The sequence below is a fragment of the Camelus dromedarius genome, chromosome 7 (assembly GCF_036321535.1).
Source record: "Camelus dromedarius isolate mCamDro1 chromosome 7, mCamDro1.pat, whole genome shotgun sequence".
Classification (NCBI taxonomy): domain Eukaryota; kingdom Metazoa; phylum Chordata; class Mammalia; order Artiodactyla; family Camelidae; genus Camelus; species Camelus dromedarius.
The window spans coordinates 40,165,608-40,287,503 of NC_087442.1; the positions used below are offsets into that span (position 1 = coordinate 40,165,608).

The 121,896-nt window shown below is 47.2% G+C and overlaps 1 protein-coding gene across 4 annotated transcripts; it reads right to left on the reverse strand.

The window, feature by feature from the left end:
- Nucleotides 1-64,149: 64,149 nt before the first annotated feature.
- Nucleotides 64,150-120,391, reverse strand: ADCYAP1R1 (ADCYAP receptor type I). 4 transcript variants are annotated; one of them, XM_031455138.2, is made up of 17 exons: nt 119,914-120,391; nt 109,099-109,241; nt 107,573-107,678; nt 95,128-95,235; nt 92,495-92,515; nt 91,387-91,428; nt 88,811-88,920; nt 88,104-88,201; nt 87,504-87,636; nt 86,491-86,644; nt 86,031-86,091; nt 85,388-85,457; nt 81,750-81,841; nt 75,108-75,188; nt 71,855-71,984; nt 70,495-70,536; nt 64,150-69,009 (listed from the first exon to the last, which is right to left on the reverse strand). In XM_031455138.2, exons 2-17 carry the CDS (start codon nt 109,147-109,149, stop codon nt 68,821-68,823), a joined length of 1,488 nt encoding a protein of 495 aa, XP_031310998.1. In that variant the 5' UTR covers nt 109,150-109,241; nt 119,914-120,391; the 3' UTR covers nt 64,150-68,820. The 4 variants fall into 4 exon arrangements, with proteins under 4 accessions (XP_031310998.1, XP_031310997.1, XP_010986353.1 ...); XM_031455137.2 differs by having other exon boundaries at nt 75,108-75,191; nt 119,914-120,389; XM_010988051.3 differs by lacking the exon at nt 119,914-120,391 and adding an exon at nt 119,416-119,628 and having other exon boundaries at nt 75,108-75,191.
- Nucleotides 120,392-121,896: the final 1,505 nt, after the last annotated feature.

Here is a 121,896-nt window from a genome sequence, read left to right on the forward strand (position 1 = left end):
ACACATATTTTATTATGTGTACTATAATCATACTTTTAACTTTTGTTATAATTTTAATATATTTAATAATTTAATATTATAATTATACATACGTGCATTTGTCTCCCATCTTCGACTATGAGCTTCCTGAATGGAGGGACCATACCTGGTTCACCCCTGCCCCTCCACTGGCTAGCACAGACGGCAAGCAGGCAGTAAATGTGGGCTGAACTGTTCTGATTGAGGAAGAAAGAACAAAACTCTGAATTTTCAAGAGTGGTTTGTTCATTGTTAAGGGCTAAATAAATGTGTAACATCAGAAGTATAGTTTTAACAGAACCATGAGATTGTCTAATTGTTATATTTCAGGTGGGTTCTCCTGGACCCCTCCAAAATACCTTCGTAAAATTATTTTATAATTAAAACAATTAAAAGAAAACTTTATATGTCCTTATGAAATGTTACGCTATTCAGGAAGGCCAGTCAAAACCCCTCATCACCTCGGATAAGGTTCCAGCAGATAACCCTTTACAAAAGTAATCTACACCGCTTTCATCAGTTAAAAACAAAAACAAAAACAAAAACAAATAAAAAAAAGAGGTGAAAAGTTAAAATAGAGTAATATTGCTGTGTACACAGTTTTTTTTTTTCCTTCCCAGTGTTTTTCTCCTCAATGTGCGCAATTGGTAATTAAATATATTTCTGCTGGTCTTGTGGCCATATGCCTACAATATGTAAAAATACATTTGCACTTTTTTTCCCCTCCATTCCTTTTGTTCCCAGTGCTGACTGCTGTCAGAGTGAACGGTCCAGATTCCCGTGTGCTGGTATCCATGGGCTCCGTCTTGCCAAGCTGCCAGTCTGGAGCGTCACACCTTACTGCCTTTAAAGATTGCCCTGCAGAGATAGAGGGAAATGGCAATTTTTACATGATGCAGTCTGGCGACCCAGGAGATTTGAAGTCAGAACTGGTGCCAAGATTTACCCAGGAGAGCAAGCAGAGGCAAAAACAGAGAACCTGGGCCAAAAGGAAAAAAAAAAAAAAAAAAAAGAAGACGACGAAAAAGGAAAAAGAAGAGGAAGGCTGGGAGGCTGGGGGCTGGGGGCTGGGGAAAACACAATCAACTCTCCTGGGTTGGGGGAGTTCTCTCAAAGGGCTGGAACTTAAGGCCACTGAGTGGGTCATGGCTCTGTTATTAGGAGTATGTGGGTTCTAAAGAAAGTCAAAGGGAAGAGGTCGGCTTTTTCTGCATGCCCTAAATTGTAGTAGATTGCAGAATGTAAATGAGACAATTATTACACCAACGCTCATCAAGCTGGGCTGGAAAGACTTCAATAGCCTGATGAATATGCATGCAAATTTGTTAATTAAGTTAATTATTCTGCTGAAAATTCATTTGTCTTCCAAGGACATTTTCCCAATGATTTTAACATGCTAGCGCCATTAGTCATGCTCCATGCTATTTAACATTACTTTTTGTCCACTTTCTTTTCCTCTACCTTTTTTTTTTTTTTAATATTTTAAAGTTTTTAAAACAGTTGATTGGTTCTCTGAATTGACCCCTGCAACGTTGGAAGATGCCTAGAGCCAGCTCGGTAGGCATTCTCGGAAACACGTTTCAATTAAATATTTCCTTGATATATAAAATGTCTGCAAAATGTCACATTGGTGGGGAGGAGAAGGGCTCTATCTGGGATCATTAAAGCTAGAATTTGAATCGTTCTCCGTAGTGACAGTAAGAGGTAATCTGTCCCTGCTGTGGGCGATTTCCCCAGCTCTGAGTGTGATTTGCTACATGGATTTACCTTGCTGTGGGAAGTGCCGTGATTCCAGCCGCCTCTGTCCTCAGGCTGCAAGGCAAGATCCAGTGAACATGTGTGTTCAAAAAGGAACTGGTCCTGTGATACTTCTCTGTCACCCATGAGGGCCCAAACCTGTTACCATGGCAACAAAGGGGGAAGAGTGTGTTTAAAATCACATCTAAATGGCAAATTGAGATATTTGAAAGAAACAGTCGAGTTTAATTTTGTTAGCCAACAGTAGCCTAAAAAAGGTAGTATAGTGTTTTTTTTTTTTTTGAACTACATGTTAGCTTGCTGGGTAAAGCAGGTTATTTAATTGAGGCCTTCATTGTAGGCCTTAAAATTAGAATCTTTGAGGGTTGGGGTGAGTTTTATTCAACCAGATTCTTGATCTTAAGGAAGAAGCCACATATGAAGCCACCTATACAAATCTCCCAAAAATCTAGGAACGGAAACTGTAGCTTCCCATTTCAACCCAAACATCTGAACGTGAAATCTGTTAGATGCAAGTGTTCTTAGTGGGACAATAAAATAGAATATTTGAAATCAAGGCTAATCCAGAAAATCAAAGGAATATGGTTGCCCACATACATTAGGCAATCATATTTTAAAAAAATAAAGATTTATCTATGCAAGACGTGTGGTTGGGGGAGGCAGGGGGGCTGCCACATGTGTGTTTAAAGCCTTCTTTTATGGTCGTTTATTTTCTTTAGAAGGAAAGTAAATTCAGATTCTCCAAACCCTTCCATCATCCTAAAAGAAAACTTTCCAATATGGTTCAGTTTACAACCTGTATCTTTACAGTTAGGGTTGATCAGACTTGCTTGGAGCCAGGTGGATTGAAAGGGGATTAAATAACAAAGACAACAAGATTTAACTGAAAGAGTTAAAGAAAAATTAATTTGGCGTGCTCTCTCTTTTGAGTCACTGGTATATGTTTCATACTGTATGAGTGGCACTGTGTGTCACATAGATCGTAAACCAATTAAAATGATATTTCAAACCCTCTAAGTTCTATAATTCCATCTGTTTTAGAAGGTTTAATTAGCAAAGTTACAAAAGCCAAATATATTTGAATATTTTGAAAGCAGGTCGAACAGCAAAAACTGAAAAGTTCCCATAAACATTTAACCACATCACCACGTACATATCATGAGAAATGAATTACTCCAGATTAAAATATGGATTTTTTTCTAAATTTTACCAACAATAAACCACATCCGGAGAAAATTATGATCATATGTTAGGCTGTGTAAATTAATTCTGGGTGTTTTTTTTTTCTGTTTTTCATCAAACTTCCAGAGTGATTTCATCTAATGAAAATCCCATACCTGTCATTTAATCTCAATTGTGGACGCAAAGGAGCAACAGCTACATAAAACTAACGCTATTGAACACTCTCCCTTAAAATGGTCTTTCCACAGGCTTGTAAGAGAGGTTTGCCATTTTGTAGGCAGAAGAGGATCTTTTTTAGATAGATTCAAAAACATTTTTCTGTCTGCCAGTAACCTATTTCTGAGAAACAAAAGTATAGCGGTTAGGTTGCCTTGAAATCTTAACACAAAATCCAAGGCTACAAAGTAAAAATTCAACCCATTTCTCCACAATTAAAGGAAACCATTCTTTTGAATTTTTAAAATGGTGGGTCAACATATAAGACCTTGCTCTATTCTTTGGTTTGGATGCTGTGCTGAGCAGCTGTATGTGGTTTCAGGTCTCATGTGGCCATAGTCACCAATGACTGACAGAGTGATGGGGACAGGGTGACGTACAACATTATCTCTTATCAAAATGCTCGCCGTGCCATGACTGTGACTCAGTGGGTGTCCAGCTCTGTCTTTTCAACTGGATTTCTGACATATAACAAGGTATAATTAATTTTTATATGCTTGTTTTTTTCATTACCAAGAATATGGTGAGCATACTTGATTACAAATTCTGCTCCTATTCCTTACTACCTGAACAAACTACTTTTGTTTCCATTTGTATTGTATACTGTCAACTGGAAGGAAAAATGGTAAAAGGGGAATCTATCTTGACTGTGTTAAGTGGATACATTGGGCTGGAAAACTACCATTTATTGAGGATCTACTACATGATATGTGTTTTATGGACATCATCTCTTTAATCCTTGCATCAACCATCCAAGAAAAGTATAATTAGCCTCACTTGACAGGTGAGCAAAGCAAAATCCAAAGAAATTAAGTCCCTTGCTCGAGTAATGAAAAAGAAAGAAATGAAAATTTCCAATAAGCAAGCAACAGGAGAAAGAATTTGGAGCCAGGAAACATATCCAGATTATTTGTTTTACCCCCAAGCTTTTAAGTATTTTAATGTACCTGGCTACCACCACTCTTTAAAAGCTCACCTTAGAATGCCAGAATACATCCAACACTTACTATTTTTATCATGCGACAGCATTCATTTCAATCACAAAATACTCTTTGGACTGCCTAGCTTTATTTCATTTTATTGTATTGTATTAAGTTTTACTCCCTTGTGGACTTTCTGTCTTTAAAAGGGTACCTTTTCCATTTAGATGCATTTTGATCTTAAAAAAAAAAAAAAGAAAAAGGTGGTGAATTTTCCCAAGAAGGAGGTTAAATAGATTTTGTTTGTAAATTGCAGTTGCAAGAGGCATCTGTTACTTTTTTGCCTCACCTGTGTTTCTCTTTCTTTGGATCTGAACTTCCTCCCCACCTGCCATGGGACTGTCAGCAGGAGACCCAGCTCCCCACCCTGCCCTTTTCAGAGTCCCAAAGAGGGGATGAATATGAATGTCAGAGGAAAGAGGTTCTCTGTTCTTCTAATTGATGATCACTAAAGGTCTATGGAGCCGCAGGGGCCATCTTTGCTGCTGTGATAAGTGAGATCTTTCCTGATAAAAACCAACATGGTGAGAAGCCAGGGAGAAAGAGAGAGTCACAAAGTTAATGTCGGCTCAACTTGTCTGAAATTTCTCAGTGATGGGAGCCTAAAATTTCTCTCTCTCTCTCTCTTTCTCTCCCTCCTCTCTCCAAGCTACTTTGAGTTGGATAATTATCCTCATATGGGCATCAACAAGTCAGAAACCATATTATGCACCAATTACACCAATTCATATTTTTTAATTGTGCAGTGTTTTTTATTCAAATTTTCCAAGGACAAATGCGGATCAATCTCTCAAAAGATCCATATATGCTAATTTTTAAAAAGGGGCGTACTCCACTAGCCTATCTTTAGTTACCTCTGTCATTTTTAGTCATTGATCTATCTCTGCCTAATAGTTCAGTAGTCTTGAGGAATCGTCCATCCCCCACAGTAATGCATCACTTTGTAATTATATGTCAGAGTTGAGTTTCCATACTAGAGAGATTTGTCATGAGATGAAGTCGAGTTTTTTCCTAGTCCATGCCTGTTCCGTCACACTTTGAGTGTGACATTTGGCAATAATCATTGTGAAATGCTAGCCAGATCGTTCAGACCAAACAATACACTTCATGGCCTGAACTGCTTAATTTCTTATCTATGCTAATGCTTTGAGCTCTTTTTTTTTTAACATTGTATTCATATTTCTAAAGTTCTAAAAAGGACCTAGAACTTTACTGTACCCTTGCTATATTTGTCGGCGATAATTGAACCATATTTTGTAATAATCAGAGAGCCTTACAATCGATTGTGAGTGGAAATAGTGTAGTCTCAGAGCACGGAGTCGGATTACAGATTTACATAGGTTCAAAGACTGGCTCTGCCATTCTTTGTACCTCAGTTTTGTCATGTCCAAAATGAGGATAATTATAGTTTCTATCTCATAAAATCGTTGTGATTACTACATGAGTTAAAAATTTTAAAGTGTTTGAAACAGTGCCTAGCATATAAGCAGGGCTCAGGAAATACGAATTCTTATTATTACTGGGGTTTTTGGTTACTAATGGAATAGCCTCCTTTAGGGAGCCCCTCTCTACCTGATTAGCAGAATACATAGCAGCTCATTAGTTAGTTGGTTGGTGTAATCAATGCTAACAATGTGCAAAATCCTGGCTAAAATTTTTCATATTTCTTAGTAGCTGTATTTGCAAGAATTATCCAAATAATTGTCACCTATCTAAATCAACTTGTCTGAACACAGTCTTTATTGTTTACATACCAGATACATTTTGAAAAAGTTCAGTTTATTTTCTTATCATATTAAAAAAATTATTACATATCTTTTATGTGCAAGGTACAGTGTTGAGTGTTAATGGGGTTCACATAGACACATCATGGAGAAAATGTGGACCCTGCCTTCTCATTTTAAGAATAAGATCAGAAATTTGTGATACATACACAAAAAAATGAGACATGCTGCAAAGATAGGTGTTAGGGGCTGAATTGTGTCCCTCTAAAATTCACATGTTGAAGCTCCAATTCCTAGCACATCAGAATCTGACTATATTTGGAGATCAATTCTTTAAAGAGGTAATTAAGTCAAAATGAAGTCATTAGGGTGGACCCTCATCCAATATGACCAATGCCCTTTTAAGAGGAGGTGATTAGGTGATTATAGCTGCCATCTATAAGGCAAGGAGAGAGGCTTCAGAAGAAACCAACCCTGCCAACACCTTGATCTCAGCCCTCTAAGTCTCCAGATTGATGAAAAAATAAATTTCTGTTGTTTACGTCCCCTAGTCTTTGGGTTTTGCTTTGGCAGTTCTGGTAAACTAATACAACAGGTAAAAGAAAAATAAAAGCTACGTCGATTCGGAGAACTGGAAGCATCCATCCAGCTGGCAGCCTTGGGGAAAGCTTTATCTGGGTGGCTCCTGTAAAGGCCTTTGCAGAAGAAAATGGCCACATGTAGCTGGAGGAGATGGGTGTTTTTCACGGCCGGAAGAGCAGGTCAGGCACATGGCTGCACAAAAGCAGAGGAGTTGGTCTTTACTTTGGCAGAGTGGGAGAAGGACTAAAAGTGTAGGTTAAGGTCAAAATGGCAAGCTTGGGTTTTAGGCTGAATGCAAAGGGAAGCTGCTGAAATTCCTTGGTGGCACTGTAACAAAATCATAGCTGTGCTAGACAAAGATTAATCTGGAAGTCAGGTAATAATCAGTTGTAAGACGGAAGCATTTTGAGTTGGGGCAGAACAGCTGGCAACCCAGTGCAATAGTGTAGAGTAAGGGGGTAAAGGAGAAAGTGCAGAAAAGACAGACACTGAAGAGGTAAAGTCATTAAGACCCAGCAGATGGCTTTGTTATGGGAGGCAGGGAAAGGAAAAGACCTGAAGAGCTGAGAGACATCTGGGAAGATGGGATGATGGAATTAATCACAGAAATAGGAAGAGACTAGAAAAATAGGTCTAGGAAGGAGGATGACCAGTACCGTTTCAGAGCTACTGGGGACTGACAAGTTTAAATGTGGTTGGAAATACAGAGCTGTAGATATGTAATCTGGGGGACACACACATATATAAAACATATATATTATATACACACAATATTACATACACACAATCTTTGTTTGGAAGTGTATAATACATTGGCTCTTGGAAAAGTTTGCTTATATATGTTTGAGATGTTTACAGTCTTAGAAGTAATAGTGAACCTATAGATTTTAGATCATCATTGAAGCTGCAAGAGGGGATTAAACTGCCAAGAGAAATAATAGGAAAACAGAAGAGAAGTTTGGGCAAAGGACACAAGGAACATTTAAGGAACAAGGGTCAAAAGAGAAGTAGATGGTTCATTCTTTGGAGAGGCAGGAGAAGAGTTTTGCTTGTTGGAAAATCTCTATCCAGCCACTATAGTTGTTTCAGAACCTTGGAAAAAAAATCCCTCCAAGTGTATCCATTTAAATAATTAAAATTTTCAGTGGAACAGATAAGATTCCCTGTTTTAGATAATAAAGTAGATCCATTTTTACTTGCGTTATCAGAAAGCAAAACAGGAATCTTAATTTCTTCTTAGCTATAGTAAATCAAAATAAAAATATCAAAAATGAAAGAACTTAGGGGCTACTAGCTATTGCTTGCCTCAAAATTTCCTTTAAGGAAAATAAATATGTTTTTATAAAGTCTGAAGAAAAAAAATTCAAATACAGTTATATAGAGTATTGGCCTTAGAAGCAATCCAATCTAAGCTATTTCTCCCAGGAAGCAGTAGACTTTAAATTAAAAAATGCAGTGGAGTTTACATTACTAAACACTGGTTTTTCATATGTTCATCCCATCAGTGATAGAACAATGATACGGACAACAAAGCTACAAAACTACTCTCTCTGGTACACTGCATGGGGTCTGCTTCCTGCTTCTCTCTGCGCTGGGCTGCCCTGTGGCACTCGTGTTTCGATATGCCTGACTGTGACCGCATGCAAGGACCACCCAGTGCCCACCTGATCTGCTGAGGGCAGAGACTGTCCCATAATACAAATGTGGTCGCCAGGGCTCACCCACAGAAGGTGATGCTCATTGAAAAGTTGGGCTGAGAAAGACCCCCAAAATATAACTTCCTCCTTGATTGGAAACTATCTTTCAAAACTTCCTTTTCATTCCCCAAACCCCTGAGCTTGAAAGAGATAATGATATTTTATTTAAGTGGATTTATGAGCAATTGTAAGCTTTATAGGGTACTGAGCCTTCTGTGCATTTTTGGCTATTGTAGGATAAATTCTCCCTAACATACATCCTAAGTGTCTGTTTGTATGATATCCAAAAGTAAGTAACTAACCAATAGAAATATCAGTTTAATAAATTGAGTTTATTATTCCTATTATGACATCTTTGCTATTAATAGCTATCAATCATTTGCCAACAACACTTTATTGACACTGTGAATAAAACTTTAAGGCATTTACAAAGTATGGATTTATAGGAAACAGGGACCACGTAATGCAGTAGAAGAAAGTTTATCATTATTTCTCTTTTGTAAATGGAAAATCAATGATTAGGAAAAAATCAAAGGTTTTGTTTGCTTGGTCAAATCATCAATTCACAATCATTGACCTGAGGGTGAATATATCTCCCCTTAAATAAGATTTGAGAGCTACTATCAACAGATAGTGTATACTCAGTAAGTTTATTGTAGAAATAGAAAATCAGAGTCATAACTAGAAAAACAAGGGAAAAGTGAGACAGTGGTACACTTCCACAGCAAAAGCAAAGAGCTAGCCTTTCTTCTTCCATGTTACAGTAAGTGCAAAATATTACCCCAAAATATGGCACTTGGGCGTTTTGAATATTTTAAGCTGAAGGAGTTTGAGAAACAACAGAAGCAGGAAAGTCACTTTGACTTCCTCTACCCTGCTTCCCCGAAGCAGGTCATAAACCCGCAAGTGAGACATGCCCTCCCTACACTCAAAAGAAAAGAAAGTATTCTTATCTTTGAAGACAAAGGGACACTATCCTAATAAATGGTCCTTGCGAAGTTTCTCCCAGTTTCCTAAGCTTCTCTCACACTCCTGAACCCATATATCTCTGCACGACTGCTCACTCTTCATCAGACCCAGCATAAAAGTTCTCAGGTCTAACTATTTTTTCGAGTCTTCATTTCCTTATGAAGATCTCCATGTCGTGTAAAACTTATATTTAGTAAACTTGTGTACTGTTTCCTGTTAATCTGTCTTTGTTAATTTAATTTTTAGACCCAGTCAGGGACGAGCAGGTCGAGAAAAACTTTCCTCCCCTATAAGACCATTAAGCCAAGAGAAGTAAGCTTCAAAATATATTTGCTAGTGTTCAGTGATATAACCAGGCTGACCATCTCAGGGATCTGGTTAAAGGAGCTTGAAAGGATTTTCTTTCCACCTGCTTCATAGGACATTATTCTAGTGCTCCTGGGGCTGACAGCAGCCGCCTTCTATACATAAGTGTACATTATTAGATTGAACATTATAGTCATCATAAAATGTTCCATTGCAACACTTCTTCCCATATAAAGCGTTTTGCATATTTTATATCAAGAAAGAATTGTATGTATATTTTTGAATTCATGCTTTTGTTTTTCTTGGGTAAATGCCCAGGAGTGGAATTGCTGGGCCATATAGTGGTTCTGTTTTGGGGTTTTTGAGGAACCTCTATATTGTTTTCCATAGTGGCTACATCAATTTACATTCCCACCAACAGTGTACAAGGGTTCCCTTTTCTCCACATCCTTGCCAACATTTGTTGTGACCTCTTTGATGATGGCCATTCTGGGAGGTGTGAGATGGTGTCTCGTGATTTTGATTTGCATTTCCCTGATATTGGTGATGTTGAGCAGCCTTTCATTTTCTTGTTGGCCACCTGCATTTCCTCTTTTGGAAAAATGTCTGTTCAGTTCTTCTGCCCATATTTTAAATGGGTTGTTTGTTTATTTGCTTTTTTTTTTTTTTTTACTAGTTTTAATTGATTAAAAAACAATTGTTATTTGGGGCAATAGTGTATCTTATTTGTATGAAACCGTCCTACCATTTAAAGCTATGTACAGACCATGCAGTGTTCCTGATTTTAAATTTCCCTTTTAAAAAAGGTCAACTTTGAACTTGAGGATGTGTCTACAAGCATTGGTGATTCAAAGACAGAGGTTTTTAATTACAGCGGTACAGGAATTAATACGCATCTGTTCTACAAAGACTAATTTTAGTTAAATTTTTTATCACAGGCTCATTGACATTGCAGGAATAAAATGGTGAAAAAGCTGCTGCAGATGCTATTTGCATTGGGGCTGGAGGTAGGTAATTAGGTCAGTTGAGTTCATATATTAAGAATTGTCTGCAGGCTGCTGCGTTGGCTGTCACAGTCTGTCTCAATCAAGCATAACTGCAGATCTCCAGAAAGCTGTTATTGGTCAAAATAAAAATCTACATTTTACTTAGGTTCAAAGAGGCAGTGCTAATATCAACTATATTTGATCACCAAGTGTGTGATAGTTGAATATTCAGTTTTCCTCTACTGTAGTTTGCTCAAATAACAAAGTCTTAGTCTCTTTAGAAATACAGATAGATTTGATTATTCACCTCAACTTGAGAATAAAAAGTGATGTTGAAGGAATGACTGTTTCTTTGCTGATGTCCCCATCTCCAAATAAAAAGAAAACAACAAAAATAAACAACAACCAATAAAGAAAAACAGTTGAACCCATCACAAAAATTTCTGACTTCTATGGTCAATCCACATTTCCTGAAGATACACATGTTTTTCCTCATTGTCTATTTAAATGGCTCAAAAAAAAAAAAAAAAAGGCATTAAAATGGACAGACTCCCTTGTTGGAGGAAACAATTACTTGGTAGTATAGGTTATTTTAATGGACATATCACTTAAAACGAAGCCATCACATCTGTTCCGCCTTCTAATTACAAATGCAAAAGAAATACAATTCACCAATGCATCATAAAAAAGTAAAACGTAAGTGATTTAAATGCATATGTATGTTCCTTAGTCAATGCAGCATGCAATCTGCTATGTTTTTTACATGTTCTGAGCACAAATCAGATGGAAAACCTGTTCTCTGACGAAATGTGATTTCTTCTCCCTGGATAAGTTTGGTACCGCATGGAAGCATGGTTTGCACAAAGGATTTGCAGAGTACACTGCAGCTCCAGCAAGTGTTCCTAGCTAAACTCTTCCTGGGGATGAATATTTTATGATCAGTTTGACAGGTCAAACCATTATGATGCTGGTTGAGTACTAAAATATATTAATCTAATGCATAGGGGAGATATTTTACAATGTTACCCAACTCTCCTTGCTCATGGGGGTGACTCAATGGCATTTCCTGCTCCCCAATGACTGCTTAAAGAACTGTGTGTAGCTCTCATATTAATGGTAGAATAGACATTGGTAAATGGTATTTTCTTCTCAAAGAAAGATAACTTATTCCTAGTTTTAAAAAATTAGTCCCATTTAAAGAAAACATTGGAATGGGGTTAGTTTTCTGGACCTCTGAATAGAGCAGGAAGGCAAGAATTTTATTTGAGTTAGAGGTCAGGAAAGGCAATCTTCCCTACTTAATTAGGAGAAAACAGCATAAGAGTGCCATGATATCAACCAAAACTGCATTAACAATTCAATTTTTTTTAATTGAAGTATAGTCAGTTTACAATTTTGTATCAATTCCTGGTGTATAGCATAATGTTTTAGTCAGACATATACATATATATATTTGTTTTCATATTCTTTTTCATTATAGGTTACTGCAAGGTATTAAATATAGTTCCCTGTGCTCTACGGTAGACTTGTCATTTATCTATTTTACATATAGTAGTATAGTAGCAAATCTCGAACTCCCAATTTATCCCTTCCCACCCCTTGCCCCACAGTAACTGTAAGTTTGTTTTCTATGTCTGTGATACTGTTTCTGTTTTGTAAATAAGTTCATTTGTATCATTTTTTTTAAGATTCCACATATAAGTGATATCATATGGTATTTTTCTTTCTCTTTCTGGCTTACTTCACCTAGAATGATGATCTCCAGGTCCATCCATATTGCTGCAAATGGCATTTTTAATTCTTTTTTATGGCTAAGTAGTATTCCATTGTATAAATATACCACGACTTCTTTATCCAGTCATCTGCTGATGGACATTTAGGTTGTTTCCAGGTCTTGGCTAAACAATTTAATCTTAAATGTTAAGAAAATGTTATTCATTGTATCTCTTCCTCAGTCAAGGTTGCATTTTTCCAGTTTATTTTACCCACTTTTCACCAGGGCAGGAAGTGCTGGTGGCATGTAGATAGGTCTTAGTCCTCTGCCTGCTAAGAAGTAGGCATCTCAAAAGCAGAGCTTATGTTTTATCCATCAGCATATTCCATTACTGAGAATAGACCCATTACTGAGATTAGAACTTGACAAATATTAGCTGGCAGTATTTTTGAATGAATAAATGAACCTGAAAGTATGGATGGGTAATTGAATCATCCTGACAAAATTCTGCTTCCGAAGGGTCATTCTATGTAGAAAGATTAAAACAAGTGTTAATACAGCCTTTCAATCTGAGGACAATTTTTCCACCTTGTTAATTATTGCTAAATTTCACAAGACCCTGTTAGTACCTCTCTCCCAGAATTGTCATGAAGATAAAATGAGATAATAGGTGTAGAGGACTTGAAACAGTGCCTGTCCCAAACTATTTGGTAAACATTAGCTAGAATTCTTTTATTCACTCTTACCTATGATCCAAATAATTCGGCCAACGCCTATCAATTTCTCATCCAATAGAAAATTAACTATATTAACTATCAATACATTTAAAAACCTGAATTTGATGACAGCATTGGATAAAGACAAAGTTTCAAATGCACTGAGTACACAAACACTTAAGTGTACATGATTAACAAGCAACAGACAATCATCAGTGTAAATTTTATTGAGATACAACAGTGAATAAAATTAAGAGTATAGCCTTTAGAGCTGGCTAATTCTGCCTTAGAGAACCAACTTTGTCTCTCTCTCTCTCTGTGAGCTTTGAGTTAATTTCTCTAAATCTGTGTTTCCTCATCTGTGGTCACGGGGATAATTTAAAAACATCATCTCCTAGGTTGGTTGTTGGTGATTAATAAGGCAATAGTGCAAAGAACACTGCCTGGATCATTGTAAATACACAATAATTATTAGCTATGATTATCATTATTGCTGCTAACTCTGGCATCAAGTTTCATCACATGCTGTCAAAGCTTTTCAAGTGAATTCTGTCATATTCATGAGCAAGAAGAAGAAAATCCTGATGGAGTTTGACAAATAAGGACCCCAAAGTAAATTATATTCTCCTTTACATACACAATTGACTTCCTTTGATATTAATATGAAATATCCGTGTGCATAGAAGTGAGGATAGACCAAATGTTCTTCACATCTATTTGGCTTTCGAACTTCAAAAGCAGAACTCTGGGGCACTCTGCTGCAGCCGGGAGTCCTCACAGACTCCTGACTGGGTTCACTAATACAGCATCAGATCGAAGCTCTAGTCTTAAATCAGCAACTCTCTATAACCTGATTGGCATAAAAGACATGTATATACCAAATATTTGTCTTCCCAGCGTCTTCCTCATCTTCTGTGCTCCACTGAAACACCTGAATGTCATACATGTTCAGACTGTTGGTCTCCTGGTAGATGTCCTTTTTCTAAAATATCCAAAATTCAACTCACATGCCACCATTACCCTAAAGCATAGTCCAATAGTATTATTTCTCTACTCAAAAAAAGTTGCCATGACTTCTCAAAGACTCCGGAATGCAGAAACACATCCTTAGACTAAGTGCTGGGTCTTCTCTGTTTGCCCCTCCAGATCCACTCTTCACTCCTCCTCTCTGCTCTGTCCAGCACCTCTGCAGATGAATATTAGGAGCTCTTTTTCTTTGGCTTCCAGTTGGATTTAACCAAAGAGAAAAACTAAGAGGTCCTGATGAGAAGCTTGACTGAAATGTGGGAGAGAGGGAGCCACCGTATCCTTCCCTGCCAGACTATGATTTTACTAGCGGCTGCATTTTTCTACTTCAGACATCTTTTTCCCAGGTGGCACTTTCCATGTCCTGGTAACGGTTTCCTCCTCTTGCTGGTTCAAGTCTAAAGGTGAGGATTGCTTCCTTGATTAAACTCTTCTATTTTATCCCACTGAAGTATGCCATCTGTTTCTTACTAGGGTCTTGACTAATACAGAGTAGTTCTAGAAAATAGAGCCTCAAAATGGGATTCTGGGAATGGGTTGCCCACATATTTCATGAAAGCACAAACTCCTTGCCAGGGAAAAATAAGACACTGGTAATCCATGGCATGTGCTACCATCATGAACACTCAAATTATCATCCTCACCTAACCATTCCACTAAGAGGACCTGGATGATGCTTTATCGAGGCATTTAGAAATGCATTGGCAAGAGAAGTACCAGCATCCTTGAAAATCCCTGAGGTGGTGATGCAGAAGATAAAGGTGGAAGCTGGCATTGAACTTCCTGATTTCAAAGGAAATAATGGGATCTCAGAGTAATAGAAACCAGATGGCAGTGCTTAGTCATCATATGTAATTACCTTTTCATGGGTGGCAACTCACTGTAAACCAGGGAAGGGATCAGAAAGCATAAGGAGAAATAGGTTGTCTTTAAGTGGAAGAGACAACTGTATACTTCATAAGGGTTCTGTCCATCCTCTTGTTCTCTGTCATGAGACAGTCCAGAAGGATCTTGATTGCCTTGGTATATTTCACTGATCCAGTTCATCACTGACATCATGCTAGTTAGATCTGGAAAACAGAGTAGCAAGAACTTCAGATGTCTTAGAAAGATGTGTGCATGCCAGACTATGGAAAAAATCTCCACAAAATTTCAGAAGCCTTCCATAGTAGTAAAGTTTCCAAGGGTCCAGAAGTAGGGGAGCATGGCAGGGTATCTCTTTAAAGGATGAAATAAATGTTTTACCTTGACCCACCTTCTCCAAAGACCATAACGTTAGGAGGATCTCTTTGGATTCTAGAAACAACATATGTGTACTGCTCTGACCCAAGTTCGGGATTACCTGTGAGACTGTCGTTTTGATTAAACTCTGCTGAGTGGATTATGTGATTTGGAAGTGAACTAAGTCCACGAAGTCCCGTATGGATTATCCAAATGTAAGGATGACATTATCACTTGCTTTGTGGTGCTTTCCCCTCCGCTTAGACTGCCGCTTCACGTGATGAATCCCGTCCAGGAAACTGCCTCACCCAAAAAGTTGTATCTACACCTCACGGAAGGAAATGGAGATCTGGCAACGATCCAGTTCATTTGATCAACACAGCTAGCGGAACCAGATAATTTAAGCTCCAAATTTCCCCATTAATCAAAATAGTCTGATGACGGATACATCTGCTTTTACTTTGGGTTGTGTAGACACAGTCTAATTGTGCATTTCCTAAAAACAGAACTGTATCATCTGTAATGTTCGTAGAGCTCTTCCTGCCCACATTTCTTTCCCAGCCTGTTTGACTGAACAGATAACTCAGTAATTAAAATTCATAATCAACACATGTTGAATATTTTCCCTCTTTCTTTATACAATCTTTCCCCTGACTTCTAGGTGGTTTGCCAACTGTTCCACTTTTCAGGAGTAAATACTAGAGGTTATCTTCCCATGGGGCCACCATATTGGCCATCTTTCTAAACCCTTCCCTCTCACTTCTACCCCCCGCCCCACTGCCTCTGAAGGCAGGAACTTCAGAAACATCAACAGTTCTGGCTATATCTCAAAGGCCAGTTGCAGAACAAAGTACCAGTCAGAGAAATTAAACAACAACAACAAAAAAGAAGACACCAGAGAGTCTAGTTTGAAGCAAACATACCACTGGGTTTATAGCCATGGTCTCCCTTTTCAGAAGGTCTGTGAATCCTAGGCAACCTTGTGTCAAACAAAGGGGAGGGAGGGCTGGTGAGCAAGAAGGCAGCTAAGGACGCAGCAGGAGCCAAGAAGGCCCTTTGTAAAATGTTTGCCTGGGGAGAGAAAACAGATGCTCTCTGAAAAGGAAGACCAAGCTGATGAACCCCCCTTAGTTTCTTTAGAAGCTGACTATGCAAGGGCCATGCTCAGCTTTAGAGAACAAAACCCACATGGCTTCCAAAATGAACCTGAACCAAGATTAGCACCAACTTCCTTAACTGGAAATGGACCCCCAAGCCAGGTCCTCTGGTCATTGCATCGCTCCCTTCAACACGCCTGTAGTTTCCTTTTCCCTCAAGACCTAGGGAAGCCTTCCCCATGAACCGATCTCTCTCATCCGCGACAACAGTCCTGTTGCTCCATCTGACAGAGGAAATCACCACGAAAGTCACAGCTTGATGGAGCTGCCTGCCTCTCCCCCTTTTTAATGCCTTGAAACCTTGCTCCAGACTACACTCCGGGACTCCAAGAAGTTGCTGGTTCCTTAAATTCTTAAGCACTGAGATTCAAAAGCTGTTGTTGCATAATGCAATTAGACAACCACTTTCAACTGGCTTGTGCATTCCTCCCAGACTTACCTTCACCCGAGTATATAAATGAGGATGCCTCCTCACAGTTCCAGAAATCTGTGAAGCCAAGATGGTATTTTTAACACACTCATTTTAAACAATGTCTGTGCTGGACCACTTTTGCTTTTGCTGTTGGCGCAGGTGAGGAGCTGCTTAACAGCTGAGCTCCGGATTCGACATGTGTGGCCAGGGGCGGGCCTTGGATTTTTCAAAGGGTAACGTTTTCACACGTGGCAAAACCCTCAAGTGTTTTCAGTATTCGTGGCTCAGTATAGCTCTTTCGTGCGTATTTCACAGACAAACAAGAGGCATCTAACAATGGAAATTCTATCACCTTATCTGTTTTACCTTCCTTCCATCTGGAAAGCGAGCACGGGCGCGCACGTGTGCGCACACTCACACACACACACACACACACACACCTGGGAAGTTTACTTTCTTCACGAACTCCAAAAAAACTTTTATGATTGTACGTAGAATCTTAGAGTGCCTAGAAGCTTTCTGCATATTCTGGAAGCCCTGAAGAAAATGAGATTTGGGATTCTTTACTCCAGCAGGATTTGCCTAGAAGCAACAAAATTTCCTGAAGTTCTCAGATAGATAGGATGTTGACTTCCTAGTAAGGGAAGGCCAGGTACCATATCCTGCAGGCTACATAAAGATACAGGTGCAATGCCCTTAGTCACGCTGCAGACAAACCCAAGGAGGGGCGGGACCACTTCCTTGAAGCAGGGCCACCTGGTCAGTTCTCTGTGTGGAGGAAAATAGGAAACTAATGGTCTGCCTAAGGTCCTCCACAGACCATGGTGGTAAAAGTTTCCAGAACATACTATAGTGGCATAGAAACTGTTTTAAGCAGAGGCATTTGAATTCCTGAAATGCCTTATTTGCCTAAAAACAGAGCCTCCCCAAATAACTCAGTTGCCGTTAAGTCCTCTCACCAGGGCTTGCAATTGGGAAGACTGACTCTTATCCCAGGAGATGAGACACTGTCATAAAATTATCATAGCTCCCATCTTTTCTTCTAAGGGCCCATTTATCTTTCCAAAAAGTCACTTATTTTCCCACAAGTGCCCTCCTCCCCCTTTTCTTCCCCTACTCAGACGGTGTATAAGCTCCAAATTCTAACCAATTCCTTGAATTATATCTTTCTGTGAACTGCCTCAAGTACATTTTAAATCTGTCTTTTCTCTTCCTGATCTGTCTTTTGTCAGTTTAATTTGCAGGTCCTCAAGCTCTGAATCTAAGAGGCTAGAAGGAAGGGTTTTCCTCCTCTACAGTAGGATCGGCATGTGCTGGGTGATTTCCCTTTGCACTTCCAGACCCACCCTCTCCTCTCTGTCTTCTGCTCTGCCCTAGGAAACTCACCTGTGTGGGCTACTCCAACAGGCTCCCTTGGTCCTCTGGTTTCAGGTGGGTTTGGCCAGTGGGGAGCATCAGGAAGAGCTAAGAGAAAGAAGAATGAGATCAACTGAAAGCCCTAGCTCCTGCAAGGGAGCCTGCTCCACACAACTTCTCCTCTTACCCCTTCTGGCCTTGGAGTGAGAGGATCCTAATTAGCCCCTGGGTACTACTGTACCCCTAAAGTTCCCTGTACCCCATTCTACCTCTGTACATGGTTTCGTACGAACTCCTTAAATCACCCAATTTGGATGTGCTTTTTCTCACTAGAACCCTCACTGATGTATAGGGGAGGTGGTAGACAATTGTGGATTTAGGGGGCAGTCTCAATACCTTTGAACCCAAGCCCCAACTGTGGGGAGTCACTGACGTCCTCCAACTCCAAGCCCTCTCTCCAGACTCAGCAGCAGGGTCCCAGCCAACTTTCTCATGTCCCTCTGGAGACGTGAAAGCACTATCACTGCTCTTACCACCCTGGCCACTGTCCCTGTGCTTGTCACCAAGAGGAGGAGAGTAACACGGGAGCACGACCAGCATTCCAGCACTTGCGAGTGGAGATCTGATCCTCCATGTCTCTCCTTCAGCAGAGAGCAGATGAAGTCTCCTCAGATCTGGGTGAGAAGACGGCTGAGACAGCACCCACTGTGTGCGAGGGAATGACTTCTCCTCTGGTCTCAGGCAAAGCTGCACCTTCTTCACACTCTCCCCACAGAAGGCAAAGTCCCACCGAACGGGACACTCTCCTTAGAGGGGAGAGAAACGCTTCCTCTTCTCTATTGGAACAAAACTCTCATCCATCCATCTTAGCCAGCATCCCCCTGCTTGCTCTCTCCAGTAGCTCTCCCAGGAAGATGTACCACCTAGGAAACTGCATGCCAGCCACCAAAGCAGGAAGGTGACCACCTGCTGCTTGTTGGGTGTTACAAACAAAAGAGGAGTCACCTGGCCTCCCCAGATGATAAGGCCCACCTCTGGCCATGACACACTCACCTGCACTGTTTTCCTATTGCCTAAAGGATTCCATCTGAACTCCTCGACCTGGCTGGCATTCAAGGTCTATCAGGATCTGGCCTCAATCTGTCCTTCCAAGTGTAGCCAAAACTCTTCACCATGTGGTCAGATGATCGAAGTCCTTACAGGGGGTCTTTGTCTGCCTTGTGGGCGATGAGCCCTGGGTTGTGGGGGAGATGACATGATGGTAATAAAAGATCGCAGACACCAGTGGGGTGGAAGACCAGAATGGCTGTAGCCTGAGCCGAGGTAGGATGGGAGGTTGGGAGGAGGGAGAACCATGGCTTCCTTGGAAAGTGACCTTCTGCAAGGTGAGGAGAGGTTGTGAGTGAGGCCTCACTCCCTTGAGAGGAGCACGTGGTACAGAACAAGCTGCTGGCAGCTCCCGGGGGAACCAAGGAGTCAGTCTCAGCTGCTGCAGCCCTGCGACAGCCCACCCGACCCTCTGCACAAAGGAAACCGGAAAAGGGAGGAAGAGAGAGGTTCAACAAAGAAAGGAAGAGAAAAGAGAGGCCAGGTCTTGAAAGTGAGAGCCTCTGGGTTCGCCCAATGTCCTGAGCTAAGACTTACTCTCACACCCTCTCTAACCTTCCTTGGCATTCCAGAAACCTGACCAGACCCTGGAGCTTAGTGAGTCAAAAGAAGAGGGACATTCAAAGGTCAGGGCTGGGAGGCAGGGATTCCAGGAGGGGCTGCACTGGTCGCTTCCCCCTGCCCTTCTGCCAGCCTGTGTGCTGAGATGCTGGCAGGGATGCCCGCGGATCATCATGAAGCCCCAGGGCGAGCAGAGGGGCTGAGAGTCCTTGTGTCCTGACTTCGGGAGAGATGTCCACCTCCTTAAAGATAGCCCTGCAAAGACCCAAAGAGGCCATTTGCAAAAGAAGGAATAAAACTTCAATAGCACATGTAATGTTGGACAACCTCACTACCGACCAAAAAAATGCAGATTAAGACATGATGTTGTTTTTCACCTATGAAACCACAAAGCGCTGAGAAAAAGATCATACCCATTATTGGGGAGGATTTAAAGAAACACAGCCTACTGTAAATCACTGGTGTTCATGTAAAGTGGAATTGTCCTCCCGGCACTTTTTAGTAAGTATCAAAACTCTGAAAAGTGGCATACCCGTCACCCAGCCATCTCTCTTAGTGGATTTATCCCAATTGACTTATTAAGAATGTGACCAAGGTACTGAGCCTCATCGGATAATTGCCTTTCGTTCAATCCTCAGTCTGCCATGTTAAAGGACTGAAGATGGTATTTACCCCTCTTACCAAACAATTCTTCGTTATGTTACCAGCTCAGTGAAAAGAATATTGATTTTTAATAAGCTCACTTAGGACAAAGACATGGGCCACATAAATAAAATAATTTAATATGGATTTGGCCCAGGCTGGGTCAGTCAAGAGAGATTGAGATGCAGTAACAACAAGGCCACAAATTTGTGCAGTATGTGACTATGATGCTCTCTTTCTTGTTCATGCTACACATCCCATATGGGTACGTGGAGGCTCTGCTCCACGTCTGCTCACTCAGGGACCCAATATCCTGGAGCCTCCGTGTCTAGAGCATCCTGGCTTCCTAGGCAGGGGAAGGGAACCAGCAAGTCCATTCTCCAGCCTGGGAGAGACTTCCACTCGTGTGTCTCAGAATGAAGCAAGTCACGTGGTCACACAAATCATCTCAAAGGTGTGTGAATTGCTGTTCTACCACGTGTGGAAGGAAGAGAACCAGAAGTAAGTGAATCATCCTTGTGTCTACCACACAGGCCAGGGCCTGGGGGTCTGTCTCTAAGACATCAGACTTAGATGTCAGACTGCGTGATTCACTCCTGAAATTTTCTGAGTGCACCAGGAAAAGAGGAAACAGAATCAGTCCCGTTAACTGATGGTTCATTCAGTGATTACTGAGTATTCATTCAGCACTGTGCTAGGAATTAAGAAAATACAAAGAACTATAGCCACATGCTTCCAGGTGCTAAGTCTAGTGGAAGAGGTAATACTTGGCATAGAAAATTATTTATAAAATGTAGGGGCTCGGTAATAACTCCTGACAACAATATAAGACTCTGGTTTCCTAGCCTGTCCCAAGCTTAAGAATCTCTCAGATAGCTATTTTAAATGATACATAATCAATCTCCAGTGCCAGAAATATTGAATCAGCAAATATTCAGTGAGATAAAGGCCAGGCATATGAATTTTGATTCACACTCCCTAGATGACTCCGGGCTAACCCCAGTTTAAGAACCCTTGAAATATGAGAATCCAATTGTCATGCTCTTAAGGGACCACAGGGTATTAGAGACACTAAATAGAAGCTGGAGGAGAAGGAGGAACCTGGAGTCTGCAGCCTTGTGGTCAGAGAAGTTTTCAAGGGGAAGGTGGCCCTGGGCTCATGAAGGGGGTGTAGGGTTTGGCTCAGTGATTACAAGAGGTGAGAACTGGCCAGGGTTCGGGGTTAAGTGTACCTATATATAGATTACACTTGAGGGATAAAGAACATTTCAATCAAGTGAGAACTTAAGTTGCCGTGTTATTTAGAATCAAAGTTTTCTGAGAAGTGAGTACTTAGTTTAAACCAATATCCACCTCTAAGGAAAGCCTTTGAATTTTCATAGCTCCTCTGCACTTCAGACAATGATGAGCAAGTGATAAGTGCTTCATTAATGTGTGTTAAGTTGATTAAATTATTAATTAATCAATTCTCAATTGAGTAACTGAAGATCAAACCTCAAAAGTCTAAGAAGGGAATGAACGGCTATTTCTGAATAATTGATATCTGACTTCTTTGGTTCTACTTCTCCCAGAGATTGAAACAAGAAGTTATATGGCCCTTTTGTTCTTTTTAATAATCTATAAGCTACTCCTACTTCCAGAAAGCATTCTAAAAGCTCACTGAATGAGCTGAAGAGGCCATCAAGATCTCCCAGAAGGCAGAAGCATGTCTTGGAGAGGCCATGTAGCAAAACAGTTAAAACCATCACTGTTAAAACCAGACCCTGCTTTCTCACTTCCTAGCTGTGTGGCCTTGGACAAATTGGTCAACCTCCTTGGGAAGCTGAGATAATAAAAACTAACTCATATCTAATTCACCTGAGGATTAAATTATATCAAGGCCATAAAGACAATTTAGAAAAATCTAGAACAATGACATGGTCAGGATCAGTACATCCTGACAATTACCTGAAATTACCTGAAGCTGTCTCCTGTGACAGATGAGGATATCAAGACATGAATTCAACTAACACAACCAAAAGACCCACGTGATAAAAATCAAAAGATCGAAACACAAAGAAGCAGGTGACCACACCTTGGGTGATATTGGCTTTTAGATTTTATTAATTCATACAACAGCATTAAAAATGCTGGACGTTTTGCCATATGCTGAAACTATCTTGCTAATGAGATGGAGAAAACTCCCTGCATTTTTTGCAAATCACTGAGACACAAATGATTTAGCCAACAAACTTTCTTTGCATTGGCCTGACCTGTATTGACAAGGTTCTCTGTTGGCCATACTACCTCGTTCTCTCCCTAGCCCTGTGCCACCAGCTTAAGCAAACACATGCATCCGCTCATAAGAAACACACTCAGGTCTTTGTCTTTTCCAGGCAAAGAAACAAAACAAACAAGTAAACAAAAAAGGTTGATACGATAAAAATTGAGCCAACCATGCTTTTTGGCTAGAGAACACCAAACTAGCTAAACTAATTTAAAAAATCAAAACGGACTTGACTGCATGAATGCACAATTTATTGGGTACTAATCCACCTGAGTGGGTTCATAGCTGGCCAAGTAAAAGCAATAAGAGTAGTTAGCATTTTTAAGCATTACGCTATGTGCCAGGAATTATGCTAAATGCTTCGTGTGGATTATGAGGCAGCAGTAACATTGAAAGGGTAAGCAGTTTGCCTAAGGAAATAGCAAATCACTTAAACTCAAGTTATGGCATGAGGACCACATTTCCAATGCTTTGTTATTATACTTGAATGTCAGGATTGTCATGGATGATATAATACATCTCGATTTTAACATGGCCTTCAATAAAACTTCCTGAAATCCTTGTGCTCTGTATCTGAACATTTTAGCTGGGTATTAGCAAAATGAAATAAATATATGGTATGTTGATCAGCCCTGGTCAAGCAGTATTGATTACTATCATTACTATTCTTAAATTTTATGAAAGCTGGTATCTGGTTAAGTCTTATATAGCTCTGTCTTGATCAAAATATTACTGACTTGGGGTGAGAACATAGAAGAACGCTTAAATGTTTTTATATGTAACATATTTACGTGCTACAGATAATGTTGTAAATAATTATGAATAAGAAACTAAAGATTCAAAGACTCTCAACGGGCTCACTCTTTTATTCCACAAACATTTGTTAAGCACCTATGAAATGCCAGGCACTGTGATGGGCACTGGAAACATAGAGTTAACAGACACAGTCTTTGACCTCAAAGAACTCATAGTCTAGCCAAAGAGGCTAGTAGTCTGCAACATGAACAAGTTGGTATTGATGAGACAGATGCAGAATCCAGTTTCTGGACTCAACCAATCAGCCAAAGAAACACAGGATGGGGAGTGCTGAGTATGTGGCTCAATGGCCCTTGATGTGAAAAAGTATTGGCGTTTCTTTTGCTACGTGCACCATGATTCAAGAGCGAAATGTTGCTTGGAGAGACACTAATGTATTCCTAGAATGTGTTAATGACAGTGTGGTGTTTAGAATAAAGCAGGTGATAAACTAGCACTCTGGGAAGAACTGATCTAATCTGGGTTCACTCTGGGTACGAATCTAATTGGTGATGAGAGACATTTACAAACTAGAGAAGATCTAGAAGCTAATGGTGATCAGGATAATGACAATTCTCATCATGCTCCATGAAGAATGGCTGGAGACCTGGGAAAGAGAATTCAGGAGCCTTGGTAGCTCCTGTCTTTGAATATTTCCAGACTTGACAGGTGGGGAAAGGATCAGACGTCAGCCCTTATCCAGAGGGAAGACTAAGTACTGATGGTGAACGTGTACATGGCAAGATCTTCAAACACCACAAATGGAGCAAAATCAATGAGAAAAGAAGACAGAAAAGCCTAAAGGCGGTGGTCTATTGTTGGATTAACTGCCTTTCTACTTATCTTGTATAGGCTGTTTACTGAGGAAGAATGGTACTCAAGATAGTTCATAATGAGGGGATTGCAGTGAGCATCTTGTCCAGCAATTCACACCGTAGGAAACACGTTCATAAGCATCCCTGCACAGGAAGCCAAGGTGAGGTGCAATCTCTGTCATCTAGGAAACTGATTAGATGACCTGAGTGTGAACAACACACAGCTAGCTGAACCACAGAGCAAGAAATAAAACACCCAAAGTCCCCGTGAAGGTCCTGTTCCTTTGGAATATGACTTGAGGGGGTTGCTAAATCCTGAGAATTCTTCTTTGAAAATGTGTCCTGGGGCACACAGGACCCCTCCAACACCTGCCACCCTGATGCTATCACTCTGCTCCTGACTCCTTCACCAGATTCCCAAGGATTATTCCTTCTGTTTTAGCTGGGCGTGAAGTTTTTGCATTGGGATGGGCGGGCTAAGGAAGGGCAGGCGGCGCCCAGCGGCGGCTATGGCCGCTCTGCGCGGCTCGGGCGGGATGCTCTCGGCGCCCTGCTGACTGGGAAGCCGCGTGGACCCGGGCGCCCGGCTCTCCTCGCGCCCGGAGCGGCGCGGATCCGGACAATCCCTGCATCAGACTGACCCCTAGGGGCAGCGCGGCAAGCCGCAGCCAGGGCTCCCGCGCACACAAAAGGAGCCGCCGGAGCTTCCAGCTGGAGCCGGCCAAAAAATCTGCAGCGAGTGCTCTCAGATGCAGACACCACAAAGCCAAAACATTAACATTTTGCTTGCTATTTATTCAGCTTCTCCGTCTTTAATTCCCCGTCGCCAAGTAGCCTCCAAATGTGTCTCTTTGAGTATCAAAGCGATCACTTTGGATTAAAGTATTCCTTCTCAAAAGATACCTTAATTAAAATACGTGTGGATGAGGATGGAGAGAGACCTCTGTACTTCTAATTCCTCTGTGAAAAAGAAATGACTAGTTAAAGGGAAAACAGAGAATGGCCTTTTCACAACACGAGATACAAAATAAGCTATTTTCAAGCTTTTTATTTGCTTCCTTCTGGTAATTGTTCAAAGTCTTTGGACAATGGTGACAGTAATAACAACAGTAGCAGATTACATTTACTGAATGCTTACTGTATGCTAGGCATAACACTTACTGAGTGCTTACTGTATGCTAGGCACCATTCTAATTGCTTTCATTTAGCATACACATTTTATTGTGAGACAAGGAAGGCACAGAGAGGTTCAGTGTCGTACCCAGAATCACACATCTGGCAAGTTGCAGAGTTAGGAGTCCATCCCATAGCCTCCTCCTCTAACTGCTGTATATAAGCCACAGCTCTCAAGGCAGTTTTCAAACCTGAATTTACACACTCAACGATTTCAGCCACTGACAGCAAAATTTTATCAACACTTAAGTAACCTAACACTCCAGGTTCACAAGGAAAAGTCAGGGGATTCTCACAAGGATGAGAAGAAGTGGGATTATCTGCAGGGCTGGATCACTGCCATAAGTATGGACTAACACTGGAGACTGATCCCAGTTATTTGGGACGCCACTTCATAGTTTCTTTGGAGGAGATCCTTAAACGCTCCCTCAGTTTCCTCATCTCTAGAATGAGAATACTGTAATATCTTCACTATAAGGTTCTTACGATGTTATGCAAGGTGACTCACGTTAAGGGCATAGCACAGTGCCTGGTGCAGAGGAAGCACTCGGAAATGGTACCTGATGTTTCAGTGTAGTTGCTATTGCTTCTCATTGAAACGTGGCCATGCAGGTTTAGGGTGGGAGAGAAAAAGATGTTTATGAAATTGCTTTCCACATGCAGGGTCCCCTTGGGAAGCCCACTGCAGAGACTGGGAAAGGAAGATTCATCCCTAAAAAGCTCTAATACCAGGCAAAAATTTATTTACAAAAAAAAAAAAATCAGTGAGGTGGACCTTGGAGGAGTATGTACCCAGATGTGGGAAATGTGACTCAACCTCCTGTACACCCAGAACCCCACCCAGGGTTCTAAGAAATGGTTCTTCACATTGCCTATGAAGTATTCTTGCCCAGAATTTCAAACTTGAGTTTGATCAAGCTTGTAGATCTATCAGTTTATGGGTCAGACAGGAGAACATATTAAACCATGCTATTGGAATGCAATCACCAAAAAAGCAGGATGTAGGAAATTCTATAGGACAAACCATCTAGTTTCTTTAACAAATTAAGATACAAGAAAAAATGGGGGAATGCATATAGATTAAAAGAGATTTAAAAGACATATCAACCAAATACATGGGTGGACTTTGTTGGAATCCTGATTTGAATAACCAACTATAAAAAATGTATTTAAACATTTATCAGACAGTTGAAGAAATTTAAACATTGACTATAAACTTGATATTAAAGCATGACTTTTCTTTTTTTTTAAGATGTGATCATGGTATTGTGGTTATGTTTTAAAGAGTCCTTATCTTGTTGAGATACTGACTGAGTACTTATGGATGAAACAGTATGATGTTTGGGATCTGCTTAAAAATAATCTATTAATGGTAAAGTTGAAACAAGATTGGCCATGTATCAGTTATTGTTGAAGCTGGGTGATAGGTACCATCATCTCACTCTTCTATTTTAGTGTATACACTTGGCCCTGGAGCAACACCAGGGTTTGAACTGCCTGGGCCAACATACATGCAGATTTTTGTCAATAAATGCATACTATAGTATTATACGATCCACCATTGCTTGGATCCATGGATGCAGAACTGAAAATAGAGAGGAAATGAAAATAGAGAGGAACCTCAGATATGGAGGGCCAGCTGTAAAGATTTTCCACTGCATGGGATTTCAGTGCTCCAAACCCCTGAGCTGTTCAAGGGTCAACAATATATATGAAAATTTCCATAGTATTTTTATGAATGACTGATCCAACCATGGCTAAGGAAGGACATACATGTACACAAGTCCCAGCTGCTGTAAGGAAGAGTGAGCAAGGCAGACTAACACAGGTTATGTAAACAGGGGTGGTGACACACAGGTTTGGGCAGAAATGATGAGGATTGATTACGAAGAGCCACGAATACCTATCATAAAAAGAGCAACTAACAGTTTTTGACAATTACTACCCACCAAGCATATAGTTTCCCTAACACTCTTCCAGAAGAAGAAAGTGAAGCTCACAGAAGGGAGGTGACTTCGGCCAGTGCACAGAGTCAGCAAGCTGAGGAGCCATGATCCAAACCAGAGAGCAAGACTGAACAGCCTGCAGTCTTAACCCCTGCTGGCGGGCAGTGTGGGGTCAGTGCGGGGTCTGGGCTGGGTTTGCTGAGAGCTGTGCTCTGGGAAGATTCACCTGGCAGGAGTGCATGAGATGGCTTGGAAAGAAAAGAGACCACAGGTGGGGAAAACCAAAAGATGCTATGGTTGTCGAAATGAGAGATGGACAAGGCTTGAACAAAGAAATGAGAGAGAAAATGAAAAGACTGATAGTGGAAGAGAAGGAAGTAAGAACACACAAGGGTCAAATAGTTGATTGTATTCAAATGGCTAGAGATAGGAAACCATCAAAGATCAAACAAGGTCTGAACTTGGAAGGGTATTTAGAAAGAATAATCCCTTAAAACTGCAGTGCTTGGGGAGAAGGACATACACGCCGTTGTATTTGATGTAGCTGTTTTGGGATACACATTATTTGCTGTGGAGAATACTCAGATGTCTTTTTATAAAATGATGCTTTGCCTTGTGATTTATACGCCACTATTTAATTTCAACTATGAAATTGAAAATAGACGTGTCTTTTCAAGGAAAAAAAAAAAAAGCAAGCTTTGATGTACTTTTGTGACTCACAATTCCAGGGGCCCTTGGATGCTAGTCTGGAAAATGGTGCTTCCTGGAGCCTTCCTGATGGAGCAGAACAAAAGAGCCAAACCGCCCAGAGCTTGTTGAGGGAGAGATGAAAATGGCCTCGGGTGAGAGGAAGAACCTTCCTATGCAGGCAGAAAACTGAATCCCCGATGCTCCAATAATCTCTCCATGCTTGCTTTATTAGACATGGAAGGAACTCTTACCTCCTAAAGATGAGTGTGAAGCCCAGAAGGGTGAGGTGACGAGTCTAAAGTCACTCAGCTAGGTGCTGGCAGAGGCAGGCCTAGACGTGAGGGCTCCTGGTGCCCTGCTTTATGCAACGTGTACCCCACTGGACCTTGAGGTTTCTAAAACACAGCCCATAGGAGCAATAAAAATGTTCTTAATAACTCCTCCAGTGAGCTAACAATTTCTCCTATTTTTCAGATTAAGAAACCAAAAGTCAAACACCAGCTTAGCTGTCAAGGTATTAGTCTGCTGACTTGGTTGGTAAATAATTGATTTCACAAGGGTCCACTCATTAAGCTTAACAAGGATAAGCACGATTTCTTGGCATTACTCTGGGGAGGACACCTTAGCCCCTTAACCCCAGGCACAGCACCAGCTTATCATAGACATAGTCTATGCCTACTTGGTGAACATTTGACGTGGGGTCCTGTGAGAATGAACTTGACCTAATTAGTCTCCACTCTATGACAAGATGACCTTAGCAAGGTTTTGTTAGTTTATTTAAAGGCCTGTTAATAAATTAACAAGTACAGATTTCCTAGGCCCTCGACAGACACCTAAGAACTCAGACAGTGTTAGAAGAGTGCCCATACTCAGGGCAGGCGGGAGAGCCGCTCCAGCCTCTAGGCCTGGCATCCCGATGGAGGTACACTGGGAGAGATGGCAGTGTCTTCTGCTGCCAAGCCTGCCAGAGGCACTCAGAGACATCTGGTCACTCTTCTGAGAAGGCAGAGACTCCAAACAGCAGGGAAAATTAATTTAACGGAGCAGGATGAGCCGCGCCACGCTGCTGATGGTTGATCCTAGCAGAATGCATGTCTTCGGTGAAGCAGAGAGCACCAAGAAATGGATCCAAGCATCCTGTCAAATACCGATTCTGCCTCGAGGACAGGTTGACCAGTAAGCCTGTGGGGTCTGCTGGGGAGTCACCAAAATGGGAAGGAAACACAGAGCAGTGTACTAGTAGCAACGATCAGTCGTACCAGTAGGAGTCAGTGTGGCCTCTGCATGGTGGCTGCTAAGGGCCGTTTCATCCGAGACTCGCGGACGGTTTCCACTGCAACGGCCTCATCCACGTGCAGAGGGGCAGCGTCAGAAATTAGCACGTTGTGCCGTGGGAAGATCTGGTCATACATTTGGAGTACTGGTTGATCAATGTACATAACAGATGACGGATCTCACTCTTCCTCACTTTCTGATACAGCCACTGTGCTAAATACCAGAGACACAAGAATGAAGAAAAATTAGGTCACTTCCCTTGGTGACTTCATGATCTATTGAAACAAGATAAACATTTGTTTATAATATGTAGTAGGGTCCACAATAGAGGCATAAAAAAAAGTGCTGTGGGAACTTAGACGAGAAAGCGGCTAACTCGTCTGGGGAGAAACGATGGTCGGGAAGGCTGCACAACGGACGCGACATCTGAGGAGACTGTATGATATTAGCTCACCAGGTGGAGACACGTCCTTCCCAGGAGTAGGAACAGCATGTGCAAAGATGCCGCAAGCTGGAAAACGGAAGGAACAGCATCCTCAGCCTCTTGCTATGGCTTCACGACCTTCCATATCAGATGACATAGCTCTGATCGTTGTCCCTCCTAAATGTACGCTTTGGGTCACTCACAAGTTTGTTTGGTTAATGCCAGTTCTTACAATTGCTCATTTTTATGGGCCAGTGAACAAGATGTTATAAGGCCTCCCTTTAACTTACAAAAGTACAGGGACACAAACTTTCAAGACATGAAGCTAAAATAGGCACTATTTAAGTCCCTCCCACTCAGCCCTTAGACGCATCGGGACAGGAGAAGTGTTTGTGGTCAAGCACACACCCTGCTGTCCATCTCTCTCAGAATTATTGCAGGAGGAAGGGGGTTCTTGGTACCAGAGTTTTCTCGTTTCCCGCACAAATTTCCAGCCACCTTGGACTGCCACCTTGGGTTGTTCTGCCATGCCGTTTTCCAGAAAAGGCTCATTGCTTGCTTATCCCTTCTTGCAGTGAAAGGAGTTATGCTCCCTGAAAAATTCTATTTTTATTTTAAATGCTCAGTTGGGAACTTTAAACTTTGTTTTGCTAACTCATTTGTAACTAAAGCTGAAAAACAGCATATGATCCGAATTCTGTAAATTTTCCTCCTAGCTTCAAAGTCTTCCACTCCCAAGAGCTTGAACTCTGGCACTTCACACAGCCACGTGATTGGAATGCGTTGGAGGAATGAGGGTAAAACTTTCCGTCATAATAGCATTTGGGGCTAAAATAGTCCCACAGTCACAACTAGGGCATCTCCGCCCTTCTGCCTGGATTTTTGCTGCCCTCACTCAGCCATTCTGGTTCCTACAGTGACCCCAGCAGGAAAGGAGCTAAAAACAGAAGTGGAATATAAAAAGACCCTGGATTTTCCCCTCCTGGTATCCATGCAGAGAGTCTGCCAGATAATGGCATTTATTGACCATTCATGATGTGCCAAGTTCTAGGAATACCACAAAAAAAAAAAAAAAAAAAAAAAGTTTAGGCATCATGGCTCATGTGTTCCTGTGGGGGAGACATGACAGTTATATAATAAAATGTAAAGCTGGCTAAATGGGCAGAGAGTGATTGTGTAGGTGGGGCCTATTTTTGTTCAGATGATCAGGGACAGTTTCTTTCAGGAGCCAATATTTGAGAGGAGATTTGTCCACAGGTTGGAAGAATTCAGATAAATATCCAAGGGAAGTTGCTTGGCCATCTCCTGCGAAGGGCATGTCCAAGTGTCCAGGCCCAGAGTGGGAGGGCGAAGGTGGACCTAGTCCCATTGGTGACCTGCCCCGGTACAACAAGCGGAGTGGTCGGCTTTCTGTAAGAACGCCCAGTCTGCGTCGCAGAAGTGCTTTGGCTGTGACAGTGGTTAAAATGAATAGGTTTCAAGAACACTCGAGATGGAGAAGAGAAAGGAGTGATTATGAGATTCTAAGACCAATAATCTATCCAGAGGAGAGAAGAATCCATTCAAATTCAAAACAAGATGAACAAGATGGTTATCAGCATGTATTTCCAGGTGCTTCCCTTAACCATGCCTGGATCCGTCATGGGAAAGTCAGACTGATAGTCAAATGGAAACACTTGAGTTAGCAGTCAGCTGTGAGCCTGGAGTAAAGGACAGGGTTGTGCATATATATTTGAAGGCATTTACGTGGATGTGATATTAACAGGCACGGGAATGCATGAGCGCACCCATTGTCCTGCGCATAAATAGTGAAGAGAAGGGCTCGTCTGCTCCTGGAGCAGATCTCTGGGGCTGCCGCATCCAGAGGTCAGCCAAAGGCAAAGGAGAATGGGAAGATGTGGCCAGTGAAGAAGGCAGAAAGTCATCTAGTTTAATGGCACTAAAATGAAAAAGAATTCAAAATGGGAGGCAGCAATAACTTCGACAAATGTTGTTGAGATATTACTTAGGATGAGGGAGAATGGGGCTGGAGAAAATGATGAATAAAACCAAACCAGATAGATGCCTCACATGGACTAGTGATGTTCATCGCCATGATCTGAGGAGTCTGATTACCTCAGTTCTGTTCATCTGAGGTCATTAACTCACATCCTTGCAACAAGAGGTTTCAAAGCTAAGAAACAAAGGGCAGCAGAGTAGGGGGGTGCGGTGGGGGCAATCTGTCACAGATGCTTTCTCTCTACAGACTTCAGCATTCCTACATCTCCCTCATGTCTCCCATCTTGTCTCAATCTTTCTAAAAGCCCTTCTGGTCAACCACCACTGCCCCATGTGTCTTGTCACCTTTGATCCCTTAGGGCCTTTCTGGATACTCCCCAAGGGAAGTCACTCTCTTCCAGAGCACACGCTGTAGGCTGCACTTGTATTGTCAGTCTTCACCGCGGTGCGTGTGATAATCTGTTCCTACCTTTACCTGCCTGTTTTAGGGCTGCCCCAGACATTTCAGATCCCATTATGAAGTTCCCCAGAGATTCTTCTAACATTTCTCCACTAATTGAGAACCACATATACTGTTTATCCTTTAGCTTTTTTCACAATGCTTGGCACATCTGTAGCCATAACTGAATTTTAGGCTTATGGAGTGAATGATTCCATATATATGCCTCAGATGGACAAATTAGTAACATCGTGGAGAAATGAGACCATATCTTTTAAAAGCTTGTATACTGTTGTCTTTAATAACTTTTGAAGAGTGATTTCTCTAGGGGAAGACACAACTTTCCCATACAGAAGAATTCCACATAATTTATGTAGAGACTCTGCCCTCCGGAAGGGGAGCGTAATTCCCCACCCCTTAGGTGTAGGCTGCGCATAGTGGGTTTGGGGAAAAGCACAACTTCACAGAGCTGAAATCTGACAGACATGGCCTCCTCCCGGTCATCAAGGTCAACGTCAGCAGTCATAAGTCATGTTGATGGACTGACCTTTGTAATTGCGTAATGAAAATGGCACTGCACCTCTGTGACCTTCCCCCCCAAAACACATGACCCCAGTCTAACCACAAGGGAAACATCAGACAAGTCCCAAAAAACACCTGACAACTGCTCCTCAAAATAGTCAAGGTCATCAAAAACAAGGGAAGTTTGAGAAATGGTCACAGCAAAGAGGAGCCTAAAGAGATATGATACCTAAATGGGGTCCTGGAAGAGGAAAAGGACATTAGGTAAGAACTAAGAAAATCTGAATAAACTATAGACTTTAGTTAATAATTACATACTAATATTTGTTCATTTATTAATATACCAAATGTATTTACATATAACAAATACACCGTATTGACGTAAGATGTTACTAACGGAGGAAACTGGGTGTGGGGTGTAAGGGAACTCTCAGTATTCTGTTATCAGTTTTTATATCAATCTAGCACTGTTCTAAAAAATAAAGTCTGTTAAAAAATAAACTGGATTGTTAAAGTAATTGCCAAGACCGTAAGACCAACGGCCATGTGCTTTCCACTTAGCCATGGAGCAAACAATAGGCTACCTCCTCCTCACCCCTCGTCAAACCAGTTAAGCCTACAGGTAATGCAAATGGTCACTCATCTGTAAAGCTGGCACAACCAAAAAGAGTCAAGAAATAGTTGGCCTTCTGGCTCTTAGAAAGTAGAGCAGGATCAGGACTTGGAAGTCCCCCGAGTATATGAGGTGGGTCTCTTCTCAGTGGAAAAAGAGGTCGGGCTACTTTATTGCAATGGTAACTAGGGAGATACAATCCCAGAGAGAGGAGCTCAGAGAGAGACCAGGAGACAGAGAAACAGAGATAAAGACAAAGACAGAGACAGAGATAGAGACGGTGGAGATATATATTAGTCTGGGTTCTCCAGTGGAAAAGAACCAATGGAATATATATGTATATATGTGTGTGAGTGTGTATATATAGAGAGTCACTTTTTGCACATTTTGGCAATTACCTAATGCAATATTTTGCTGAGAAAATAAGATTTTCTTTTCCAAGCAAACACATGTTTCATTAGGATTAGAGGAAATCTGAATATGAAAGCAGTTTATAATCTGTGATAAACTATTCATCCATCAGTTATATTATTCTACCTTATTGGCACCTTAAGGTAATCAACAGAACCAATCTGCACAGATTACAGGCTCCTAGCTAACAAATCAGGAACTACTGCTGATAACGACCAAGAAAACTCAATTTGCAAAAGCCATACTGGGAAGCCCAAAGCAGGTTACATAAGGGAGATTTCAGCAAGTTAATGTAGAGTGGTGATGGACACTTAGGCAAAGAGGCCATCCTACCAATGCGGATGTGAGAAATTAAGCAAGGGGAAAAAAAGCTGAGTCAGAATAGAAGTGATCTTTTTCATTAGTTGAAAGTGTTTGATTTTATTTCTTTTTTCTGGATCGTTTCCTGCAAGAGAATGGACTGTTGTAAAAAAGCAACATGGTATTGGTATTTTATGTAGTGTTAACAGAAATATGGAAATGTAATCATTAAATGCTTGATGTAAGACTAGTTAATGAAACCAAACCCTCTCTTCTCCCAAGAGCTTTTCAAAAGTTTTCTACCAAAAAAAAAAAAAAAAAAAAAATCCTCAATGGAGAGCACAAACGAGCATTATTATGCAAGGATAACTCCTGCAGTTAACTGACATCAAAAGCATTCAGCAAGATGGTTGAGAGGGTCTTTGGATGCTTAGAAACAGATGAATTTTTCTGCTTGGAAATCTGACTGCCTTTGATCTGCATGGTTTCCATTTTGCTGCCTGCATTTCTGCTGTTGTGCAATGCTTGATGGCGTTAGGTGAGAATCCAAGGCGGGGAAAATGAAACTTTGTGGAAACAAAATGATCATTCAGAGACTTCACTGTTGAATATTGCAAAACCCCAGGGGAGGGATACTTGAGAAAAGCCAATGAGTAATCCCCTTTCCTCTATCCAGTTGGTTCCTCTGTTCTTCCTGTGTTTCCAAGTCTCTTTAGGGAAAAAGAAACATCCACTAACTGCCTCCTCTCAGAGTCTGAAACACCTAGTAAAGCAAATCCCAAAAGGTTAAGTCTAGATGGTTCCTACCATCAGAATGAATTGGTTTAATAACTTCAATTGCTGACAGGTTTTTGTTTTATTTTGTTTTGTTTGCCTTTCTTTAACCGATCCTTGTTTGCAAATCAAAGTTTCTATCTGGTTAGGCTTTCTTCTCTGCACAGAAGCCGTAGAAGGCCTTTAAGCAGTATTTCTTACACTGTTGTGAGGTAATGCATCACCCTTTTGAGATTCTGATTAAAGCTACAGGATCTCTTCATAGCATGAACTGCACGTGCACGTGTGCGCGCACACACATAGATGTCAGGGAAAAACATCCTTGCTGTAAATAATTTCCCACAGTTCCTCATATCTCTTTAGTTTCCATATGTTTGGTGTGCATTCACATAAGCTCATACAAGTTGCAGCAAAACTTAAACCCATTCTTAGAATCCTTGCAGATAGCGCTCCTGCAGGCGCACCAGTGCAGATCTGAGTTAGGAAGTGGCACTGGGTGTGGGTAAGCCAGGCGGCACAGCCTGGAGGTGAGAGCACAAGTCCCGGGTCCCATGCTGGCTGCCCTGCTGTGGCACCTGGGGCAAGCTGCTTCAGCGGTCTTCTCAGCTGTGGAAAGAAGATAAAATAGCGCTACCTCGTGGAATAGTTACTGCCCAGCACTGCCACGCGCTCGGTAAGCGCTCGCTAAAAGTTAGCAATCATCATTCACTCTTTAATTAACTCAAACTATGCTCCCTTTGTTACTTGGCTACTCCATCCTCTTTCTTCTCTCAAATCATGATTCAGAAACACAGATTCGTGAGAAATGGAAGGGAATGGAGAATCTAATCCAAACAGGGGTTTATCCCGTCCCTACCGAACACTTCCTCTAGGGCGTCCGAGACCCCTCGCCATGCTTAACTACCATGAGGCCCCACAACCAGAAGGTTTGCTGGCTCTGCAGCAGCCCCTTCTAATTTGGGGCAGGTTTGGTTATGAAAGCTCTTTTCCTTTGATTTACTGAAATCTTCCTGTCTTGGAGCCACCACTGCCATCCCGATTTGCTCCTTCGAAGCACACAGAATCACTCTCAATTTCCTTCCTGCATGAGAAGCGTCCAAAAAGCAGGACGTGTCCATATTCACCAACATATTCCAGCTCCATACACAGGGCTGGCCCTGAGCTGGTACTCAGATTTTTATTTAATTCACTAAGACTTTAAATATTTGGAAGCAGCTGCAAGTTCTTCCACGGCCTTAAATGTCCCCTCTTGAAATCTAACTTTCCTATTTCTTCAAAATTCCTCATTTAATATGATTCCCAGGCTGTCACTCTCTCAGTGGTCCTTTGGTTTGAGCAGTATTCCAGGTGCAGTCTGGCCAGGTCAGAGAAGGAACATCATCGTCCTTGTTCTGATCACTTCATTCATTTACTCATTCATTAACTCATTCAACAAACAGCACCTTCTATTCTTGTTCCTAGGAAATTCTTGGAGTTCTGCAAATGGGAATTGCATTTAGTCCACAGCTCAACACACTCGACTGTTGATGTATTACTACATTTCCCTTTAGGGAAGAGCCCTGCTGGTTCTTTCTGGATCTGTTACAGCACTAATTCAGCTCACCTAGACCATGGGATCATCTGCTATTCCTCGTTTTGGTCATCGAGCTTCTTTAATTTTCCTAATTGACTTAACATTTCTCCAAAATTCATTTTATGAAAACAAAGTTTTATTTTTTTTTTCCTTTCACAGTTGTGAGTTTCTCATTCCTTCTTATTTCTAATTCCTGCTGACTGTCAGTCTTTCTGTCTCTCCCTTCACTCAGTGGCCAATACACATCTCTTCCTCCCTTTTGACCTCTGTAGTGGCAGAAGATGGCAACACATTCCCAGAGGAACTTGTACTTCAGATACCAATCACCAGGAACAGGGGCAGGGGAGATAAAAGGAGAAATATTTGGCTAGGTAGAGATAAAAAACAAAACAAAATAAAACAAAACAAAACAAAACAAAACAAACCAACTCCTTCCATACTTCTGCAGGCAAGTCAGCTACACAAATGTCTGAAACTTTGTGATCCTCCCAAGGAACAGCTGACAAGTTTAATTTTAGCACAATCCTTGAAAGAGCTTAGGGAGCCCAGGACAACTGGTGTGCTATAAACCCATGATACAACAGGACAGGAGGGGTGTGCATCCCCTAATAAATATTGATACTGGCTCTCAGATTTTCATATGATGACTGTTTTCAAAGGGAGAGTCTTTTATCTGAAGAATCAGATTGACAGGTAAGGTTTCAGAGCTCTTTCATCAACAAAATGGGTGGAGAAACACTAGCATAATCAACTTTTTTAGCTGCTGATTATTTTTTCAAGACCTGTGATTCCACAACCCTCAGTTCACTGTTCTCTTTCTGAAGTAAGTTCCAGCTCCCAGGTGGCCAAGGAAGGTCTACCAACTTCTTCAAGGTCAAACTACACACTGGTGGGAGGTTTGAAGTCAGGCTGCGTCTGTGTGATTGTGGCTGAGTCAGAGAGGAGCACGGGGTGTGGCGACTGCAACCGTGGGGCAGGCGGAGGTCCAAGGGCCAGGGGGGCACAGGGAGGGGCCGGTGTGAAGACCCTGAGGAGGTGGAGGGGGCCGTCCTATAGCGTGTGCGTAGCCACGCGTGGGGAAAAGCTGCCAGAGCACCTCAAACCCTCAGGCTGTTCCCACTTACACAATTTCACAGAGAACAAATACGGAGCCCAGAGGAATGTGGCGTGCAACCCCAGGGGATCTGAGTCGAAGACAGAAGGGAATTCAGGTGGTGTTTTCATCTCCTCTTTCCCAGAAAGTTTTGATTCTGGAATAGAAAGCAGACTGAGGTAAGTCACCAGCTGGGCTGGATTTTAAGGTGCCTTTTACAAACCAACGTGATGACTCCTGGCATGTGTGCATCCAACGGGAACTGAGAAGACGTCTCTGGCGAGATAATTCTGAATTAAGGGGGCTTTACATCAAGCAAGAGGGAAGTCTGCCCACATGACATGGTAAAAACAGAGTATGATGGAAGACCATCAACATTAATATATTTTAAAAAGAGCATTTAGCTTTTCACAGCACATAAAAATCCTGAACTATTATTGTTATTATTAAATTTGTATATAAAAAATCAGTAGGATGACTTCAATCCAGCAGTGGGACAGTGTATATACATTGTCCCTTTCAGACGAACTTTATTTTAGCAGAACCGAATGAGATAACACAAAGGGCCTGTCAGTTAAAACTCTATTCATTCATTTATTCATTTATCTGATTCTATGAAAATTTACTGCTCGGCGACTCCTCGTCAGATCCTGCATTACAGGCACTGCAGCTACTTAGGAAAGGAGACATGACTACTTCTTGCTCTTGCAAAGCTTATTAGCTAGTGAGGTCCCCATTGTACATGTCACGTCAGAAACAGATATAACTGAAGTCAAAGAGGGGGAGAAAGGATTCTTGTAAAGATCATGTGGAGACAAGACCATAACGGACAGAGCCAAAGTGAGAAAGCGAAGTCAGCAAGGCAAGAATTCAAAGCAGTCCTGTGCAATGATTAAGAGAATGGGTTTTATAACCTGACGGGGTCACAGATGGACCTTCTGGAAAGGTGATTTAAGCTGTGTGCCTCATTTTCGTTACCTGCGAAACAGGAATAATAAAGCCCATTCCTAGAGTTGTTGCAAAAATGAACGAGGGTACGTGTATGAAGTAGACGAGACGTGGTGAGTACCCAACAAATAGTCCTTTTTTTAAAAAATGAAAGAAATATTCACTTTCTGTCAGTATTTCTGCATGACTTGCGTTTTACAATACATATGTATTATGATAATAGGAAAAAGGACAGAAAAGGGCCTTACCAAAATACAGGGAAGTATGCAAATTAATCCTCAATAAAGTTGCTTTTTAAAAAATACGAGGAAGTATATGAGTGAAATGCGGAGCCCAAGAACAAGGACAGAATTACCCAAAGTCAACGTCTTTCTCCTGGAGGTCGTGCCATGGACTCAGGCACCCACCCCGTCAGCCCCATACTTGAAGAGGAGCCCATGTGCTGGGACCCGGCACCCCAGCATGGGTGCCTGCCACACACAGAGCCCCCCAGTGTCAGAAACCGAGAAGGGAAATCCCAGGCCTGCCTCCAAGTGGAGCAGAGTGTGGATGCTCTGCAAGGTCAGGCTGCAGGGAGGCCTTTCACACAGGATTCACCTTGGGTGGAGAATGTGCTCTGTTCTGACCCCCACAGGACTGGACATCAAGGGGATGCCTGTGCTGCATGAGAAGGAATGGAGCATCAGAAAACAGCCCTTCAACGCAAAGTACAGTGAATCATTCAGACCTTTAGACATTTTATACACACTGTGAATACGAGTTTTCCAAACACTCTCACGTTCTGTAGTGGAAAGAGCAGGGTTTGGATTCAAACAGATCTGACCCCAAATCCTCTATCACTTGTTAGTGTGTAGCCATCTCTCGTTCACTTAACTGTCATCCTCTATGTACTCGCCCGTAAAAATAGGAATAATCCTACCTGTCTTGTCATAAATAATCTTTCAATCTGTGATGTCTCCTAACCTATGTCATTTAAATAGTAAATGCTAATAAATGGTGGCTGTTAATGCCCTTGCTTTCTGGATCATGATTACTTGATCAGCCACATATATTGAAAATTTGCCCAATCTTTTCTTATGTTTGATTGTGTGAATTGAATCAGAGATAGCAGTATAGACAAAATATTGCATGTGGGTATTTTACGGCCCCAGGATAATAACCACTGACTATTAAGACCTGCTGGTCTGCTTGTTTAGACTTTTTATATATAACTTACTCATATTTCTTTTTTCACAGATGCAAATGATTAAACAAGTAGTAGCTCCCAGATAATTTTTACATGACTATGAACCAAACTACAGCCCCTATTCAAACTTCACCAATTCTTCTATAAATGTCCTTTCTCTAGTCTGAGATCCAATCCAGGACCCCACGTTTCACTTAGCTGTCATGTGCCATCAGTGCCCATCAGTTTGTGATAATTCCTCAATCTTTCATTTTCTTTCATGACCCTGGCACTTTTGAAAACCACTGGTCAGTTATTTCATATGAAGTCTCCACTTTGGGTTTGTCTGATAATTTCTCTTGATTATATTGAAATTCTGCATCTTTGCAGGAATACTTAGAAGTGATACTGTTCTCTTTTCAGTGCATCATACCAAGGGCACCATGGTATCAGTATGTCTTATCACCCGTGATGTTAACTGGTCACTTGGCTGAGGTGGTGTTGACTAGGTTTCTCCACTACAAAGTCACTATTTTTCCCTTTGTGAATGAATGAATTTCTTGGGGAAAATACTTTCAGACTAAGCAAATTCCCTGTTTCTTCTCAAAGTTTCATCCACTGATTTTAGCATCCATTGGAGATCTTGCCCACAGTAAATATTGTGGTGTTTGCTAACGGCGACTTTTTATTTACTTATTTCTTCTACATATTTGAATTAGTATTTTTCTATAAGGAAGAGCTTTCCCTCCTCCCACTTTTTTATCTACTCATGATTTATTCATATCACTATGGGTTCAGAGTTATTTATTCTATTCTGTGGGTTATCACCGAATGATACCATTATTTATTTTGTTGCTCAAATTATTTTAGTTTTGAATATTGGGAGCACCATCTGATTGGCTCTTGTGTCCTAGAAACAGACTTCTTAAAAGAGACATAAACATCCTTGTTAAAGAAAAGATTTAAACATCATTAAATTAAAAAAAAATTACTTGACACAACATTGTAAAATGATTATAAATCAATAAAAAATGTTAATAAAATTACGTTCATCAAAAGAAATCACTAAGAGAATGGAAGTTAAGGTGCAGAGAAGCAGAAGACATTTGCAATACATTTGACATCCAGAATAAGTGGAAAAACTCAAGTCAGTAAGAAAAGGTCCGCTGAGAAAGACTAAAAAATTTGAAACGGCACCTCAGGAAGGAGGAAATTCAAGTGGCTAATAAACACAGGAAAAGGAGCTCAGCCTCATTAGTAATCAGGGAAGGACAAGCGAAAACCACAAGGAGATGTCGCTACCTACCTACCAAATTCCTTTAAAATGAAGTATAACCACTCTGGGAAACACTATAGTTCAGATGTCGGTAAACTAGTTTGTGTTAATCCTATCCTTAGGCATATAACTTACAGAAATGCATGCCTATGTGTGTGCCATATACATAAGTGATAATGACATTCATAGAAGCGCTATTCATAATAGCCGCAACGACTGGAAATAACCCAAATGTCTATCCATGTAGACTGGAGAAGTTACAGTATCTTTACTTAATGGGATACCTTATAGTTAATGAAAATGAATAAATTATTACTATATATAACAACACTGATGAATCTTCAAAACAAAACATTAAGTAAAAATTATATATACGTGCATATATATAAAAATATATTTATACATAAGAGGTGATAAGTATTATGGAGAAAAACTGAAATAAATCAAAAAAGACTTTTAAAAATAATAAAGTTGTGTAAATAATAAATAATAAAGTTTGCATAAAAGGTAGATTAGCCATGAGCCCTAAAATCAGTTAAAATTTTTTAAATGTTTAGTGAATTACAAATTATAAATATGGTAGAAAATGGAATACAAATTCAAATGATGTTTTAAAGAGAAGCTATATAGTAAAAATATAATAATCACAAATCTATTTAATAAAGTATTAAAATAATAATTATATAATTAGTAATCATAAATATAATCATATAAAATTAATAATCTTATAATAAAAACAAACCCAGTAACTCCTGTGTGAGTATATTTTAATTATTATAATTTTATATATTTAAATAATGAATAGAGAAAGCCATTCCCCTCTATCTCTCTTTACAAAAACTTTCTTGGTAATTTTCTTCCATTTATTATTATATATGACTTTCAGGGTCACTTTATCACATTCCAACAAAGGCATATATTTCATAAACTTTTTCAAATATATAAGTGTAAATGAATGATTAGATACCCTATTATTTTATTCTGGTTTGTGGATCTACCAGAGGCTAAGGACTGCTTGTTAAAGTGCCCAAATACAATTGTGCTTCCACCAACTTTGCCTCACAGTCTTAACACTTTATTTAATACACATATGACTATGTTTAATCACAAATGTTCAAGCACTGAGGATTAGAAATTTCCCTTTAAGTACTATTGTGCTACATCCTGAAAAGTTTAATGCATTATACAAATTTTAATGTATAATATTTTCATTGTCATTTAGCTCTAAGCATTTAAAAATTTCAATTAGATTTTCTAATGTACTTGGAGTCAGAAAACAAAATCATATTGCTCAAATTTCTGTAAATTTTTAGACATGTTTCGTTGGGTTTGAGACAAAAGAATATTCTACTTGTCAGGTGCAGAATTGTTTAAAAGCTCCATTAGCTCAAACTTACAAGATTACACGTTTAAATTTTCTCAGGCTTTACTAACACTTACCTGCCTTTCTATAACTGGCAGAGCCGTGTTGAAATCGCCCATCAGGATGGAAACTTTGTCAATCTCTATTTATAATTTTACCGATCTGATGTATTACTCATATATTTATATTTTTCTAGATTATTTTCTTAGATGCATAAAAACTTATAAAGACTGTGTTTTCCTGGTGGGTTAAAATTTTCTATTATGTAGTGACCTTCCTCGTCCTAAATTATTCTATTGGACTTGAATTCTATTTCGTCTAAATTTAATGATGCTCTTCCAGCTTTCTTTTGGTTAGTGTTACAGGGTCTATACTTTTATATCCTCTCACTGTCAATCTTTCTAGATTCTTCTTTTTTTAATATGTAAATAGTATAAACAGCTGTATTTTTCTTCTTTTAATTCAATCTTACAGACTTCTTCTTGTAACTGATGCATTTAGTCTACTTTTAATGTGATTCTTGATATATTTCGACTGGTGCCTGCAACCTTAATAAGTGATTCATCTTGGTCTCACTTTTCCTATGCTGTTTTTGCTTCTCATTTTTCCCCCTTTTTATATTTGATAAACTTTTATTCATTCTTTTCTTCTTCTGTTTTTGCTCCTCTACTGGTTTGGAATTTTACACTCCTATTTATATTTTGATTCTGTTTTTTTAAACTCCACAAATTAGACATTCATATTTATTTAAATAATATTTGTTTAGATTTATAAATTGAAGTATGTATGCATTTCTTACCTTTCCTTCTTGCATCTTAGATCAAATATCTTCTAGGATCATTTTCTTTCTACATGAACCAATGTTCCTTTAACGAATGTCTCTTAAAGGTAAATTACTTCTGTTTTGATTTGCCTGAAAATGCCTGGCAAGGCAATTTTCTCAGTTGATAATTATTTTCAATCAACCAACTGAAAATATTATTCTGTTGTCTTCTGCCTTCTATTATTGCTGCTAATATTTCCTGTCAGTTAAATTGTCTCTTTTGTAAGTCATGTCTTCTCTTTCTAGCTGCTGTAACAGTAACAGAAACAGACAAAGTGCCTGAACTCATACCAGTCACTGCCTAAGTCTACAGGAACACACTGGTAATAAGCAAACAAACATACATCACAAGATTTAAATGTTATGAAAAAAGATAATAAAGCTGTGTAAAAAGGAAAAGGAAGTGACTATAAGTTTTATGTTATTTGTGATAGTCAGAAAAAATTACTTTGGCAAGGAGTTCTTTGAACAGAGACCTCGCAGAAGTGAGGGAGTTACCTGCGTGGCTCTCTAAAGGCAAAGCATCCCAGGGACAGAGACTAGCCATTGCAAAGGCCTTGGCATGGGAGTAAGCTTGGTGTCAGGGATACAGGAAGAAAATCAGCATGGCTGGAGTGGAATATACAGAGGGCAAGAGTGTTAGGAGGAAACGTTGGAGAGGCAGCACTGAAGCAGATTTACGGGACTTTTAGGCCATTTTAAGGTCTTTGGAGAGTTTCAAAGAGAGGAGTGTTAGAAACTGAATTGTGTTCTCCCCAAATTCATATGTTGAAGCACTAAATGTGACTGTATTTGGAGACAGGGCCCTTTAAAGCAGTAATTATTATTGAATGAGATCATAGAGTGGGATCCAAATCCAGTATGACCAGTGCCCTTAGAAGAAGAGGAAGAGACACCTGAGAGGCACACACATAGTGGAAAGGCCAGGTGAGGACACAGGCAGCGGCAGCCACCTGCAAGCCCACGGGAGACTGCAGGAGAAGTCTGCCCTGCTGGTACCTTAATCTCGGACTTTCAGCCTCCAGAACGCAGAGAAAGTGAATTTCTGCTGTTTGAGCCACCCAGTCTGTGGTATTTTGTTACGATAGCCCAAGCAAACGAACTCAGGGAGTGACATGACCTGACTTCCATGTTTCTTGCAGACAGTCCTTTCTTCCCAGCCTCTCCACTTCACCTTAGGATGTCTTACTATTACTCTGCCAGAATTTCATCTCTTACCTCGAGCAATCTGGGAATGGTCCAAACAGGGACTGATTCTTTGTTGTCTTTTTTCAATCTGCCATTTTAAATGTTGCATAAAATCCCTTCATGTTTTTGGCATGGGGAAGCATTTTCTCTAGTTTCCAAGACCGTCATATTTTAGCCCTATTTTATATCCAAATAGCCATTTCACTGAGAACCTGCAAACATGGCATTATATGCACACACTTCTTCAGCTCTCCAGGAAGCCTGATGAACAGCCTACTTAAATGAATATTGGCTATAGTAACAGATTCGTTAAAGATTTCTTGATGTAGCAAGGTTATGAATTTAATAGTCTTTCTAGTTTATGAAAATATTCTAACCTACCTGGTAATGAAGCAGCAGACAAACAACATCTGGGCAGATATTTATCTTGTTAAGTTAAACATGCACCTGGCCCCTTAATTATCAACTGTAATTGACAACTTCATCATCGCAGAACACTTTTCTGTCCATGCCACAGTGGTGCAAGTAATTAGGTAATAATTAATGATTCTTTAAGTGCATTATTTCCTATGAGTTCAGTTTTCACTGTATGTATATTTAAAGACTCTGTTTTACCCTTATAGACAATGTTAGAATGAATGAACATCGCCGTGCTTATCCTGGGTATCTCAGAGGGTCACCTATAATCATTTCTGACCTTTTATTCTATTCCATGTAGTGCTTATTTTATTTCATTCAGCCTTACCAAACAACCATAAAGCATTAGAGCTAATTATGGAGACCAAATGAATATACATTCACAAAGACACTCATTACCATGTTACGCATAATAAGGAAATATGTAAATATATAAATGGCCAACACTGGAGAAAGGATAAGTAAATTATGGTACACGCGCTGAACAAAACAGCACGCAAAATTTAAAAGTAATTTTGAAGACTATAAAAATATGAAAAAGTTATCTTAAAATAACAAATTCTCTGATTATAATCATATAAAATACATATGATAATGGGAAAATAATGAAAAGAAATACGTAGTTCAGTAATGCCCACAAATAAAACTATTTCATGAAAGTATAGTAAAATGCATGTTTTCTTTTTAAAAAATACTTCACTTACATTTTTGAATAGGTAACACACGCCCACAGTACAACATCTAAAATATACAGAAGGACATGCATTGAAAACTTAATGTCCACCTTGAAACTGTCCCTCAATGACCTTGCCCCATTCCCTAGCAATAACTTTTGTGGAAAGTAGTAACTTTTACTAGAGTTTGTATACATTCTAGACAGTTCATGCATTTATAAGAAATACATATAGTTTTTTTTTCACACACATTATAGCAATAATATCATACACATTGTTTCACACTTTGATATTCTCACTCAGTTCCTCTTGGAATAGTTCCATGTCATTACATAGAAAGTTACCTAATTATTTTTAATGGCCATCATGTTTTATTATATGAATTCATCATAATTTATTTAACCATTTCGTATTCACGTGCATTTAGGTTTATTCCAATCTTTTGCTATTGGAAATCATGTTCTAGACAAAAGCCAGAGTGATTCATTTAAAATTAAAATGAGCTCAGACTTCTGATTTGAAGCTAGCATTATGAAGTTAGAATTTTTCCCTTCATCTCCTAAGTCGTTGTAGAGTAAAAAGAAGAGCAGGAAATACAAACACAGAAACTATAAACATTTTTTGTGGCAGTGGGTAAAGAGAAAAATCCCACAGCTATCTATCCAGTTCATAGGGAAAAAAAAAAAAGTGAAATGAATTTATACACCAAATCCTGGATTATAAGAAAATTTTACCTTGATACAGAGTCCTTCCTATTCTTCTACAGAAATCTCTTATAAAAAGCTCATCCAGGAAAATTATGTAAACTTCAAACATTAGTAATCAAAGAAGTATGCTTCTGATAATGACAGAGTTGCTGGTTTCAAACCAACTTTCCCACTAAAAGCAACTAGAAATACTTGGAAATATTTTTTTAAATATGTATTTGAAGTTCTTGGAGAGCTACAAAACAGTGAGGACTTGAGGAAACAAGATCTTGGCAAGGAGGGAAAGGTATAGTTCAAACGGTAGGGTGCATGCTTAGCAAACACAAGGTCCTAGGTTCAATCCCCAGTACCTCCTCTAAGAAAACAAATAAATAGAACCTAATTACCTTCCCTCACTAAAAAAAGTTAAAAGAAGAAAAAGATCCTGGAGAGAAGAATTTTCAATGAGGTGAGCTTGGCATTAATTTCATACTGCTTTTCTGATCAAGGAATTTAACGACCCACAAGTAGTGGCTAAGAGTCACAGAGCCTGGGCAAGGATTTTCTCCACTTTCATAAGACTGAGGGAAAATGAGGGGTGGAGGGGTCCTAGAAAACATTCTAGGATTTCTGTTGAAAGCCCTAAAAGACCTATACTGTATGAATATAGATGAACCAGAAATAGACTATCCTTTTACAAAGACTGAAGCCCAGATTCAAGTTAATTTAATATCTAATTGGATTAAAATAATTGTATCCTACCCTAACTGCCTACAAGGGGCAAAATAAACCCTCTCTAGGCATAGACAGCACCATCTAGAGCATCTAAAATGTTTTTACATTCAATATAGGGATTTAGTTAAAACTTGTAGCTACATCAGAAAATAAAACCAGATGGTTTAAGTCATGAGGAAAAAAAAAAAAAAAAAAACAGGCAACAGACCCAGAGTCACAGGTGATTCACAATTGGTTTTATCAGATACTGCCTTTAAAATAAGTGATATTGTTGTTCAAGAAACTAGGTGACAAGATGGTAGATTTCATTAGAGAACTGTAAATAGTACAATAGAAAAAATAGAATTTTAGTGGCAAAACTGAAATGAAAAACTCAAAACATGTGTCTGACAGCAATACATATATATATATATACACACATACATATATAATGTACATAGGTATATAGAGAGAGGTCTTTATCTATTAGTATATTGAGAGAGAAAGAAAATTAGTTAACTAGGAAGAGAATCCTGTTTACTACTTTTTCCATCAATATTCAAAATAAAGATTAGTCTATAATTTTTTATTTTCTCATTTATCTTTGAGAATGCTTTTACCCCTACTTGCCTGGCTAACTTCAACCCGTCCTTAAGATGTTGGGTTAGATGTCACTGCTACGTCCCCAGTGTCAAGCCCACTGCTATCTGCAAACACACAGGTGATCAGACAAACAGCAGCATCACTCAGTGCGAATGGAGAGCAATGGGAGGACCGAGGAGGCAGACACGAAGTGGAGCAGTGTTGATTGGCAGCAGGCTGCATAGGAGGGTGAGAGCTGGGTAAGAAAATAGGATGGCTTTGAGGTTCCTGAAATGATTGGGTTGAGAGGGTACAATACAGACCAGGAGAAACTAGAAAGAGAAGATTGGGCTGGGAGAGGAGAGAAAGAAGGAAATACCGAATTAGGGTTTTGACATGATAGTTTGAGGTGCCTGTGGAACAGCCCAGTGGGGATGCTCAAGAAAGGCAAGGGCTCAAGATATGAGAACAGGGGCACTTGCTGTAGCTTCTTTCTTGCCAGAGTTAAATCTGTGCCCTTAAAGAGGCCATCCAAAATTGTGTGGAACCCACAAATGCCCTCTCCCTCCCCACCACACCATTCTGTCACACACACACACACACACACACACACACTCCTCTGCCTTCAAACTCACGCAAAAAATAGCTGCTGGAAGAAACCTAATTTTTAAATGGAGTTGGGATGAGGTGAGAAGGTGGAGAGAAAGTAGGAGAATGACAATGACAGTGGCATAGCAAGGAAGCTACTTTCAGACTCTACCTTCACTCACTAAGGGAAGACCCACCGAGCTGGAGCAGTAAAGCATTTTAACCTGAACAGCTGGTGCCATCTAGTGGCTGATTCTTATAACTAGTGGAACTGATACCAGCCGTGCGAACCAAAGCAGGCAAAGGCAGCCAGAGGGGAGAAACGGGGGAGTCAGGGAATCAGGAAAGGAGGCGGGTCATGATTGGAAAGGCAGACGTGAGCTGTTCTTCTGGGATCCAAGATTCCTACATCCAGCTTGAACAGGGTACCTGGACTACATCCAGGCTGCCCACTGGCGGCCTTCCATCTGCTTCAGCCCCTCTCCAGGGAGGCTGGCGTCTCAGAGCCACCTCGTTGCCCTGTAATCCTCCCCTGGTCCCTTTTCCTTGCCCAATTAGAAGATTTCTCACGTGTGGTTGCTGTTGTGCCTTTCGGAAGTTTTCCTCCTGATTATTAGTCTTTATTACTAGTGCCTGGATATAGTATTTTTGTTTGGATATCCAACAAGTTTTTAATTAGAGAAGCAACAGGAAGAGATATTAAGCTGTATTAATACAACTGAAAACCCAGCACAGCTAAAAGAAAGATAATCTCATAGATAACAGCATTGTTGAAAATTACGGGAACAGCTTCCAGTAAATAACTAAATGGAAAATCCCAGAGAGGGTCAATTGTTGTTAGTTAATATTTGCAGCAAAGTACAGCACTTAATAATGCGGCTGTTTTTCATCCTTGTGGGAGGCAAGTAACAAGAGTTGGGATTTCCACTTTAGACCATAATTCTGGTTCATTTTTAAGGGCCCCAGATCCTGCAATAATGAACGTAATGAAAGTTTGTCTTAGAAGTAAAGTAATCCTTTCACCATCCACTCCCAGAAAAAGGATCTCTGAGATGCTTCTCACCTCAAGGAATGTCACTAACATGACCTTATGTCAGGTCATGAGATAGACACTAAAATAGACTGTTTGCCAAAATGACCACAATTATTCCCCTCCCTAGATTTGTTCTTTGAGTCTGGGCTGGCTTTGACTTGTTTTGTCCCCCTAAAAATGCAGTGGACGGCACTTACCAATTCTGAGCCTGAGCCTCATGAGGCCTTGCGTGCCTCAGCTCCATCCCCTGGAACCCTACCAGCTGCCAAGCAAACAACTCCAGGCAGCTGGTGGAGCTTGCAAGAACACACAGAGCAGAGACAGCCACCCTGCAAGGCACGGCACACGTGGGAGGGCCCGGCCAAGATGAGCAAAGCCACTCACGGGTGCAGGGGAGGACCCAGCGAAACCAGAGGAACCACCCAGCTGATTCCAGCCCAAATTGCCAGTCGTCAGAATCATGGGCTGAACAAATGGTGATTGTGTGAAAACTCTTTGGGGGTGATTTCTGGTACAGTGATAGCTAACTTTCATAAGCATGATGGCTAAATGACATCGTAGAAAATTTATATTTTCTGACTGAATAGGAAACCCCAATGCCAAAGGAAAAAGGGAGGACATCTGAGGGGTGGGCCAGATGGGATGAAGGAGGTTGGGTCTTCCCACACTTGCCCATTTCCCTCTGCAGTCGTCCAACCCTGGCTGTCAGTAACCTTGTGTGATCATCAGTACATTCTAGTGAAGCAGAGAGATGAAATTTTAATAAACTACAATTCCTATTGTTCCCACACTTACATAAGTTATCTATTTTGTACCTAATTTATTGTAATAATTTATTTTCCTTACCTTAGAATTATTTCCACTTTCATTTATATCATTGTTTACAACCAGACCAATTTTCATCTTAATGTCTCTTTCAAAGATACTGCTCCCCTGCTCAAAATTCTCCAAAATCTCTCTATTTCCTACCACATAAGAATGCCTCTGAGAACAAAATTAGCAAAATAAATTTTTAAATTAATTAATTGGACTTTATGAAAATTTTAAATGATTGTTCTTCTAAAGATATTATTAAGGAAATAAGGACAAGTCACAGACTAGGAAAAAATATTTGTAAATCACTTCTCTGATGAAGGACTTGTACAAAAAAATGCGTATTTTTTTAAACTCTCACAACTCAATAATAAGAAGACCCAGTTTTTAGATGAAAGGATGTAAACAGACATTTAATCAAAGGAAAGATATTGAGTAGCAAATAAACACGTAAAAAACTGTTCATCAGGATAACTCATTAGGAGAGATACAGAATAAAACTACCATGGCTATCACTACACATCTATTAGAATGACTTAAAAATAAAACTAACACTTGAAAAAATACATACACCCCAATGTTCATAGCAGTATTATTTACAGTTGCCAAGATGTGGAAGCAATCTAAGTGTCCATCAACAGATGACTGGATAAAGAAGATGTGGTGTGTATATATATATATATATATATATATATATATATATATATATATATATATATATATATATATATATATAAAATGAAATATTACTCAGCCATACAAAATAATGAAATGTTGCCATTTGCAACAACAGGGATGAACTTGGAGGGTATTGTGCAAAGTAAAATTTGTCAGACACAGAAAGACAAATACTGTATCCTATTACTTATATATGGAATCTAAAATATATAGCAAACTAGTGAATATAACAAAAAAGAAATAGACTCACAGATATAGAGAACTAGTGGTTACCAGTGGGGAGAGAGCAGCAGGGGTGCAATATAGAAGTAAGGGATTAAGGGGTACAAACTATTATGTATAAAACGAATTACAATGATATATTGTTCAACTCAGGGAATATTGTCAATTTTTTGTAACACCTGTAAATAGAGCATAACCTTAAAAAATTGTGAACCATTATATTGTACACCTGTAACATATAATATTATATAATATTGTACATCAGCTATACTTCAATTAAAGAACAAAAAACAACAAAAAATTTAATTTAAAAAATTAAGTGGGGTATTGTAGTCTCCAAATATTATTGTTGGATTGTCTATTTCTCCCCACATTCTATCCATTTTGTTTCATGTACTTTGCTGTTCTGTTATTAGATGTACATACATTTATCATTGTTATATCTCTCTGATTGACTCTTTTATAATTATAAAATGTCCATCCTTAGGTCTATTTTGTCTAACATCAGTATAGCCACTCCAGGATTCTTGTGGTGGCTGTTGGCATGACATATCTTTTTTCATTCTTTTACTTTCAATCTGCTTATTTCTTAGAATCTAAACTATGTCTCCTGTAGGCAGAATATAGTTGGATCATGTTTTTTAATCCAGCCTGGCAATCTCTGCATTTTAACTGGATTGTTTTATCTAACTTTTATTGTAAGATAAATATGGAAACTATACCCCACAAAAAGTAGAGCTTTAATAAATTATGATAAACTAAATACCTGGTAACCAGAGCCCAAATTGATGAAGCGTTCCTAAACCATTTCAGAAGCCCACCCATGTGGTGTCACGGTCAGTCCTGTCCCGGACCCCAAAATGAATGATTATCCTGGCCTTTACAGTGATCATTTCCTTGGTTTCTTTGAAGTTTTATTACACGAGTGTATATCCCTAGATACTATAATTTAGCCTCTCTTATTTCTTTGTATTCTAGTAAGTTTCTCTGTGAAAGCCGTATGGTTTGATTCAAGCTGGCCTGTGTGAAATGAGAATAGACTAGAATTAAGTCTGGCTAAGAAGGTCTAGAACAAAAATGGTAGAATTTAATTCATATGTGGAATATTTTAAAAATAAATAAATAAATAACCTAAGAAATAAAATAAAAACAAACATAGAGATACAGAAAACAGATGGGTGGTTACGGGGGGGGGGGTGGCGGGGGGGTGCAATGTGGGTGACGGGGATCAACTTTAAGGTGATGGATGGAAACTCGAATTTTGGTGGTGACCATACTCTCCTGTATTCAGAAGTCAAATTATAATGTTGTGCCATGAAACTTGTATGTTATAAACCAATGTTACCTTAATAAAAAATTTAATTGTTTAATTTTAATTTAAAAAGAATAAGTTCTAGAAGTTTAAGAATTAGAGAATCAAGTGTCTTAAAAGAAGTGCAAAAACTAAATCTCTGTGGTGACTAAAGCCTGTGTGAACGGAGTCACAAAGTGAAAACACGGCAGGAAATGAGATGTGGGCCAGAGAGGAATCAAAGAAACGAGGGGAGATGATTTCCCCAGTCCCTACTCACTCCCTGCTCTCTGCCGGAGATAATGCCTGTTGTCACCATGGAGTGCCAGCCGGAAATGGTGTCTGAAGGCAGGGAACAGACGAGTTCTATCCTCCATTCACCAGACACAGGTTTAACCATCAGAAGGAGAGGCTGAGAAAGTAGCTGCCCAGCTGAAACCCAGGACCGAGCAAAAGCCTGCTGCTAAGAGACAGGAACCAGGTCAGGATGCTGATGTAAAGGCCACAGGGCAACCTGATTTCTGAAGTTAGAGAGCAGAGCAGGGTTTCCAAGAATCAAATTGTCAATTGGCCTTTTAGAGAATCCCAAAACTAGCCAATGGAGGTCAGGGAATACCTATCCCCAAGAGCACCCCCTGGTTCCCAAAACAATGCCGTCAGGAAGTGAGCAGCCGAAGCCTAGGAGCACCTGGAGGAGGGGAGTCCTGACTCTTGCTCTCAGGTGCAGCGGTGGAAAACAAGGCATGAGGGAAACCCCTCCAGGGTGAAGCTTGAGGTCAGTGGAGTATGGTGAGTGATGGGTTGGGGGCAGAGGAGGGTACAGAGGCCACAAGAACCTGGGAGCCCCATCCTTTCCAGAAGCAGCTTAGAGCATGCCCTGCCTGCAGCGTGCTCCTGTTCCCCACGGACAGCTGTTCTCAGCTGAGCCAGCCCAGCCCAAGGACTGCCGTCTCCTGAACCGAGTCTGGCCATCTGAAACTGGGAACAATGGGAAGGCACTGAGATGGGGTGGAAATCCCAGAAATCGTCACGGGAGTTGGAGAAAGGACTGACGTAAAGAGCTCTAACAACTAAAGGAGGAAAAGTTAAGGCTGCTCAGGAAACGTCCATGGCATTGGAGGGTGCTGGCCCAGAAGGCACCTGCCTATCCAGCCCTCGAGGCACCACTGTGCTGCCCCATAATCACAGATCTTGGTGCCACTATCAGACATAGAGCCCGGGAGGGTCACACCCTGGGGGCAATCATCCAGCCTGTGCTAAAAAGAAAAAAAATCAGTTTAGCAGAATCAGCCTTAAAAAAACAGCTCAACAGATTTTTTTTAAAGAAAGCTACTTTTCTCTTTAATTTAATTTTATTTTTTTATTTTTATTTTTTATTGACCTATAATCAACTTACAATGTTGTGTCCAAAAGAAAGCTACTTTTAACCCAATCAGTGCCGGGTGGTGTTAGGGATTCGGAAGAAGTGTGGAGCCGCAACCTTCTTCAGAAACATGTCGGTGCTTCTCGAGGAGGGAAAAGCCAGCCTTTAGGGGCCACTTTGGAAATTCAGGGCCAGGGAATGTTTTGATCATCACAGCAATGACAGTTGGGGTGCAACAGGCATTTACTGGGCAGAGGCCAAGAACCATAGACGCCCTGCAATAATCAAGGCAAGCGCACGCTGTAAGGAGTTGTCCCACATCATCTTGCACAACTTTCCCACACCCTCAAACACCTTTTGCCTTTGCTTATGGAGGCAAAACCATGTAAGTTATTACTTAAAACCTGGGCCAGTTGTAGTGACATTTAAACCTGGACCAGGAATACTCCTCTTCATAATTAAACACAAAATATTTGGGGCATAGTTTCAAAACACGTTACATTTTCCAGGGAGGCAACTGCTTTGCCAATCAAGGGAGGATTACACTCTTATCAAAAACTTCACTGAGATTTCTTCCTCTGTTTAGAGAATCATGTCAGTGGCAACAGCACTGCGAGTCGTGTCTGAGTCACCAGCATGGCCCTGAGTCTGCATTTGCAGCTGCTCAGTTCCTCGTGCTGAGATGTACAGGGACAAGCACCGCCCTCTTTATGTCTGCCAGTGTCAGCTGAGAGCATTTCTTATTGAATATATGTCATTACAGTTTAATGCCCCTTTCTTTTTCCTTTCTATTGCAGTCAGACCATCATTAACACTTTTTAAATTAAGTAAATATATTAAGTGTATATGTACACATGTATATATGTATACATATATATGTTTACACATATAGACACACTAATACACATACACACACACACAAATACTATGAATTTCATTGTAGGAAATTAAAAGGGGTGCATTCATCATAATGAGCTACATTCTGTCACAGAAATGAACAGCTCTGGGTTGATCTCTGTGACTTAAAACAGCCCAAGTTTATTTCTGGCTGAAATTGCAAGCCCACACTGTTCTTTGCTCCAGCAGAGGGCATAAGGACGTGACAAATCTCATAGGGCTCCTCACTGCTTCAGCGGCAAAGTGGCCCGGCTCCCTTCTGCTGCAGCAACTTGGCCAGTGTATGTCACATGCCTGTACTGACTTCAGGGACCTTGGGTGAAGGCTATCCAACTCTGTTCCCAGAAAGAGAAGGACCAGAATATTCAGAAAAGCCCACATGATGACCTGAAGTGCTATGTAAAAGGAGAGTCAAATCAGGATCCTTTACGGTCGCACTAGGAAGATCTTACCCCACACAGACTGGAGAGAAATACCAGGTTCTAAGGTCAGCCTGCATCCCAGCGATCCTGGGAGCCTTTGTTGGGGAGGGGAGACGTGAAAGGCAGATGCTGTTTGGTTACGAAAACAGAGGACCAAAAAGCAGACTGGGTGGGAGATGGGAGAGCTGGAGCATGAACTATGTAAGGTGCCTACTACGTGCAGGAGCTGGACACTGTCTGCAAGATTTCTACATGGAAGCCATTTGCCTTAAGCCACACACTTTGGGATTCCAGGGCAGTCTTGGCTATCCCCAAAGCCCAGGGCTTTCTTTCAATTACCCAGGCAGCCACTGAGCAGGAGAGCAGGCTGAGCAAAGGCACAGGGGCTGGAAAGGGCATGAGGCTTGACAAATGGAGAGAGGACTATGGCCTGGGCGTGGGGGACCATGAAGAGTAAGGCCGGCAAGTAGGGAGGAAAAAGGGGCCTGGAATCACTTATTCTTGTGAGACAGGATTTGTTGTGTGCTGCTGGGGCACAGGAAGATGAATAAAACACTCTGCCTGGGAGACTTCACAGGCCAGAAAGAGGAAGTGGTAGCTCGTAAGTCTACAGGCCTTGGGAAGGCATATTGGATCAAAGGACAGTGTGGTTTTGGAATGTTGGCATTGAGGATAGGACAGCTAGCTATGCTGGACAGGTCGTGTCTGAACCCCCAGGAAAGCCAACTTCTTGTCCCCAGAACCCTCTAGCCGGCAGCCACAGGTATTCACTGCCAGCAATGGCCAGGACTTGCCACCTGTTTATGGCATTCCTGGTCCTCTACAGGGGCCTGTCTCCTCTGAATCAAGAAACTCAATACAATTCTGCAATGGTTTAAATGTGGAAAGCCTAAAGAATGTTCCAAGATCCCAAATACAGGCGTTGGAAGTGTCTGAAAGACACCTGGTGGTCAATGCCATTGTTTAAAATAAACATCCAGTGCAGGAGTTCAGGGGGAGTAGACACTGACTAAAGTCTGAACCACTTCAGAACCACTGAACCGCTGGGAGAAAGGTTGGACCGAATCGCTTCTCTGCATGGGGAAGTGTTTGTAGAACTGTGGCAAAGAAATCTGGTGACATTAACTAGTTACCGTGTTTTATCTTCACTATAGAACTTATCTGAATTCCTCTGATCAGCCATTCTTTGTTTTCTTGTTTCTTTCCCTTCCCACCAGCATGTAAGTACCAGTGATAACAACGCTGTCACATTTGCTGCTGTGTCCCCGAGGCCTGGAAGAGCGCCCAGATCAGAGAAGGCACTTGTCAATATGCATTTGTGGAATGAATGTCTGTCTCTAATGTGCTCAGATCTAAACTAATCTTCAAGGCACTTTTCCCCTGACCCTGAAACTAGATATCATCTTTCCTGGGCCTCTTGGAAAGCACACGTTTGTGTCTGGATTCCCTAGAAGTTGAGCCTGAAATGTAGTTTCTTGAGCAAATAACTTGCGAAGGGGCTGCCCTTGGGAAAAACTGTAGAGGAGTGAGGAAAGCAGGGAGGGGCAGAGGAAGGCGCGAGGCAAAGATAGCATTTCACGGAATCGGCCTCCTCCTGACCTGCAGGGAGCTCTGGAGTGTACGCTGCACCACAGAGGTTGTCCCACCCAGAGGCCAGGGGCTGGGCTGTGGGACCCCCACATTAGTCGGTCTCTGGCCACAGGCAACGCCAGGTGGGAGGTGTGGAGGGAAGGGTGGCGTTACCTGGTCAGCATCCCTCAGCAAGCGCCTGGAGAAGGGCAGGTGTGCCCACTAGCAGCCCACACCTGCAGCAGCTGGACTGGTGAGAGAGCCGTGGGCCAGCACCGACGGCATCGGGGCACATCTCCCTGTTTGCCTTCCTTTAGTGCATTTATTAACTTCCCGACCAACAACACACTCCTTGAGACCAGGATCCTTGGCTCTTTCACCTTTGTGTCCCCTAGAGCATGGGAGGGAGGACACGGCAAACAAGTGAGGTGAAAATCTGCGGAGGGAATGAACGGATAAACGCAAACACTCATGTTGGCAACTAAGTGTGAAAATTCTCAGACCCATATGCACTTCCTAAAAGACACCAAACGTACGTTTCTTATATTTCTGTGACCTTCAGAAATAAATTTTCTCCGTGATTGGGGGAAAAATGTAAGTGTATGCTTCATCAATAGGAAATGTGGAGAATTCAACTCCACTGCAAAACCCTCTCTAGGCCACTTTCTTCCCACAGTGATTGAAGATATAAGCTTTTCTACCTGATGTTAATGAGAGTAAATATTTTAACTTGCTCTTGCCCCTCATTATCTCATTTATGAGTCATTGTGTGGAAACAAGCCTGGTTGGCAGAAAACTGTATACCAGGGAGTGATGCTATGATTTCCAGGAGGGATGCCGGTGTAGATAACCAAGTGACCGGCAGAGGGCAGTGCAGACACTCGCACTGATTTTTTTTTTTTTTTTTTTTGCCTCGACAAATCCAGATGGGAGAATTTGCCCATAGACATTTTGGGCCAGGGGAAGAACTGACCTTCCGTTCCCAGGTTTTTTATATTTGCTGCTGCTTCACCTGCTTCAGGTTAAATGACTGGTTGTTTCAGGACGTGGTTTCAATATTTCTCTGCTGGTGATGCAAATGAATGAGGAGGTAGGGCCACGCCCCAGGCCTGTCTTCTGCCCTCCCTAAGCTTCCACGATGCCTGCCCATGGGCCTGGGGGCTCGGGGAGGCTCAGTGCAGCCTGGGTCTCACGCAGGCCCACAGGGCACTTAGACTTTTCCTGGGAACTCAGTATGTGGTCCCATTCAAGGACAGGGCTCCATCCGGTCCTGGGGGTCCAGTCAGAGCCGAGGAGCGGACATTCTGGGGCCCAGGGCTGGGTCTGACATTTTGATCGCTTGAGTGGGCCATATGAAGGCAGTGTTTCCTTAAACTTGCCTAAAGATAGAACCCATTCCATCTTCAGCTCATCTCTTCCCCTGCATCCCTTTCTCTCCAGTGGAAGGACTGCTTTCCAGCAAAGTTCCCTCCTGAGTACAAATAAGGACTGGAAAAGGATGGGTCCCTTTCCACCACCATCCCCACTGTTTCCAGGGCCTGGCTCTCACACCTGGCAGTGCCCCACCTTCCTCCAAGAGGCAGGGATGTGGACTTGGTTCTCATGAGAGAACTCTCCACGGTTTCTACCAATAATGATCCTGACCCCACCCATCCTGGAAAGAGGGAGGACTCCCAACTCAACCCCCTCCCCAAGCCAGCTGCCTATTCTTCCCACCTTGCGCTTTCTGGGTCTGGACTCAGCTCTGGAACCAGAGGTCAGGCTGGGACAAGGCCTGGATTTTGGTGAGAGAGGCCCATGGTTCCTGAAGGTGCTGGGGCCTGCTCCTAATACCTGGGTCAATAAGGACTGCAAAGTGACCAATCCCCTTTCAAGCCAGCTGTCTGTCCTGCCACCGTCGGGTGACTTCTAGGTCCCGAACCCCTGGGAGGCCGGGATGAGTCCTGGGCTGTAATCGGGGAAAGGCCACTGTGGTTCCCACAAGCACTGTTTCCTGCCCCTGTGGAGCCTGGGGCGAGGGGCGCCTCCTAACAGACCCCTCCTCTTCCCAGCCGGCCACTGGATTCTGTCCTAAACAGCATAAAGCAGTAACAGTTTAGGGACATATTTGTTTGCCTGTGTATTTTCTGCTTTCTTGATTAGAATGTATTCTCTATAAGAAAAGAGAATTCTTAGCCTTAACTCATAGTTTTAGTCCCAGACATCTAAAGCACATAGAACTAAATAGATGGGCCGTTAATATTTCTTGTGTAAGCACTCAGAATTCAGTGTGGCTTCAGTGCAGAATTGTATAAGAAAGCGTCAGAAAGACATTTAACTAGCTTTGGGCTCTTCGAAAGCTTTTCAGAAGAAAGTGAAGAAGTCTTTGCTATAAATTTTCTGCTTCTAATTTTTTTTTTCTTTCCTCATTTCTTACTCTTTTTGCTCAGGCTCAAGAGCAAATTCTCGTGGAAATGTTTACTTCCCAAAGCCCTCCCCAGCTGTATCAGATGACGCTAATAGTCAAGACACAATTTACAAGAGACTGAAGACTGAACTCCATCTCACATGTGCGGTAGTGTTGAACTGACCATGAGCATTTGGGGATCCAGCTCAGGGGATGTTAACTAGAGACACATTCAATCTTGATTATGATTAAGTAATGTTGTGTGGCTTCTTCATTCTTTTATGATACAAACAAACTCCACCTTCATCCCTCCCTTTCCCCTACTGTTTCTGGCCGGCTTCGTGTTGGCTGTGGCAGACGGGCTGCGGTTTTCTTTTACCATGATGATTTCTGATTGCCGTGTACGGTGTGTTCAGAGTTACATAGCTCCTCATTGTGAACAAACTGTGTTAACTGCCCAAAGTAGATCTTGTAAATCAACTTAACATTTATCAGAAAAAAAGTTAGATTATTGCTATCCATCAGGAACACCTCTGTATTCCACTTGGTATTACAAATTGAGGCAGATGGCCAGAGAGCATATCATACTTGGAACTATTCTCCAGTGTCTGGCATCGTGAGTAATAGTGGAGGAACACATTTTGGCATGTATGGAACCAGAAACTCTGTGAGAAAAATCTTCCAATCATCAGATATGTAAAATTTTAAGGGGAGGATGCTGTTCTCACTGGTGCTGAGTCCAAACTATCAAAAATAAAACACATATTTGACTAATCAAGTGATTGAATTATATTTCAATTATATGTCTAGAAAATTATGTAAAAAGTGTTGTCCAATAAAGAGGTGATCAAAGAATACACAACTACAGGTAAAAAATATCATAAATAATATAAATATTACATTATTTTTCTGGATTTTTAGAATATTTATGATAGTTGTCAACTTTCCTCATTTAAAAATTAATTTTTACACTTAATTTTGAATTTAAATTTGTGCATTTTTAATAAAGGAGGTCCCCTCAAAATTATATGTTTCAGGTCCCGTAAAACCAAGATCTGCCTTTGTTCACGGGAATAAATTGGCCACACAAAGATTCAGCTCTCAAGTAGATACAGTGTCTTGGAACTGTCTGTGGTGCTGGAGCCAAGTTCCCTTGGCTCTCTCCATGGTACTTGCAGCACAGGTCCCTGCCTGTGCCAATAGATTGTTCCCAGAGATGAAGAGCTGGGATTATCCACTGAGATCATGGTTAATGCATAGGAAGGGATGCTTCTGCTCATGGAGAGAGTGTCTAAGGAGTAGAGGGCTGACCATCCCAGATGTCTCCTTTCTGCCCTTGATCTAGACTCAGGCATGGCTTGGAGCTCAATGTTTTTCTTGAGCTGATGCTCTTCTGGTGCCCCTGCCTTTTGAGTTCCCTGACTTAGGTAATTTGCCCCACATATCCATCATTGACCCCCATCTTTTCCAAATTACCTAAGTCAAAGCAGTGTGCCAGCTCAGCCAGTGAAACTTCAGTCTTTCTCTCCCTTTGCTGTGCATTGAATTGTGTCCCTACCACACCCCACCTCCACTCCCACCAAAGACACATTGAGGTCCTAACTCCAGGTACCTGTAATGTGACCTTATTTGGAAATAGGGGTTTTGAAGATGCAATTAGTTAATATGAAGTCATATTGGATGAGGGTGGATCCCAAATCCAGTATGAGCTGTATCCTAATAAGAAGAGTAGAAGACAGAGAGACACATAGGGAGAAAGCCATGTGTGACTGAGGAAAAGATTGGGCTGATGCAGCTACAAGCCAAGGAGTGCCAGGAATTGCCAGCCACACTAGAAGCTAAGAGAAAAGCATGGAGCAGATTCTCTCTAGAGCCTTCGGAGAGCATTGCCCTGCTGGCACCTTAATTTCAGGCTTCTGGCCCCCAGAACTGTGAGAGAATTCATTTCTGTTGTTTGAAGCCACATAGTCCATGGCAATTTGTTATGGCAGCCCTGGGAAAGCAGTGTGCCCGTCCTGGAACATGTGCTTTATTTCAAACCTCGATGTATTTACTCCTACTGGTCCCTCTACAGGGGATGCTCTTCCCATAGGTGTCTGTAGGGATCCACAGGAGATGGGCTGATGAGGCCAGGAGGGGCAGGCTGTTCAGGTGCTTACATGAGCATTAAGCATCTTAGATAGGCCTTCCCTGGCTGTCGCGTCTACAATAGCCCACCTCAACCCCAGTTCTCTCTGCTGATCAACTGCTTTATTTCCCTCATAACATTTTCCTCCATCTGAAATCACCTCATTTCTTTCCTTCTTTACTTGCAATCTAAGCTCCTGAGATCAGGGCCCTTATCTGTGACACTCACCAGATTGATACCCCTAAGCCCGTCCTTTATAGAAATTTAGAAAACAGCTATTTCAGAGGACAAGAAAAACTATCTCCATGTGAGCATTTACAAGACCACATCCTAAAAGTTAGAAGAGTTCTTGGTGACTGAGTTTTACGTGTCAAATTCATAATCTTGCATCCAGAATGGAGGGGGGAAGCTGTATCTGTGTTCAGACCAGAAGACTGCCTGGGATGGGCATCCACCAGGGGGCAGTCTAAGGTAGTTGGGAGGCTCAGAGGCACCCAAGTTGGGTTCACTTAAGGACAATGGACAGAAATTTAAAGATCAGAGGAAAAAAAAAAAGGTGAACTACATGACTATATCACCATTCTGATGATGCCCCAAATGAAAAAGATTAAATAATGTAAGAGTCACGCAGGAGCAGAATCCACTCGGGGAAATGCAGTCATGAGGGAGCAAAAATGATGGAAGACACCAGTAGTGATGCAAACATGCCCTCACACCTCACACCAGAGGAGGTTCCTGTGGGTGAGCATAAACGGTTCCCTCAATTCTGACTGGGGACCCTCTAGAGTCATTCTTTGGTCCAGGTTGGAGACTGCACCCCCCAGTTTGTTCCCAATGTCATGCAGTGGGACATCAACAGGATCACTCAGACTGGTTTTTCACAAGCGTGGACAAGCTCAGTGACCACCACCCAAGCCCCTAACGATGCAGGGAGTTTGAGACTATGGGACAAACTAGTATCTGCCAGCCTGTATTCATTCTCTCTTCCAGCTTTCCTCAAGGGTACATGACATCCCCAGCCTTGAAGTGTGGCATGTGATTAACTGTTGCCCAGTGAGATATAGGTGGATGTGAGGCTTCTTCTTAAAAGAAAATAAACTAGGAGAAGGGATCTTCTGCCTTCTCTCACATCCTCCTACATCCGGTGACATCCAGACCTCCAGGAGCCATCTGGGACTGTGAGGTGACTTTGAGACTGAAAGTCACATGCTGAGGATGGAGGAGCTGAGAGGGAGAAGCGTGAATCCTTACAGAGAGCGTACAGCCTCCATACCAGTTCTGGAATGCCTGCCTCTGGCCTCCTTTAATGTGAGAAAAATTAACTTCTACCTTATGTAAGTCACCTTTTATTGGGATTTTCCTCTTATAGCTCACTGAACTCGATCCTAGGTGGTTCAGAGATGGTCTTATACTTACTTTGATTGAAAATAAATGGACTGTATTTTTATGGGATGACTTTCTATTGGACATTCCTGCTTCCTGTCCTTAGACAGTGGTCTGGGAAGAAGCACCAATCCAAGCTCATGCTGCTGATGTTCCTGCTTGTCCTCACCACCCCCCCACCCCGGCTGTTAGTTAATCATTGTCAAACCCCAAGGTTCACAAAAAGGAGTTGTGATGCCCGGCTGGTGTCCTCAGCTAGGATGTCTAGAGCAACGGCTCCTAAAATGTTGTCTGCAGATCCCCAGTAGCAGCACCTGGGAACTGTTTAGAACCAAATGATCATGCCCTCCCTCAGACTTAGATCAGAAATTCTGGGGGTGGGCCAGCAACCTGTATTTTAACAACCCCTCGAGTGATTCTGATGTATCCTAAAGCTTGAGAACCAATGGGTACCCAAGAGGAATTGCTCACACTACCAGGAGCCAAGAGCCTCATCAGGAAAGGCTGAAGGCTTTCTTTTGTGAGGCTTGAGAGAAAAGAGGGCTGGAATCATTGGTGAGTTTGGAGGAATGGATAGAGGACACAGGATTTAATTAGTGTTCATAAGGACTAAGTCGTTAGATGCCAGGAAATCCAAGTCTAAAATGGAATTCAAGCCTCTCCATTTACTTTTGGTTCTTTATCTTTGCTTCGTGAGTGTGACCTCTCAGAATGAAACGTATGAAACCTCAATTTATCATGGTCACATCAATGAGATTATTTTTCTAAGCACAGGGAAGTCGTCTGTGTGAGCATAGTCTGACACCCAAGATTAATGTTCACCCTTTGAGAGTAGGTTCCATTTCAGAAGGACCTCAAGATACCTGCTAAATGAGTCATGTGACATAGCCTGATAATTCCCCTGCAGACTGAAAGCAGAGATGGGCCTGGAGAGGAAAGAGCCGGGGTGATCTCAGGAAGCAGAGGCAGGCAGCCTCCCAGCTGGGGAACAACCCCACGAGATATGCGGGAGCTTTCAGTGCGTGGTCTGTCTGGCTGCAGGGCTCACGTGCAGCTGGGCTGGGATTCATCAGAGTGGCCCCCCTGAACCCCGGACAGAGCTGGCTCTGCAATTGTGGTGGCCCTCAGGCCTGTGGGGGCAGGCATTATTCTTTCAGTAGTTTTTAATACTGCTGTTAATTCTAGAAATTCTCCAGACACATGAACCTGACCTCCCAAAGGTAAAACCCAGGAAGGTCAAATTTCCAGCCTCACGGCAGCTAGAATACAGCCAATCTGACAGACTCATGCGAGACTGATTCAGAGGCGAGCAACTAGAGGAAAGAGGCTGCACGTGGAGTCAGACTTGCTGGGGACAATGACAGCAAAGCTCTCTGCTTTCAGAAACGGTAATTGTGAGGCGGAGTCTCTGGCACAGAAGAGACACTGCCCCAGTCAACAGCTTTGTCTTCAGTTCCATGGCATGATATGGCTTGAGACACCTTTTCTGGTTTCTCCAGCCTCAAGAGAATTCTGTGAGCTGCCCAACATCTTTTTTCCTAAACTCCTTTTCTGATTTATCAGCCAAAATGATCTTCTGTTGCTAGTAACAAAAAATTCTGAATAATCTAAAAATGGGCATTGAAAGTTGTAAAATCAATAGACCCTCAAGGAAATGGGTGTTACCTGGAATCAGTTATCTGGTCTGGCGGGGGCTGATGGCTCTGAGTATCCAGAAGCATTGGGGGATGGGATGCTGGCAGCCTGTCGTTACCTGTGGAATGAAATGTTCACCGCAGGCAGGCTTTGGGGATATCTGATGGCCACGCTCATAAAATAATGAAGTACTGTGAGGTGAGCTGCTGCCACTTCTAGGAACCCAAAACACCCAAGTGACCTCGATTCCACTGAGGCTGCATGATCCTTGAGGGTCCTTTTGAGGCCAGGACTTTGCTCTTCCAAGTCCATTCTAAGCTCACTCAGGCCCATTCGCATACTTCTCCATTGAACTCTAAAGGGCCACAGAGCCTTGTAGACTGGATTACTCTGGGGGACCAGATTTCCTCCCCCTCCACCGCCTCTCCTCCCTGCCCTCCACTCCTGCCAAGTTACAGCCACCAGGGAAAACGGTAAGACATTTATTGAGTCATCTACAGCAGTTTCACATCCTTAAAATCCCGGACAAGGGTGTGAGCACAGCACTGACGGCCACAGCGGTAGCAGGAGCTCTGTGGGGCTTTTCTTTATCGTGGGAGATGAAACCCAGGCGGGCCCGGCTCCCACAGCGAGCCTGGAGCCACTTCTGGGATGCCAGGGGCCTCCCCACTCCAGCCCTCACAGGGGCAAAGCTACAGAAGACAGACATAAGACAAGACGCACATGGCCAAGCAGACACATCCCAGGACGTCAAGTTCAGGGAAAGGAGAATGATGGGCGCACAGCCCACTTGAGGGATGTCCCAGATCCTTGAAGGGTTCCCATGGGGGTAACGTGGAAACACTGACATCACCCACAAGGAAGTCGCCCCGTTCTAACCCAAGAACAATCAATCAACTGATGGGTAAACCTGGAATTCTGTGTCCATCAGAGCCCACTGGACTTCCCCTTCCCCCTTAGTGCTGGTGGTTTTACAAATGGGGCAAAGGTTAACCCAGGAGGGCTCAAAGCAGTTGACAGCAGTTGACAGACCCCTTTCCGGGGTCCTCACCCCAGGAATCAGCTCACATCTATATCGTTTTCAAAGTTCTTTCCCATACAAGAGCATCTCACCTCACTCTCACCCCTGGCCTGCGGGCAGGCCTTAACCCATGTCCTCCCATTTCTCAGATTCAGAAGCGGAGGCCTGGAGAGGTTCAGCCCTGAGCACAGAGCAGGTGGTGAAGCCCAGGCGAGAACGCGGTTCTCCCACATCACACCGACGCCACTGTTCCTCGTGCAGCCTGGAGTCCTGACAACTTCCGTAGCCAGAGCCCCTCTCCTGCACAAAGCTGAAGGTTTTCTGTTCGGAAGCATTAGTGGGGGTCTTGTTCTGGTTCATGCACAGGACTGGACGCTCATCGGCCCACCTCCTCCTTCAGGTTTGTAAAGATACTGAATTCTGACATGGCGCAGCCACTGCGCTAAGCCCTCCTGTGAGCGCTTCCCCATTAGCCCAGCGGGGAGGTCTGACCTGCAGCTCTCCAAGCGTCCTCCCGGCTCTAGTACTCCGTGAGTCTCCCCAAAGATCGATGAAGAAGGGGTCCAAACCAAACAGCATGTCAGTGGCCAAGCTGGGAGACGGCCAGGCCTCCCGCTCCCTGCTCAGGGCTCCTCCAGCAGGCGTCCACGGCCACTGCGGCCAAGAGGAGTTTATGATGACAAAGCACTTGCTGCTTTCACTGTGGAGTAGCCTTGAGGCGATCAAGGGCACTCACTGAATTACAAAGAAAGGCTCTTCTAGCTTTCCTTCTGGGAAGGGGGAGGGTCAGATGGAGGAGGTGAGTCATGCCCTTGGTGGGTGATGATGGACTTTGGGGTATTTCAAGCCTTGGGCTGGGCTCCAGGTCCCTGGCTCTATTCCCCAGAGAAGCCAGTTCAGGGAGGGGTAGGGTCAGAGAAATAATCACTGCGGGCCACTGGATGTGCCAAGGACGGTCACGGAGCTGCCCACTGAGACAGAGAATGTGGCCTGGCCTCAGACAAGCTGGGGACCACCAGAGAACCCCTGAGCACCCCGATTCCCACACTCCCAGCCCTCACAGGCTTCCTGGAGGCCTCAGCACCCCTGACTTGGAGTTCCATTTCCCCAGGGGCTGGAGTCTCTCTCTTGACACTGTGTGTTCCATGTCATGACAGAGGATGAGAGATTTCTTTACTCCAAGGGAAACTCAGCCTCCCCTGGGTGAGTCTTATCCTTTAGGATTGCATGGAACAAAGACAAGCCCCTTTCAGAGACATGGAGTCTGAGAACTCTCCTCTCCAGCCTCACCATTCCTCAGGCCCTCAACCCCTCCTTGCTCAATGTGATTTCTTACCCGTTCCTGGTTAGGGCAAACAGCGCAGTCCTTGCCTAGGGCCCATTCCCAGTGGATGGCTGGTGTTCAGATGAGAATTCCAGAGATACGATGGGCTATACAAACAATTTAGTCTTATTGCCCATTCTATAGATTTGAAAACAAAGGGTCAGAGAGGGAAGGGCTTCACCCAGATCCCATGCTATCCCCTCACTGCCTGTGATCCTGAAGGACAGCTGCCTAACCTCCTGAAACATTCAAAATACATTGGGGGTGTCTGCTCATAAGGCTGGTAACAGCTCGTTCGGAGAGAAAAGCAAATCCACAGGAACCTGGAACCTCTACGAGGACGCAGGCCCGGGGCTCAGGTGTCAGCATGGCATGGGGGTTCAGGGTGGGTTTTGTTTTTTGCTATTTTGTGATGACACGGCTATAAAATCAAAGCCTCTCCTTCCATGGTGAAGCAGACCTGCTGGTGGGCGCAAGGATGAAAATTAAGGTCCATTCTCAGGGGACCACTCCTAGGCTCTGGGGGTGGCTGCTGCCCACCCTGCTCCGGCCGGGACACGGCTGGGTCTGCACATCGTGCCCAAGGCACCTGTCCAACTGTCCCTGAACTGATCCTTCCCTCCAGCTTCCACTGTAGCGTCCACATGGGAGAGACAGATGTTCTACTTCTGAGAAAGGGAACATGCACAGTGCTGCCCCCCTCTCCACACAAAAACAAACAAAGGCACTGCTGAACCTTAGATGACACATGTAACGATGATGCGCACCCTTTTACCTGCCTTGGCTTTGAACTGGAGAACTCCCAAAGCACAGAGCTCAAGAAGCATCACAAATGGGGAAGCTGAAGCCCAGACTACGGAGCGCTATGACCAGTCTCAGCAGTCCGAGCTCCACTGGGGCAGATTCTGTCTCTAAATCCCAGCCCGTGGCTCCTTCCAAGCAGCTCAGGCCCCCCACCAGTGTCCAAAGTCCAGGAGACACCCCGTCAGGTAACACACATGGCTCCCAGCCGGAGGGGAGGGGAGCAGAGGCAGGCGCAGGACAGAAGGGCCACCACACGCCCCGTGGCCAGCGTGCCCAGGGAAGGGCAAGCAGGCCCTGTTCTCCCTGTGGCTCAGCTGAGCCCGGGGGTCCACAGTGCTTCACTGGGACATGGGGCTGGTCTCTAAACCGAGCACTGAGCCCTCCTCCCATCACTTCGAAGGCCTCTTCAAGAACAGGTCCCCACGTCCCCGGGGCCTCTTCCTTTTTATAAAACCAAGCAAAGCAACATTCTTCCTGACCCCAAACTCTCCACATGTTCCAGAACATGACCACAAAACAAGCCCACAAATATACATGGACAGGAACACCACATGCTGACACTGAATGAGGCAGGCCCCACACGCAGGCCGTGGCCCGCAAGTACTTTCCTCCACCTTCCCTGAACCTGGTTCTGCCCCATTTCAAATTCTTAGGCTATGGGCGAGCAACTTGTGGCTGGGCAGCCAGGACAGGAGTCGGGGTGCAGCCACTCCCCCATCAGCAGTTTCTGCTAACAGGCATGGCAGGTGTGGCTTCCCCTCCCAAACCCTAGGACATCCCAGCATCCATGCTGACTCAATGTCAAGCACACAGAGAAAGTCTTTGCAGAGGTCTCAGAGAGTTCTCAGTAGCTGAGCCCAAGGAGTTGGGGGCCAGAGCTCCTCATTGTCCATGGGAACAGGGGGTGAAGGGGAGCCCTGGGCCCTGGACGTGGGCACATGGAGGTGTAAGATGCTTCAGGATTCACTGATATCACAGGAAGGCGGCTGGTTCATCGGAGTCATGGCTTTGACTTCAGGGGAAATGGGAAGAGGGTGGGCTCCGGGGCTCTATGTGGTAGGTGTGGTTGGGAAGCAGTATCTCTGAGGCGTCCATCTCTCAACCTTCTGCAGCTGATGCCTCGGGGCCAGAGGGGCAGAAGGGAGGCTACCAGATGAACCCTGCCCACGTGGAGTCAGGGGTAACATAATGGAAATGGTGAAGGTCTTCTTCCATGGGTCCCTCCAAACTCTTTCCATCTCCGTTCCAATCACATCCACATTTCTGGCTCTTGGCAATTTTTCTTGGGCCACATGAAAAGCACCGGGGCTTTCTCTGACCTTAGCCCCAGACCCAATCTGAGGTCTCTGATTGGAAGAGCCCTGGAGCTGTCCCACTGTCCCGATACCCAGAAGCTGGGCAACTGGACACCAACATGTTGGGTGAGCATGGGTCTGGCCTGCACTGAAAACCTCTCTGGCCATCCAAGCTGGACCTCTGATGGCCTAAGGGACCAGGCCAGCCCTGAAAAGGGCCCCAGAGGGGAGAGCCGGCTCAAGGAGTCCACACTGAGAGTCAGACACTGCAAGGGGGTGCTGTCAGGCAGGCCCCACCCCAAATCCCCCAAAGCAAGGTCATCAGTCTCTGCTCACAAGGCCTCCCACCCAGGGTCAGGGGATCACTGAGGCTGGTGGACAGGGGGCACGATGGCGCTGAGGATCTGCCTGAGGTGAGCAGGGACACTGGGTGAAGGGGTAGGGATGGGACAACTTTTCCAAAATTAAGGAGTATTTACATGTCTGGGGTCAGGGCCCAGGGGCCCATGGTGATGGCGCCAGTGCCAAAACGGGGAGGGGAGATACCCATCTGTGCCCTGCATCCTTCTCCCCCCTCGGGGGGCCCAATTCCAGCCCAGGGCCTGCCCGGAGGGAGAGAAGAGGCCCAACATGCGTGGGCCAGCGCCCGCCCGCAGCCCCGGCCTGTGCGCGGAGCAGAGGAGGGGGCGGGGGGCTCAGGTGGCCAGGTTGTCCGCCGGGAGGCCAGACATACGGATCTGGGAGCTGCTCTTGCTCAGGATGGAGAGCTGGGTGCCCCCGTTCACCCCGCTGCTGGCCAGGGACGGGTGCCGGTGCTTGAAGTCCATGGTGAAGTAGCGGTTCACCTTCCAGCTCCGCCACTTCCGCTTGATCTCCGCCTGCACCTGCGGGAGGGACGTGGGCGTCACTGCTGGATGGATGCCCTCTCACGCCTCACCCACCTGCCTGCGTGCCCTGGGGCTTTTTCCAGGTGGGCACTGCCACCTCCCACACCCCCTCTCCCCGGCTCTGCCGAAATTGCCGCTTGCAGCCCTGGAGGTCACCCGAGGGAAAGGGAGGCCCCTGAGGAGCTGACCGTGGCCCCGTCCCAAGTCACTGTCTGAGCAAGGCCTCTAATGGCATCTCGTGGCCCACGGGCCTCCGCTTCTGGCTCTCAGTGTCCTACAGGCAGAGACTAGCTCAGGCGGTCTTTGAAGCAGGCCCTTAGGGCAGATAGGTCACGGCCAGAAGCCCGGCCCTTGCTGCCCACAAGAGTGGCTGCAGAAGACAATCACCTGGAGAGCTTTAACCCCCGGATGCCCAGACTGTACCCCAGAACCATTACATCCAAACCTCGGGGGTGACGCACCCATGTGTTTTAAAGCTTCCTGGGGATTCCAATATGCTGTTAAGGATGAGAATCACTGAATAAAGCACTCTTCTGGGTGAACACACCCCCCTGTTGCCCACAGCAGTACGTGCGGGGCGTGCCCAGTTTCAGTGCCCATGCGCCCAGCCCCTCGTCCAGCACCTTTGTGCAGTGCCGGCAACCCCTCCCACCACAGGCCCTGGCAAGCTCCTTGTACTCCCTCTCAGCTCTCCCAGCTGCTCCCTGCAGGGCTGTCTGCCTCTCCTTATCTATCCTCATCTGACCCTTGTGTAGGTTGTCTGAGACAATCTTCTATTTCTCAGATGCAAAAAGGGGAGGAGCCACAGGGTCAGGCAGCCACCACCCTAGCATTTGATGCAGTGAGTTCTAAGCCATCCACCCATTCAGCCCTTGCTCCCATCTCAGCACCTCTGTTCTGTGCTCTGTTCAAAAGCACCACCTTAAAAGGCTAGCACAGGAGAACCGAAGACCACAGCTCCAGAAATGGAGCATCACTAGAAGGTTCCACGCCTCTCCCCAGGGTCTCTCCAAATCTCCACAGTCCGCATTCTACAGGGGATGGGTTTGGGCAGGCAGGCTGACCTGCTGGTGGCGGTGCTGAACTTCAGGCAGCTCCCCACTCAGCATCCCTGCCCATCACAGCCTCAGGAACTGGAGGTGCCATTTCCTGTGCCCTGTCCTTCCTCATTTTCAATTCGTCTTTACTAAGGTGTGTCTTACGGAGAAAACCCCCCCAGGAGGGACTGCGCTCAGCAGTTGATGCCTTTACAGGTGGAGCCCCTCGCTAATGGCCTCAGCTGCACAGCAGGCAAAGGGGGACAGATTCTGGCACGGGGGAGGCTGTCAGGAGACCCCAGCACGGCTGCCGTCCTCCTTCTGTAGGTGCTGGGAGTCTGGCAGAGCCCTGGTCTGGAGGATAGACCTGAGTGGCCAGCAGGCCACGCCTCTATCTGTTTCCCAGTAAGCCACACCTCCACCATTACAGAGGCCAGGATCTTACCTCTCCATTCAGAAAACAGTACAGAACAGCCACCACAAAGCCCTAGGGAGAGAGAACAAACAAAACCTGAGAATGCTAGCAAGGAACCTCCCACGCGGGGTGTGTGGGAGGCAGCGGGAGCTGGGAGTGACACCAGGAAGCAGGGAAATAAGATGATCTGGATGTGGGCATCTGTCTGGGAACCTGGGGGAAGATGGGGAAAGTTCTGCTCCACCAAGATGGCCACATTCATGAAGTCAAGTGGCGGGTGGGGAGTTCCCTCCCAACCACAGCCCTGGCTTCGGATTGCACATTCCCTCAGTCAAATTCTTCTCGTCCCCAAAGGTCAGCTCTAACCCACTTTCATGCCCCAGAATGTTCCCTGAGCTTCTCAAACAGCCTGCAGGGTAGCACTTCTCCAGGACAGAAGAGACCTGTCTTTATCCACCACCACCTCCCCACTCCCGCCTCCCTCAGCCAGACACCCATGCTCACAGATCACACAAAACACCACGTAAGTGCCTGGCACATAGTAGGTGTTTCTTCTACACATGTTCTTTACTTGTATTCTGTGCATTTAGAATTCCTGTGCTTAGACAGGAACCCCTTTGTCAATAAACCCTTTTGCCTGAACAGGCAAAATGGCTTTGAATTAAAAAGTGGGGAGGGAGAGAGTCAACTCAGACACACAGTGTAACTTTCTGACTGTCAAGGTCAAATCCTCCTCCAAACATTTGGGTTAGGGAGAGGTGCTCTGTCCTGGGGACACTCAAGGGTCACCTCTGCCTTCACGGACCCACTCCTGCACCCATCTGTTCACTTACTCTCTATGCATCCCGGCACTGACTCACTCCTTCACTCACTCCTTTACAGCCCCATCTACTTACTCCTTCATGCATGAGTCACTAGTCCTCCTGCTCGGTCACTCCCTCGATCATTTATTTACATATCTGTTTGTTCATCCCCCTGTTCAGCTCATTCAGCTCCCTGTGACCAGGTCCTGTGCTGGGGACCCCAGCTCGGGTAAGACAGAGCTCCCAGCACTCATGGGATGCGTGGTCTACAGGCTGAAGTCAGGATGTGCACAAAGAGGTCTCGTGAGGGTGATGATGAGGGCGGAGAGCTGCCATCTCTGATCGCAGAAGGGAGGTCTGGCTCAGGACACCCAGACACAGTAACCAGAAGACATCAGTGTGTCTTCTCATTGGAGCCCAGAGGGTAGACAGCAGAAAGGGCTCTCCCAGCTCCCTTCTAGTCTCTACTATTATCCCAGAGACGGAAACGCGGAGTCTAGGTTAAAGATGTGTCTGGAACCACCAACAAGGTAGAGGCCAGGGCCTGGTTCCCCACGAGTCCTGCCCTCCACACGCCCCACACCCACCTGGAAGGAGCCCAGCCCCAGCTCAAACACGAGTCTCTCCCTCTTGCTGACGTTCTCCGGGGAGAAGGCGAAGACGGTATAGTGGATTCCAAACAGTGGGATGAGCAGCAGGGTGGACCGGGCGAGCCGTCTGTCGGGAGAGAGTGAGACATCTGCTCTGGGGGCCGCCAGGGCTGGGGGCCAGAGCCATGGAGGGCAGAGAACTCCAGTCCCAGCCCCCTACTCTCCTCCAAAGCCGGGGACCCTGTCCATGGACCCCCTCAGGGTTCTCTCCCAGTGCACGGGCCTGGGAGAGACGGTGGCTGACAGAGCCCAGGCTTCCAGAACTCCCTGGGAACTTCCCCCAGGCTGCAGGTGCCCATCCCTCTAGGACACACAGAGCCTTGTAGATGAGCACATGTGAGTAGGTGATTTACATGGGCCTCTTTTGGGAGGTGCGAAACTCTTGGGAAAAGTGAAGTTGGGGCAAAACACTGGGATAGGATTTGGAAGAACAACATAATGTGTCCTCAAACAAAACAAACATTCTCTTGCTCTGAAAGGAAGCTCTCTGTTCCTGGAAAGAGCAGCCTCTAGGGGGCCACAGAGACAGTTAGCTTTCCTAAGCCTGGGGCTAGCCAGGGACCCTCGTGGAGAGTGATGGGGAGGTGCTGATGACAGGGAGGCAGGTGGGGTGCAGCGGGTAGATCACAGAAGGAGAGACTTGGGAGGGATCCCAAGAAGGACTGACTGACTCTGGGCATATAGTCACCATCGAGCAGAGGAACCTGCCACGCGGGAAACCATAAGAGGGAGAGAAGGCTGTCTGCTCGGGTCAGGGTGGAATGGGGAGGGGAGAAATGGCCCAAGGGACCTTGGCATGCCCTGAGAGGCCAGCTCTTCAGGGGTTCCTCTGCTTGCTCCCACAGAAGCCACGGAAAGACATCAAGAGTAGGCACCATGGCACACGTTCTTCTAGGTCCTGCTCTGTTGGGGGCAGGGGGACTCCCAGAGGGTCTCCAAGAGTGGGGCCCCACCTTCGCCCACCCCTGCAGTCTGCCCCCTGGGCACTCTGAGAGGGGAAGCAAGCAAGAGGTTCAGCCTTACCCTCTCCCGGCAGAGCTCAGTCCAACGGGGTGGAGAGCTGGTGTGGGGGTGGCTGCTTGATTTGGGGCAGTTACAACATGTGCCCCTCCCTGTCCCCCATCCCAGCCTTTCTGGAAGAGAATGTTCTGTTGAATGTGGGGGCTCCAGGTTTCAGGAGAAGCAGAAGCCACAGAGGGCCTCAAATGAGTGAGGTCCTTGGCTTTCCGGTGTCTACTCAGAGGCATAGGAATTGGGGTGGCGGGGGGAGCAGGGGAGGGGACGTGGAGGACAGGGAAGGAATAGCCAGGGAGACCTTCAGGTGGACCAAGGCCAGCTCCAGAAGGAAGAAGCCTGTCGAGTGCCAGTGCCCCCTGATTCTCCCCCTGCTCACAGGCAGCCGGTTCTGTAGGACCCCAGGAGTCCCTGAACCAAAACTGGTGCCTAAAGGATCCAAGTGGGTCCCACTCAGAGCCCAGACACAGTCCTGGAGTGGTCCAGCCTCCCATCCTTCCTCTCATCTGTCTGTCCTCCCTCAGACGTGGCTCTGAAGGCAGGCGTGGTGCCTCACTTATCTCTGTTACCTGCCCTAGCCAGCACAGGCCAGGCCCAGGGCTCACACTCGGAAAGCGCACGTGCGCGAAGGGATAAACAGAGCATATGAGCCCGATATGAACGCCTTGGAGCCCTTAATGCTGAGCGTGACCTGGGAGCCCGGGTCCTGTTCACCTCCGGGCACCCAGAGCCACACGCCAGAGGGCAGCAGGGAGTGTTGGCAGAAGAATGGAAGTCTGAATAGAAAAGGAAAGTGGCCTGGAAATGCAGGCCCATTGACATCGTGGGGGGCCCTCTGTGATCCTGCCGAAAAGGGGTTACTTTAAAAGAGCAGCTTAACTGAAGGAGCTGCAGATGGAAGGCAGCCCGGGGACATGCCTGTGGTCCCTGCCCTCCTCCCTCTTTGCCTCATCTCTCCCAGATGGCCTGTTTCCAGGGACCTGTCCCTGCAATTTGAAAAATACCCTGGAAACCAAAAGGCCAAACCTCTCCAGTGGATGGTACAGGCTCAGTATGTAAGAAACACAACCTTCCAGGCCCTTACCAGCCCCAGGCAGATCATAGCAAATGCAGCAGGGCATCCTACAGGGCAGTCCTAGGGCAATGCCTTCCCTCCCTGGCGGCCCTACAGCGGCCTTGGAATAACCACGGTTTCCTGCTAGAGACCCAGGGCATCCCCATGACTACTTTTGGTAGGCAGGGCAGTGGAGGCAGATGAAGAAGTTACCAGGGCCCAGAGTTCTGGGACCTCTGTCCTTCAGAGCCGATGGTAAGCCTCGGATTGGGGACCCTTGTGAGCCTTGGGATCTTTCTTTGAGGAATCACGGACTCGCCCTATGATCTGATTAACTCAGAGAGACAGTGACCCAGGGCCTTAGCCTCTGTCCTTTTGACCCAAGAAGACATCAATGGGCAGAAGAGGCCTAAAAAGTACCAAGAAGAGTTTCCAATGGTCAGAGCCGCCCAAATGACAGTGGGCTCCCCTACTTTAAACGGATGTCCAAATTGAGGCTGAGGCTCTAGTTAGAGATGCTCCAGGACCTAGTGCTTAGAACTGCCTGGGTTCAAATCTTCATCCTGCCAACTACGTGGCCTTGAGTGTCATTTCACCTCCCAGCATTTCAGTTCTCTCACCTGTAAAATGAGGGTAATACAAGTACCCACCGCACAGGGTTCCCGAGGGGAGGAAGTCACTCAGCACGTGAAGGCGAGAGAGGTGCACAGGGTGAGGGTCCTGCCCCGGCAGGGGGACAGTCTAAATGAACTCAAGCTCCAGGCCCTTAGCGGTAGCAAAGACTGGAGCCCACAGAAGTGGGCGGGGGCGGGTTGGGGAGGACGACGCTTTGTGGCAGCAGCCCCAGAGGCTTCAAAGCTGCTTTCTCCTCAGCTCCAGCCAAGCGCCAACTGCTCCCGCAACGGCCACAGCCCCATCCCCACAACTTCCCCTCCCGCCCCGGGCCATGAGCTTGCAGAGAACTCACAAGACACACAGATGTCCACATGCAACAGCCGGGGAAGGGCTGGGGGCTGGAGGCCCAGGCTCGCTCTCCGCTCTCCTGCAGCCTGGGCGGCGGTGGCAGCATGCGTCCCCCTCCCGTCCAGGTCACCCGGCCACAGCCACGCCACGCACACTTACAGAGTAATGGTGGACAGTTCTGACATCTTGCAAGAGTGCTGCTGAGCCCGCTGTGGCTGGCAGTAGCATTTCTGCACGCAGCTGCTGGGTGTGACAAGATCGGCACTTCTGTCAGCCGGGGGCATTGGGCAATGAAGAAACTGAGATGGCATGAGAGCAACGTGGCTCATGAGGAGGGCAGAGAGGCCGAGGGTGTGGAGGCAGGGCCAGGGGGTGAGGTAGAGGAGGAGGAGGAGGAAGCCGAGGGCCGAGACACAGTCAGCTCCGGACACAGAAATACACGCCCCTTACATGTACACGTGTGTGCACAGGCACACATGCACATGAGCACTCACACTGGGAGACCGACAGGTAGGGGGGGTTCAGAGGGAACACAGGTGTTCAGAAGATGAGGCCTGGCTGGTTCCCATGCAGGACCAGGAGCTGTCTCCAGGGTCAGCTCCAGGGTTAGAGCATGGCCTTGCCAGAGCTCGCTCAGTGAGATGGGCAGCTGGAAACTCATTTCATGGACCTCACACTGGCCCAGACCGGGCAGGCCAAACCCAGAATCAGGCCAGTTCTGGGTTTGCTTGAGAAAACCAGCTTGAGTGTCCACTGGTCCTCCCCCTCTACACCTCTCCCTCTTCCGCCTGGACCTTCCCCTGTCTGAGCCCCCAGGCACGTCCGTGTGGGCCTAAGGGGGAGCAGAGATAGGGTGGAAGGAGCAGGTTGTTAATTAGTCTGACCTGTGCTATCCAATGTGACGGACACCACGCATCTGCCACGTGAATTAAAATTAAATGAAAAATCCTCCTCCTTGGTCGCCCAAGCTACACTGCAAGGACTCAACATCCACAGACAGTTAGTGGGTCCCACGCTGGATGGCACAGATCTGGGGCACAGCCATCACTGCCAGGAGGTCTACTGCACAGCACTGGCTCGACTTCTAGATAAAAGTTCAACGGGCAGGGGCTGAAGGCTGAGAGGGCACCTTTTGAACCCTGCCCCACTGCCTGAAGGAAACATGGCATCTTAAGGAGCCGTCCACAGGTGGGCCTAGGAAGCCCGTCCAGCTCTGCCTCCCACCGCGTGAGGCACAGAGTGCCTGCCTCCTCAGAGAGGTCTCAGGCTGAATTTCCATCTCTTCTAGCCTCCCCCGGCCCTGCCTGTGTTTGGGCTGGCTCAACCCATTTTTTTTCCTTCTCTGACAAACACATAGGAGATGCATTAAGAGCTACGTCGTCTTGTCAAACTGCAAACGAGTCGCCCATTTCACACGCCCTCCTCAGGCACAGTGTAGTGCTGAGCTCCTGGCACCTGCCGGTGAACTGAGAGATCTGATGCCCATGAGAACAGATACACATGAAGAGGCCAGACCTTTGGGATTCATGGATCGTAATTTGTGATTCCAACTCTTTCAGAGTAAGCCTGAAGGTCATTTTGCTTAGGCAAACATTTGAATCACACACTTCAAAGATGGGGCAAGTCGAGGTCCACCCAGTATCCTTGCCTCAGCCAGGTCTGTGGCTCTCACTTAATAAACAGCATCTTTCAATTCACACCAGACTGTGAGATAAGCACTAACGGCCAGTTTTACAGAAAAGGGATGCGAGATATGTTATGATGCTCTGCTCCCCAGAGTGGGGTCCCCAGACCAGTAGCATCAGCACCACTTAGAAATGGAGACTCTCAGATACCACCCCAGACCTGCTAGCTCAGAATCTGCACTTTAACAAAATCCCTGGGTGATCCACATGCAAATCAAGTTTCCAGAAGCATTGTGGTGAGGAAGTCATGTATTTGAGAAGTTTCTTCATGTGCCTCAATGAACGTCAAACGTCTGTTTTAATATACATACAGAGAAACAGATGGACACATGTAAGTATGTTTTTCTCAATCATTAAAAGAGCTTAATCTGGTATTCAGGCACGAAAGCCATCCTAGTCTTCAAATTTATTCTCTGCCTCGCCCAGACCGAAACCTTGAATGCTGAATGCTCTCCCCTACAGCCAGTGGCCTGATCCCTCAACCTTGGCCTGGGTGACGCACAGAAGCCAGGGTCCAGGTGCCTGAGAGCCCAAACCTCAGATGTCACCTCTTACACATCAAGCTTAAACCCTCATCCTGAATTCTAAAGCTTCAACTGTTGTCCTCTGAGGCCTCTCCTCCTTGAGCCCCCAAATTGTCCCTGCTTTTCCTGGGCTCTAGATACAGTAAATATAGACTCCTCCAATTTCTTCAAAGTATACTGAAGGCCATTTAGTGGCAAGTTAGCTGGGAAATCAGACCCTGGTAAAGATGTGTGCCTCTGAGGGGGACAGGGAGGGCAGATTAACAGGGGGACGTGATGCCTGGGATGGCTCTCAGGAGAAGGATCTGGGGACAAAGTTAAGGGCCCTTCTTCCCAAACACTCCCCTTCCCCCAAGCTTCCAACGCCTGTTCAAAAGGATCCAATGAAAAGAAATAAAAAGGAAAGAGGGTGTCAGAAAAGCCAGAGACGAGCATGAAAATAAAGAGACATTGGGATCTTTTGAAAAGTCACTTATAACTAGTGAAAAAGAAAAGAAACTCAATCAAGAGAAAGAGATAAACTGAGGCTGGCTGATCATCTCAGTCCTGACTGGACCCAAGGCAGGGTAAGAGACTCAAACAAGGGAACTGGAGGAGGCCAGCTGGAGAGCACCATCAGCTGGAATCTGAAGGCTGGGGGCCCCCACAGCACATGCTGGGCTCACGCCCACATTTGGAGTCAGGGAGCCCAGGCTCCCAGGCCTGGTTCTGTCAAGGCTTTGCTGTGCTTCTATAGGAAGGTCGGGCTGCCATCTATAACCCCAAGAAAAGGCAGGCTAGCCTTGACCCCAGAGTGGGGCTGAGCCCTCACCAGTTGCGCCAAACCAAGTCAAGCCTGAGTACATGCTGAGCCCTGACCCAGGTGCACACTCTGTGCCCGGCACTGCCCAGGTCCTGAGCCTGGCCACTCACTCCACCATCAGGTGAGACAGTGTATGTGGCTCAGGGCCCCTGCCCCCTGCAGGAGCCCTAGCCCCTGGCAGGTCCTTCTGACGCTGGGTTGGAGCACCGTCTCAGTCTACAAAGGAGGACAAACCCTTATCATCTGAGCAGCTGGAACCAACCTACAGGAAACGGAGTGAATGCTGGTCTGAGGGCACAGGCAGGGGGTCCTCTCAGGCTTTCTTGGGGACTCCCAGGCTGAAAACAGAGGGGAAAACCAGATAGCTATTGTAGGCACATCTGAAGAGGTTTCTCAGCTCAACACATAACTAGTGGCCCAAGGGGACTCAGTATAGCCCTGAAATCTCTTGTCTCCCACCATGTCCTGCTCTTTATAATGCCCCCCATAGCATCCCCTCCCCCACAGCAGACACCTCCCAGCTCACAGCACTCTAGGGTGAGACAGTTTTATGCAAGACTGGAACCCACTGGGGTCTCTTCTTCCAGGAAGCCTCGTTTATGTACCTGTTTAACACCATCTTCTTGCCTGTAAATTGCTGGAGGACAGGAATGATGGTGCGGTCAAGCTTGGAGTCAAGGGCCTGCTGGCTATGGCTTCCCTCTTTCCCACTGGATTCATCTCACTTCACTGGTTAACTAGCTCTCTCAGCTATAAAATGGGGATTACATTTAATCCAGATTTGCTGGGGATCTGTGAGCATTACACGTGCATGGACTGAATGGCAAGTGTTTTTAAATGCTCTGCAGTTCTCAGCAGCTTTGTCTCTTTGATTATCCCTCACTTTCACCAGTGGGGTCTCCTTGACCCTGGAAATACTCAAATGTGTTGCTGAACTTAATGGGATCAAGCTGATCCCTTGTCCTGTGTCAGCCCGCCCACCTGGCTGGCAGACCATATGCATCTCAGGTTTAAACTTTGGGGCTTGAGATGAGCACAGGTTTAGCTTTCTCTTAAAAAAAAAAAAAAAAACAAACCTGCTGAGATTCCAAGGGGATTTTTTTTTAATTTATTGTAGTATAGTCGGTTTACAATATTGTGTCAGTTTCTGGTGTACAGCATAATGTTTCAGTCAAGGGGATATTTTTTACAAAATAAAAGCAAACCAACTACAGGCACACCTCTGAGATATTGTGGGTTCAGTTCCAGACCACAGCAATAAAGAGGATATTGCAGTAAAGCGAGTCACATAAATGTCATGGTTTCCCAGCACATGTAAAGTTATGTTTTCACTATCCTTGTAGTCTGTTAAGTGTGCAATAGTATTATGTCTTAAAAAACCTGTGTGTATACCTTAACTAAAAAATACTTTATCGCTAAAAGAAGCATTAATCATCTGAGCCTTCAGTAAGTCACACTAGAAACAAAGATCACTGATCACAGATCACCACAACAAATATGATAATAATAAAGAAGTTTGAAATAATGTAAGAATTACCAAAATGCTACACAAAGACATGAAGTGAGCAAATGCTCTTGGAAAAATGGGGCCGACAGACTTGCTCAACACAGGGTTGCCACACATCTTTAATTTGTAATAAAAGCAATATCTACAAAGCACAGTAAAGGGAAGAGGAATAAAATGAGGTGTGTCTGTAGCTGGTTCTTTAAACGTTTATACTTAAATGTATAGACCAGGTGCCGGTTACAGATGGTTCTTACCTATGTGTTAGGAAGGCCTAACTGGACTTTTTCTACCTTGAAAACTCTGCCCCACACTCCCTCCCTCCAGACCCTGGGGTTCGCGCTGTCTGGGGCGGGACGTCTGAGCTGGGAAAGTGTGTTCTGGGGTCAGTAAGTAGAGTGTCCCTGTTCAGGCTGCAGCTGAGCCCCTGTGACATGTCCCTGCACAGGCAGAGTGAGGGGAAGCCAGGAGAGGCCCCAGAGGAGAGGCTCCAGGGGCCTCAGAATGAAAAACAGATCCTAACAAAAAGCAAGCTGGAGGGCGGGGGGTGGGGGCGTAAGTGTGTGGAACTAAGGCTGCTCAGAGCTTGAAGGCGAGACAAGGCTGACTTCTCCACCTGTGGGCTTCAGAGGCCCGAGATAACTGTTAGTGTGGGAGCCAAGCCATCCCTGAGCAGACGAAACGGACCCCACACGAGGACGGGTTTCTGACACTGGACAGGAAGGTGAGGGGTGCAGCGGGGCCCTGTTTTGTGGCTCCTGGAGACGAAGGCAGGAATAATCTCTCCGGGGCAGTGAGTTAATTGCAGACAGCCGGCCCCACTGGCTCCTCAGTGCAGGACCTCACAGACTACATAATAGATGAACGATTTTCCACTACAGAATATACACATATAAGCAAAGGTTGGCAAAAATTTGCAAAAATATGACAAAAATAAGACAGTAAGTGGATTGCCAAAAGAAGGAGGGGAGGGGGCAGTCAATGTAGTCACCCTACACCCGGGGAAAACAGGTCTGACCCAGCCAGGCCCTGTGCCAGCCCGCTCCCAGGGGGGAGGGCTTCCATGAGAAGAGATACCCAGGCTGAACCGAGGGACCAAAGACAAGTTCTGCTTCCCTGGGGAAGCCTCAGGGAGCCTGAGGGAAGGATCTGGGACTGGTCTCTGAGCAGTTCCTGCCTCTCCCTCTCTCCCTGAGAATGGCTGGGTTGGGGCGCCCCCTTCTGGACTCTCTCTGCTGCCCCACTTGTCCACTGGGAGCCATCAAGGTTCTGAGCCCCAGGTTGGGATCTCAGCCCCCACAGATGCCATGAGATACAAGAGTTCCTTCTAACCTCTTCTTAAACTTAGGAAGCAGCACATATGGCTTCTACCCAGAGACTATCCTCAGATTCCCCGTGCCTACCTGGCCCCTCCAGGAAACCACTGGGGACCAGACTTCCTCCCCAGCATCGGAAGTGAGCCCACACCCCACACACCCGGCTGGTCATGCTCCTGATCACGAGGCGAGAAGGGCGAGATGGAAGACGCTTGGTCTGATTCAGAATGGGTGGAGGGCGGGGAGACAGGGGGACAGAGTAAGCAGGGATAAGCCGTTAGGGACATGGCTGTAGGAACACTGGTAGGAAAGAAACCAAATGGCCGTGGAAGTGGAGAAACCCTGCGCTCAAGGGTGCGAGGTTGCCCATGGACCCCATCAACCCCAAACATAACAGATGCATCTCTCCTCAGGGAGGATAGAGTTGGAGGAAGAAGACCAGACCAAGAAGCAGAACTACCCCGAGGGAAGGTGGAGAAGAGAAAGAATCTCTCTTCCAGTACCCAGACCAGGGACACTGTCCGCCTGACTCTCCAGCGGGAGTTCAGGAACTCGCACACACTGGGCTGGGGTGGGGACATCAGGCAACGCTGTATCCAGCGGTGTATGTGAGCTACCCACAGAACCAAGATCCCCAAAGGAAATCCCACTTCTAAACAACCAAGACTCTAACTACCTTAAGGAATCTGGCATTTTCCATCTTGATTTTCCTAGTGAGACACATGATCTAGCTCTTCCTCTCTCTCTTTCTCCTTTCATGTAATCACTATGCAGATTAGGGGCTCCCGGGCTGGCTGAAGGATAGCAGGGCAACTACATTTTAAAGGTACTTTAATCCGAAAGAAGTCTTGCCAATGCCCAATGCTGGGGTACCCCGTCAGCAAAGCCTAGCCCTTCTCCTCCTGCGACCAGAGTGCAGGGCCCACACAGCTGGTGGAAGTGACCATGACATTCACACAATGATACTTACAAGTAGATGCTGGACTCATTGCCTCCCATGTCTGGAGACTGAAGTTTCTGCACGAGGATGACAATGATGCCGATGAAGAGCACAAAGTTAACCTGAAAAGCAAAGGAAAAACAGATGGAAATGATTCTGAGCAAGGACTCTCCACACCCCTGACTCTACATTGGCTGTTATTCCCCCCAACAGAGCCTTCCCCACATCCAGTCAAGATCTCATCTAGACTTATTATCCAACATGGTAGCGTGAGAACACTCGGGTATCTCCCCAGCTTCCCACAATATCACTGGAATGACAGAAAAGAGAGATGAAAAAGAACTCCATAAGAGCACTGAGAAATAGCAAAATAGATTATCATGAGCAAGCCAGAAAAGTGAGCAATTTCTGGAAAAGAACAAACAGGATCAGGGTGATGGAAAAACCACAATGCCAAACAGCTAGAGAAGAGGCTGTTGCAGTGGTGAGAGTTGTCCTTTGGAGAAACTCCAAGTTCAGAGTCATTGAATATGGAGAATCAGAATGGATGACTGTAAGCATTATTAATTAAAGGACTGCCTGGGAACAGCAGTAGCATCTACCTTCAGACAAAGGTCAGGGACGGAAGCTCTCTAAACAAAGTGGGAAGCTGTGTGTATGGTGACAAAGGAGAAGGGGGAGGAGCAAATACACAGAAACGAGTCACACGAGGGGACTACATGGCAACGTCTTCCGGATGCAGCGAAGCAGCGCTCAAAAAGAAAGAAGGTAGAGCCTAACACGAACTTATTAAAAAAAAATTAATACTGAAAATGAAAGAATTAAGCACCCAAATCAAAATCTAGGGAAAGAGTACCACTAATTTAACTTACATAAGAAGGGAATTAAAGATTAAAAATTCATTAAAGAAATACGAAAGTAAGTAGACATGATCAATAACAATAAAATTTTTTGTTTTGTTTTGACAGATCAAGTAGAATGATAAAGCATCCTCCTGGAGGACAGTCTTGCTTTCTCCTACACACCCAGTGTCTAATCAGTACCTGGTATTTAGCACAGTATATACTGTTAACTGTGTATATTAGTCAGTCCAAAAGGAGAAAATGCAAAATTTAACAAATTTAGGGATGAGAAAGTGGATGACATAAGAGATGCATAGAATATTTTAAATCACATGGAAAAAAACATAAGAAAATGGGAAAATACAAATTAACAAAACTAAATCAAGAAGATGTAGAAGATCAGAATAGAGTAGAGACCTCAAGAGAAATTTAGAAAGTAATCAAAGATGCGTGCATGAGTAGGTACCAGTCCCAATAATATTACAGGCCAGTTTCACAGTATCTTTAAAGGAAGATGTAATTTACATACTACTTCATTATTTAAAAGCAAATAGAAAGAAAACCTCCCAAATTACCTATAAGGCTAATGAAACACTGCTACAAAACCCAAACAAGGACAGAAAGCACGTGCTTGTGCAAACACACACACACGAGCACAGGTACATACCTAAAACCAGAGAACTTACAATGAACAGTGCAAAAACTACATACAGAATATTAACAAACAGAATATAGCAGTGCATTAAAGGAACAGACCATGGCCATAAAGGTTTAATCCAGGAATGCAAAAAAAGTCTACTAGTATTTTTTATTTAACAGATTTAAACAAGGATCTACCTCTACCCACCTCCATAAGATTGGTGAATAGTTCAGTAATCGAAACATCAACAAAGACATGAGAAATGAGCCCTTTTGTACTCTGCATGCAGAGGGCAATTTGATATCTGTGAAAATGTTAAAAAATACACACCCTTTGTCTTAGAAATTCCACTCCTGGAGATTTACTCTTAAGATATATTCACGTATAATCAAAGACATGCACATACCTATCCATTGCAGCATTGCTCATCATAAAGGTGAACTGTAATGTTATAAATGCCCATCACTAAGGGAATGATCACTTCAATTAATGTCTCCAAAACACATCTGATAAAATTCGACACCAATTCCTGATTTTTAAAAAGTACATACTGAAACAAGCCAGGAATAGAAACTTTCCTAATTCAGTGAAGGATAAGGGCCCAAAACTACAATAAACATCATTCTCAATAAAACTAAGAAATGAACAATATAAATATTGGAAATGAAGAATATAATGTATTTTCATATACAGATTATGTAATTTTCTGTCAGAACCAACTGAAAAGAGGTAAGAATCAATAAAAGAGCTTTGAAAGGTAACCGAGAAAAGAAAAAAAAAAAACAAAACAAACTAATAGCTTCCCGAAACACCAGCACAAATACACCCACTAGAAAATACAACGAAAGAATAGTTCCTAGCCACAATGCGAGCATAAACTGAGAGACACCATAAAGGTAAACTTAGCGAGACAACTTAAAAAAAAACTGTACTCTGTGAGAAGAACTGAATAAATGGAGAATTATGCCATGTTCTTGGAAGCGAAGGCTTAGTATTTTAAGAAATCACTTCTCCAAATTGGTTTATAAATTCACAAGAGTTCCTATAAAAATCTCAACCAGGCTTTTTTTGCAACTAGACAAATTTGCAACTTGACAAATTTGAAAAACCATCTGAAAAAGTCATGTGCAAGCAAATTTTGAAGGAAGTAAAATAAAGGGATATTAGCACACCGGATATCAAAACACGCTACCAGGTTACAGTAAGTAGCACAATGGAGTGTTCGCTGCAGGAATAGCCAAACAGATTAGAATTGTGGAGTAGGAAGTCCGGAACTAAACGCAAGTAGAGTGCATTGAATGTTGATGATAAAGTGACATTTCTACACAATGGGAAAATAATGGCCTATTCAATAAAAAGAATTGAGAGGGTGGAATGTCTATCCATTGGAAAAACTAGTTAAGATTAGATATTTCAGATCAGCCAGAGAAATAAAATTTCAGCTGGGTTAAAAACACATATGTAATAATCCAATCTATAAAATCATTATGAAACAAGTAAGAATATTTTTATATCTTAAGGTTAGGAAAGGCCTCCATAAACAAAGAATAAGGCTCAGAATTCACGATGAGAAAGTCTGACAGTTTAACTGTATAAAATTTAGGTAGTCTTTGGAAACACACTTACAACATGTATTACAGATGAAGCACTACTCTCTATCAAACAGTAAGAAAGATAACAACTGGGCCAGAAAAATGTGCAAAGAAATAAACAGGTAATAACCAGAATAAAAACAGATTGTCAATAAATGTTAGAGAACAATTGCTCCGCTGCACTAGAAATTTGGAGAAATGCACATTAAAATGATAAGCTGCCATTATCCCTCACAAAGCTGTGCAAAAATTCAAATGATTGACATCACAAGTGCAGACAATGATATGGGATACCCTTTTTGACCCAGCAATTCCAATTCTAGGGATTAAGTCTACAGAAATAGTCACATGTGCTCAAAACTATGCACAGAATGGTTCTTAGTAGCATCTTTCACAAAGAGGAAAAATGGGATAAGATAAATGTCCAACACTAGCCAAGGGCAAAATAACCTGTGCATCCATGTTGTAGAATATAATGCAGCCACGAAAAAGGAGGAGGCTGGTTAGTATGGTGATTTCTTTATTTCTCCTCCTCCCCTGCCTTTCAGCTCAGGCCCCTGTCCATTCCCTGCTCCTTGTCCCAAGGACACTCACCATTATGGAGCCAACCACAGGGCCTTTGATCACCCACCACAGAGCCGTGTTGTCATTCATATCCCAGCAGCTGTAGGACAGAGAGAAAGAAGAGAGATTTTGCTTGGGGCCCGGGACCCCTGCAGGACCGGGTCCCTGGCTCCATGGGTGGTGCTTCTTCCCCTGCCACACTGAGGGGCTGGCTGGAAGGAGATCTCTCGGGCAGGCTGCACACCCAAGCCCAGCCCTGGTTCGAGTGCCTTGGTCCTCCCCGCTGCTCCCCTGTCAAGACAGGGATTGGAGCCCAAGAGTCAGGGTCACCACTAGGCTCCTAGGCAAGGACCACGTCCCCCTTCAGACTTAGAGCTCTTGGGGACACGACCTCACCCTTGACACTTCTCCCCTCCCTTAAAGGAAAACAGACATTCAGAGCCGGGCCCAGAAGAAAAGCAGGGCTCTGAAAGCTTGCACATTCTCTGGCTGGGTCCCGGCTGAGATGTGGCTGGGTGGGCCCACCTGTAGTGGGCCTAGGGCTAGAGGTGCAGCCAGGCCTGGCAATGGATGCTTTGTCTGGGACAGTTCACAGGAGGTCAAGGCAGACACTGAGAACCACCCGTAAGAGCCTACTCGGGGCTCTGGCCCCGGCTCTCGGGCACGTACTCACCCTGTGTCATCGAAGTAGAGCCTCAACACAGCCCACACAGACACACACACGGTTGGGGTTCCTGGAGGCAAACAAAGGAGCCCCATGATAATAGGAAAACCAGTGTCCCCCTCAGATTTGAGGCTTCTGAGGGCCACTGTCCCTCCTCAGATATGGGGTTCCGACCCATGGGACATGTCTCCCTCTCAGACCTGGAGCCCTGGGGACCCTAACTGTCCCTCACTCAGGCCTCCTGGGGGGGTCCATGTCTCCCCTAGACCCTGGGCTACTTCGCTTCTCAGAAGGACTCCTGCGCATGTCGCCTCCCTCAGGCGGTGGGCTTTCTACAAGAAGAACAAGAAAGGGTCCAAGAACCAGGAGTGTGCTGTCAGCCCCGGGGCAGGGCGGTGCCTCCCTCACCTGACCCACCTCTCCCTGATGGGGACCAAGGACATACCTGGCCGTGAGGCCTGAGACCTACCCCAGCCAATGATGATGTACCAGTAGAAGTATCTCCTCTCCGGGAAGAAGGTCTCCACCAGCAGGGTGAAGAGGTACAGGCCCTCGATGAACAGCCAGAAGTAATTGGACACGACGCAGTAGTGGAAGAAAACCATCACAGCCTTGCATTCCACCTGCAGGGAGAGCGGGGAGGGGGAGGGAGGCGTGAGCCCCCACCAAACCCTGAAAATCCAGCCCCACAGGACCGGTGAAAATCCTGAGGGCTCTTCAGCCCTGGCGTGCTCGGGCTTAAACACCCCGTGGTTCTGAAAGACTCAACATTCTTGGAATCAGAGTTCAAAAGTTGTGGCATCCTGTGAGTGTGAGTGGAAGTTGCCCATGGAGGCAGCTCTGCACATGTCAGAAAAGGACAAGGTGGGAGGTGAGCACAGAAACCCCTCTTCTCTCCAGGCTCATGCTCCCCAACTTTCCTGCCCCTTCCCTGGCCCCCACAGGAGAGGTGAATAAGAAGGACCCTGCAGGAGGTTGCTTGGTAAAACAAAGGTCTTGATTTCAGATACCACACAGGTGAAGGGGATACCTCTGGGTCCCCTTGAAATCTCATAGAGACCCCCCTCCAAGTGTGCCCTCTCAGGTCAGGGCCCTGTGCTCTGTCTGGGCTGTTCTTTCCATCAAAGCCTATCTTTTCTGCTTACCTCCAAAGGTATGAGACCTGGGGAGGTGGTCTGGAGAGAAGCCCAGCCAGTCAGCTCCTTGGCACCATCTTCAGCCCTCTCTCCGAGCCCAGTTTCCTCCTCAGTCTAGTAGGACTTGACATTTCCACCCGAACCCCCTCAACTGCTCTGCCAAGGACATGCACAGGCTGGGGGACAGGAAGTGACGTGGCACTGAGGGTCTCCCTGGCTACTAGTAACCTCGTGGTCATTCCTGCACTTCCATGTTCACTGAGGACAGAGCGTTAACCTGCAGGAAAACACTGGGACAGTGGGGCGTCGCAGGGAGGGCCCGCCCCGGCAGGGCCCGCGCACTCACGGTGGAGATGAAGCAGTGGTTGCTGTCCTGCTCGGCATAGAGGATCCAGTCCTTGATGAAGACGGAGATGGCCCTCAGCATGAACGACACGAAAAGGTTCATGTGGATGAAGTTGCGGGTGCAGTGCAGCTTCCTACACCAGCGGGCCGGGGGAGCAGAGGCCTTGACGTAAGGAGCCCCATGGCCTTCCACCCTCCACCCCAGGGACCGCTCTGGGCCGACTCCACAGCTTCATCTCAGTGGGGTCCTCCACCTAGATCACAGCTTCTTCCCACCTCTCTAAACCCTCACTCTCTTCCAGGGCCCTGCCACCTGGCCCCACTATTCCACGAGGAGGCCAGACTCCTCCCTCCTGTGACCTCTCTTCACCTAGACCAGGAAGGTAAAGTGAGGAACGGAGGTCTCCTGCCTAGGGTCTGCCTTTCTGTGTGCCTTCTCTGGGGCCAGATTTCTCATCTTTTATCCCAGGGCTGGGGGAAATGCTTTCCCAAGGGTCCTCCAGGGCTGACATCTGGGGAGGGAGTGGGGATGGGAGGGACGGAGCAAAGGCTCTGAGCTGGGGTGGGCCACACTCGCTCGATCGCTGCTGGGGGGTCTCACCGGAAACGACACAGGATGACCATGGCAGTAGTGAGGGTGACAAGGGACGTGCTGTAGCCAACCGTGTACAAGGCCTTCACCGACAGGTAGTAATAATCCTGGAGCAGAGCACAGGACATGCAGGGCTCCACGTGGGGCTGGCCCCCCGTCCACACCTCTGGGCCTGCTGTCCAGCTCCTCTTTCCTCTCTTTTCTTGCTGATCATCTCCTCCACTGTCCATCAGCACCTCCACTGACCCCCCAACCCCCTACCCACAATTCCCTACTGAGCTGCTTCCTCCCCTCTGCAGCGTCTACACTGTGCAGAAGCCCAGTAAGTGCTTGGTGAGTGCAGGACCACGGACCAGTCAGTAAGGGCACCAGCCTCAGCCTGAGGGTGGGTCCAGGAGGCCCCCTGCAGGGCCCGGCATTAACCCTTCAATTGCTGGGCCACAGAAAAGCTGAGTGTCTTGGAAGAAAGAGTAGCCAGGGAGGTAGGGGACACATGGTGGGGGATGGAGGAGCTCAGGCAGCAAACTAGTTGTTCCTCAGTCCAGAATGAGTGCACGAAAGTCTGGCATGGATATATACCAGACACTCTTGAATGCTGCCTCTGGACCCGAGCTTCCTGTAGTTCTATCAGGAGTCAAGGCCCCTGGTGGAAACACCCTTCCACCCGCCTCCTCAGCCTCACCCTCTCTGCCTCTTGGTTGGGGGCAGACACTCACCTGGTCCCCAGTCTCAGATTCGTATTCATCAAACCCACAGGCATCAAAATAGTGAGGGAATGGCTCTGACCATCCATCCTCCGTGCAATTCCGGCTCACCACTCTCATGTCTGTTGCAGAACAAAAACTCAGTGAGGCACAGAAATGATTTCAGAGGGCGCTGAAATTCTTTTTTTGGAGGGGAGGGGGGTAATTAGGTTTATTTATTTATTTTTAGTTTTTTTTTTTTAATGTTGGTACCGGGGATTGAACCCAGGACCTCGTGCACACTAAGCACACACTCTAATACTGAGTTATACTCTCCCCTTAAAGGGGCCCCGAAATTCTCATTAGAAAACTACGTCTTAAGTGGAAATTCCTGTTAATCCACGTGCCCATCTGAGAAGCATGGCACCAGAAGGTTTATGAGATCCTCTACTGTCTGAGGGAGGAGAGTGATTGCTCAGCCTTTACACAAAGGATGTAGGGGATGGGGGGGGGGCAAGGTGCAAAAGATCTCTTAACAAGAGGTGAGGGGACTGAGCCGGGCTCAATCCAGCCTCCTTCCCAGAAAGAACTGAGCCCCTCCCCTCAGCCCTGGGTCAGCTCTTGTCAAACTTCAGTGAGCAGCAGAATAACCTGGGATCACAAATGCAGATTCCAGACCCCAAGACTCTTGCCCAGGAATTATCTTAGATGGTAGAAGGGCAGGAGTTCGTCACATCCTCAGAAAGTCAGTTCTGAGTGATGCTTGGAGCTCTGGGCCTTCCAGCAGCTGCAATATCCCGCACCAAAGGGACACACAGCTTGCTTAATTAACAAGGACCAGACTGCCATTAACCTAGCACCAGATCTTATTAAGATATACATTTCAGTTTAAAAAAAAAAACAAACCCTTTTGCTTTCCCAGGTTTAGAGATCTGTTTCCTATCACTAATGTCAATTACTTTCCTTTTGCTTGACTTTAAAGGCCATTTTGTAGGATACCAGAGGGGACAGGATTCATCTTCTGGCTGTAGAGTGGAGTCCAGTCTGGTTTTCACCCCACTTGGGGCCTTTTAGCCTTTCATGATTGCTCACTTCATCCTCCCCACTCCTGACTGTCTAAGGGTAAACCACGGGTGTCTAGGGGAGGGGAGAAGGCAGCAGCCCCCTCTGCCTCCATCCCAGCCCCAGAATGTGGCCCCAGACTGACACTTCTTCCCAGACAGGATGGTGTGTTAGGACACACAAGGATGGCTACTTTCACAGGATTCAGGGGCCAAGAAATTGTATACAAGAGACACCTGCAGAAAAGGGGCTCCAGCACCCATGTGACCAAGGCCACCTCTGGGGAGATCAGGAAGAAGGCAAGGGCAGAGGCCAAGATAGGAGACCCCTCCACTTTTCCAACCTCATGTCTCTGCTGATTGAGTTGGAAGATCTAAAGGCAGTTCTTTTTAGCCAAGAGTCAGAAAAGCACTTCCTGGGACTCTGAGAAGCAGCAGAGGGTGGGTGACCCTGCCATAAAGAGAGCCTTGCCCAGAGTGGGGAGAATGGCGGCTGTCACTTCTCGGATTCTGAGTCCTATGACACAGGACAAGGAGGACGTCTGGCAGGCCCAGGGAGAGAAGGGGTTACTTCTGTCCCTCAGTTTGATGCCAAACAATTCCTTCTTCCAGCAAATCTGTTTCGGGCTGCTACTGGCAACCTCCTTCCAAGTCCCTCTGAACATTTCTTTCAGAAAGTCTGCACGTCCTAGGGGATCAGAGCCTTGGCCAAGCCTCTTCCCCTCCCTGGGTCTCCTCTCTGCTTTGCCCATATCAGGATGGTGGGAAGAGGAAAGGAAAATTGCTTTAAAAAACACTTTTTTTTAAGTATCCTAGAGAAACAAGCCATTTCCTTTCTTTTATTTTCCTTTTTTTCTCTTTTCCTTTTTACAATACACTGTGGGCTCAGAGAAGTATAAACCTGTTTGTTCAGAACTAGTCCATGAATCTGCCACTCGATTGTTCTGTAGAAATTTCCAGAAGATGGAGTACTCTCCAGATTGTCAAAACCCCTCAGTGGCTGCACCTACTTCACTAGGCTGTTTTGCCCCAGCAACTTTGTAGGAGCACAGAATCTTAAGGCAGTGGTTCTCAAAGTGGGTGCCCGCCCCAGACCAGCCTAGCAACATCACCTGGGAGACTGAATAGGAACGCTCATGCTTGGGTCCCAAACCAGGCCGACTAAATCAGAGACTCTGAGGGTGGGGTCCAGAATTCTGTTTTTAAAAGCCCACTAGGTGACTGTGGTCACAATTAAAGTTTGAGAACCACTATTCTACATGTGGGAACGCAAAGCTATCAGGGGCCATTTAATCTAGGAGTCCTTCGCTGAGCTCTGTGCTCCCCTGAAATTGGATGCGCACTGTTCTGTATGAGCACTTGAGTGCAAGTTTCCATGGAGAAAATCTACAACTTTATCAGAGAAGGAAAGCAATCTGCCAAAGATCACACAGCCACAGAGAGGCATAGCCCAGCCTAGCATAACGTGTAAGTCCCCAAGCTCACACATTAGTAGATAACCTCCCTCCAGCCAGTCCACAGTCAACCCCAGCTCATCCCCTTCCTTACCTGAGAGATCCAAGGAGTTACTGTCAGCGAAACCAAATTCTCCTGCAAAACGGATGTGGGCATGAGTCAGAACACCTAACCATCAGCTTGCCAGGGCCACACACTGTTGGCTTTGCACCCTGGAAAGCCAAAGCTGCCCCTGGTCTGGAGGACGGGGGTTGGGGGAAGGTGGAGTCTCAGCTAAGACGCAGCATCTCACTCAGTAGCTGTACACACCTAGCTGACACACTGCACCATCCAGTACCAAACTCACTGGCTTTGTATTCTGTGATGATAATGTTGGCCCATGACTCAGTTCTCCCTGCTGGACCACAGGAAGTGGAAATGAAACACAGAGGATGGGAGGACCTCTGGAGTGGGAGAGGAATGGAAAAGGGTAACTAGGCCTTTCCAAGAAAATGGCCAAGAATAGCAATATGGGTCCTGGGCTTGGATTTCTTCCTTGGTGCTCAACCCTTGATCTCAGCCCCCAAAACACTCTCATTAAAGGAAACCTAGGACTCCAAAGACTTCTTCCTCAGACATTTTTTTCCTCTTTCTATACTGACTCTTTATTCCTATTTCCACCCTTTTCTTAGGTTGAATCCTCTGCTAGCAGTGAACTCCCATTTCCCCTCTGCTTCTCAAAATCCTGTTTCCAAGGTCCAGCCACCTCCTCCAGGAAGCCTCCTCTGATCTCTTCATTATTCTGCCTGCATGCTACCTGGTTAGGTCTCTTCTACTCTTGAGCTTGCCAAACATTCCAACTCGAAGGCCACTGGAGATGTCAGTATCCACGTGGGCTCATGCACACAGTCAGGCCTGCATGTGTACACATGCACGTGCCTATGCACGCAGGTGGGCTTCTTTCCTAACCCCTCCCATTGGCAGGTCTCATCCTCCCAAACAAGCCCATGAGCATCCTGAGGCCAAGGGCTGTGTCTTCCCTCTTCCTGTGTCCCCCATCTCCAGATGGCCAAGAGGGAAGGGGGAGAGGGAGAGAAGAACCTGGTCCCTAATGAGCCTCTCATCCCACCCCCACCCATTCCCAGCAGTCAGAGCTGGGCTCCTGCTGGATGGACAGATGGACAGATGATCAGCAGTCTGTCCTCTCCAAGGTTCCTCTTACCGATGGTTTCTGGCTCCCAGACTGAAACAGAAAGAGAGAACACAGAGGTGAGCAAGGAGGCTAAAGTCAGATTTTTTCTCTCTGGGTCCTGCCAACGATTCCTCCTCCCTCCCATTCCCAGACTCTGGAGAGAGGCTCTGCGGGGGGCCCAGAGGCACAGGACCCCAAGCTGGGGATGGGCCAGACACCGGAGACTTCTACTATTCCCCAAACAGAACACAGTTCAAGAGAAATATCAGAGGCATTTGTAAGGAGAAAGATCGGAGCTCCTATATCCCCAATAGCCTGCAAAGCAGCAACTATTACAATGAGCACGAGATTCAGCCCTGGGAACTAAGAAGTAAGATGACAATTGCCATCCTCAACTTTCTAAGTATTTAAGGCAAGTCTCACTAATCCAGCTTTGTGAATGGAGATGCTAAAACGCCCTGCCTTAATGAACCATTAAGAAGCAGGTGTAAATAACACATTCATTGTGCAATTGCCAGAGGGTGGGATAGAGTCTGCAGGAAACTTTATCTTAAGGAAATCTTATTTTACTGTTGATTCATTTTGCCTTTTTCATGTGGTTGAAAAGAAGTAGTCTTGCCATGGTACCTGACCCAGAGTAGATCTAGTTCCATAAACTTTAAATAAATGACTGAGCGAAAGGAGTACGTGAATAAAGGAAGTGATTAAGTTGGTTTCTATAGGAATGAATTAGAAATTGGGCTGAATCACCGGGCTCCCACGGCCCACCATTCACACTGTGTCTCTCACTTCGGCACTTCCCATCCTGCCCTGGGTCACACCTAGTCCCCACGTTGTCCAGATGGGAGAGTTTGCCACCCTCCTGCTGGGCTGGCAGGAGATCTGGAGGTGGGAGGAGAAGTGGGGGGAGGCATGGTGGGGTGTATCCCAGGGAAACCCTGCTTCCTCTGGTCTTGGGAGGGGAGCCAGAGACAGATGCCTGGTACCCCAGCAGACTGCCACTCCCTGCCACCTCCTGCAAGAACCTTCCCCTCCAGGCAGAGTCCAGGTTGTTGCACTTCCAGGTGTGAAAGAATTTGCCTCTGCCTCTGGCAGACAGGCGAGGGGACTGAGGCAGGCAGGATTCTGTAGCGGAGTGGAGCTTGGAAACTCTGCTTCTCGAAGGACACTGGCTAAAGCCTTAGGCAGGTGAAGGAGGAAGCTAAGGCCCAGGTATCGAGGAATCTGTGCATGGCCACACACTTGCCTCAGACCTCCTAATCCCCTCAGGAGCCCCAGCCCTCTGTCCTTCTCAAACCAAGGCCCCAACCAGGGCTCAGCGGTCCCCATGTGGGTGGTTCTCAGTACATCACCTGCTTGGAGCCCAGCCCCACCCTCTCTCCCCAGGCAGCCTAATTCAGTGCCCTCACCTAGCCACCTTGTTTCCCATGACACCCACAGGGGTGAGCTGGAGGGCCAGAGTCTGCCTCCAGGCCCCGCCCAGTGTCAGTGTGGACTAGCTGGATACCAACCTTCTTTGGGAGTCCACGAGGTCTCCACAGAAGGCAGGGACAGGACTGGAGAGCCCACCAGACTCATAAAAAGGAGAGATCCACCAGAACCCTTTCCCCTTAGGCCCCGCACCACGAAGAGGCGGTCATTCAGACCTTGTGCTTGTGGGCAGAGCACCGCCCTCTCTCTCCTGCCCCAACTTCTGTATCCTGAGTCACAAAGCTTAGCTGCTGCCCGCTCAAGGACTCCCAAGTAGGTGTGGAGCCCCTGAATATCTCCAGGACACTTCAATAGGCATGATCCAAACTTCCCTCTTCACGACCCACACCCACACAGCCCTCCCGTGCAGGCACGGTGCCCTCACACACTCATCCAAGCTAGCACCCGCAAGTCACTGACCACCCCACTCCCACGTGTGCCGTGTCCTCTCCGAGGGCAGCCCACGGGCCCCTGCGGAGACCCCCAGCTCCTCCTCACAGCTGTATAAGGGCAGCGAGGACCAAGAACACACCTTGTTTAACAACCATGAGTGTGTGCTGAGCCGCTGTGAGGGTCTAGGGCCCTGTGCCCACACCTCCGTGGGACATGGCGAGTGTCTTGTGTTTTGTGGCCGGCCACTTGAGGGCATTTTGTTGTGTGTCTGTGTGTCTCTCATGGCCTCTGAGCATCTCTGTGTGCGTGATAATGATAACAACATCAGCTAACATGCACCGCTGACCACTAAGGCATGCCCAGTTCCATCTTCTGCTTGGAGCTGCATCTTCCATCTTTTTTCAAATGACCCAACTTTTTATTTCACTGGCCAGCCAGCTCAACCCAGTCACCATGCCACATTCCCATCTGACAGACTACAGACAGGGAATGGGGGTACAGAGGGGTGAAGGCCCTGCTCAGGGTCCCCAGCTGGGTAAGTGAGGGAGTCCACATCCGAGAGCCCAGCCTGGCCCCACACATGATAATGCATATCCACGTGGACTCGCCATGTCTGAGGGGGTTTCTATGTCCCTGTGTGCACAAGGCTCTGTGATTTTATCTCCCCACCAGCACATGAGCTCTGGAATGGGAAATATCTGTCTGCAGAGCACCCCATGTCTCCCAGGAAGGCCTGGGGTCCAAGTGTGGGGAGCAGACTGGACTGAGCATGGCCTGAAGAGCCCCCAGAGGGAACCCACCTTGGTCTGGGTTGAAGATTCGGAAGAGTTCTGGGCAAGTGACGAGGACCATCTCACCCACGTGGGCAGGCTTCCAACAGGTAATGTTGTCCCACATCCCAGGGCAGCCTGTGGGGAAAGGAGCCATGGTGAGAAGGTGTCCAGTCCCCTACATACACACACAAACCACACACACACACACACACACATCACCCTGCACCAGCTCTCCCACATCCCCAGGCTCCATCACTGTGGGGTCCAGCTCCAGACTGACCTCCTTGATGGCCCCCCTCCCTTGGGGGAGGGGCAGGAACCGGCTGGCCCAAGGATGCTGCTCCACGAAGGTGGCGTGGGGCTGGGACCCAAAGGAGGAGCACAAATTGGCCAGATGGGGAGGAGGGGGGAGTCAGCTAAGTAGAGGTCTACACGGCCAAGTCCCAGAACTATGAAAGGAGCGTGAAGAGACAGGAGGCAGGGACCACCCCAGAGGCCACTGTGGTGGGGGGGCACAGCCCAGATCCGGCGAGTGCCAAGGGATGGAGAGGGGCAATGACGCACTGACAGGTATCTGAGAATCATTAAGGCTGGTGAGTCGCTGGACGTGAGCTGGGAGGAAGAGACAAAGCCAAGCTTGACGACCAGATTTTCAGATTTAGGGGGCTCAGTGGACCCTCTGACTCCTCTGCCCGCTCTCCTTCCAGCCCTGCCAGCCTCTCTGTGGAGTTCTGTGTGCTCCCCATCACCACCTCCTCACCTCCCCTTCACGCTTCACCCCTTGTCTGACTCCGTCCTTCCTCTCCGCTGAAATGCCGTTCACCTCACCACCAGCCACCTCTTTGCCTGTACGGCCTGGGCCCCGCCCGGCCCCCAACCCTGACTGAACGCAGGCGCTCACATCTGCCCTGTCCTCAGCCCCTTGCTCACTCACCTTACACGAGATCACTGAGCTCGTGGCCTTAAGGACAGAATTATACAGACCGCTCCCAACCCCGACTCCTGCACATCCGGAGGGCTGTCTCCCGTGGCCAGTGGCCTGCTGGATATGTCTTACTTGAAAGGCCCAAGACAATCCACAGGCAGCACGTCCAAGACGCAACCCAGCATCTCCTCTGAAATCTGATTTCCTGTCTCAGCCCCAGCTGGCACCCTGATGTCACCCTTGCTCTGCCTCCTTCTTCATGCTTCATAGCCAACTGGTCACCAAGTCCTCCTGGTTTGACCTCCAAATATTTGTGGAATCCATGCCCTACTCTCTCCATCCAAGGGCCAACCACCTTTCACTGGGAGTATGATGTCAGCCTCCCCAGTGGTCTCCTCACTCGACCCCACACAGCTGACCGTGATCTTTTCCAAAGGAAGACCTGGCCGGGACATATAGCCCCCACCACCAGTGAACACCTTCCAGTGGTCCCATCACCTCAGTACCTTAACAAAGTCCCCAAAGCCAGGCCCTTGCTTTTCCCTCAGGCACATGGGTGTGGGTGAGGCCGTGGGATGAGAGTTCACCCAGGGAAAGGACAGGACGTGAGAGGAGCACGGAGGAGGGAGCCCCACATTTTCCAGGTGGACAGAGGAAGTGCACGGAGTGGTGAGATCATGACAGACGAGCAGGGCAGGGAAGGGAGGCGGCAGGCAGGGTAGCATGTCTGACAGCAGAGGACAAGGCTTCAGGAACGGGACCACATCCTGCTAAGTGGTCTATAAATAAGGGCTTTGGAGAAGGCTTCTCTGTCAGGTAAGGGACCGCCAGCGCGCATCCCACCCCACAAGGCTGCTGGGGGATTCATGAGATCATACATTTAAAGCTCTCAAAAAAACGGCGGCTCCCTCAATGCATGTTCGCCATTGTTATTACCATTAATTTCCTTACTTCAATTAGGTGTCCATGGGAATCATTCCTCTGAAAGAGGCCCAGGCAGAGAGATGAAACAGAGCCCCACCAGGTGAGAAGACAGGCCAGTGGAGGGCCACTGACAGACACAGATGAAGTCAGGGCACGTGCTGGGCAAGGGTGGGGGCCTCAGGAGCTCACAGCCTCTCTGTTGGTGTCCATGACTGACTTTGGGGTCCTGTTTGGACCAGAAGGCACCCAAAGCTGCCAAGTGCAGAAAACCCTATCTCTCAGAATTCAGACCTGCTATTTTCGAGTTCACACCCTGTTACATTAGCCTGTGGTGTCTGCTCCCAGAATGACTGACTTTGAGAGCCAGGGGCACCGTAGAAAGCTCTGAGGACAACAAACCAAGACCACAAGGACACTGGGGACCACAAGAAGGGAGATGGGTCCCAGGCCAGTCACCGATGATTCCTGTCCACCCACCACAGCAAGACTCCATGATAACATGTCCTTGAAAGAGACCTAACAGTACATCTCCGGCCACCACGGCCCGTGTTGACCACGGAACAGCCGTGGAGCATGGCCGTGTCTGGCCCACGACCTGGGAGCCCCAGCCAACAGATGTTCCCTTAGTGGGGAACATTAGGCCCTGGCACAGCCGGCTGCTACTGCCAGCTGACGTTCCTGAGGCCCAGGACACATCAGATTGAGCGAGCACAGTCACCAGGGTGGAGGGGCAGGAGGTACGCAGGGCTCCGGTGAGGATGGTACAGTCGGAGAAGGGGCTCCCAGGCTGGAGGCAGAGCAGGGATCCATCCTCTTAACCATTTACTGAGCACCTACCATGTGCCAGGGCCCATCAGGCCCTGGGCTACAGTGGTCGGAAAACAACTCTGAGAAGCTGCATTTGCGGCAGGGTGTCCCCTCCACACTTGCATGGCGGCCGCAGACGAGTTTTGCCAAGGGCTCACTGCATGATTCTGGCATGTCTCTACCCACCTCCAGCCTGACTCAGTTTCCCTTTGTGCACAGCAAAGGTTGGGTGTCTCGGAGGGTCCTCCCAACTCTGAGTGACTAGAGTTCAAATCTAGAAGAGATTCACTCAAGACCTGCTGGGGGCCCAGAAGGATGGCTAGGAGGCTGGGGCTGCCTCCCTGGCCCCACTGCCAGAACAAACATCCCCCAAGGGACATCCGCCAAGTTCCCCTCACCCCACCCCTTGGCCTGCCACACTCTGGAAGCCGTCCTGGTTCCTAGTTTGGGTCCCCTCCAGAGACAAAGGGTCCTAGGGGCAATTCCTGTAGCACCAGGGCAGGTAGGAAGCCTAAAACTAGAACCTATAACTCCAGGGCCCAATCCCAGTGTCTGGGTTTAGGGGACTGTGATATTGTGACACAACAAGAATTATACATTTGATCTTCGTCCCAGATTCCTGGCAGAGAGCTCCTAAAACCCCAGGAATATCCTGCATGGTGGGGTCAGAGGAGCAGCTTTTGTTGTTTATCAGCCCCTCTTAGCCTTATCTGAGTACATGCTAATAAAATGACTCTTGGAAGATGCGAGCTGGTCCCCAGAGGACACAACGACGTGATGAGAGAACTGGCACTTTCAGCTTCACCCCTCAAACTCAAGGCGTGGAGAGGGGCCCCCAGAAACTGAGTTCATCACCACCGGCCAATGATTTAAGCAATCATGTCCACATAATGGAATGTCCATAGAACCCCTAAACAATGGGGTTTGGAGAACTTCCGGATTGGCAGTCATAGCTATGTGCCAGGAGGGTGGCACACTCCAAACCCCAGGGAGACAGAAGCTCTTGCACTTGGGGTCCTTCCGGACCTCGCCCTATGTACCTCTTCATCTGGCTGGTCATTTATATCCTTTACAACACCTTTTATAGTACTGGTAAGTGTGTTCCCCTGAGTTCCGTGAGCCATTATAGCACATTATTGAGCCTGAGGAGGAGGCTGTGGGAACCCTCATTTTTAGCCAAGGCAGACTGAAGTGTGAGTAACCTGGGGACCCACAACTTGCACTTGGGATCTGAACTGGGGGAACAGAGGAGCAGTCTCATGAAACTGACCCTCAGCCTGTAGGGTCTGAGCTAACTCCATGTAGTTAATGTCAGGTTTGAATTAAATTATAGGGGCATCCAGTGGGTGTCCATGGGAAACTGGAGAATTGCTGGGTACGGAAAACTCACACACTTGGTGTCAGAAATGTTGCAAATAGAGAAACAGTTTTGCTTTAGGGGACAATGTCCCTGACCCCTTGGGGAGCTCTCACCACCCACCCATCCCTTTAGCCCGCATCACTGGGGCCACAGGAGATTCAGGTCACCTCCTCGGGGCTTCCCAGGATGTCCTGGGCACATCTCTCCTACAGTTATCACCTCCTGGCCCAACCCAGACAGGAAGAGAGGTGAGGTCTGTCACCTTCCTGTTCTTGACAGGGCTTGCTCCAGCCTCAGGAGCCTTGCAGCCGAAGCCTCCCAGGAGAGCTTTCCAGGGAGATGAGGGCAGGAGTTGGGCTCCTGAGAACGCCTTGGGTTTTTCCAACTAAGGACAATCATTTTCCTTTCACGCCCACAGAACACGTCCAGCTTCCCTCTCCCCATCTGTTCCAGACTCTAGTCCCAACAAAGCCTAGTTCTGTTGTGGCTGGAAGGTGGAGATGCCTTTTCTCCTCCTCCCTCTCCTCCTTTCACCTTTTTTTCTTCTTCTCACTTCCGCCTTCCCCTCCCTCTTCTTTCTCCATTTATTCAAGAAATATTAAGTGCCTACTATGAGTCAGACACCGAAGAGCAATACTGGAGTGAAAAAACCACCCTGGCCTCTCCCCGAACAGGGCTTATAGTCAGGTGCTCATGTGAATGAGTTTGGATTTAATGAAAATGCAAAGAGAAGACCTTGGACGGTGTATTACTTTCCTACTGCTGCTATAACAGAGCTTAAGATGACATGATTTCTTACCTTGCAGTTCTGGAGGTCGGAAGTCTAAAATGGGTCTCACTGCGCCAAAATCAAGGTGTCAGCATTTCTTCCAGAACCTCTAGGGGAGAATCTGTTTCCTTGTCTTTTCCAGACCCAAGAGGCCACCCACATCCCTTGCTCTGTGGCCCCTTTCTCCATCTTCCAAGCCAGTAGCACAGCATCCTCAAATCTTCCTCCTTCCCTGACCCTCCTGCCGCCTCCTTTCACTTGTAAGGACACTTGTGATTATATTGGATCTACCTGAATAATCCAGGCAACTCTCCCCATCTTAAGATCCTTAACTATTCCTGCCAAGTCCCTTTTGCCATTTAGGGCAACACACTCCCGGCTTTGGGGATTAGGATGTGGGCATCTTTGATGGGGGCATTATTCTGCCTCCCACAGATGGGTTTGAAGACAAGAGTCACGTGATCTGATTCAGTTGTGTGGAAAGGTAATAGATTTCAAGAGCAGGAAAGTAAACGTGGAGACATGTCTGTTGGGATATGGCAGCCGTCCAGGGGGAGGTTGGGGAGCTCAATTTGGAGCCATGGCAGCCGAGATGGAAAGGAGGTCTGTGTAGGGGAGTCTGGAGGCAGGACTGACAGGGCTTGGTGAGCCAGGCACTGTCGGAGCTCGCCCATTTCACATGACTGAGTGCTCACCCGTGGTAAGTGGGGGAAGTGACAAACAGGTCTCAAGAACATTCCTCACAGACTCCACACCCTTTCTCTCTCTCCCTTCTCTACAGCATCGCTGGAGGCCACATGTTGAGCGTGGCAGTGTTCCCAGACGGAAGGAGCCTGGATCTCTGAAGGACCAGGTGGAGTCAAACTCCACCTCCCACCTCTGACGACTACGCGGGCCTGTGACACGTGCAAGCCATAAATGTTATGGCCGTAAGTCACTGAGATGTTAAGATTCATTTGTTACTGCAGCATGGTCTAGGCTACCCTGACTAATGCAGTGGAGGGGAGAGGGGCATCAAGGATGGCACCTGGATTTGAGGGTTTGGATGGCAGGCTGGACAAGCCATTCACCACAGTGGGGAGGCCAGCTGGAACTCGAGTGTCACCTGGGGTGTGTTTAATCTGAGACAACATGAAGAGCCAAGTGGAGCTAGATTTCAAGTAGGCAGTTAGATAAAAGGCTGGCTTTCAGGGGAGAAGAGAGAACTGGAGACAGAGCATGGGGCGTGGTTAGCCCAGGGATGCTAGCTAGGGCAGTGAACCCAGATGATGTGTCCAGTGAGAGGGTGCAGATCTGAGAAGAAAAAAAGAGAAGAGCCTAGGACCTGGCCCCAACAGAACAAGGAATGCCACCATTAGAAGAGGAGCCGGCAGAGAAGACCGAGGAGGGTGGCCAGAGATACAAGGAAAAGCACAAGAGGCTGCTGACACAGCAGCCAGGAGAGCCTGCCTCAAGGAGGAGATGGTCCAGTGCACCAGCCACTGTTGGGAGGTCGAGAAAGTTCTTCCCCTCTTCTTTCTCATGCAGAGGAGGTCGGAAGTCCGAACCGGTCCTCTTCCCTGGGAGAACTCTCCACTCGGACACCCCCAAGCCTCCTGATTCACTTCCTCTTGGGCCCCAATTCTACACAAAGCCTGCCTCCGCCCTCCTGGCTCCGTCCGTCCCACCAAAAGCCTGTATGGAAGTTGGTGGGAGGAATTCAGGCATCGGGGGACTCCTGCTCAGGGCGGAGGAGCAGGAAGAATGCTGGACGCACTCTCCGGGGCTGCTCCCACTAAGACGCTTATACACAAAGTCAGGAGAGGCAGTGCCTTGTGACGGCAGGGGAGGAAGAGACCACTTGGGCAGGTTGAATGGAGAGAGAATGCAAGAGCCATTAGCCTCGAATGGAGCAAAATAAGGAGCTAATCTCGGGTTGTCATGGTGATGATTCTGTCCAGTTCCACACAGTGTTCAAAACCCGTGAGACCAGGGGCACCAAGGGAACTCAGACAAAGGCAGAGTCCTCCCTACGAGAAGCTGCCCGAGGTGCCTGGGTATTGTTAGGACAAGTCCCTCATTTCAGCATGCAATTCAATGGTGAAAAATGACTCCATTTACTGAAATTTACTTTACAGCCAATGTTTCTGATCCATAAAATGAGGACCATCTGTGAATTCAGTGCTGGGAGCGGGAGGGTGGGCTGTGGAGAGAGGAGTGAAAATACAGCCCTCCCCTTGGGAAGTCAGTGGTTCTCAAAGTGTGGACCCCAGAGCAGGAGCAGCACTGGGAGTTTGCCAGAGATACAAATGCTCAGGCCTTGCCGGACCCACTGATCAGAAATTCTGGGGCTAAACCCAGCAATCTGTGTTTTAACAAGTATTCCAGGAGGTTCCAATGCAGGGTCAAGTCTGAGACTTGACTAAAGGAAAACAGATTTGGAGAGAAATGGAACCCTCTGTCAGATCTGGAAGTGCGTTCCTCAGAGAAAGGGTCCCTGCGGACCCCACCCCTTTCCCATGCTGGGTGCCTGTTCAGTCTCAGAGCAGCTGTGAGGTTCAGACAAGAAGCTGACCTTGCTCCAGGGATGGGGAGCCTGGACCCAGCCTTGCTGTGGTTCCCCCTCCCTCCTCCAGGCCTCTTTTCTGGTAAGGGTGGAGAGGGGTGCTAGGACATGTACTCTGCACCCTGGACAGGCCTCAGAGGCTGGGTCAGAATAGCAATGAGCAGGCTTTCTTGTCTTCCCTCCAAGCCTCTTCCCTCCTGCCCCTGCCAAGGCTGCCGCGGGCTCCCTCTTCCATCATCTGCAGAGTATGGGGCGGGGGACCCCCACGGAGGACCACACCTGACCAGCCCACTTAAATGCAGGGAAGGCCTCCAGGCTGACGAAAGCCCGCAACCCCACAAAGAGGAGATGTTGGCTAGACTCACCCCAGGCAGGCAGGCCGCCTGGGCTGAGCCAAGAGAACAAAGCCACCGGCCCAGCAGGCAGTGCCTGTGAGCTGCGTGGGCCTGGGGACGTTCAAGAGCAGAGACGCTGGTTCCCACGCACAGGAGTCCTTTCTTCTCTCTGGGCACAAAAGCACTGCAGCACAAAGGGCCTTCCCTGGTGGGGACGGCAGGCCTGGGTCCTGTCCCAGAGCTGGCTCTGGCCCTCAGCTGACTTGGCCAGTGACGGCCACCTCTGGTCTCAACCTCTCTGGGCGTCACATGACAGAGCCGGACTTGACATTGTCTCGAGTCCCATTTAGCCGTCAGGGGTTTGGAATGAGGGATGAAACCGCTAAATGTACCCACCCTCTCCACAACGGTCCCAATAAAAATCTTTAAAACACATCAAGGATGTTGTGGACAAAATCACCCAGTCAGAAATCTTGCTTTCATCTCCATTACCTTACCTATATTTTCTACCCACTTCAGCTGCCTGCTGAGCTCCGGTGTCTCCCCCAGCATATCTCTGAACATCGGCTTCCACTCTGAAGGCCACTATATGCATTACCCTCCCATGTTCTCTTTGGGATGGAGGTCCCAGGACCAGTGAGGGGTAAGGACTTGAGGGGATGCAGGAGCGCTCCTGTCATCCCCCCAGCTACACACACATGGCACAGACACACCTCACCTCTAACACGTCAGTGTCCTCATTCCAATACTCACTTAGTTGGATTTAAAAGATTGTGGAAACACACAGGTAATACACATAAATATATATAAATACATAAATATATATATGTGTGTGTACATATATATATATAATATATAAAAGCATTGCTGTGAATTCACACTCACAGTCACTGAAACAAGCTGGCAGATTTTCCTTTTCATTTTCAAGTGTGTTGCAGGGACATCGGCTGACCCCTGGCCAGCATTCTGCGCACAGCACATGTGCTTAGGGACAGGCGGGGCGGGGCAGGAGCCGTGCAAGGAAGGGGCTGGCCTCTCTCAGTTCACGTCAAGCACAGATACAGATAACACATCGCACAACTGTTGGTTCTTCATTACAGTCTGACTCTTGGCTCCCGGCTAGGTTGGCCTGGACCCTGGAGGCTGCTCTCTGGCTCGAGTTGACATGAGCGTCCTGGGGGATTCTGTTCTCTAGCCAAGCCAATGGTTCTCAAACTTGGATACATTTTAGAATCATCTGGAGGCTTTAACACATACTCTCAGTAAGCCTCTCACCCAAAGGCCAATCACGCTGGTATGTGGAGGGCCTGGCCATCAGCATCTTTAAATGATCCCGGAGGCTCTAAGGCTCTACACAGCACGATGGGATGGATCACTACCCATACTTTACAAGCAGGTTGAATCAGAAGCCAAGGATGCTCTGAGGACCCCGCCTGAGATTTGTGTCGGGCCCTAGCACACCCTCCCCTGGCAGCTGACAGTATGGCCAACATCTCCCAGAACTTCTGCACTGGAAGGTGCCCAGAGGCCACCTACTCTGAAGTCCCCTCAAGGTGGGGGTCCTCCAACCTCAGCCTGCAGAGAAGGGCTACTGTGCCCGCAGGCCTGATGCTAGCGGAGTGGACACTTCACGCCCTCCCGTGGCCCAGCCCCTCTCTGTCCACAGCGCTGGAGCCGGGGCCTGGGCCACCAGGCCAAGCAGGTCACTAGAGGCTGAGGCCTCAAGCTACCCTGGCCCTTAGAAATAAAAACACCCTCTGGCCTTTTGTAGCCAAGAAAAGTGCAGGCCTCTGGAGGACACGTGTAAGGCGTCCTCTCCCAACTCCTCTCTCCAGCTTCATTTCAATTTCCTCTGCCCTGTGACCTTTCACTGCAGCCAGGGAAAGTCGGGGGTGGAGCTGTCTCCTCCCTCCTCTCCGAGCCACAAAGCAGTCCAGTGGTTAAGAGCAAGAACTCTGGAACTGTCGAACACACATCCTGACTCCACCCTTCCTGGCTGTGTGACTTACTAGGTAACAGCTAATAACCTAACTTCTCTGAGGCTGCATAGCCTCATTGGCAAAACAGGAGGGAAAACTCTCCCCAGCCCACAGGCTGGCGAGGTTGAGCTATGTCATGCAGTTGCGAGTGTGTCAGGGTTTAGAACCTGGTCCCTGGTACCTGAGTGCTAGCTGTTACAATTCCCCCACCATACTCACTGCCCACTTCCTACCTTTACTGGGGTCATCTCCCACCTGTAACATCCCTTGCCGCTCCATCTGCGCTCTGAAGCCTGGATCTGGTCCCCAACGCCTCTCTGTTCTTCCAGAAAGCCTTTCCAGATTGTTCTAAACTGCACTGTTTCCTAGAGATGTCTCCCCACTCCCCAGGAGAACTCTGCAGTCCGGGCTGTCAGGGTGCAAACCTCTCTCTCTGCAGCCCCTATCCCCAGCCTCACCCTCATTCTATCCAGGCCAGACCCCTAAGATTCAAGGTCATCATGTGAGTTGAATGAGTGAGAGGATGAGGGGATAACTGAGTGAATGAATGAGTGAGTCAGTGAATTTCTTCCACAGGCTTGGAGGCCCTTGCCCAAGTTCAGGCTTGGGGGTGACCTGACTCACGGGGCCTCTGAGACAGGGCTAGAGGAGGGAGGGCCAGGTAGGGTCCCGGGGAAAGCTGGAGGGATGCTAGCCCTGCTATGCCCTCTGACCTCCAACCCCAGTGGATGGGAACATGGAACATACAGATACCTGCTCTTGGGACCTTCAGCCATACCCTGCCTCTAGCCCACCCGTCTCCCCCAACTCCAGTTCAAGGTTCCAGACGCAGGGAGTTACTCACTCCCCTCCCCCACCTGCCTCTTGCTGCTGTGGTTCCCTCAACCTAGAATGTTCTCTCTAGTCATCCATCCCTCGGCTCTCACCTGCCATCAAATGCCTACGTCTCCCTAGGGCCCAACTCAGGGGCTCTCAGCCTAGTTTCTCATAAGAATTGCCCAGGGAGCCTTTAAAAATCATGGTGACTACAGTGGACTAAGGTTCTGGTTTAATTGGTTTGGATTCTGTCTTGGGTACATTTTCCTAAAAGCTCCCTGGCGATTCTGATGTGCAGCCAGGCTTGAGGACCAAGGATCTAGTTTATACACCACCTTCTCCGTGAACCTTCCCCACAGAGAATTCTTCTCGACCTCATCCTCTCCTGAGCACACCTGGGGGCGAGAGCCCCTCTAGGCGCTGGCCTGCCCCTCCCAGGGTGGTGTCCATCCTTACAGCTGCCTGGTTCCTGCCCAGCTTCCGCCAGGACACCCCTGTGGGCGGGGCCTCTTGTCCTCTCCCAGCCCAGGGCTCCACAGGGGCAATTCACCTGCACACAGCTCACCTGCTGTGTCCAGTCCTCCCCCACCTCCCACCTCACCCCCTCCTCACCAGATGCTTCCTACTGCTTATCCCAAATGTATCTGAGACCTGTGACGCAGGAACAGTAACCCTGGGCTGGGAGGCAGGAGACATCTGGGTTCCAGGCCCACCTGAGCCTGACACTCCCCCACCCAACGGTTCTAAAGAGGAGTCACTGCCCCCAGGTTTCCACTGCACTACCCCACCCCCTAGACAAGAGGTCTGGACCAGATAGTCTTTGAGTCTCCTGCAACTGTGTGCCCATCTAGGCCCCCTGTCCCAGTTTCCCTAAAATCCACCTTTGGCCACAGTTACGGCTGAGCAAGATCTCGGCTGGAGGGAAAGGCCAGCAGGACTGGGAGGGACTCCATTACCAGTTAATGTTTGTTGAGCAGACTGGCTGGGGAGCCCGGCCCAGAGGGACCGTTACATTTAACTCGGCTGCTGACTAATCAAGTGTTTAAACAGCCTGTGCTCTGAAGAGCTCCCTGTAAGTGGTGAGGATCCAAGGGGAGCGTGGATCCCTCTAGGGTGGGCAGAGAGCCCCACCCTCCAGCAACTGAAGCATGAGTGAGTCTGGCAAGTTCTCCAGTGACGCCTCCACCCCCAGATCCCCTACTTCCCATGCAGACCCTCTCCCTGGCCCTGCTGGGAGCCAGGAAGCTGAGGGCACCCCTGCCCTATGGACCTCAGCGTCTCGCTGCACAGTGGGGGAGCTGGGAGGAAGGGCTTATGTAGGACCACTGGTTCTCAGCCAGGGGTGTGTCACTTCCTTGGGACATTTGGAAATGCTGTGAGGCACTGTGAGCTGTCACTGGGATCAGGAGGCATTATGGGCATCTAATGGGAGACCTAAGGTCACTAAATGTCTTACAGTCCATGGCACCATCCAGCACAAGGAAGCAGCACCCCTTCCGCATTAACAGCCCCAGGAGAAGCCCCGCACCACACAGGCCCAGGACTGGGGTTCCTGCTGCTGCCTCGCTCCCTGCCTTCTGATGGAGTGAGCAGAGGAGATGGGAACTGATCCCATACCTCATGCCCTGGGTTGACCAGATGTTCTTTAGCTTAGCCACCAGCAACAGCTGTGTCCCTGCTGCTACCAGGCCTAGGCTGCCTGCTAAGGAGCTCTCTGACAGCTGCTGCCCAGCCCAGACACCAGCTCTATCCCAGCCCCCATGAAAGTGAAGACGGCCACATCCAGCCACCCAGAACAGCCCCTTCCAGCAGGTGGCATCCAGGGCAGGCCGTCCCCAAGGAGGGTAAGCCCAGCGTCACTGCCCAGAGCAGACCCAGGACTCTACTGCCCCAAAGGGCCTTCTGAAGGCCCCAGGGACCTGTCACTCTACCGCTTTCTACACGGTGGCCAGAGGCTGGCACATCAGTTCTAAAGGCTGACCCGGATGTGCCCTCCCTGTCACCCTCCTCACCTGGGAAGGAGTCATTCAAGCCCATCAGGTCATTCGCTCTCTGGATCTTCTCCAGGCACATGGCTTGCTCCTTCTTGAAGATGCAGTCAGAGTGCATGGCGGTGGCCTGCAGGGATGGATAGTGGTCAAGCCCTGCTACTTAAGCCCCAGGGGCAATGGGGGAGGGGAGCGACAGGAGCGGGAAGAGGATAGCGACAGAGATTTCAGAGCAGCAGGGGCCCATGAGGGTTACTCCCCTTCACCAGTTCAACGTGTGGCCTGGGCAGAGCCCACCCCCTCCCTGGGTCTCAGCTCCCACGTCTTATAACAACATTAGCAAACACATACATAGCACTGTACTAAGTGTGTGCAGCACTCTGTCACATGCGTGCACGTATGTCTCAAGAGTACTACAAAGTAGGCACTGTTTTTACCATTTTGCATTTAACAGATGTGAAACTTTAGCAAGGAGACCTTGCTCAGAGTCACATTTCTTAGTAGACTGTATAGTCAGGATTCAAACCCAGGCAGTCCAGAGACCACGAGGCTACGACTGCACTTTAGGGGAGCAAGCAGGGGGTGAGAAAGAGGGGGAGCTGAGAGAGCTCATCCCCTCTTTCCTCTGGGGGCCCAGGAGCTGCAGGCGAAGGAGCAGTGGTAACATTCGGTGGGGCCTGCTAGTTGCTCTCATTTACTGCTGCCCTCTTTTACGAAAAAGGAAGCAGGGTCAGAGAAGTTAAGAAACTCCTGCCCGAGTTCAGGTAGCTGGTTAGTGACAGAAACTGGATTTAAGTGTAGGACCAAGTAATTTCAAAGCCCATGCACGCTGTCATGACAGCTGCATCCTAATGCTGTCACTTCAACTCAAAACTCCAGGGCAGGGATGGTTCCGTAAGAGGATGCTGGTGAGTACAGAGGCAGGCACAAAGCATCTGAACTACCGAGAGCAGTGCTCAGGGATCCAGTCTAGCTCTGACCGTTCACATGTGCAGGCAGCTTCCAGGGAAGGGGATGAGTTTGTCCGTGGGTACACAGTACGGCAAGGCAGAGGCAGGACTGGCATCTGGGGCTCTGAAGACAGGTGCAGCTACTGCTCCTTGGAGTTCCCAGGTTGAGGGGCAGGGGCCACTGCCTGGGAATCCCTCACCCCCAACCCCCTCCCTGCTCAGGGATAGGTTTGAGCAGAGAGCTCTTCTGCGCTCTAACCTGGCAGAGACTACTGGGCTGGGGACCAGGATCAAAACAGCCTTCTACAGCCCTGACCAGGACCCCTGCATACAGTTGAGCAGACTGTGCACTGCACAACTCTAAAGGCTGCTACATGTGTTACCATCACAATAGATGTGTAAATTGGGTAACAATTTCTGGTCAAATTGGGGTCAAGTACAGGGTCTTGAGGAAGGAGCACCCTTTCTAATTCACACAAAGGTGCTGGATGGTCCAGTGGTGGTGCCGGCATGTGAACTGAGCTTGGCTGAGAGCACACAGAAGACTGGGTTGTCTGGATGGGAGCTCAGGTGAGCCTGGGGAGGGTCCTGGGACCTTACCATAGGCAGCAGGAGGAGAGCAGCCAGGGAGGCCTGCACAATGCTGGCCATGACGCTTCTCAGCCCGGAAGAAGGCTCCGGCCAGGGCCACTCGCCTCCCACTCAGAGCAGCCGCTGCTCAGCCACAGGTGTCTGTCTACCTGCTAGAAAGGAAGGAAAGGCATGAAGCCTGCGGGTCCGGTGGCAGAGGAGGGGCAGGGACAGTCCCCCTCCCCTACCTACAGTAAAGCTCTTAGCCTTCGTGGGTAACCCCCCCTCCATGCCTTCATCCATGCTGTTTTTTATTCTTCTACAACCACAAATACCGGCTGAGCACCTCCTCAGTGCCAGGCCCTGGGGATACAGCAGGGAACTCGCTGGCTCAGGCCCCCACTGGATTCTAAGAATGGTCTGCCTCCACAGCGGCAGAGTTTTAGCTGGCACAAGCATGCCCACCTGGATAGAACACTTCCGGGTCCCTCCTGCTCTCAGGTGTGGGCATGTGATGAGGTTCCCACCATGGAACGTGGGTGGCAGTGACACGTGCCACCTCTGCACCACTTGTCCAGAAGGCATTGCGTGCTCACCACTGCTGCTCTACCCGCCCACCCCCACCCCCCAGCCCAACGCCGGATCCAGCTTGGATGGTGCAGCCAAGAAAACACCCGAGAGGTGGGGAGCGACACTCTGAAAAGGAGCCGGGATGACTAAGTGGGCCCGTGGAGCTGAGCCACCCCGCCAGCCTGACGGTCTACCTAGCTGCAGGCGGCTACGTGATGAGGAGCCGCGCTTCCCTCTAACTTGCTCGCTCACACAGGGCTGTTTTATTCCAGCAGCCCAGCCTGGTCCCCTAGCAAACATAGCCGCCTTTCACTCCGCCTCAGCCCACTTGGCCTCCAGGATAAAGCCTTTACCAACAAGACAAACAAGAAAAGTGACCGCTGGAGAGGATGCGCTCGGGCCTCAGAGCCTGAGGGGGGCGGTCCTCCAGGACTGGGGTGGCTACTGGGGAGACTAGGCAGGGCAGGGCACTGGGCGTTGAGTGACGAGGCTGTGGGAGCCCCGGCCCATGCCCAGAGCAAGAGTCTGGTCTGCTTCTAAAATTGATCATTAATGCACATTCCCTTTCAGGCAGCAGTTCTGCATCTGGGTATCTATCCTAGAGAGATAGCTGCACTTGTACAAAAAGAAGCATATTCAGGGATATTCACTGCAGCATCATTCAAAATAGCATCTACAGCAAAAAAAAGGGGGCAGCCAACCATCCATCAGGCAGGCACTGTTAATAGGCCCCTGCATAGCTGTACTTGAAGTATTATATAGTAATTAAAAAGTTATTATTACTATTAAATCATTATTAAAAAGATTGAGTAGGCCAGAGTCAGGGCCACCACTAACCCATAGGTTCCTGGTTCAAGAGGCCCATGGGGGCTGCATTCCAGCCACGAGTCCTTGCACAACCCCACCACGGGGCAGAGCTGCCGCTACCCCATGGCCTCCCCATGCCTCCCTCCCTCCCTTTCTCCTTGTTTCTCCAAGCTCTCCTTGGCCTCCCCAGGCTCAATCTGGTGACAATCGAGGACCCAAAAAGGAGAGAGAAAATCAACCACAGGAAGGCAAAGAAAGGGGCCCGTTTTATCTACCCGCTGTTCTGCCTGCTCAGGGCCCACTTGGAGATGCTGAGGGAGGCCTCTGTATCCTCGAGAGATGCTCTCAGAAGCTCAGGGGGCCACAGGGATTCTGGCCCAGTCTCTCCTGCAGGTCACGAAGGACTGAGCAGCCGGAAGAGCACAGGCCACAGCATCCCTGGGCACCCCAAGCACAGCCTTCCACCTCTGTACCCCCTCCCAGGACCCTCCACACCCCTGGTGGCCACAGACTGCCTCTGGTATGACCTGGCACTGATGGTCCCCAGAGGGGTTGGTCATCTCCACTATCCCTGAGGGGCCCAAGGCCCTGCCTGCAGAGAGCTGGCACTCCCCACCCACACAGCTGGAAGAGAGGAATGCCTGGCCCACTGCCCCTCAGCAGGTGCTGGAGGCTGAGGGCTTGGAGAAGCTACTATAAAGCAGAAGGTCTCTGAGATCTGGGCTGACCTCTCCTGCACATAGGACAGTGTCAAGCCAAAGGCTGGTGGGGTCTGAGGTCAGGGAGGCTCCCACCCAGGACAACACCAGATGCCTCCAGCACCGCCAACAACCCTCCCGGCAGGGCCGCAGCCTGCGGCCTGGGCCTCGGTTCTGGCCCCAGCTCTTGATCAGAGTCAAGACCTTTGCTTCTGCGGGTCTCAGCTTTCTTAGCTGAGAGGAAGGTGACTCCTCATCTTGGCTGCCTCCTAGGCCTGCCTCACAACCAACTGGGCCCAGACAAAACCAGAGGAAGGAAATGGGTACACAGCCTGTGCCACCAAGTGGACACACGATGCTCATTTCTGGGAGGCCATCTCTCTTGGATTCCAGGCAACATAACACCAGAAACCCCGGCCACTGTTTGTATCTCTTGGGAGAGATCTCTGCCTGGGGACAGGAGGCAAGCTTCCTGGAGGAGGAGGCCTGGGAAGAGGGCTGAGAGAGGACATCAGAGCTCACCACTCTCAGGGCGCCCTGACACCCTGAGATGCCTTCAGGACAGGGCCCCCACAAATGGAGACTCACGACCTCCTCCCCTGAGCCCTGGCCCGGGACCCAAGATGCACTCTGACCTCTTAGCCCAGTCCTCAACTTGGGCTGCCCAGCAGAATCACTGAGGAGCATTTAAAAACACCCCTGCCCAACCGAGTCAGAACCCCTCGGGCTGGGAGCCAGGCATCAGTGTTGTTTAAAGCTCTTTAGGTGATTCTCATGTCATAGGATTATAATCGTGTCTCATGATTCTCATAAGATAGGATTATAAAGCCTCTGTTTTAACCTTAACTTTTTAGAAGCAAGAGAGTTGGCCACACACACGGACACAGAAACAGGTCGATGGAGAAGAGCATAAAGACACATCAGCTCCACAAAGACAGACATTTATCCCCAGGGCACCCACCTGAAGGTATCAATAGAAACACACACGTGAGGAATACACAAAGGTGGAGATTCTTTCAGGGACCCACAGACAACTCCACACACACTCCTTCACAGAAATGCAGAGCACACACACAGAGCACAGAACAAAGCTATGTGAAGATGCATCACTCAGCGATTTCAATCTTCTGGTATGTTTGTCAGATTACAGATGCGTACAATAATAGCCACACTCATTCTGCAAAGGCATTCAGCTATTTAGATGCAGTTAGATTTATTTGGATCAGATGCAGTACAGGTACACACACACACACACACACACACACACACACACACACACACACGGGAGGCCCAGACCTGCAGGATGCTTATCCCTGCAGCGGATTACAAACAAGCTGGAGTAGAGGCCCCAGCCCAACCATCCCTCAGCTCTCTGCTTTGTCACCAAGCAGCTCAAGCAATGATGTGAGCCAGCAGAGAGGTGTTCCCAGCCCAGTACCGCAGGGCAGAGGGGCTGGGGAACTCTCAACATGAGGCCTCCTCTGGAACTAGACCCAGGTTCCTGATTCCCACTTTTGCGCTCTCTTGTTCACCTTCCCCCACCACAGTCCACCCTCCGTCCATCAGGACACAGACACTCACTAGTCAAGAGGTGGAGACAGGGAACTTGGGAGCTCCCTGGACTTGACCTTCCCACTCCCCCACCTCATCTGGGAACCTCAGGGACCACCTCCTACAGCCTCTCCAGGATGGTGATCTCAGCACCCCTGCCCTGGTCTTCTCCCCTCACCTCTTGCCCTGAGGCCACCCCGCACCACCCCTGCTGGACAATGTTCAGAGGTTAGTCTGAGGTCACCTGCCCCAAACCTCATATTCCTCTGGATCACATGCATGGCTCTTCTGTGCCAGGACAGCCTTCCAAGATGTGTCCCCTGGGTCTGCCACTCCCAGCCCTGTCACTGCTCCCCGTCCTAGCTGCTTCCCTCCTCGGGACTCCCCCAAGCGGCCAGTGACCCTCTTAAGGGCCAGGGCCAGGCCTGGCCACTGGGCCACTGCAGCCTAGGGTTTGTCTCTCCCCTCCCCACGGACAGACGTAGGCTCTTTCGACCCAGATACACCTGTGGCTCAGGACAGCCTGGCCACTGACATTCCAGGGCTCCTGCTCTTGGGTCTGAGCTCTGCTGGGTTGAATCGGCTTTTGCAACTGATCTGAGGACAATTACATTCTACCTCCTGATATTTAGTGTGGTGGGCTCAGGGACCACTTAACTAGAGTTTAAAGCCTAAGGATCTCTGGCAAATCACTTAACTTTTCTGTGCCTCAATTTGATTATATGTAAAACAGAAATAATAGTAATACCTACTTCATTACTCTGAAGCATCAACCAATTTACGTAAGTATAGAGTACAGCCCGGCTCTCAGCAAGGGCTATACATGTGTTAACTATTATTATTACCTTACCACTTTGTGTTCTGCTTCTTTCATCTTCCTACTGTCCCCTCCAGCCCCAGAAGCCCTCTGTCATATTCCAAACGGGAACATCAGGCCTGCTGTGCTTTTATTTGCTAATGGCTAACATTTATTAAACATTCGGTATGTGCCAGGCACTCTTCCAAGCAATAAATATGCACTGACTCAGTTCACCTGCCCCAAACCTATGAAGTCGTTATTAGCATTGTCCTCATTCTATAGCTGAGGTGACTGAGGCAGAGAGAGGCTAAGCAACTTTTCCAAGGTCACACAGCAAGCATGTGGTAGAGCTGGAAAGTGAACCCAAACGGCCTGGCTCCAAACTTGTGCACCTATCCATATGCTCCTGCACTCTCTGTTACTGGCAGAAGGAAGATCAGCTTAGAGCCCACCGGTATCCATCAGTAATCCTGCTCACATCCCTTGGGGACTGGTCAGGCTCTCTGCTACCTACCCCAACCCCCGCCCCACCCACGTTTCTGTCGGAAGCACCCTCCTTAGGAAGAGTTAATTATAGACACAGCATTTCAAACCTGAAATGGACTTTAAAGGCCATCTCCCCATGGTCCTGAGTAGGGAAACTGAGGCCAGAATGCGGAAGACACTTCCCAAGGTCACACAGGGGTGAGTCCTAGAGCCCTTGCTGTCAAGAATGGATGTGTGACAGATACCTGGGCTGTTGGGGAGTCCACTCCCCCTTCCAGACATGGGAGGACCTGCCCTCCGCAGGCCCCATAAGCCCAGAGACTGGCCTAGAGCGGGAACTGAGAGAGCAGCCGTGTCCTCCAGTGAGCCCCTGCGCCAGGCACACAGGAAGACGGCATCGTCAGCCAGCGCACCGGAGCCAGTGGTGACTCACTGGGCTCCAGCTTCCTGCATGGAGGTGGAGGGGACTCGGAGACCCTGCAGCCACCCCCACGCTGCCCCACACCCTGCAGGACCCTTTCCGCAGCACCTCAGCTGAGACTGGTCCAGCACCAGGGCTGCGGCACTGACCTCTCTCCAGCAGCTGGTCCAGGGCCCTCGGGGATAAGCTTTGATATCTTTCCACTGCGTTCTTCCAGGGCAGCCCTGAGCAAAACAGGCTCCTTTGCCTCCTGGAAGCCCCCAAGGTGGGAGGGCAGACCCTCACCTTTCCTCTCCATGGAGCCACATAGCCCTGGGTCCTTCTTCTGCCCTCATGGAACAGAGGGCATCTCCTACTGGGATCCTCTGACTACTTAGCATCCATCCCCATCATGGGGCAGTGCCAAGCCTGGACACCAGACCAAAGATGACCCAGGGAAAGTGGATCATTCACCTCCCTTGCTCTACACATGCTTCCTTTATTAATAAAACCTGAGCAGCAACCCCCCCTCCCCACACACACTTCCTCCTCTCCCTCCTAGTACAGGGGTCCAGAGGGAGAAGGCTGAAAAAGGTCAGAGCCTGATGCCAGAGTGAGGGGTGTCCTGGCAATCAATGGATTAATCTTTAATGCTGATGCTCCTTTGGCGTTCAAACTTTCCCCTTTCAGAGCCTGGCCACGGAGTCCTGTGCGTAGCAAATGGCAGAAGCCAGGTCCCTGGCAGAGTATGCCCACAATGATTCTACCTAGGCCCTGCATTTTACATATAGGGACCTCGGGCTCAGGGCAGAGAAAGGCTGGGTGGGAGTGCACACATGCAAATTGGTGGTAAAATCTCATTTCACAGGTGAGAGTTTGAGGCCCAAAGAGACCAGGAGCCTTTCCCAAGGTCATGCTGCAAAGCCTTTCCATGCTGGCTAGTCTAGGCACATCTCCTGTCCCACGGGGGTCCTGGGAGTCCTCCCCCAGGGCCAGGAATAGGGAGAGGGTAGAAGAACATGGAGGAAACAGAAGATTAAAAAGAGGGAAGGAGTGAGGAGGGAAGGGAAGTGATGGGAGGCAGTGGGAAGTGTGGGGGGAGAGGGCAGGAGGGAGGGGAACAGGAAGCAGGCTGGGGTTGTGGAGGGGGCTGAGACTCAGGGAGCGGTAGGATGGAGAGCGTCTCGCCATCTGTGCAGACCCTTGTTAACCAACAGTTCCTCCAGAGTGGGTGTGAGCCCCTGGAAGGGTGGGCCAGCTCTGATTCTCAGGTACCCCAGCATCTGGCAAGGCAGGGCATGCGGTGGGGACCTAAAAAACTCTAAGGGGTGCCTGGTGGTTGGGTTTGGGAAGGTGACTCGGTGGTGTCCAAAGCCCAGCAAGATGTCAGGAGGTGGGGGTGGATGAGAGTGTAGAAGGCAAGTCCCAGTCTGTGGATGCTGGGGACACCGCAGCCTAGTTCCACGAGAGAGTGCTGGGAGCACTGCAGAGTTTTAAGCAGGGGAGTGAAGTTAGAAGCTTCCCGTTTAGGGAATATTCCTCAGAAGGCTGGTGAGCTGAGTGGAAGGAGAAAAGTGCAGGCAGAAAACCCATGCTGAGGCCGTTTTCTGGATTCAGGGTAGAGGTGATGGGGGCCTGGGCTGGAGAGGGGAGGGTAGCTGGAATGGAAAGAGGGGGGTCAGAATTCAGAGACTTGGGTAAGTGGGAAAGGAAAGTGTCCCTCGCCCAGCCCTCCAGGGAAAAGGCAGGAAGGAAATGTCAGAAAGGGACAAGAGAGATAGGAAGAAACCAAGGCAGGACCCAGTTCACTACATAGCCTTAAATCGGAAGCTGGGAAATTCAGGGGTGCCTACAAAGGAGCTGGGTTTTTTTTTTCTTTTCAGCCACCCCTCTGTAGTACCCATTTGTCACTGGGGAAAGGTGAGGACAGCTAAGGCAATGCATGGAGCTAGGATGAGAGTGTCCAGGTATTCCTCAAAACCAACCCAACTTCCTACCACCATCTCCAGGAAGCCCACCCTGGCTGCACCCACATCCATTGGCCTCACCCTCCTCTGAGAACTACCAGCCCTAGAACAGAAGCCCCTCACTCCTGCCTGGGCTGTTTCAGGTCTCATCCTGCTTTTCATGAGTTTGAATCTTGTCTGGAAGTAAGAGGTGGGTCCCTGTAGTTTTCCTCCTGGTGGAGGTGGGCATGGACCTGGGCAAACAGGCTGAATGGGAATGGGGGCTCAGGACCTTTTTGGTGAGCTCAAGTGACATGATGCCCTTTTATTTTCAGGCATGAATGTTGTCTCCAGGTGTCCTTAGTGTGGGAGATTTATCACATAGACACTGGAGTAAGGTGCTGGGACCAGGCATGAAATAGATGGGCACCATGAGCTCCAGGCAGGGTGGAGGGAAGCATCCAAGCGCAGCTTGGGCTCCCAGAACTAAGTTCCTCTCTTTTTCCATCTCTTATGTTCCCTCTCTTCTTCTCTTCACTCACCTACAGCCCAGGGGTTGGCAAACGCTTCCGGCAGGTCAGATCCAGCCTGTCACCTATTTTTGTACCGGCAGGAGCCAAAAATGGTTTTTACACTTATAAATCATCAGAAAAAAATTAAAAGACTCATATTTCATGACACAGGAAAACTACAAAATTCAAATTTATGTCCATAAATAAAGTTGATCAGAACATTGCCCTGCTCATTTGCGTTAAGTATCATCTGCAGCTGCTTTTACGCTACGACAGCAGAATCAAGCAGTTGCAACCCAGTGGATGGCCGGCAAAGCCTAAAATACTTACTATCTGGCCTTCTTTTACAGAAAAAGGCTGCCAACTCTCGTTCCAGCCTCACGCAACACACACATTCTCCATTCAATGCAATGTGCATCTGAACGCTCATTAAGAAAGACTTTGTGATCTTCGTTGGGCAGACGTCTGAGTCCCCGAGTGTGTCCAGTTCTGTGTGAGAGGGTGTGCCCCACTGTCCGACTGTCTCTCTGCTGTTGCCTGTTTGCCCCAGCTCTCTGGCAAGGTGTCATGGGAAGCCTTTATGCCTCCCCAGCAGTGTGTCACTCCCTTTTTGTGTGTCACTGTGGGGGTGGCTGTCACCATGTGCCTCTGATGGCATCCAGGGCTCGGTACAAACACACCACAGCTGAAGAGTTTCCAGCCTGCAGGTTGCCAGGCAGACAGACCACTAGGCCCAGCCCATTCAGACCCTGAAATCTTAGATTCCTGCATTCAGAGGCAGCTGAGGCTGCCAGGGCCTCGAGTCTCACCAGCACAGAAGTCCCCAGGCAGCCCCTGTCGGAGGTCCTCTGCTCACATACCTCCCCAGACAGGAAACCCACTGTACCCCCAGGTGTCAGCTCTACGCTGGGTGGCTCTCAGGGAAGCAAGGCCTTCCTGGCACCGAGGGGAGCTCGTGCTCTGCGCTTGGCACACCTTGGTTCTGCCCTCTGGCAGACAGTACAAGGTGTCTCTGCTTAACAGTGCCAGCCCCAGGTTAATGAAATCTTCATCCTTGGGTGTGGGAGACCTGGGACATTGAATCTGAAGCCATGTCTCCAGGAAGAAAGCCACCTTGTGGCCTTAGCTCTTGTCTTTCCTAGCCTCTTAGGTGTATATACTTATCTGTAAACATCCATTTTGTGTGTTTGTTTATTCAACACAAATTGAGGGAATGTTCCAAAGTAAGATCATGTCAGGAAGGGGTGGCCACATGAAAAAGGACAGATCCCAAAGTGTTTCTCCAATCAACCCCCTGCCAGCCTGAACCTTATACAAAAAAAAGAACCTTAATGAATCCTTTAGCCTAATTAGTCCTTAGAATGCAGGAAAGAGGCCTTCAAGAGGCTCCCCACAGATACCTGCTCTCATTGCACATAGGGGCAAACAGAATCATAGGGTCTTGTCCCAGACACAGAATCATGGCAAGGGAGGGAAGGCACCAGGTCTGCCTCTCTGGTCCCCCCGTCCCTCAACCACACACACACACTTGTTGATGGATTGGTTGGAAGATCTGGCCAGGGCCTAGCCCAATGTGTTCTGGCTCTAATTTGTATGTTCAAATTTTGACTTGTGTCCAGACTGGCAGCTCTGCCTGCCCTCGCCAAGGTCAGCGGAGTCTCAGATTCATCTGGGACTGGGGGTTCTACCAAACCCACCTTCACCTAGCACCAACTCAGACTGGCCCCCTGAGAAAATCTGGGTGCTGTTGCCCCCCACCAAGGCTCACGCATAGTTTTTCATCCCCTTCAGAAGCCCACAGCCACTCAGAAGCCTCTAGCCTGACCTTCAGGATGCTTGTCTGCCTCTGCCCAAGAGTGATTCCAAGACAGGCTGCTCTCCACAGACTGTGTGGCCCCCTCTCAACCCCTAGCCACCCCCAACGCAGGGCTGCTCACCAGAAAAGACAAATGCTGTGTTTTTTCTCTTAGGGAGGCTTGGGGAGGTAAAGAAAAGGAGACTGATGCATCTGTACTAAAGACATGGAAGTAATCTGGAGGACTGACAGGGGTCCACCATTCCTCAGCCAGCACCTTTCAAAACGGGTCTGAGCACCTTCCAGAGGTGAGCTTCCACCCCTAGCTCCAAGTGAAATGCTTCTGGCTGGGCTCCCTCCTGAGCATCTAGCTCTATCCCTTAGCACCCTGGCCCTTCTGACACTACTCCGCTCCGCACCCCCACCCCCACCCCCAATCTGCAAAGATCCTTCCTGACCAGGATGTGGGCCCCTGTCTCTCAGGGTTGCAGCAGGAGCCTGTACCTTTAAGACGGCGAGCAGGGGTCTCGAGCAGGCCCACTTCAGCCAGGGGAGGCCGGTGCGTTTCTCCCACAGGCCCCCTGGGGCGTTTCCTTGCAGGACCCCTGAAGCCCACGCATCCCGACCCCAGCCCCTCTGCGCGGCGGGAAACCGAGAGATAATGCTCTTTTGAACGATCCCCAAGGTGTCACTACAGGGAGCCATTCTACGCTGGCCCATACCCCACCCTCTACCCAGCACATCGCTTGCCCACCCCCTCAGATCCCACAAGGACTGCGGTACCCAGGCCCCTGAAGACCCTCCAGCGTCGCCTTCCCGATCAGGATCCGCGTAGGCGCGTCTGTATTCCTTGGGAGTAGGGAGACAGGTCTCTTTGTATGCCTCTGGCCGCAGTGCCTTCCCTGCCCCTGGTACTCGCTTCTGGCACCGGGAGGAGTGAAAGGTAGCCAGGCCGACCCCAGCCCCTGTGGGCTGCAAAGATCTGTCGTCCCGAGCTTGATCCCAGACATTGGGAGGGCTGTGGGGAGGGGGGGGCGGGGGGCGGGAGGGAGGATGTCAGGCTGTCGCGCTGTAAGGAAGCAGTGGCGGGAGAGGGCTTCATTTCGGATTCGGGAGGTGGCCCCGCTCTGGCCCTGGCCGGCTCTCCGTCGGTGGAGCACCAGGCTTGCGGGGACCGCCGAGCTGGAGGAGGGGTCCTGCGGTCCCCGAGGGGCGAAGGTTCTGGAGTTGGGGGAGGACGGACGGGGAGCAGAGGAACAGGGGCAGCCGGGCGGCCCTTACCTGCTGCCAGCGGGGCCTCACCGCGGGGCCGCGGGCTGCGGGTCGGCCCGGGGCAGACTCCTCGGGGAGGGCGCGCAGCGGCGAGTCCGCGCCCAGCGCCGCCCGGGGATGGGGAGCGTGCGCGCCGAACAGCGCGCTCCGAGCCCCGGTCTCCGAGCCCAGGTCTCCGCGTCCGGGTGTCCGCCAGCTGCTGGTGTCCGTGGGTCCCTGCGCGGCGGCGTGTGCGTGTGCGCACGCGGGGACCGCGCTCTCCTGGAGCGGCCGCCGCCGCCGCCGTCAGTCGCCGCCCGGGGCCCGGGCGCGGCGCCCCCAGCCTGCCTTCGCCCGCCTAGCCCCGCGAGCCCGCCCAGCCGGGTCTGCTCTGCGGGAGAGGCGCCGCCTCCGCCGCGAAGCCAGGCCCGGGGCACGAGGCGACCGACCACCGCCTCCCCCCACCTCCCCGCGCACTTCGTTGGCTGCGGGGTGCAGGCCAATGGGCGCCCGGGGGAGGGGTTAGGTCGGGGGCGGGGTGGGGGGAGCAGGACCCCGCCCGCTGCAGACAGGAGCTTCGCGCGGAGACCTGGGGGCAAGGATGCGGATGCGGAGGTGGCGACAATCCCCCTTTGTCGCTTGGCTTCCGGGGCTCAGAGTCAGGCCTTCCCCGGGGCTCACCTCCCTCCTTTCAGCCCTCCCCAACATGCCCAGAGTGAGAAACTCTCTTCCTTCTCTCTCCCACGTCCTCCTGATTCTGTCAGAGCCTGGTCTTCCTGATTCCTTGTCTGTCAGAGCCAGTGCCTCCTCCTCCTGGAAGCCTTCCTTACAGGGCAAGTCCCAGACTCTCCTCGAGATTCTCTTTGCACCCCACCCCACCCCCAGCCCCCAGCCCTGGCTTGGGGAGGTCAGCTAGCTTTGGGGTGCCTGCCTGGATGTCCTCAAATGTGATCCCCTAGAAAACGGCGCCTCTTTGGCCAGAAAAGGGAGGGTGGGGCCTTAGAGGGGGGTCTACAGCAACTTAAAATGATGGTGCTCTGGGGTCAGACTGCATGGGCTCCAGCCCCTGCTGTGTCAGGGCCAGCTCTGTGAGGGACAGGTGACTTCTCCCAGCCTCTGCTTCTTCACCTGTACATGGGAAGCTTAGTACCTAACCCACACCTCTTGACAACAGCATTAAATAAAAATGGTTCACATATCCCATAGTATGTTTTCAGCGATTTTATCTCATCACCAATGAATTACTTACTGTTGCTACTGTTATTGTGGTGCTGCTCAATCTCCTCCTAGTACAGATGGTTAAATTGAGGCTTAATAAGGGGAACTAAACAGGTTAAGGTCACATAGCCAGTTGGTGGTGGAGCCAAAGCCCAATTGAGAACAGTTACCCACTCCCAGGCCAAGCACTTACCTTCTGCCCACCCCCACTGGCCAACCCACCGCTTCCGCCTGCCCCTGCTTGCAGTTTCTGGTCACTACCCCAAGTGTCAGCATACCAAGAGCTCTCTCCATACCCCCATCTGCAGTTCTGCAACCAGGCTCTGTCTTTCCTTAGTCAAGTAAGTTATCTTCCAGTCTTCCTGTGGGCCCAGGTTTTGGATGTGGCCACCTTGTTGAGGAAGCCTCAGGAAGAAGGAGGGAGGGGAAATAGACTTGAGTCTTTCCTTCAGAATTCTAGTCCAGCTGAGAAGGAGAGACTGGTTGATGGAGCAGGAGTCCATAATGGAAACTATACAGGAAGTATCTGAGGACCCAGGGAGATGCAAGGAGTTCCCAAGGTCCACTCATGCAGTTGATGGTTTCCTTCTACTGCACGGTGAACACTGGCTCCCTCTGCTACACCATGGTCTGCATGGCTTCTGTTTCTTTCAGTCCAGGAAAGCTTCCTGGAGGAGGAGTATATCAGTCCTTCTCTTTATCAGTGAAGACTGAGACCACTCTAGACAGAGGAGGGCCTGGTGCCATGCTAGAGTCCTTCTGGACCTGGATACACCCCCTTTCTAGATGGTCCCC

What these genes read in the sequence shown, in the direction of transcription:
- ADCYAP1R1 (XM_031455137.2), bottom strand. Translation starts at nt 109,149, where the DNA reads ATGGCCAGCATTGTGCAGGCCTCCCTGGCTGCTCTCCTCCTGCTGCCT. An exon ending in ACCACTGCTTCATCTCCACC is followed by an intron (nt 86,645 to 87,503) that starts GTGAGTGCGCGG and finishes CTCTCCCTGCAG; the next exon opens with GTGGAATGCAAGGCTGTGAT. An exon ending in GAACTGTCCACCATTACTCT is followed by an intron (nt 71,985 to 75,107) that starts GTAAGTGTGCGT and finishes CTCTCCCGACAG; the next exon opens with ACGGCTCGCCCGGTCCACCC.